The sequence below is a fragment of the Caretta caretta genome, chromosome 7 (genome assembly GCF_965140235.1).
Source record: "Caretta caretta isolate rCarCar2 chromosome 7, rCarCar1.hap1, whole genome shotgun sequence".
In the NCBI taxonomy this organism is placed as follows: Eukaryota; Metazoa; Chordata; order Testudines; family Cheloniidae; genus Caretta; species Caretta caretta.
Genome location: NC_134212.1, coordinates 57,839,354 through 57,982,657, shown reverse-complemented (window position 1 = coordinate 57,982,657; position 143,304 = coordinate 57,839,354). Strand labels below are relative to the sequence as shown.

Genomic DNA, 143,304 nt, shown 5'->3' with positions numbered 1-143,304 from the left:
CAGAGGTATGTTGGAAATATTCCTTGAGTCGGAGATGTCGAAATAGGATTCTAGGTCACCACAGAACTGTATCATGTTTGTGGGGGTGGAGGGGCAGAAGGAGAGGCCCCGAGATAGACAGCTGCTTCTATTTCCTATTTCCCCTTGTTTTTTCCTACCCCCCACCCCCTCGACGTTCTTGTTAAACCCTGGATTTGTGCTGGAAATGGCCCAACTTGATTATCATACACATTGTAAGGAAAGTGGTCGCTTTAGGTAAGCTATTACCAGCAGGAGAGTGGGGTGGGGGGAAGGTATTTTTTCATGCTTTGTGTGTATATAAGAAGATCTTCTACACTTTCTACAGTATGCATCCGATGAAGTGAGCTGTAGCTCACATAAAGCTTATGCTTAGATAAATTGGTTAGCCTCTAAGGTATCAGTCTGCAACTAGACTCCTAATAGAATCAAAATTAGCTCTGATATTCCACAGTGGGGAGAGGAGAAAGTGCAATTAGCATGTAAGGCTCCCACCAAGGAGCCCATACCACCAAGCATTAATACCTGCCCCCAATCTCTCTCAATGCATAGAGTTTTGGAACCCATGGCCCTTGCCTAGCGAGTGCTATTTAGATGATGGTGAGTCCCTCCATCAAAACAAAAGGCCAAGTACAGTTCCAAGCACAGTTCCCATAATCAGGGTAATAACAATTTATTCTTCCTGCCCCAATAACAGAGACACTGGGGATCCCACAGCAGTCAAAGTGACCATTTGGGCAGCTATGGCCTCATTCTAGGTGGGGTGGGTGAGCCTATGCAAATGAGATCGGCCCCTGAAGTTCTTTTCCACAACTTGCCACACCTCACCACCAGATGTCAGGGTGGAGCTCATCCTGACTCTGCTTATGCTTACAAAGCTCTGACGTGGCCGTTTGCAGGTGAAACAAATAAGTAGGAAGGAGGCAAAGGCCTAGCGTTCCTGCTACTGCGTCACAAGTCACTGGAGTTTCATAAGAAGCGTCATTGCCAAGACCTGAAAAGGCTGGCATTAATGGCTAACAGTTCAGCACAATGAGCAGAGATTGCATGTAGGAATCCAGTTGTCCCAGTCACACCCCACACAGTGCTGAAAGGTTAGCCCTAGGAGAAAGTTTGAGTTAAAGAAGGGATTACCTCAATAAAGGGAATGTCTTCCAATGCCCTTGATCCTTTCGCCCAATAGTTTTTCCCTTGCTGCTTTATAATACACTATATTCCAAATGGTGCATTGATTCCTAATACTCAATGTACTTGCATCGTGTTACCGGTGAGCAGATGATGCCAAGCTAAGGCCATGCCAGTCCGCGAACAGAGGTTGTTCAGCTGCAATAGCTAGCAGCACTCAGAGGTACAGCCGTTACAACGGGTGGTAGTGTTGTGTTCCCAGCTAGCTGGGTTCTCCTGAAACCGGAGCATTGTTCCCACGGCTGACACTTGCTAGTTTGTTTTCCTGCTGGTGAATGACAATGAGGAACCCTGTGATAAATCAAGGGGGGGTGTAGCTCCCTTTTATGGACACCAGCCAGTTAGCTGTAAAATCCCTTTTGGTAGCTGTTCTCTGAGTGCTTTAGCTGTAAAGGGTTAAAAGTCCCCCAGGTAAAGAAAAGGAAGTGGGCACCTGACCGAAAGAGCCAATGGGAAGGTAGAACTTTTTAAAATTGGGAAAGAAACTTTCCCTTTGTCTGTTATTCTCTCTGGGCTGCAGGGACACGGAGCAGCAATGCTATAAGCAGGAATGCTGTGTAAGGTTTGAACCAGGTCTGAAAAGTTATCTTCCATACCTAGAAGGAATCACTGGGACAGGGAATGTTTAGCTAGATGCAATCAGGTTTATTTCTTTATTTTGGCTTCTGGGTCTCATCTGTGCTAACCCCAGATGCTTTTGTCTGCTTGTAACCTTTAAGCTGAACCCCCAAGAAAGCTATTTTGGGTGCTTAATTTTTGGAATTGCTCTTTTAATATCTAGCAAAAGCCTAAGTTCCAAATGTATTTTCTTCCTTTTTTTTTTAATAAAATTTACCTTTTTTAAGAACAGGATTGGATTTTTGGTGTCCTAAGAGGGTTGTGCATATGTTGTTTAATTAACTGGTGGCAACAGCTAATTTCCTTTGTTTTCTTTCTCAGCTCTTCCACGGAGGGGGGTGAAAGGGCTTGAGGGTACCCCACAGGGAGGAATTCCCAAGTGCACCTTCGTGGGCTCAAGGAGGTTTTTTGCATTTGGGTGGTAGCAGTGTTTACCAAGCCAGGGTCAGAGAAAAGCTGTACCCTTGGGAGTGTAATACAAGCCCGGAGTGGCCAGTATTAATTTTTAAAATACTTGCAGGCCCCAACCTTCTGCACTTGAAGTGCCAGAGTGGGGATTCAGCCTTGACAAACCCATTCAGTGTACAAAGAATCCTGGGCCAGAAGGAAGCCTGGCATCTGGCATGTGCAAACAGAGTAAAATGCTGGGTCTGGGTACCTGCCGGCTCTTGCAGTCAATCAGGTGGTAGCTGTGTGTGAGAGAAGCATGGCCGCACTGGAAACTGAGATGGATGGATCCTTCATTAACATCTATGAACCTGGACAAAGGGCACAGAGGTGGTTCAGGAAATACAGGCTGGTTCTTACTGTTTTCCTGAACTGATTCACCCATCACTATTAGAAAAACTGCCAAAATCAGTGCACTCTCCTCAAAGGAAGGAGAGGGACCCCATCGTTACTTAGCTCTAATTAAGAAGACACTCAGGGACTTCTGATGCTTCATCTAAGTTTATTTTACTCAGGTGATCAAAGCTCAGTTATGTCAATGCAGGGAATAACAGAAACAATATAGAATCAGGTACAGTGCATTCTCAGGTTTCAGAGTAGCAGCCGTGTTAGTCTGTATTCGCAAAAAGAAAAGGAGGACTTGTGGCACCTTAGAGACTAACAAATTTATTTGAGCATAAGCTTTCGTGAGCTACAGCTTACTTCATCGGATGCATTCAGTGGAAAATACAATGGGGAGATTTTCCACTGTATTTTCCACTGAATGTATCCAATGAAGTGAGCTGTAGCTCACGAAAGCTTATACTCAAATAAATTTGTTAGTCTCTAAGGTGCCACAAGTACTCCTTTTCTTAGTGCATTCTCACACACTGAACTGCTACTCAACAAGGAGAAGAAAAACCAGCTGTTAGTAGCGATGCTTCAGAGACCATCATGAATCTCTGAAGAAAGACTGATTCCATTGTTTATCATTGGTAGAAGGGGAAGGAGAGGCACTATGCAGAGAAATTCTAAGTGGATTTGTAATTAACCCACCCAACTATGGACCTTGCAGGCTTTCGAGGGGTCAGCCTTCTCCACCACACTGTAGCTGCAAGTGTCCTTGTTGAAAATGCTTTCACATTTTTCTCTGTCATAACCATGAGGTGAATGATAGCTGTCATTGGGAGAGAAAAAAGCAAATATCAGGCTGTGAGAATGGGAAGCAAACAATCTCCAGGAATGACAGCATCCACACTTCCAGCAGGAAGAGACTGTGTTGGAACGCGTTAGAGCTGGCTGAGCTGTTTTCTAGCTAATAGTTTGATTAGTTGAGCCCCTTTTGCTGCTCATGAACAAAGTCTGACTTTTGCAGGTTGTTTCATTCTTTGTCGTTCAACAAACAGTCTGCAAACTAATTTCACCTGATGGCTTATTCTCAAAACATGCACGTTTTGTTTGTTTGTTTTTCAGTTTTCATTATCCCATTGTCTGATTGGTCACTTTAGTCACATGGCATTCTTTCTGTTCTCTGACTGGATGAATGTAATGGTAGAAGATGGGAAAACAACAGTCAAGGCACTGCGCCCTTGTTTCTCTCTTGGAGAAAAGGAGAGAGTTAGGAGAACTTAGAACAGCAGCCTTAGGGAGTTTAAGACATTACTTCCAGAGGCAGATTACACATTTGTGGGGCCCTGGGCCAGAGCAAGTGGGGGTCCCTCCCCACCCCTTCCGCCTGCAGTTCCCCCTGGCCCTCACCCCACGCTCCTGCCAGGGAGCAGAGTCAGGGTGCAGGGTCTTCCCCTGCTCCGCAGCAGGGCAAGTCCCCACACCCTGACCCCACTCCCTGGCAGAAGCACTGGGTGGGCGGGCATAGCAGGTCAGGGCACAGGGGTGCCCATTTTTCCAGGGTCCCCCAATTGGCCCAGTGGCTAATCCGCCACTGATTACATCTTCTCCTTTCTAGCCAGTTGAGTCAGGCCTGGCCTGAGACATCACTGCTAGAAAAATGGAAATCGAACTCCAGAAATCTGAGCTGCTCTCCTAAACCTGGAGGCCACATTTTTTAACATGAGCTAAATTTGCAAAGGAAATTTTCCCATTCCTGGTAATATCTCAGGTAGAAGCTTCATATGCTGCTTTCTCTCTCGTGGGGGGAACAGCTTGGAGTATGTAAACAACAAGGTGCAGGACTTCTTAGGGTATTTATCCTCATCATGCTTCTGTGAGGTAGAGCAGTGCCATTATCCCCATTTTACAGATAGGAGACTGAGGCAGAGAGCAATGAAGTGACTTGCCTGAGATTACACATGAAATCTGTGGTAGAGCAGTGAATTTAATGTAGTTCTCCATGTCCCAGCTAAAACCCTAACCACTGGACTATCCTTCCTCTCTGATCATCAGAAATCTTGTGGCATTTTTCATAAAGCTAGGGGTGTTAGTCTCAGTGACCAGACCAAATTTCAGTGAACTTCATTCCCCATACAATTACAGCTGGATTAAGTATTCCTGTCCAGTTCTGTGTGGTGACAGACACTTGTGGCCATATTCTACCACAAGATATAGGCACACTTTCTAAAACACTTGAAGATCCTCTAACTAACGTGGAAAGGGACTGTATTAATGTTTGTTGTATAGCACCAAGTTCAGTATCAGCACTAAACAAGGGATTTGTGAGTGTCACAAGCAGCTCTAAAGAAAGACGTACAGCCAGGCAACTTGCTATGTTTCCATCAAGGCTGCCTCTAATACTAGTGGGTAGAATGTAAGCTAAGGAGAATGCAGCCATTGACCCAATGGGTGGAAAAGATCTCTTGGTGGAGCTGTGACTTTAGGAGTGGGTTTATTCAAAGTGTGGCTGGCGAGAGCATCATGTGGTTTTCACGCTGGAAAGATGCTACAGGTTCTGTTGAACTTACATGGAGCAACAACGCATTCCATTCAGGCTGCAGTGACATCTGTTGCAATTTGCAGTCCAAGAGGTACCAAATACATGCAGCTTTCCATCTTGAATACAACCTACAATAGAAAAAAACCCAAACCCTTCCCTTAAACATTGACAGATGACTAACAACTTAAATATCTCTCTGCATCTTGTAAATGAGTAAAGGGCATGTGTTGGTAGGGTTCAGCTGAAATGTAGTTCCCTCCACTCTTGTGTTCACCTGTGTTACATTTCAGCCTCGTTTACTACTTTGAGAGCACGAGCTGATTTTCTCTTCATTTTCTGCACTCGTGGGACAAACCTTTTGTGACACTGAGCAGTAAATAACTGGGGCCGTATCCTGCCAGAATAACGCATTTAAAACTGCCATCAACTCCAGTGGGAGTCTGCTTAAAAAAAAATGATGATCTCCAAACCCACTAGAAAACCTACACATATGGAATCGCTGTACTGGGGCTTCTCTGTCTGTCGCTTACATAGAGAAAATCTTGGGTCCCTTATTTAGAGTTTGGATTCATGTTATTCTTTGATTCTTTGGAATAGAACAGAAAGGGAAGGAGATCCAGCTAGAATGGACACTGTTGCTACACAGCATCAGAACACACAAGCTACTTGCTTGAATCAAATCCATTGGATGTCTGCCGTCTGTGATGCTTTCTGTGCACGCCTCTTGCCCGCTGCCTCCCACTCTAAATATGTAATTTTGGGGTTCTCCTACATTCCCCTCTTGCTGCCTCTTTCATACCTTTCCTGGCTATTCTCAATGGCGATCAGCTAACATACACCAATAGAACAACATAAAGTGAGTGTTTGTGGTTCTTACCTTTGGTAGATTTCAATAGGTCATTTTGTTCAAAAAGACAGAACGCATCACATAGTGTCACCAAGATGCCAAAGGCAAGAAGGATACCCAGAAAGCACTTCTGAAAGCGGGAGACATGGCAAGAATGAGGTGGCTTTTCAATGGTTATGAGCTGTCAAGGTTCCTTCCCCACTCTGAACTCTAGGGTACAGATGTGGGGATCTGCATGAAAACCTGCTAAGTTTATTTTTACCAGCTTAGGTTAAAACTTCCCCAAGGTACAGACTATTTTCCTTTTTCCCTTGGACTTTATTGCTGCCACCACCAAGCGTCTAACAGATATATAACTGGGAAAGAGCCCTCTTGGAAACATGTTTCCCCCCAAAATCCTCCCCAAACCCTACACCCCCTTTCCTGAGGAAGGTTGGATAAAAATCCTCACCAATTTGCATAGGTGAACACAGACTCAAACCCTTGGACCTTAAGAAAAATGAAAAAGCAATCAGGTTCTTAAAAGAAGAATTTTAATAGAAGAAAAAGTAAAAGAATCACCTCTGTAAAATCAGGATGGTAAATACCTTACAGGGTAATTAGATTCAAAACATAGAGAATCCCTCTAGGCAAAACCTTAAGTTACAAAAAGACACAAAAACAGGAATATACATTCCATTCAGCACAGCTATTTTATCAGCCATTTAAACAAAACAGAATCTAACGCATATCTAGCTAGATTACTTACTAAGTTCTAAGAGTCCATTCCTGTTCTGTTCCCGGCAAAAGCATCACACAGACAGACAGAGCCTTTGTTTCTCCCACCCTCCAGCTTTGGAAGTATCTTGTCTCCTCATTGGTCATTTTGGTCAGGTGCCAGCAAGGTTATCCTAGCTTCTTAACCCTTTACAGGGGAAAGGGTTTTTTCTCCGGCCAGGAGGGATTTTAAATGTGTTTACCCTTCCCTTTATATTTATGACACGAGCTAAAAAACATTCATTTGTACAGAGTCAGACAGAAGAAATCTTGGTATGCGTAAAAACAAAAATCAAGAAGAAATAATTCAAAAGAACAACACAAATTTTTCTTAGTCTACGTGACTTATTTCTGAGTAGGAAAACCAAAACAAGAAAAGAAACAACCAGTATAGACCTGAGTGAGGAAGTGCATAGAGTGTTACTATTAGCAGACTGCAGCTATGACCTCTACTTTCCAGCACGTAGGCAGCAAGACTCATGATGTTTAAAGGTACAATATGAAGAAAACTGATTCATAACATCTCCTCTTCATTTACAAATCTACATACACCACGGAAATGACTACCTATTCTGCAAATCCTGCACTCATCAAAAGACTGTCAAATTTTGCCTTTGGTTACACCTGTAACTATCATGGGGTTGCATGGGTGTAAACCAGAGCAGAGTTTGGTTTCTGTTCTCTTCCCCTCTTTTGAGGGATGCCTAAATGGGGGAATGGCACTATATGTGAAAGAAAATGTAGAATCAAATGAAGTAAAAATCTTAAATGAATCCACATGTTCCATAGAATCTCTATGGATAGTAATTCCATGCTCTAATAAGAATGTAACAGTAGGGATCTATTATCGACCACCTGACCAGGACAGTGATAGTGACAATGAAATGCTAAGCCCTGGTCTACACTAGGAGTTGAGGTCGAATTTAGCAGTGTTAAATCGATTTAACCCTGCACCCATCCACACGATGAAGCTCTTTTTTTTTTTTACTTAAAGGGCTCTTAAAATCGATTTCCTTAGTCCACCCCTGACAAGGGGATTAGCACTGAAATCAGCCTTGCCCGGTTGAATTTGGGGTACCGTGGACGCAATTACACGGTATTGGCTTCCAGGAGCTATCCCAGAGTGCTCTATTGTGACCGTTCTGGACAGAACTCTCAACTAAGATGCACTGGCCAGGTAGACAGGAAAAGGCCCGCAAACTTTTGAATTTCAATTTCCTGTTTGCATGGTGACCATGATGGAGTCTCATCAGCAGAGGTGACCATGATGGAGTCTCAGAATCGCAAAAGAGCTCCAGCATGGACCGAACGGGAGATACGGGATCTGATTGCTGTATGGGGAGAGGAATCCGTGCTATCAGAACTCCGTTCCAGTTTTCGAAATGCCAAAACATTTGTCAAAATCTCCCAGGGCATGAAGGGCAGAGGCCATAACAGGGACCCCAAGCAATGCCGCGTGAAACTTAAGGAGCTGAGGCAAGCCTACCAGAAAACCAGAGAGGCGAATGGCCGCTCCGGGTCAGAGCCCCAAACATGCCGCTTCTATGATGAGCTGCATGCCATTTTAGGGGGTTCAGCCACCACTACCCTAGCCGTGTTGTTTGACTCCTTCAATGGAGATGGAGGCAACACGGAAGCAGGTTTTGGGGACGAGGAAGATAATGATGATGAAGTTGTAGATAGCTCACAGCAAGCAAGCGGAGAAACCGGTATTCCCGACAGCCAGGAACTGTTTCTCACCCTGGACCTGGAGCCAGTACCCCCCGAACCAACCCAAGGCTGCCTCCCGGACCCGCCAGGTGGAGAAGGGACCTCTGGTGAGTGTACCTTTTAAAATACTATACATGGTTTAAAAGCAAGCATGTTTAATGATTAATTTGCCCTGGCATTTGCGGCTCTCCTGGATGTACTCCCAAAGCCTTTGCAAAAGGTTTCTGGGGAGGGCAGCCTTATTCCGTCCACCAAATGATGGCTTCTGCCAATCATTTAGGGGGAGGGATAGCTCAGTGGTTTGAGCATTGGCCTGCTAAACCCAGGGTTGTGAGTTCAATCCTTGAGGGGGCCATTTAGGGATCTGGGGCAAAAATTGGTCCTGCTTTGAGCAGGGGGTTGGACTAGATGACCTCCTGAGGTCCCTTCCAACCCAAATATTCTATGATTCTAGCATGATTCTAAGTGCAGATGCAGCGTTTCTCAAATGCAACACTGTGGCCACATGAAGCCACCAATGGATTTTTTTTCGGGGGGGGGGGAGGAGTAGCTCAGTGGTTTGAGCATTGGCCTGCTAAACCCAGGGTTGTGAGTTCAATCCTTGAGGGGGCCATTTAGGGATCTGGGGCAAAAATTGGGGATTGGTCCTGCTTTCAGCAGGGGGTTGGACTAGATGACCTCCTGAGATCCCTTCCAACCCTGATATTCTATGATTCTATGACCATGGCAGGACACTTTACCACACCAGGCCAGTAGCACGTACTTGGGAATCATTGTAGAACAAAGCATTGCAGTGTATGTTTGCTGGCATTCAAATAACATCCGTTCTTTATCTCTCTGTGTTATCCTCAGGAGAGTGATATCATTCATGGTCACCTGGTTGAAATAGGATGCTTTTCTTAAGGGGACATTCAGAGGTGCCCGTTCCTGCTGGGCTGTGTGCCTGTAGCTGAACAGAAATGTTCCCCGCTGTTAGCCACGGGGAGGGGGGAGGGATGAGGGGCTAGCCACGCCGAGTGGGAAGGCAAAATGCGACCTTGGAACAAAAGCACACATGCTATGTATGTAATGTTAACAGCAAGATTTACCGTGAAAGAGTGTACCCATTGTTCTATAAAATGTGTAAATACCACTGTCCCTTTTTTTCTCCACCAGCTGCATGTGTTTCAGGGGTCACAGGATCTTCTCCTTCCCAGAGGCTAGTGAAGATTAGAAGGTACAAAAAACACACTCGCGATGAAATGTTCTCTGAGCTCATGCTGTCCTCCCACACTGACAGAGCACAGACGAATGCTCTGAGGCAGACAATGTCAGAGTGCAGGAAAGCACAAAATGACCGGGAGGAGAGGTGGCGGGCTGAAGAGAGTAAGTGGCGGGCTGAAGAGAGGGCTGAAGCTGAAAGGTGGCGGCAGCATGATGAGAGGAGGCAGGATTCAATGCTGAGGTGGCTGGAGGATCAAACTAATGCACACCAGGGTATGGTTGAGCTGCAGGAAAGGCAGCAGGAGCACAGACCGCTGCTACAGCCCCTGTGTAACCAACCGCCCTCCTCCCGAAGTTCCATAGCCTCCTCACCCAGACACTCAAGAATGCGGTGGGGGGGCCTCCGGCCAACCAGCCATTCCACCCCAGAGGATTGCCCAAGCAACAAAAGACTGGCATTCAATAAGTTTTAAAGTTTTAAACTTTTAAAGTGCTGTGTGTCCTTGTCCTTCCCTCCTCCACCACCCTTCCCAGTGTTTCTCTCCTCCACCACCCCTCCTGGGCTACCTTGGCAGTCATCCCCTTATTTGTGTGATGAATGAATAAAGAATGCATGAATGTGAAGCAACAATGACTTTATTGCCTCTGCAAGTGGTGATCGAAGGGAGGAGGAGAGGGTGCTTAGCTTACAGGGAAGTAGAGTGAACCAAGGGGTGGGAGGTTTCATCAAGGAGAAACAAACAGAACTTTCACACCGTAGCCTGTCGAGTCATGAAACTGGTCTTCAAAGCTTCCCTGATGCGCACTGCGCCTTCCTGTGCTCTTCTAACCGCCCTGGTGTCTGGCTGCGCGTAACCAGCAGCCAGGCGATTTGCCTCAACCTCCCACCCCGCCATAAACGTCTCCCCCTTCCTCTCACAGATATTGTGGAGCGCACAGCAAGCAGTAATAACCGTGGGAATATTGGTTTCGCTGAGATCTAACCGAGTCAGTAAACTGCGCCAGCGCGCCTTTAAACGTCCAAATGCACATTCTACCACCATTCTGCACTTGCTCAGCCTGTAGTTGAACAGCTCCTGACTACTGTTCAGGCTGCCTGTGTACGGCTTCATGAGCCATGGCATTAAGGGGTAGGTTGGGTCCCCAAGGATAACTATAGGCATTTCAACATCCCCAACAGTTATTTTCTGGTCTGGGAATAAAGTCCCTTCCTGCAGCTTTTGAAACAGACCAGAGTTCCTGAAGATGCGAGCATCATGTACCTTTCCCGGCCATCCCATGTTGATGTTGGTGAAACGTCCCTTGTGATCCACCAGTGCTTGCAGCACTATTGAAAAGTACCCCTTGCAGTTTATGTACTCGGCGGCTTGGTGCTCCGGTGCCAAGATAGGGATATGGATTCTGTCTATGGCCCCACCACAGTTAGGGAATCCCATTGCAGCAAAACCATCCACTATGACTTCCACATTTCTGTCATCTGCTACCACTGAGAACAGTCTAGATCCATCTTCTTTGGAAACCCCTTTCAGGTAGTTGAAAAAATCTATCAAATCCCCCCTCATTCTTCTCTTCCACAGACTAAACAAGCCCAGTTCCCTCAGCCTCTCCTCATAAGTCATGTGTTCCAGTCTCCTAATCATTTTTGTTGCCCTCCACTGGATGTTTTCCAATTTTTCCACATCCTTCTTGTAGTGTGGGGCCCAAAACTGGACACAGTTCTCCAGATGAGGCCTCACCAATGTCAAATAGAGGGGAACGATCACGTCCCTAGATCTGCTGGCAATGCCCCTACTTATACAGCCCAAAATGCCATTGGCCTTCTTGGCAACAAGGGCATACTGTTGACTCATATCCAGCTTCTCGTCCACTGTAACCCTAGGTCCTTTTCTGCAGAACTGCTGCCTAGCTATTCGGTCCCTAGTCTGTAGCGGTGCATGGGATTCTTCCGTCCTAAGTGCAGGACTCTGACTTGTCCTTGTTGAACCTCATCAGATTTCTTTTGGCCTAATCCTCTAATTTGTCTAGGGCCCTCTGTATCCTATCCCTACCCTCCAGCATATCTACCTCTCCTCCCCATTTAGTGTCACCTGCAAACTTGCTGAGGGTGCAATCCACACCATCCTCAAGATCATCTGTGAAGATATTGAACAAAACCGGCCCCAGGACCGAACCTTGGGGCACTCCGCTAGATACCGGCTGCCAACTAGACATGGAGCCATTGATCACTACCTGTTGAGCCCGACAATCTAGCCAGCTTTCTACCCACCTTATAGTCCATTAATCCAGCCCATACTTCTTTAACTTGCTCGCAAGAATACTGTGGGAGACTGTGTCAAAAGCTTTGCTAAAGTCAAGGAATAACACATCCACTGCTTTCCCGTCATCCACAGAACCAGTTATCTCATCATAGAAGGCAATTAGATTAGGCAGGCATGACTTGCCCTTGGTGATTCCATGCTGACTGTTCCTGATCACTTTCCTCTCCTCTGAGTGCTTTAGAATTGATTCCTTGAGGACCTGCTCCATGATTTTTCCAGGGACTGAGGTGAGGCTGACTGGCCTGTAGTTCCCAGGATCCTCCTTCTTCCCTTTTTTAAAGAATAGGCATTACATTAGCCTTTTCCCATCGTCTGGGACCTCCCCTGATTGCCATGAGTTTTCCAAGACAATGGCCAATGGCTCTGCAATCACATACGCCAACTCCTTTAGCACTCTCGGATGCAGCGCATCTGGCCATATGGAGTTGTGTTCGTCCAGCTTCTCTAAATAGTCCCGAACCACTTCTTTCTCCACAGAGGGCTGGTCACGTCCTCCCCATGCTGTGCTGCCCAGTGCAGCAGTCTGGGAGCTGACCTTGTTAGTGAAGACAGAGGCAAAAAAAGCATTGAGTACATTAGCTTTTTCCACATCCTCTGTCACTAGGTTGTCTCCCTCATTCAGTAAGGGGCCTACACTTTCCTTGACTTTCTTCTTGTTGCTAACATACCTGAAGAAACCCTTCTTGTTACTCTTAACATCTCTTGCTAGCTGCAGCTCCAGGTGTGATTTGGCCTTCCTGATTGCCCTCCTGCATGCCGGAGCAATATTTTTGTACTCTTCCCTGGTTATTTGTCCAATTTTCCACTTCTTGTAAGCTTCTTTTTTGTGTTCAGCAAAAGATCAGCAAGGATTTCACTGTTAAGCCAAGCTGGTCACCTGCCATATTTACTATTCCTTCTACACATCGGGATGGTTTGTCCCTGTAACCTCAATAAGGATTCTTTAAAATACAGCCAGCTCTCCTGGACTCCTTTCCTCTGCATGTTATTCTCCCAGGGGATCCTGCCCATCAGTTCCCTGAGGGAGTCAAAGTCTGTTTTTCTGAAGTCCAGGGTCCGTATTCTGCTGCTCTCCTTTCTTGTGTCAGTATCCTGAATTCAACCATCTCATGGTCACTGCCTCCCAGGTTCCCATCCACTTTTGCTTCCTCTACTAATTCTTCCCGGTTTGTGAGCAGCAGGTCAAGAAGAGCTCTGCCCCTAGTTGGTTCCTTCAGCACTTGCACCAGGGCTATTTAGTTTAGAGGAGGGAAAATGGGATGTGATAGTTATGTAAAATGAGAAATGGTGTAGGGAACTGAAATAAAGTGCTCCTCTTTGCCCTTTCATAATGCAAGAGCTAGGGATCACACGATTAATTAGAAAAGCAACAAATGTAAAACTGATTAAAGAGAATATATTTACACAATGAATAATTACAGGTTTCAGAGTAGCAGCCGTGTTAGTCTGTGTCCACAAAAAGAAAAGGAGGACTTGTGGCACCTTAGAGACTAACAAATTTATTTGACCATAAGCTTTCATGAGCTACAGCTCACTTCATCGGATGCATGCAGTGGAAAATACAGTGGGGAGATTTTATATACACAGAGAACATGAAACAATGGGTGTTACCATACACACTGTAACAAGAGTGATCAGGTAAGGTGAGCTATTACCAGCAGGAGAGAGAAAAAAAAAGACAAAAAACCCCTACCTTTTGTAGTGATAATCAAGGTGGGCCATTTCCAGCAGTTGACAAGAACGTGTGAGGAACAGTAGGCGGGGGGAAATAAACAGGGGGAAATAGTTTTACTTTGTGTAATGACACATCCACTCCCAGTCTAAGTTAATGGTGTCCAGTTTGCAAATTAATCCAATTCAGCAGTCTCTCGTTGGAGTCTGTTTTCAAAGTTTTTTTGTTTAAGGATAGTCACTTTGAGATCAGAAATTGAGTGACCAGAGAGATTGAAGTGTTCTCTGACTGGTTTTTGAATGTTATAATTCTTGACATCTGATTTGTGTCCCTTTATTCTTTTACGTAAAGACTGTCCAGTTTGCCCAATGTACATGGCAGAGGGGCATTGCTGGCACATGATGGCATATATCACATTGGTAGATGTGCAGGTGAACGAGCCTCTGATAGTGTGGCTGATGTTATTAGGCCCTGTGACGGTGTCCCCTGAATAGATATGTGGACACAGTTGGCAACGGGCTTTGTTGCAAGGATAGGTTCCTGGGTTAGTGGTTCTGTTGTGTGGTGTGTGGTTGCTGGTGAGTATTTGCTTCAGGTTGGGGGGCTGTCTGTAAGCAAGGACTGGCTGGTCTCCCAAGATCTGTGAGAGTGATTGGTCATCATTCAGCATAAGCTGTAGATCCTTGATGATGCACTGGAGAGGTTTTAGTTGGGTATTTCCCCATGTTTATTCCCCCCCCACACACACACTGTTCCTCACACATTCTTGTCAACTGCTGGAAATGGCCCACCTTGATTATCACTACAAAAGGTGGGGGTTTTTTTCTTGTTTTTTTTTTTTATCTCCTGCTGGTAATAGCTCGCCTTACCTGATCACTCTCTTTACAGTGTGTATGGTAACACCCATTGTTTCATGTTCTCGGTGTATATAAAATCTCCCCACTGTATTTTGCACAGCATGCATCCGATGAAGAGAGCTGTAGCTCACGAAAGCTTATGGTCAAATAAATTTGTTAGTCTCTAAGGTGCCACTTGAATAATTACAGTAGACTTCACTGCCACAAGACCTTGAGGCAAAACATTTAGTCAGATTCTATAAAGGATTAGACCAGGGGTCGGCAACCTATGGCACACGTGCCGAAGGCGGCACACAAGCTGATTTTCAGTGGCACTCACACTGCCCTGGTCCTGGCCACCAGTCCCGGGGGCTCCGCTGCTGGCCTGGGGTACCAGCTGCCGGCCCCACTCAGCCTGCTGCCAGCCCTGGGTCCCGGCCACTGGTCCCGGGGGCTCCGCTGCCAGCCTGGGGTACCGGCCGCCGGCCCCCTGCCAGCCGGGGTTCTGCCACATGGAACAGCGCATTGCGTTTGACGTTGAGATTAGAATGTACATCCAAGAACTGGAATCAGAATTTTCTAACAGATTTCAAGATTTCCTGCGATTTGGCCCAATGCTTTCTTTTCTAATTAAACCTGAAAAGTTCAATGAAAGTGACTTGGATTTGTCTGTATTTCAGTAGATGGGTGTTGAAGATTTCAAAATGCAGCTCATTCAGTTAAAAAGCTCAGAATTGTGGGCAGTTAAAAAGCTCAGAATTGGAGATCTGCGGAGTGCACTTGAAGCTACAGGGAGAGATCATGGGGCCTCTATTCTGACCTGCTGGATGTCCCTGCCAGTGAAATTTAACTGTTTGAAGAAAATTGCATTTGCAATGCTTTCAGCATTTGAATCCACATACCTGTGTGAACAGGTATTTTCACACATGAAATCTGTCCTCTGTCCCTCCTCCTCAGTTAACAACTGATCACTCAGAAGCCTGTGTGCAGTTTAAAGTATGCAAATATGTGCCAGACATTGGAAACTCCTTATATCCTTATATAGGATATAAACCATCACGATGTAGGGCATAAGTCAGCCACTAATTAATGAGGTTGAGAAGATGTTTCCCCTATGTGCAGGTTATTCCATAATTATCCATATCTGGGTTTCTTGCACCTTCCTCTGAAGCAGCTAGTACTGGTCACTGTCGGAGACAGGATGTTGGAGTAGATGATCCATTGATCTGATCCAGTCTGGCTATTCCTATGTGCCAGAGTAAAATATGCTCCATTTTGCAATGGACTAAACTCCCAGGAGGCAACTTGAAATCAGCCCTTTTATGTCAATTAGAACAGTGCAATTCTGAATGGCTTTAGAGTCAGAGGTGCTTTTACAATTACCATTTCTCCCACCACCGAAAGAAGAGTTTCAGCCCTGTGAGTAACATATGCAAGCACCACCTAGCAAATGTTCATTGGTATTCTCATAGAATTACCCTTAACCTTTCAGTCCCTTTAGGGACCACTCCAGGTATTCTTTAAAATTTATGTAAATCAGATACATGCCTAGTTGGGCAGCTGTCACTAGCCCAAAGAGGAACTAAAATAAAGTAAATAGGAATTGTAACAAAAAGTTCCTCCTCTACCTTGGTGGGTCCTGCGCTTATTGGCAGATTTTGCTCACCTCAAAGATTCACGGCAGCTCTCAGTTTGGCCACTTTCATGGCTCAAATCTGCCATTCACTCAGATAACCTCATCACTGGCCAGCATGGGGAAAAAAGAGTAAGAACAATCCCCGCAGTTTCTGTTGATCCACCATGTGGGTCGGGGACCAGCTCAGAGACCTTCACCTCTGGTAGAAGCTCCTGTGTTGGGTCAGGAGTTGGGAGGTTTGGGGGGAAACTGGGCCCACCCTCTACCCCGGGTTTCAGCCCAGGGCCCTGTGGACTGCAGCTGTCTAGAGTGCCTTCTGGAACAGCTGTGCAACAGCTACAATTCCCTGGGCTACTTCCCCTTAGCATCCTCCCAACACCTTCTTTGTCCTCACTACAGGACCTTCCTCTTGATGTCTGTTAATGCTTGTACTCCTCAGTTCTCCAGCAGCTTATCCTCTCACTCCCAGCTCCTTACACAAACACCTCACTAACTAGACTGAGAGCCTTTTAAACCAGGTGTCCTGATTAGCCTTAATTAATTCTAGCAGCTTCCCAATTGGCTACAGGTGTCCTAATTAGCCTGCCTGCCTTAATTAGTTCTAGAAAGTTCCTGAGTGTTCTGGAATAGTCCATGTTATCTTACCCAGGGAAAAGGGACCTGCTAAACCTGGAACTAATGTATCTACCTTCAACCACTCTCTTGTAGCCATCTGGCCTGGCCTGTCACAGAAAACAGACTGCATCCTTTTAAGGTGAGAGATACACACTTGGACTTACCATTGTGAAAGCTTTCCCTCCTGGAAATCACACAGCCTGTGGGCACTTGCGTTTTTGGCAGATTTATAAACCAGAAAAGAACAAGTCTTTTGCAATGCTTAATGCTGAGAACTTTGAATGTATGTAAATAACTCAGATATTTGCTCAGAAATCACATCAGGGGGTATGACTGAAGTCTAGGTCAGCTGGCAGGGGAAACGTTGACTCTGGTAGATAAGTGAGCCGATCCAAAGTCCATTGAAATCAATGGAAAGATTCCCAGTGACTTCAGCAGTTTTTGGATCAGCCTCTAGGGCAGAGGTGAGCAAATATTTTGCCTGAGGGCCACATCTGGGTGGGGAAATTGCATGCAGGACCATGAATGTAGGGCTGGGGCAGGGGGTTGGGGTGCAGGAGGGAGTGTGGGGTGTGGGAGGGGGTGTGGTGTGCAGGAAGGGGCTCAGGGCAAGGGGGTTGGGTGCAGGAGGGGTTTGGGGTATATGAGGGGGCTCAGGGCAAGGGGTTGAGGTGCAGGAGAGGTGCGGCAGGAGACTCAGGACAGGGGGTTGCGGTGCAGGAGGGGTGCAGGGTGCAGCAGGATGTTCAGGGCAGGGGTTTGGGGTATGGGGCACAGGAGGAGTGCAGGCTCCTGCCCTAGGGCCCTGATCCAGTAAAGCTAGGGTGACCAGATAGCAACTGTGAAAAAATGGGACAGGGGGTGGGGAATAATAGGCGCCTATATAAGAAAAAGTCCCCCAAAAAGCTACTGTCCCTTTAAAAATGGGACATATGGTCACCATAAGTAAAGCCCTGAAGTACAAATTTAGCTTTAAGTATATGAGTAGTTCCGTTGTCTCCATGGAAACTACACCATGTGCTTAAAGTGAAGCACATACTTGAGTGCTTTGCTGGATTAAGGCGTAAATAAATTTAAAACATGAACTGGCAGCCATCTTGGCCCAGTATCTTCCCATGATAAGCATATATCACATGCTTTTTGGCAGGGCCGGCCCACAACATTTTGGTACGTGAGGCCGAGAGCTCAAATGATGCCCCCATACCCCCTCCCTTGGGCAAAAACTTTGAAAGGTCTCAATTCTGCCTTCTTCCTGTTCTACTCCTCTCATGATACTGCTCTGCTAACTACCCCAATAAAGGAGAGCTAACAACTTAAAATGCCTTGTTCAAAAATTTTAAGTAACACTTAACTTTCAAACACCTGAACAGCAAATGTAACTTTTCTTGTCTGCATAGGAAACACTGGCATTTTTATCTGTTTGAATAATCAAAGTGTTGTTTTCCGTGCCTTCTTGGTCGCAAGATTTGAACTGCTTCCTGAAGGTCCACAGTCTGGGCCAGCTCATGCTCTATTGAGATGATTGCAAGGCCGACCAGCCTCTCCTGTGTCATTGTGGAGCATAAATGTGTTTTTATTAACTTCAGCTTGGAGAAGCTGCGTTCTCCACTGGCAACTGTTACAAAGGAAGTGTTAGAAGTATGCGCAAAGCAACAAAAGCATTTGGAAAGAGGGCGGTCATCTGACTGTGTTGCACAATCTAGCACCTGGTTAAAGAATTCAACTTTGAATTGTTTTTCGGGGTCTCTTATGGGATAATCATGTGCCTTGTAATCAAAACGTCTTCTTCTTCGGTGACTCTTCAATGGGTGGGAAAATAGCTTCAGTGTGAAGTTCCTCTGCCAACTTCTGTGCACTCTTCAGAACCTTTTGAAATCCCTCATCTGACCGGTAAGACTGTAGGTATGACTTTGCTTCGTCCAGTTGTTCCATTGCTCCAGATATATCGAGGTCAACGCCTTGGAGTCTCTTGCTTACAACATTTATTTTAAACAGTATGTCATGCCACAACACTAAGCCACACAGAAATTTGAAGTTATGTATGTTTCTGGTGATTCCATTTCCCTCTGCCACTGTTCTCCCACGAACCGTTTCTGTCATAGCATTATCCTCCATAATGGCAACTATGGCATCAACTATCTTCCCAATTTGGTGTTTGATAGGCTTTATTGCCTCCACTCGACTTTCCCATCGTGTGGCACTCAGTGGTTTTAGTGTCAGAGAGGATGTTCCCAGATGTTGCTTCAAAATTTGCCATCAATGAGTTGATGCAGAGAAAAATACACAGATGCTTTGAATTACATTAAAAAATTCAGCAGCCTCGCTAGAAGCTGATGCTGCATCACTGACCACTGTGACAGGGAAAGGCCAGATGGCTATAGAAAAGTAGTGGGAGACAGATATATTAGCCCCAGGCTAAACAAATCCCTGTTACCAGGATAAGTAAATGGCAGCTGCTCCAGGTCAATTAAGACACCTGGGGTCAATTAAGATCTTTCCAGGAGGCAAGGAAGATAGCTAGGTTGATTGGGACACCTGAAGCCAATTAGGGGCTGGATGAAACTAGTTAAAAGCCTCCCAGTTAATCAGCTGGGTGTGTGTGTCAGGAGCTGTAGGAGGAAGCTGTGCTGTTGGAGGAACTAAGCAGTACAAACCATATCAGGTGCAAGGAAGGAGGCCCTGAGGCAATGGTGAAGTAGATATTAAGGAAGTGGGGGCTGCTGTGGGGCAGTGGCCCAGGGAATTGTACACATCCTATTTCCAAAAAGTCAGCTACCATAGCTGCTGCTATTAGGGTCCCTGGGCTGGTGCCTGGAGTAGAGGGCGGGCCTGGGCTCCCCCTACTCCCCTCCCCAGTCAATCAGTAAGACTGGGAGACAACAGAAACTGTGCGAGGGAAGGTTGCTTCTCCTCACCTCCCTTGATGGCTTATGATGAAAATGGCTCAGTAGGCTGTGACCCTTGTCTCTAGAGAGAGAAGGGCTACGTGGAGGGTCACAGTGACTAGCAAAATCCACCAGGAAATGTGGGACCCACTGAGACAAGGACAGAGCTTTGTCACACCACCAAATTCAATGAATGAGAACTGCATGGGACAAAAAAAGCTCGAGGGTTTAACTCTTGGATCCATGTCTGCACTCCTCTGTTCTTTCCTCTCATGTTGGCACCATTATCGTAGCCCTGACCTCTCATGTCAGCTTTTGCAATTCCCGTATCTTCCAGCTTTTTAAGAATCACATTTGTCATACCAGCTCCTGCAGTATCATCAATGTCAATAAATTCTAGAAAATGCTCTCTGACAGGCACAATTGCAGGGACATTTTCACTAGGTTCTGTTGTTGTTACAAAACACACCATTAAAGTCATTTGTTCCGTATGGCTGATGTCAGGTGTGCAGTCCAGAATAACAGAGTAATATCTTGCTGACTTCAAATCTGCCACAATCTTCTGTTTGACTTTTGTTGCCAGTAACTGTATGATCTCATTTTGAATGTTTTTTTCAAGGTAGTGGTGTGTGTACATTTCTTGGGTGGTGACTCTTCTTAGATGCTACTTGAGTACAGGATCAAACTCAGCCATCAGCTCCACAATTTTAAGGAAGTTTCCATTGTTTGGCACATACAGCTGGTCTGAAGTGCCACACATTCTCACAATGGCAATGAGCCTTTTCAGAACATTTTGCCGATAAAGAGACTCTGATGCAATCTTCTCTTGATGCTGATCATCTATGGTGGCCTTTAACCTTAGTCTCATCTCAAGCTCTTTCCACCTATGGAATGCTCTCTGGTGATTTGCTGCCTTCTCATGGCATGCCAGATTTCTAGCCAGATTTTTCCAGTCCTTTGTTCCTGTAGAACCCAGTGTGGCTGGAACATTAGACTGGAAGAGTTTGCAACAAAAACAGTATGCAGCATTCTGGGTTTTTGAGTACAAAAGCCATGGCCTCTCCACTTTGTCACCATTGGGGATTTCACGCCAGTAATGTGTTTGATGGAAACTTCTATTTTCATTGGTTTTGGGTGTTGCGGGCACAGAGTGCCCAAGGCAAGCAACAGCAGGGTTCGTTGCCCGGTGTGCGTCACCCAATAATTACAACGGGGTGGAGAAGCAGAAAAGTTTATTTGAAGCTTTAAGTGGTACAGGGAGACATTAATTTTAAATTTTGCACACTAAGCAGGAAGTTATACAGACTTCTATACATTTTTTTTAGCATAGTTATTTAATAGCAAGCTGCCCTAAGTATTTATATAGCCAGCCAATCCGGTATACCAGCTACTGCCCTTTTTTTTTTGTATTATTTGTTAAACTATATATAGAGTTGTTTTGTTTAGCATTGTTTTGCCATATCTGCCCTGTCTGGCCTTGTTTAGTTTTAGACAGTTTGCGCTTGCAGCATGTTGTTGCAAAATCCTCAGCATGACTGTTGCGAGTGCCTTCGGGTGGGGGGGCCAAGGTCACTTGGGCCTAGTGCGAGGGGGTTTCATCGACACTTGTGGTCTTCCATCCCCTCGAGTTACCTAGTGGCCGTGCCCAGTGTTCCCAACAACTTCCTCCTTTGAGAACACTCAACAGCCTTGGCTCTGAGTTTTCTCAATTGGGCTATTTATTTTTTTATAATAGGACTTTGCATAAGCACTTTATGATAGCCTTGAAGAGAATGACTTATTAAATTTTGCAAAAGAGTTTTAACATATGATACTGCATAGCATAATACTATTAATACAAGCAATATAGGAAAGAGAAATTTTAATAACAGGCTAAATAAATTACCAAGAAAAGACAACAAACCCCAGCCTGAAAACAAGGTTTGCAACTAATCACTTTCGGGGGCAGTATAGGCAACCTGTGCTTCGGCTTGGGCATGGGCCTTAGTCTGTACCATTTTTTTGTAGATTTTATAACTACTATTATTTATATATACATAACATTGGGGCCCGACGAGGGCACAACCCCCCCCCCCCTTGGGATGCCAAGAACTAGTCCAAAGCCAGCCTGTTTTGGAGGGAAAACGTCCTGAGCTGCTGTACCTTTTTATTTAATGTTTTTATTGCTGACCTTAAATTACTAATTGAGTTTTTTAATTTTAAGGTAATTTTTTTAAGTACCATTTGCAGCCTTAAAGTATAGCGGCCTATGCATGCCATGGCTGGCCCGGTAAACAGTGGCGCTATTCCCAGTATAGAGCACCCTACAAGCTTTTCGGTTGTGAGGGGATTCTTTATATTGTTTTTTAATGCCGCAGTTAGTCGCCGCAGGGTCTCTTCTCGTGACTCAACAGAGGTATTTCGGGCATTTCTAATTTTTCCTTTGGGCAGTGTGGTAGTTATTGACAGATGAGGAACTTCATGTGCTATATAACAGCTACCTGTCCAGTTGGCTGGCAGCACCTTGTAAGCCTTTTGGCCACATACGAAATAGTGACCCTGTAGGGCCCAGTAAGGACTGTTTCTTAAGGGGATTTCTGGGATATTTAAGGCTGCTTTTTTAAACAGTTTATATGCCCCTAAGGGGGCTTTCCATCCTCCTGATTGGTTACAAGTGGGGGTGTTTCTAGTTGTGCCGTTCAAATTACACTCGCCATAGGGACCACTGCAAACGCACCATTGGCCTGCTGTATCGGAAATATTAACTGAACGGCAATTTATATTTTTAAACCCTTTTTTTGTGGTAAGATTATTCGTAAGAGTTTTTTCAAAAGGGGAGGAACCATTACACCCATACTGCTGACCTCCCCTTTTGGTTTTTATTTAATACCCATTAGTTCACTGTGTAATAACACAGGAGCTCTTTTTTACAGGATGCCCAAAGTGAGCAGATTGGTTTTGGGTAAAACAAAAGACTCCCTCAGTGAGTACTGCAATTGAATACTCCTGATCCTGGTAGGTGGCTTGCTGTAAAGAGGTCTTGTTTCAGAATGGCGAGTCCGTTTTTTTTTGCTTTTTGGTGGCGGCTAATTCTGCTAGGGTCAAAGGCAGCATGACAAGGGCATTCCTGTTTTGGGTGACAGTGGAGTCGGAGCACACACCCAGCAATCAGTCTGGTTTATTAAAGTAGCAACATGGTGCGCAAGTAAAACAAAGAAGTTATGCTCCCGATATGCACAGTTCGGAAATAACAATACAGAGAATAACAACATTACCCAACTAGTTATTACCGGAGTTTTTTTAGCCCAGGGTCTCCAGTACCTGGGTGGGCCCATTTTGGCATTAAGGTGCCTGCTATTTGTGTCTTTTAAACAGTAGCTTTAGCCCGAGATCATCACTAGATGAGGAGTCAGCAGGTTGGACAGTCCACTGTTCTGCTGACGAGAGGGCGGGTACTGCCTTCAGACGAGAGTGATGGATCCAGTTTTTGTGTCCCTCGACCTTTGCCGCCGTATGGGAGATCAGCAGGACGGTATAGGGTCCTCTCCACTTTTTTTGGAGAGGCTCGTCTTTCCAGGTACGAACAAGCATGGAGTCGCCGGGCTGTAAGGAGTGGACAGGAGAGTCCAAGGGGAGAGGCTGGGAATCCTTAGTATACCTGTGAAGAGACAAGACAACAGCAGACAGGGAACACATATACTGAGACAAAAAACCATTACCCAACTCCCATTCCCCTGACAGAACCAGTGTGCCATTCATAGGCCATGCTCTTCCAAACATAATTTCAAAGGGACTAAGCCCTAATTTACCCTTTGGGAGAACGCGGACACGGAGCAGGACGAGGGGCAAAGCATCAGGCCACCGCAGTGAGGCCTCTTGGCACACTTTTGAGAGATGTCGCTTAAGGGTCATAGAATCATAGAATATCAGGGTTGGAAGGTACCTCAGGAGGTCATCTAGTCCAACACCCTGCTCAAACCAGGACCAATCCCCAATTAAATCATCCCAGCCAGGGCTTTGTCAAGCCTGACCTTAAAAACTTCTAAGGAAGGAGATTCTACCACCTCTCTAAGTAACGCATTCCAGTGTTTCACCACCCTCCTAGTGAAAAAGTTTTTCCTAATATCCAACCTAAACCTCCCCCACTGCAACTTGAGACCATTACTCCTTGTCCTGTCCTTTTCTACCACTGAGAATAGTCTAGAACCATCCTCTCTGGAACCACTTCTCAGGTAGTTGAAAGCAGCTATCAAATCCTCCCTCATTCTTCTCTTCTGCAGACTAAACAAGCCCAGTTCCCTCAGCCTCTCCTCATAAGTCATGTGTTCCAGACCCCTAATCATTTTTGTTGCCCTTCGCTGGACGCTCTCCAATTTATCCAAATCCTTCTTGTAGTGTGGGGCCCAAAACTGGACACAGTACTCCAGATGAGGCCTCACTAATGTCGAATAGAGGGGAACGATCACGTCCCTCGATCTGCTCGCTATACCCCTACTTATACATCCCAAAATGCCATTGGCCTTCTTGGCAACAAGGGCACACTGCTGACTCATATCCAGCTTCTCGTCCACTGTCACCCCTAGGTCCTTTTCCGCAGAACTGCTGCTGAGCCATTCGGTCCCTAGCCTGTAGCTGTGCATTGAGTTCTTCCTTCCTAAGTGCAGGACCCTGCACTTATCCTTATTGAACCTCATCAGATTTCTTTTGGCCCAATCCTCCAATTTGTCTAGGTCCCTCTGTATCCTATCCCTGCCCTCCAGCGTATCTACCACTCCTTCTAGTTTAGTATCATCCGCAAATTTGCTGAGGGTGCAATTCACACCATCCTCCAGATCATTTATGAAGATATTGAACAAAACCGGCCCCAGGACCGACCCTTGGGGCACTCCACTTGACACCGGCTGCCAACTAGACATGGAGCCATTGATCACTACCCGTTGAGCCCGACAATCTAGCCAACTTTCTACCCACCTTATAGTGCATTCATCCAGCCCATACTTCTTTAACTTGCTGACAAGAATACTGTGGGAGACCGTGTCAAAAGCTTGGTAAAGTCAAGAAACAATACATCCACTGCTTTCCCTTCATCCACAGAACCAGTAATCTCATCATAGAAGGCGATTAGATTAGTCAGGCATGACCTTCCCTTGGTGAATCCATGCTGACTGTTCCTGATCACTTTCCTCTCATGTAAGTGCTTCAGGATTGATTCTTTGAGGACCTGCTCCATGATTTTTCCGGGGACTGAGGTGAGGCTGACTGGCCTGTAGTTCCTAGGATCCTCCTTCTTCCCTTTTTTAAAGATGGGCACTACATTAGCCTTTTTCCAGTCGTCCGGGTCCTCCCCCGATCGCCATGAGTTTTCAAAGATAATGGCCAATGGCTCTGCAATTACATCCGCCAACTCCTTTAGCACTCTCGGATGCAACGCATCCGGCCCCATGGAGTTGTGCACGTCCAGCTTTTCTAAATAGTCCCTAACCACCTCTTTCTCCACAGAGGGCTGGCCATCTACTCCCCATGTTGTGATGCCCAGCGCAGCAGTCTGGGAGCTGACCTTGTTAGTGAAGACAGAGGCAAAAAAAGCATTGAGTACATTAGCTTTTTCCACATCCTCTGTCACTAGGTTGCCTCCCTCATTCAGTAAGGGGCCCACACTTTCCTTGGCTTCCTTCTTGTTGCCAATATACCTGAAGAAACCCTTCTTGTTACTCTTGACATCTCTTGCTAGCTGCAGCTCCAGGTGCGATTTGGCCCTCCTGATTTCATTCCTACATGCCCGAGCAATATTTTTATACTCTTTCCTGGTCATATGTCCAACCTTCCACTTCTTGTAAGCTTCTTTTTTATGTTTTAGATCCGCTAGGATTTCACCGTTAAGCCAAGCTGGTCGCCTGCCATATTTACTATTCTTTCGACTCATCGGGATGGTTTGTCCCTGTAACCTCAACAGGGATTCCTTGAAATACAGCCAGCTGTCCTGGACTCCTTTCCCTGTCATGTTAGTCCCCCAGGGGATCCTACCGATCCGTTCCCTGAGGGAGTCGAAGTCTGCTTTCCTGAAGTTCAGGGTCCGTATCCTGCTGCTTACCTTTCTTCCCTGTGTCAGGATCCTGAACTCAACCAACTCATGGTCACTGCCTCCCACATTCCCATCCACTTTTGCTTCCCCCACTAATTCTTCCTGGTTTGTGAGCAGCAGGTCTGATTTGTACGCTCTACTACACCACTGGCTTGCGGTCTTCAGGGCGTATGGAGTTTCCAGAGGATCTGTAAGGCATTTGAGATGCTTTGGATGATTTTTGACGTGAAGTATGTCCTGTTGTCAGATTCCATCCACAGTGGGAGTCCAAAGCGAGGAATGATCTCCTTAACAAACTTGAGGGCCACTGTTCTGGCAGTGCAATTACGGCATGGGAAGGCTTCTGGCCATCCGCTGAACCAATCCACTAAGATGAGGAGATATTTGAACCCTTGGGTCCGGGGAAACTCAATAAAATCTATTTGCCACACCCGTCCGGGGCCCGGAGTGGGTTCTAGGGCAGCTGGTGGCACGGGATGTCCCGGTTGGGGATTATTCTTTTGGCAGACTAAGCAGTCCGCTTGTACCTGGGCAGCCAGGGGTCAGAGTCCGGAAGTGATAAAGTATTTTCCCATTAGTTGGATAAGTGCTTTCCTGCCAGCATGAGTGGTTTGATGTAGTTTCTGCAGCACCGGCCGGATCAGGCCCTTCGGTAGGAGGACCTTCCCTTCCAGGGAATGGAGCCATCCCTCCTTTTCCCGGAGACCGAGTTTGTCGGTTAGCTGTCTCTCCTCCCCAGAGTACTGAGGGGTCGGAAGCTCCCCCACTGATGGGATAAGGGCATGCATATGGGCGTTCTCAGTCTGAAGGGATGTCAGGGTGGCAGCATGCTTAGCCTCTTTATTTCCCCGGGCGTTACCCCTGGCTACATCTTGATCTTCCCTTTGATGGGCTTTACAGTATACCACCGCCACTTCCAAGGGGAGTTGTACGGCTTCTAGGAGCCGGAGGATCTGGGGCCCGTACTTGACTGGGGAGCCTTGGGCTGTCAGCATTCCCCTTTGCTTCCATAGGCCAGCATGAGCATGCAGCACTCCAAAAGCATATTTTGAATTGGTAAAAATGTTGACCCACTTTTCTTCTGACGGTTCGAGTGCACGGTTCAGGGCTACTAGTTCGGCCAGCTGGGCAGAGGTCCCCGCGGGCAAACCTTCGGCTTCCACAGTGTCATGGAGGGTCACAACAGCATAACCCGCCCTCCTTTGCCCATCTTTTACAGTACTGCTACCATCAGTGTACCACTCATAATCTGCATTTGGGAGGGATACATCCTTTAAGTCCGGACGGCTGGAGTACTGGGCATCTACGATCTTTACACAATCATGTTCCTGTTCCTCAGTCTCTGGTAAGAGGGTGGCGGGGTTAAGGGAGGGGCAAGACTGTAAGGTGACTTCAGAGTTCTCTAGAAGTTTGGCCTGATATCTAGCCGTCCGACCTTGGGTGAGCCAAAGGCCTTCCTTTGCATTCAATGAGGCTCAGGCCATATGAGGGGTATATATTTGTACTTTTTTTTTAAGGTTAGTTTCTCAGCTTCTGCAAGCATCAGGGCTGTGGCTGCAACTGCCCGTAGGCATGCTGGCCATCCCTTTGCCATTTGGTCCAGCTGCTTAGACAAATAGGCCACGGGACGTCTCCATGCTCCTAACAGCTGTGTGAGCACTCCTCGGGCCACCCCCTTTCGTTCATGTACATACAACTGAAACGGCTTAGAGAGATCTGGCAGGCCCAGAGCCGGGGCTTTTATTAACTTCCTTTTTAAGATTTTAAATGCCCTGTCGGCCTCTGGGGTCCAATAGAAGGGGTCATGATCTGCTCCTTTTACACAGTCGTACAGGGGTTTAGCTCTGGGATTCATATCCTGAAAAAGCCTGCCATACCCAGAAATGCCCTGAGCCATTTATGATTACTTGGGGTAGGAACTTGGCATATAGCTTCCTTCCTTTTGTTTGAAAGCTGGCGCTCCCCTTGCCGTATGTGGAACCTGAGGTACCGTACCTCTGGGAGGGCGATTTGAGCCTTACTCCATGCTACCCGATATCCCCGGAGTCCAACAAAATTCAGGAGGCTCACGCTGGTTTTAAGGCAGGGGGTTAGGCCAACAGTGGCAATTAACAAATCATTTACATACTTTTCCTTGCTCTTACATTGACTTTCTGTGTGACCTTGGGCAAATCCCTCACTTACAATTACAAATCCCTCACTTACAATTACATACCTTTCAGGGGTGTTGTGTGGTTGAATTAAAGATTGAGCTGTGGTAGAAGTGCAATGTATTATTTCCCGAACATGCAGTGTTAGTTTCTGTGACAAAGTATTAATCTGATATTCACCTTTACAGATTCTTTTAAAATGTATAACTCTTATTTTACTCTAGATTCAACAGATTCCAGGACAGGTTTTGTTCCATAAGGCTATGGTTTTACACTGAAGTGGGTACTTTTGATCTAGAGCAGACAGAGCCAACACAGTTTGAAAGTTCAGGAGGCAATGGTGATTCAACAAAGTTGGCATCAGCTGGGTAAGAGTCTTGGTGGTGATGATCATTTTAAAATCTTCCACTAGAAAGCAGGGCAAGCGGAAGATGTACTCTAGATTTTAGATTCCTTGAGGTCCTTAATAGCCTGGAATGTGTATTAAACATACATAAAAGGAAATAGACTGGTCTGTCAGTTGCCACTGTAAGCTATTTTTCCTGCAATCATCTGGGCATATAAGGAACAGTGATGTGTTTAATGAGTCCTGATACATGGGGACATTTTTAATTGATATTGTCTAATCAAAATCTGCCTGTCTATGACACCTAGGTCAAACTAAAAAAAAAACAATTTACCTAATTTTGAATTCCTCTCTGATAAGTATGATATTAGACCAACAGGTGATAGTTCGTGTTATTGCTTCTTTTTGCATGATGCAACAGACAGATGTAAAAGAAAACACAGGCTGAAATCAAACAGAAAGAGTCCTTTGTGTTGACTTTCTGAAAGTTCTGTCCACAAATAGGGCAATGGCAGGTAGTGGAAATGTTTCAAAGGCTCTGCTTTTCCCTTCAGAGGGCATGAAGTTGGCCTACTGTGTTAGCAAATTTTTACACTTTGTGCCTTCAGAGTGAACCAGATTGCACAGGGGCAGCAAGTTATATACCCTCATGATGCCTGGGCTCCAGCAATATTCAGGGCCTGGGGACCCGGCTCCACCAATGTTTGGGGCGGGTCTCTCCCTGGGCCCCGGAGCCGGCAGCTCAGGCTGACTCTGCTCTGCCGGCTCCCCACATCAACTGCTGCCATAGGGTCCTAGTTCCCCCCATTCACTAATGGCAGGGCAGGCTGCCCTTACCCTGCCCTTCCACCCCAGCCCTGAGCCTCTCCCACACCCCAAACCCCTCATCACCAGCCCCAGCCAGAGCCCTCATCCCTCTGCACCCTAATCCTCTGCCCCAGCCCTGAGCCCCCTCCCATACCCCAAACCTCTCATCCTCAGCCCTCACCCCTGCACCCCAACCTATCCCCAAACTCCCTCCCAGAGCCTGCACCCCTCACCCCTTCCAGCATTCCCACACCCTGCCCCAGCCTGGAGTCTGCACCCAGCACCCAAATTCCATCCCAGAGCCTGCACCGCTCATCCCTTCCTGCATTCCCACGCCCTGCCCCAGCCCGGAGTCTGCACCCAGCACCCAAATTCCATCTACAAACCTGCCACCCCTGAGCGTCAGGTATTTTAAAAAGCATATCCAGGGGAGCGCAGGGCTGATTTCTTCTCCACTGGAAAACAACCAGCAAGGCCCCCAAATCTGAAGCTACTTGGCAAAGGGATGACACTATTGTTCAGGAACAAAGTACATAAATATAGGCCCCAATCCTATACTGAAGTCAGTGAGGCTCTTTGCAGGTGCAGCGGTTTACTGACATCGAGCTTATTGGCTCAAGGGCATACTGAATGAGATTGAAGATTAACTGAATTTACCAGAGACAGCCTGCTCCATTACTTAATGTTGGAGAGCATGGAGAGCACTGAAAGCCCATGAAAATTATCTTAAATCAAACACAGCCTGACTAATCTAATTGCCTTCTATGATGAGATACCTGGCTCTGTGGATGAGGGGAAAGCAGTGGACGTGTTGTTCCTTGACTTTAGCAAAGCTTTTGACACAGTCTCTCACAGTATTCTTGTCAGTAAGTTAGAGAAGTATGGGCTGGATGAATGGACGATAAGGTGGATAGAAAGCTGGCTAGATTGTCGGGCTCAACGGGTAGTGATCAATGGCTCCATGTCTAGTTGGCAGCCGGTATCAAGTGGAGTGCCCCAAGGGTCGTTCCTCAGGCTGGTTTTGTTCAATATCTTCGTTAATGATCTGGAGGATGGTGTGGATTGCACCCTCAGCAAGTTTGCAGGTGACACTAAACTGGGAGGAGAGGTAGATACGCTGGAGGGTAGGGATAGGATACAGAGGGACCTAGACAAACTAGAGGAATGGGCCAAAAGAAATCTGATGAGGTTCAACAGGGACAAGTGCAGAGCCTGCACTTAGGACAGAAGAATCCCATGCACTGCTACAGACTAGGGACCGAATGGCTAGGCAGCAGTTCTGCAGAAAAGGACCTAGGGGTTACAGTGGACGAGAAGCTGGATATGAGTCAACAGTGTGCCCTTGCTGCCAAGAAGGCCAATGGCATTTTGGGTTGTATAAGTAGGGGCATTGCCAGCAGATCGAGGGACGTGATCGTTCCCCTCTATGCGACATTGGTGAGGCCTCATCTGGAGAACTGTGTCCAGTTTTGGGCCCCACACTACAAGAAGGATGTGGAAAAATTGGAAAACATCAAGCGGAGGGCAACAAAAATTGTTATGGACATGGATTATGGAACACATGACTTATGAGGAGAGGCTGAGGGAACTGGGCTTGTTTAGTCTGCAGAAGAGAAGAATGAGGGGGGATTTGATAGCTGCTTTCAACTACCTGAAAGGGGGTTCCAAAGAGGATGGATCTAGACTGTTCTCAGTGGTAGCGGATGACAGAGTGAGGAATAATGGTCTCAAGTTGCAGTGGGGGAGATTTAGGTTGGATATTAGGAAAAACTTTTTCACTAGGAGGGTGCTGAAACACTGGAATGTGTTACCTAGGGAGGTGGTGGAATCTCCTCCCTTAGAAGTTTTTAAGGTCAGGCTTGACAAAGCCCTGGCTGGGATGATTTAGTTGGGGATTGGTCCTGGTTGGAGTAGATGACCTCCTGAGGTCCCTTCCAACCCTGATATTCTATGATTCTATCATTCTGTGATGTGTCTAGCTTTACATTCTTGTTTGCACAAAGCATTATTGTGAAATCAATGGGAGTTTTCCCCGATTAAAGGACTGTGTAAAAGCTGAGCAAGGACTTGAGGATTTGGGCCATTTAATGTATTAGTAATAATATTTATATGGCACTGAACGTCTTCATATCTAGGCACCATGTTCCATTGATGCACAGTGTTGTGCAGCATACCCACCACCATAACTAGCTCATGGACCTTCTCCTGCTGCACTGGAATCTTGTCTCTTGTATGGCATATGTCATAAATATAAAGGGAAGGGTAAACCCCTTTGAAATCCCTCCTGGCCAGGGGAAAGCTCCTCTCACCTGTAAAGGGTTAAGAAGCTAAAGGTAACCTTGCTGGCACCTGACCAAAATGACCAATGAGGAGACAAGATACTTTCAAAAGCTGGGAGGAGGGAGAGAAACAAAGGGTCTGTGTCTGTCTGTATGCTGCTTCTTGCCAGGGACAGAACAGGAATGGAGTCTTAGAACTTTTAGTAAGTAATCTAGCTAGGTATGTGTTAGATTATGATTTCTTTAAATGGCTGAGAAAAGAATTGTGCTGAATAGAATAACTATTTCTGTCTGTGTATCTTTTTTGCAACTTAAGGTTTTGCCTAGAGGGGTTCTCTATGTTTTTGAATCTAATTACCCTGTAAGATATCTACCATCCTGATTTTACAGGGGGGATTTCTTTATTTCTATTTACTTCTATTTTTTATTAAAAGTCTTCTTGTAAAAAACTGAATGCTTTTTCATTGTTCTCAGATCCAAGGGTTTGGGTCTGTGGTCACCTATGCAAATTGGTGAGGCTTTTTATCCAACATTTCCCAGGAAAGGGGGGGTGCAAGTGTTGGGAGGATTGTTCATTGTTCTTAAGATCCAAGGGTCTGGGTCTGTAGTCACCTAGGCAAATTGGTGAGGCTTTTTACCAAACCTTGTCCAGGAAGTGGGGTGCAAGGTTTTGGGAAGTATTTTGGGGGGAAAGACGCGTCCAAACAGCTCTTCCCCAGTAACCAGTATTAGTTTGGTGGTGGTAGCGGCCAGTCCAAGGATAACGGGTGTAATATTTTGTACCTTGGGGAAGTTTTGACCTAAGCTGGTAAAGATAAGCTTAGGAGGTTTTTCATGCAGGTCCCCACATCTGTACCCTAGAGTTCAGAGTGGGGGAGGAACCTTGACAGCATAGGATTTCAAACATGCATTTCAAGGGCCCTGAGTGTTTCCTTGATCATTCTCCCTAGTTATTCAAATGCTTGCTGTCCAGGAACTGCAGGATTGGGTTAATCAAATAGAGGTACAGCACACAGGCTAAGCAGCAAGGCATGTTAAGGAAAAGAGTCAACATCTCTGGAAAAAGATATAGGGTTGCCAGGTGTCCAATTTTTGACTGGAACACCCAGTTAAAAAGGGACCCTGTCGGCTCCGGTCAGCACTGCTGACCGGGCCATTAAAAATCCGGTCAGTGGCGTAGCAGGGCTAAGACAGGCTCCCTGCCAGTGGGAGCTGCGGGGGTGGCGCATACTGATGTGGCAGTGTGCAGAGCTGCCTGGCCGCGCCTCCACATAAGAACCAGAGTGGGGACATGACACTGCTTCTGGGAACCACCTGAGGAAAGCACCGCCCGGAGCCTGCCCCCCTCCCAAACCCCTGCCCCAGCCCTGATCTCCCTCTCACCTCTGAACCCCTCAGTCCCAGCCTGGAGCCCCCTGGCCCCATCCTAGAGCCTGCACCCCAAACTGGAGCCCTCACCCCCTCTTGCATCCCAACCCACTGCCTCAATCTGAATCCTTCTCTCGCACCCTGAACTCCTCATTTTTGGCCACACCCTGGAGCCTCACCCCCAGCCGGAGCCCTCACCCCTTCCGCACCCCAACCCCCTGAGCCAGGGTGGGGAGAGTGAGTGACAGAGGGAGGGGGGATGGAGTAAAGGGGGGGCGCTTTGGAGATGGGGTGGGGCCTAAGGGAAGGGGCGGGGTGGTGGAGGAGGGGCGGGACAGAGGGCATTCAGTTTTCTGTGTGTAGAAACTAGGCAACCCTAAACAGACGTGCACCTGTGCAAGGGAGAGTGTGGACACTGCCACTTAGCCAAGTGTGTTTTTTCTCTCCGAGTGCTTGGTCCTGGGGAGGGTTTGTTCTGGGTTGGGAGGGCCATGCTGTGGTAATTGGGCCTACAAATTTACCTTTGTTGTAAGCTCAACTGTAAAAAGTGATTGAAAGTTCATAAGTTGTCACACTGACCGGTTATATAAAATCATTTAAGAAAAGCTGTATGAAGGAGTCAGAAAGACTGAATTAAATTTAAACAGAAAGGGTTTTACTGGTATAATTCAAGGACTGTGTTAAGATCATGCCTAGCAAACAAGAATAGCGTGAGACCAGAAGTCAATGAACCAAAATTGGCGTATCAGAAATTAGGCCTAACCGATGGACAAAGTAATGAGGGGATGGCCTAATCTACCTGTCACTCCCTTTGGGGTCCTACAAGAAAGGCTCTGGGGGGCAGGCTGGCTACCATGAGCCTGGCTGACTGAAAGACAAAAGGGGAGGAACTGAGCATCACTTTATGGTTGCCACCCCCACTGTCTCGTGGGACCCTGGACTGTCTTCATCCTAATCGTGAGAGATGTCCTGACCAGACTGGGCCAGAGAGAGGGACCCAGGTGACACCATCACCTCCACTAAATCCTGGCTAAATCCTAAACACCAGCAGGGATGTGAGACATTATCTATACACGCATGCTTCCTCCAGTGTGTCCTTTTTCCTTCTGTCTAGTAAGAGTCTGGCTTAGCTGGCCAAGACTGTACACATTGCAACAGTGCTGTGAGCCTGTGACCAGAAAGAGGCAACTAAAAGCTATGCCCTAAACAGCCTGCTGCTGGTACAAGTTTGCCAGGTATTGGAGCGGTGATAAGACGGTGTGCTGTGTCCCACGTTTCTCCAGCAGTGAGAGTCAACACCAGAGTCAGAAGCTGCATTTCTGTCTTTGCTGTTCTTTCCTCTCCCCTTTTGTGTGGGTTCATCTTAAAGGAAGCAGGATCAGACATTAACAACAGCAGCTCCAGTCCATCTCAACTAACTTCTTCTCAATTCCCATGAAGGACAGTTTTTACCACCTAAAAGACTATCAAATAAGGAAATTTTCTGTATAAAATTTTTCTCCAGCTAAATGGAAAGGGAACAAGGGATGTCGTTAAAACGAAAGCCTTTATGTAGTACTTTATATTCCAAATGCTTTAACTGTTTATCCTTCTTTTCTGTATCTGTAAGAAAAGGTTAAAAAAATTTTTCAAAGTGCATTTGCCATGTATACCAAACCCTGAAACTTGTTTATTTAATGGTGGACAGTTTTGGGTAATGTAAAGACCTTTGATGCTTTGGGCCACTTTATTCCATCTAAATTAATACAACAGCCAGCACACCTAAGCCAGATTTTCAAAGGAGTTCAGTATGCTGAGCTACTTTACAGATCTGCAAAAAGGAGTACTTGTGGCACCTTAGAGACTAACCAATTTATTTGAGCATAAGCTTTCGTGAGCTACAGCTCACTTCATCGGATGCATACTGTGGAAAGTGTAGCAGATCTTTTTATATACACACAAAGCATGAAAAAATACCTCCCCCCACCCCACTCTCCTGCTGGTAATAGCTTATCTAAAGTGACCACTCTCCTTACAATGTGTATGATAATCAAGTTGGGCCATTTCCAGCACAAATCCAGGGTTTAACAAGAACGTCGGTGGGGTGGGTAGGAAAAAACAAGGGGAAATAGGTTACCTTGCATAATGACTTAGCCACTCCCAGTCTCTATTCAAGCCTAAGTTAATTGTATCCAATTTGCAAATGAATTCCAATTCAACAGTTTCTCGCTGGAGTCTGGATTTGAAGTTTTTTTTTTAACCTGTCATTTTACAGATCTGGCCATTAATTTTGGTGCCTAAATGGGAGCTGAGTGTTTAGGAACCTCTGGCCCTAATTCTAGTTTAGGTACTGAGCACTTCTACTAGTTGTTTTCTAAATACTTGCAATTCTGTGGCAGGCAAAACAGCCAAGAATCTCCAGGCTGAGTCCGCTCAGTCTCTCAGAGCTCAAAGCTGTAAGGAAGCCCAGTAGATTACTAAGTGGCGGGACATGGGTATGCTGTTGGCTAATGTAGAAGTGTTGCCAGGCTTGGAGTCCTGGAATGAAATGGGATCACCTTGTTCAATGTGTGTTAAAGATCCCAACCCACTAGCTGGATCATACAGGACATGAGTCTAGTGCAGCTGTCAGCTAATGACCGATGCGAAGGCCATGAGGATCAATGGGAGTCTTTCTTTCCTGTGACTTCAGGGGGTTTGGGGATAGGCCATGCATACTGTATGCTGCAGAGGACCATCCTGGCCTGGGGGTAAGGTGGGGACGACGGACTGCAGGACACCAAACAGACCTGACCTCTAGGATTTTGTGTATTTCCCTGCTAAACCGGGCTCTGGCTCCCCCTGCCATTAACAAAACCTCTAGCTGCTGAATCCGCCTGAACACCCACCTGGTGCCTGGCCTCCCTGCTGTCCTTGTGTCCCTCTAGCGGGATGAGAGAGCCCTGGAGGGGCTGTAGGGTGACCAGGTGTCCAGTTTTCAACCGGAAAACCTGGTCGAAAAGGGATCCTAGCGGCTTCGGTCAGCACCGCTGACAGGGCCGTTAAAAGTCCGGTCTGCAGTGCTGCGGCACTAAGGCAGGCTAGTCCCTACCCGTACTGGCTGGCACTGCACTGCGCCCCAGAAAAGGCCAGCAGGTCGGCTCCTGCGGGGGGGGAGGACAGGGCTCTGCACCCTGCCCCTGCCCTGAGCACTGGCTCTGCACGCCTGTTGGCTGGGAACCAGCCAATGGGAGCTGGGGGGCGGGGCCTGCAGGCAACAGTGGCACATGGAGCCTCCTGGCCCCCCTGCCTAGGACCCAGACCTGATGGCTGGTTCTGGGGCACAAGCAGTGCGGTGCTAGGACAGGCAGACAACTTGCCTTAGCCCCCTTGCTGCGCCGCTGACCGGGAGCCACCTGATGTAAGCCCACGCCCCAACGCTGAGCCCCTGCCCCAGGCCTGAGCCCCCCCAAACCCAGAGCACCCTCCTGCACCAAACCCCTCATCTCCAGCCCCATCCCAGAGCCTGCACCCGCAGCTGAAGCCCTCATCCCCTCCCGCACCCCAAATGCCTGCCCCTGCCTGGAGCCCCCTCCCACACCCTGAACCTGACATTTCTAGACCCACCCCGGTTAGAGCCCTCACCCCTCCTGCACCCCAACCCCCTGCCCCAGCCCAGTGAAAGGGAGGGAGGGAAAATGCAGTAAGGGGGGGGTGGAGCCTCAGGGAAGGGGCGGGGCTAGGGTGCTCGGTTTTGTGTGACTAGAAAGTTGGCAACCCTAAGGGGCTGGGATGTGCCAGGTGAAAGAGCCCAGGTGAGTGATCCCAGGTGGGAGGTGAATGCAGGGGGTGGATCAAGCCCGGTAGTCTGCAAGGTGTCAGTAATCCCCGATGTGAGGGGGGGGGAGATGATCCCTTGACGGGGGAGGGGGAGAATCAGTCCTAGCTGGAGGGTCTGGGGTGGATAAGCCCCTGTGGGAGGGGAGGACAGGGTGGGTGCAGTGAGCCCGGCGGGGGCAGGGTAAGTGAGCCCGGCGGGGGCGGGGCCAGTGACGAGGGAGGCGGATCAGTGAGCCCGGCGGGGGGAGGGGCGGGATTAGTGACCCCGGGGGCGGGGCTGAGTTGAAGCGCTTCCGTCCAGTATCCGGACGCAGCGGGGTCCCGTGGCGGGCGGGTCACGTGATCGGGCTCAGCTGACGGCCAGCCGGGCGGGCTGACAGGGGCAGGGCGCAGGCGCTGCCCGGGCTCCACCATGGAGCGCGCGGACCCGGTCTGGGAGCGGGCCTGGGCCCTGGACGAGATCCGCAAGGGCAGCCAGAGCTGGTCGCTGGCCGCGGACGCCGGGGTGAGCGTTGGGCGGCGGCGGCTCGGGGCCATGGGCGCGGCTCCCGGGGGGCTGGCGGCGGGGGTTAAGGGAGGTGACTGGTGAGGGTAGGCGGGTGGCTGATGAAGGGCGCTATAGGGGAGGTGGGGGCGAAGGGGGTGGCTGGCGAGCGAGAGGTGAAGGGAGATATGGGAGAAGGTGGGGGGCTGGCAGGGGGTGGCTGGTGAGGGAGAGGTGAAGAGAGCTATGGGAGAAGGTGGGGGGGTGGCTGGTGAGGGAGAGGTGAAGGGAGCTATGGGAGAAGGTGGGGGGGTGGCTGGTGAGGGAGAGGTGAAGGGAGCTATGGGAGAAAGTGGGGGGGTGGCTGGTGAGGGAGAGGTGAAGGGAGCTATGGGAGAAAGTGGGGGGGTGGCTGGTGAGGGAGAGGTGAAGGGAGCTATGGGAGAAAGTGGGGGGGTGGCTGGTGAGGGAGAGGTGAAGAGAGCTATGGGAGAAGGTGGGGGGGTGGCTGGTGAGGGAGAGGTGAAGGGAGCTATGGGAGAAAGTGGGGGGGTGGCTGGTGAGGGAGAGGTGAAGGGAGCTATGGGAGAAAGTGGGGGGGTGGCTGGTGAGGGAGAGGTGAAGGGAGCTATGGGAGAAAGTGGGGGGGTGGCTGGTGAGGGAGAGGTGAAGGGAGCTATGGGAGAAAGTGGGGGGGTGGCTGGTGAGGGAGAGGTGAAGGGAGCTATGGGAGAAAGTGGGGGGGTGGCTGGTGAGGGAGAGGTGAAGAGAGCTATGGGAGAAAGTGGGGGGCTGGCAGGGGTGGCTGGTGAGGGAGAGGTGAAGGGAGCTATGGGAGAAAGTGGGGGGCTGGCAGGGGTGGCTGGTGAGGGAGAGGTGAAGGGAGCTATGGGAGAAAGTGGGGGGCTGGCAGGGGGTGGCTGGTGAGGGAGAGGTGAAGAGAGCTATGGGGACTGGTGGGGGTCTGGCAGGGGTGGTGAAGGGAGCTATGGGAGGCTGGGAGTGAAGGGATGGCTGGTGAGGGAGAGGTGAAGGGAGCTATGGGAGAGATGGAGGAGATGGTGGGATGGCTGGTGAAGGGGCTGGCAGGGGGAGGTGAAGGGAGCTGGGGGGGTAGTGAGAGGTTGTGGGGGAGGTGATTCCCCAGGTGGACTTGCTCTCAGCCTCTGGACCCTCCTTAGCCTCTCCAGGCACCCACTTCCCTCTCCCCATGCTGCAGCTGCACCAGGGGGCCGTTCCCCAGGTGTTTCTCATTGCTCACCGATGGGGGCCAAGCCTGCTTCTTACTGGCCCCCTGTGAAGGGGGCCAGGGTCCTCAGGCAGCCTGTATCCCCCTTTAGCGGGTGCAGTCAAGAGGGTCTTGGCAGTTGGGAGCAGTGGGGTGCTTGTGGTGGGGGCAGGGCCCAAGGGCTGAGCCAGCTGTGTTCCCCAAAGCTAGCTGCAAAAGTAGGGGTAGGCTCATGGATCGGGGGGAAGGGGAGGTCATATGCAAGCTGGCAGTGGGCTCTTTGGGCAGCTGCCTCTAATGAGGGGTGTGTTTCTCCTATGCTGTGTGGATTCTTGAATATATGGACCCCCCTCTGCAGTCTGGAAACCCAAACATGGCACTCGGGTGCTAGTTCCCAAGAGCTGGTGAATCCCTCCCCTTTCCAGAAGTACAAACAGAAAATGAAACTGATCTTGCTCTCCACACTGAGGGCCACTTTCCCTGTGGATGGGGGAGGGGCAACCCACAGATGTCCTGAGAGCTCTAGAATTTCCCATCTCCCCTCTTTCCTAGTCCCCTCTGTGACTTTCTCTCCCTCCTATCTGTTTAGTGCATGTACCAGTAGTGACAGGTTCAGCGTTAATTACCTTCAGAAATTTCTCAGGTTGGCAGCACACCTAGGATGGTGCTGTGGAAAGCTGCCATCCTGGGGTTTGCCCTCACTTTCCCATGTCACATCGAGTCCTCATGGAATCATAGTGTGACTAGGGCCTGGTGGGGATGCCATGGTGAAAGGAGAGGGATGTGATGCCACTTTAAATCCAACCCCTCAGCAAATCAGTGGTGGTTTCTGCTATTTTAATACTCTTATTTTATGAGCTGACCCTGTGTGAACTGCAAAAAATAAACCACAAAAATAATGGGGTGGGGCGGGGGGAAGTCACAAGAACAATTAGAGTATTAGTGACTTGAGTCAGGAGTTCTCCAGTCTAAAATATCTTTTTTGTCACTTTCCTGTTTTTAATTCACTTGAATGAATTGCTGTGGCCTTTTTATTGTGACTAAAGTTATCTGAAATTCAACACCACTCTCTTATGTGTTTTGTAAATAGCTTCTTCATTTTCTGCAAGAGTTTTCCCAGCAGACCATCTCCAGGACGCATGAAATTAAAAAACAAGTAGACGGACTGATTCATGAAACCAAAGCCACAGACTGTCGCCTACATAATGTCTTCAGTGACTTTCTTATGTTGTCCAACACGCAGTTCATTGAAAATGTGAGTGCACCAGGATCTAACAGGCTTAGAAGCAAGTGATATAGTTTGGAGTATGTTAAAATAGAGAGCATTTCTACTAGCTCTCTATTGTTTGATCATTTTTGTTTGGCAACCCTGTAACTATTGGTGGGGTGATGTATTGTTTCTGATGATTTTGTCTGTTCAGAAGTCACTTCTCTAAATTATGCCAGAAATATTAGGCAAGTTTGTGGTTCTGGTTTCTTTACACTGTATTTACTGTTACGGAATGACACTATTGGTGATCGCAGATGTGAACATCAGTGTTTCAGTACAGTAAGAAGTTGGATGTGAAAAATGTTGGCGTTACACACTTAACTACTAAGTGAGTAATGCTATAACAATGAATCGCTTTAATTTCTTTAGGCATTCTGAAGTGCTCTGCACGCTGGCAGATATTTTGCCTTGATCAACATTGTACTCAGATTGTGCTTGGCTTACATAAAGCAGAAATACTTTTTTACTGTAAGGGCCTTTGTACAGGGACAAAGCAGTGGAGAATCAGGCCCTGGGCATCTTTAGATACTGTGATACCTAGCTGTGTTGTGCTGCATCATAATGCTGCTGTGTAAGACATTTAAAAGATGATATTGTGGGTGCTCAGTGTATTTGAAAATGTGGTCCAAATTGTCTCAAGTTGGTTGCCCAAAAGTTGAAGTACTCTGAATCGGGGGCTGCTTCTAAGACCTTTGGCCTAAACTTTTCTGTGCTTCAGTTACTAATCTGCGAACCAGTTTAGCGTCTTACCAGATGTTCGTAGCTAGGTTTGGCAAGCTGGTCAATTGACCGTCCCTTATTTGATCATGGTCATGTATTCCAGCAAGTGTCCTGATGTAGGCAGCAGCCTACCTTTTTGATTGATCATCAGTGCACATGGTGGTTTACAAAGCACATTAAATAAGTTAAGACAGTCTTTGCCTGAAGAATTTACAGTCTAAAATGACTACACAAATGTGCAAAAATTAATTCAGAAGAGAGTGGGGGAGGGAGAGGAGGGTTCAGTCATTAAAATTCCTTTCCCAACACAGAGAGAAAAGATTTAACTTAATTTTTCTTTTCTTTTTTGTAATGTTCAGTCTTGAATCAGTTCACATTTAAATGCTAAGCTGACATTGTTTTAAAAAAAAGGTAATAATGATCATTCCTGTTTTTAGAACTTCACCTTATTGTGTGTTACATTTTTCTGAGTTAAAGTAAATCAGTTAAGTAACTTGTTTTTTTGTAATTAGGCATAAGTCTCTAAGGCTAAGCCTATTGGAGACCATAAAGTCTTACTCTTTTGTTACTGTTCTAATAAATTAGTGCTTTAAAATATTTGACCGTTTGTGATGTTTGATCTGTCAATTTACCAGTTATTTTTGGAACAGTCAAATGCCCAACCCTATTCATAAAATGGTTTTGCGATTCACCTATGAAAGGTGCTACAGGAGTACAAAATATTTTCAACTAAACTGTAGAAAAAATGCCCAGTCTTCTAATCATGCTAAATTAATACGTGTGTTTTTTAAATAAATGCATTAGACAGTTCTAAAATAGCATCATGCTGAATCTCTCAGATGTAAATGATCATATTGTTTGTCTATTTCCTGGAAAAGTAGTGGGAATAGAGTCTCAATATGTTAATGAATTTTTCTATACCTTGTGGACAGTATCTGATTTTTTTCATCATCTGCAGCAGAACGTTATATTAATTTGAATCAATTCTCTTGGATCCATAGAGAGTATATGATGAAGAAGTGGAAGAACCTATTCCCAAAGCTGAAGTAGGAGACAAAGCAGAACAGGTTAGATGACTTATATTATTACGAGTGATGACACTGTGTTTGGAGCTGTGGAAAACATAGAAGAAGACACGTTTTTTTTTTTTTGTTTTTTTTTTTACTCTCAGGCACTTGCAACTTACAGGCTGAATCTTGTTTACGTTACTCTTGCCAGTCCACCTGTTGGATGACTTGAGTCTCACAACCCTAAAAACTCAGGAGCACTATTGAGGACTACTGGTGTATCGTGACTTCAAGCCCAGTGTCTTGTGTCCAGTAGCCAAGCTTAAATTCTAGTTTTCTAAGTGCGACACATGATTGTAGCAAAAGAGGCAGGGGGCTAAACATTCTTCACAAATCCTGGAGTTGTGACTAGACACAGGATTGTGTCTGGAATCCTGTAATGGTGCAAAGCCAGGAAGTCTTTTCTTCATTTGGTAATTAAATGCACTTGGAAGCTAAAAGATCTCTTGTATTTTGGGGTTGGTAAAATGGAATTTAATCTGCGATAGAATTGAATACATCTTTTCATCAGTTTTAAGCTTACCAAAGTAGTTTTTGTCATTTTAACTACAGTGAAACAGCTCTGTTGAGAGACTGCAATTTTCAGTCTCATTGCTATGACATAGTTGAACCCACCATCAGAGGTGGAAACCATACCTCTATGCCACCAAGGGATCTTAAAGGTAGCTGTATTGAGAGTGGGCTCAATGCTGATTTGGAGCTAACCTCCTGCAGTTATGTTTGACAGTGAAAATGACTTTGACTAAAACTAAACAGAAATACGGTGTTTCTGTTATTTAAAGGAGAAAACCCGGGAGCAAAAAGAAGCAGATTTGATTCCTAAAATCCAGGAAGCGGTGAACTATGGGTTGCAAGTGCTGGACAGTGCATTTGAGCAGCTGGACATCAAAGCAGGCAATTCAGACTCTGAAGAGGAAGAAACTAATGAAAGGGTAGAACTAATACTGGAGCCAAAGGTAAAGAAACCTGATTTTGGGGAGCACTGGGCTTGAATCTTATCTCATGTACACCAGTGCAGGCTGGGAGCAATACCAGCCACGTCAGTTATGCTGGTGTAAAACTGATACAAGTTGCATCAGAATTGGGCCCATTGTTTGGGGCTGAAGTGGCGGGCAGCAGCGCCCCTTGCTGAGCTATCTCTGGGGTTGTGTAACTAGCTCTTATGTCTTAGAGCCAACCAGATAGTAGTTGTATGTACTTGCAAAGAGTACATAGAAAAAGGCCCTGTGCCCTTCTCTGTGGGTTTTCTGGTGCATGTTGAAATACAAGGGGGTAGTTCATATTGATGGGTTTGGGAGGGGGCACATTCAGTTTTGTGTGAGGAGGCGGTCTTAATGAATGTGAACGCTCTCTCTCTCTTTTTTTTTTATTGAGTCCCTTTATGGGGTTCAAAGACAGTTTAATTGATATAGACACGATCTCCATTGGACCAGCGAATAACAGCCCTAACCATCAATTCTAGACCCAGGACTCCAACCTAATACTTGTATTCTTCCAGTCTTCACAAGCATTATTCAGCACCTGATTTGGAACTGAAAACTGTTTTGGGACTAATGGTCTGCATAGTGTTGGGGTCTTTAGAGGAAAAAGAAAAGTGCGGTATTGTTTTGAAATAAGAACTGTAAAGTGTCTTCTCCATGGCATAGAGATATAAACAAAACCCAACCCTCTTTGTCTCTTTACAGGATCTCTATATTGATAGGCCTTTACCTTATTTAATTGGCTCCCAGCTGTTCATGGAACGTGATGATGTTGGGCTGGGGGATTTCTCTAGCGAAGGTTTGTGCGGGCATTGGCCTTATTTATGTTGGTAACTAGTTCCTGGCTTATTGCTTTGGCTCATGTTGAAGTGAATGGCATGGATTATGTTGTGTGTTGGTGATTTTGGTGACTGATGTACTAAGGGGGGCGTGCATGCACCATATCAGGTACCTGCTAAGAGCTTAATGTTACAGCGAACTGGCCAAGCTTAATGTGACTTAGTGCTCAGTGCTTACAAGATCTGAGGTTTGTGGGCATGGAATGGAGGGATTATCATAACCTGTGCTTTTCAAACCAATCTCTCCTTTACACAGTGTTTAATTCTCCATTTACGATGCTGTAGGGTAGATGTCTGTGTTCTGAAGGCTGGAAAGCTGCATGTGTCACTGTGCTGTCTGAACTGAGCTCTCTTTTCTGTTTGTCATTTTTGAATAGAAGGGTCAGTAGACAGTGATCGTGGGAGTGTAATTGACAGTGAAGAAAACGATGAAGAGGTAAGAGGAGAAGATAACTGTCTGTTTAAGCTCGTTGGGGCAGGGGCTATCTTTGTTCTGTTTGTACAACACCTAGCATAGTGGGGTTCTGGTCCATGACTGGAGCTCCTAGGTGCTATGATGATACAAATAATTTTTTGCATAAACACTTGGGCTTCTTGATTATGTGATTATATGATGGCCTCATTATTTAGAATGACATTTTCCACTCCAGCATCACTAAAGGGTCAAATCTTTTTTTTTTAAATTGTATATTTTACCTGTGATGCAAGTATTTCACATTGCTGTTCTTGTGTGATGATTTTTCCTGAAACAAAATCTTTTCAATAGAGCAATAAAGAGACAATAGTTCTAATTGTGCTGCCTATATTGAGCCATGCATATTTGGCTGAAGTATTTTCAGTCTAATTTTCTGTCATTTCAACAATAAGTGATTAGATCTTCCCATGGCTTCCCACGAGCTGCAGGTATATGCAATGACCCAGTATGGTGACAAGATGAGCAACAGAAACCCCATTCACTGCTTACTCTGTAAACCTGCTTGTCTCTGATTATGGTGAACCATAACTTGTGGTTTTATACATTTGCTGTATCACATCTTTTGCATCTGACAAGCTATGTCTGTAATGTGTACATTACATGCACCAGCTGTGTGCTAATTAGTGGAAGCATACTCTCTGCTCCTGAAGAAGTTTTGCTTTCTGCATTTTGTAAGACTTGAGCTTTCCTTCTGAGCCAGACTAAAACTCCTATTAAAATATGTTGAACATTTTTCTGAAACAAAGGCTTAAAAACTCTTGTGCATCAGTCATAGTCTGTAGTGCCTAGTTATTAGACTGCTGGGTTCAGTGACAGAAAGCAAGCCGAAGAGGTGCAATAGGCTGTTTTGGTGGTCAGAACTGCTGCAGGCATGGAATTTTAAAGCGTTCTACCTTAGGCACATAGCATGACTGTGTGAATTGTCTGTTTATCAAATTGCTTTTGCATTCTAGGAATCAGATGATGAATTTGGAAACCCAAGTGAGGACGATCAAAAGCCAGTAAGGGCAAGTACTGTGGAATGGAACAAAAGGCTGTCTGATGTTTAAATCAAGATTGGGTGCTTTTCTGAAAGACCTGCTCTAGGACTTACTTTGGGGAAGTTCTTTGGCCTGCGTTAGAGGCCAGACTAGATAATCACAGTAGTCCCTTCTGGCCTGGGAATTGATGTATCTATGTGCTGTACACAATGGAGATGCAAGGGAGAGGAGATAGATAGGATTTTGTAGGGACAGCTGGTCAAAGTCTAGGTTAAAACACGAATCGTGTCATCTTTCAGATATCTTGTTTGTGTGCTCAGCATGTTTGGACCCAATGGCCCTTGGTTTGGGGGTGGGGTGGCGTGTGGGTGAATGCTTTAAAAATGAAGTAAAGCCCACTTGCAGTTCAAGTCTAAACCTTCAGAAATGCACAATGTCACAGATAAAACAGAAAAGGCAAAGTAGATAGGGGATGAAGCAGAAGGGAAGCTGGAAGGTAGAAACAGAGGTGGGAGGGGTATATGTGTAATGGTGAGGATACTGTCCTTATGATCAGATTTTTTTTGTCATCTCTCTTCCCTTTAGTTAATTGGAGGACCTGTCTGTTCGTGCTGGGCGCAGGGAGAATATGCAGCATTACTTGAGGCTTAGAACACTTCCTTCCCTGTCATCCCTACCCCCCAAAAATCATACCCCGAAAACTAGTTGAATGTTCTTGTAAGCAAATTCAGTTCAGTCCGCTGGCCCTTCCTTTTCTGGCTGTAACAGATAACAATGACTTGTGTTGTTGCTTTTCAGAGAAGGACATTTGTGAGTGATGAGGAGGATGGGTGTGACCTCTTTGGTGACTCTGAAAAAGAGGAAGAGGAGGAAGAGGACTTAGAAGAAAACACAAGGCCGGTAAGGAATGAGGCATAATTCCCTCTTGCGGGTGTGAAGGAATTGAAATACTATCAGTAATGTGAGTAAATGAGCAAGCACAGTGATGGCTAGGAGGTCTCTGGCACGGGGTGTAGCAGAGACTGTTGAGGCTCCTTACTAGCAGTATTGCCTGTTCATGATACCTCTTGGGATGCCAGAGGCCCAGGTTGGCTCCAGAGCGGCCTCTGTAGCTGTGCAAAGTAGCTTATTGTGCTCCTACATGCAAATGTTGTCTGTCTCACTCCGGGGACTGCCCAAAAGCAAGGTGGCGGCTTTAAGAATTTTGAAGAAAAGTAGGAAATGGCTTGTGTTCTTGCCTCATGACCCATTAAATTACCTGATATTTTAAACTTGCATAATACTTTCTGTCCTGCAGGATTCCAAAGTGCTTCGCAAACCATTGGCATACAGCCCTATTGAAGCAGTGCTGCCTCTGGTGTGGATCATGGCATCCAATAGGGGAAGGGAAGTGATTAGCTCAGAATACTGGGACAAAACCCTTCCTCTTACACACAGTGCTAGGACGTGAGCTCCCTTCCCTAAGGATCTGATCTGAACCCCCTTCCTATCCCGTGGGGTTGAAACTCTATGGATTAGCCTCAGATGAAGGAAGGGCTGATTGATTCTGCTGGCATCTGTACCTGTGTGTTTACAGGTATCAAACCTGTTGCTTGCGCTGCTAAACTGTCCCCTTGGGTAATGTTCTTATCTCTGCCAGTAAGGGGTGAGCCAAACACTCATTGAGACATAAAATAGGACTTCACTGAAAGGAATACAGTGTTCTCTTCCTTCTCCTTATTGTACCCTCAGAAAAAGAAAAGACCAACGTCATTTGCAGATGAGCTGGCAGCACGGATCAAAGGGGATGTGCCTAGCAAACAAGATGAAGAGCAGTCCTGTAAGCTACTCTTTTTAGTACATGTCTGTGGGGAAGTGCTAGGGTCTTGAGGTTGTTTGAGGAGTTCTTTGTAATAGTACAATAGTATTTTCATGTGTGAGTGCATTTTTCATGAAAGCAAATAGCATGCGTCTGTCCTCTTGCAATCAAGGACAAGTAAATGATACAGACAATGACATTCTAATAACACAGCATTTGACAATGGGGTTCTAAAGGGGTTCTGGCCAGGAGTAGGTATGAATGTCATGTTGGAATTTGTATGGAGAACCAGTAGAGTCCTCCAGTCAGGAATAGGTTAATCCAGCGGTCCCCATCTTTCTTGTGGGAATAGCATATTGCGATTCCCAGAAGACTCTGGCAAGCGCCGGACACCCTGCCGCCGAAATACCGCTGCTGAAAACCGGCAGCGGGAAGAAGCATCGCCACCAAGAAAACGGCAACGCTTCTCGGCAGCATTTCGGCGGCGGGGTGTCCTGTGGGTGCGCAAAAATGCCCTGGCGGGTGCCATGCCACAGGCCCTGCACTGTGGACCCCTGGGCTAATCACTTCTCCACTTCCCTGCAGATTAGGTCAGGAAGGGGATTCTTGCCTTGTCTGCTCCCCACATGGTGTAAAATTGTGCATTGGTGTATGCGCATTGTTTGGCTGTTTCATCTGACTTAGGGGGAGACACTGGCCACTAGCCTCTTCCCCTTCTGGCTGTTCTAAGAGTGAGAGAAACAAAATATTCTAGTGCTTTAGTATGTTCAGGCTTTTAAATAAGACCTAACCTGTCAATATCACTTGTACTCAGAGAAATCTTCCTTACTGCTGGTGTTAGTTAGTCCCACCATAGACTAAGATTGTGAGATTTTTGCATCTTTACTCTCGACCATTTAGACCACCGGTTGTTGTTTTTCTACTTTGCTCAGCTTGAATAGTCAAACTAGATTGGTCCTTTTCATGCTTAATTTGAAAAATGTTCTTGTTTATGAAAATGAATAGAGGCATCTTCCAGATATACCACCATCAAATACTTTTAAATTAAAATCTTTAATCTGTAAAGTGCCTGACATGTTGGGGCCCTGATATATAAAGTTTAAGTGCTACTGTAATAAAAAATGACAAATTTCTATTCACCTCAAGCTCTGAAAATGTTCACTCAATTGAACAATTGGCATAAAACTAATTTGCAGGGTTGCTTCAGGAAGCTGTGCAATGTAGAAAAATATACAAATGGGCTCTTGTTCTGACTCATGTTTTAAGATGCATTTATAGCAAACTGGCCTCCAGTAATAAATCACAAGAGTAAAGATGAACTCTTTTTAATGACCTCTTCATCTTTTCTTCTCCAAGCTCTGTCAGCAGAAATCAAAACGAAGAAGACTGTGAAAGAAAAGAAGGAAGTCAGAGTTCCATCAGACGGTAGGGCTTCCTCCTCTGCTCTGTACCTTCTGCTTCTAAATTTGTGGGGGGGGGAGGGTCAGATCTTCCGGATAAAGTGATATATTCCAGAAACCCCACTTCTGCACTGTATCAATTAGCATCCTTCAGTTTATACGACTGGCAGTAAAGTAGCCTGTGTTCATGTCTGCACCAAGCAAGAGTAGAAATGGATATAGAAGAAGTTCCTTGCTCACACATGATCTTACTTGGCTTGGTCCAATTGCTACAGATCTCATGCTTAGTTGCTACAGTGATACGTGTGATGTCAGAACTTCTATAGAATAGACAAAGCTGATTTTTTCTTGTGCATGTATGTCTGTAAAATCAAAACAGATTGTTACCATGGAGCATGTAGGTTATTTGGCCCCTTCTCTGTGATGCTTCCTGAGAATGCAGAGGAGTAGGCCCAATTAACAGCTCTCCTGCAGTATGCTTGTGCTTTGTTTCTAGATGACGAGGATGACATCTTCAAACCTCCCGAGCTGACTGATGAAGACTTCTCGCCATTTGGTTCGAAGGGTGGCCTTTTCAGTGGTGGGATGGGACTCTTTGACAATGAGGAGGAGGTTAGTTACTGGTGGGGTAGAGGGGCACATGGATTCTTTCACAGATGTCCCCCTGAAAAAGGGATTGATGCTGTTGGAAGGTGAGGAGAGAGGAACTCTCAAACTTACCACAACATCTTTCCTGCTTGAGCCACAAACATAATGCTCGAGTGAGGTTCTGCATTTTGTTCCTCTGTGCATGATGCCCTTTCTCCAATAGTTGATCTTTAAATATTCATGGTAAATAGGCCCGATGAGATGTTAGATGGGGTGGGATCTGAGTTACTACAGAAAATTCTTTCCTGGGTATCTGGCTGGTGAATCTTGCCCATATGCTCAGGGTTTAGCTGATTGCCATATTTGGGGTCAGGAAGGAATTTTCCTCCAGGGCAAATTGGAAGAGGCCCTGGAGGTTTTTCACCTTCTTCTGTAGCCTGGGGCACGGGTCATTTGCTGGAGGATTCTCTGCACCGTGAAGTCTTTAAACCACAATTTGAGAACTTCAATAGCTCAGACATAGGTGAGAGGTTTTTCGCAGGAGTGGGTGGGTGAGATTCTGTGGCCTGCATTGTACAGTAGGTTGGACTAGATGATCATAATGGTCCCTTCTGACCTTAGTATCTATGAATCTATAGTATTAAAAGCAATGAGGGGATGGCTTGGCGTTCTGAAAATCACATTGGAAATAGATTCCTTGGATTCACAGGTTCAGCTCACAGCTGGGTTGACTCAGCCCTTCTTTTTGAGGTAGATAAATCAAGGAAAGTGCAGTTAACTGAAAAGACCTGTGCGGAGTAAAGACTTTTAAAGACAGCTCCACATGGATGCTGAAAATCATTTGCCTCTCTTCAGAAAAGAGCAGATTTGACCCTGGGGTCTTTGGGCAGAATATCCCTCCCACTCCCTCTGCACCATTAGCATTTATGGATTTTGTCAATAACTGCTCTGCCACCACTACCCCAGAGGTGGCCATATTGCAACAGTGCAGTATATACATAACTTGTGGAGTGCTGTGTGATCCTTTGGAATGGAAGGCCAGCTGTATAGACCTAAAACTAATGTTTAATAGCCTCCCTGACCCATCTTAGACTCTTGGTTCACCCCTTGGTCCTGTTAACCTGCGATTGTACAACTTCTGGGTACCTGCACTGCCCAGAAAACTTAATGCGTACATTTGTTTGTGTATGTAAAAATGATTTACAGAGAGATGCAACTAAACTGTCTCTTTTCTCTCTTCTCTCCCGCCCCCACATTTATACATATTTCAGTTCTATGCAGAAAAATGTTGGTATTGTGAAAAGAAACGCTTGTATTTCTAATAAGATTTAAGAGTCAGCAGGTAAACAAGAAAAATAACTACTTGTGTGTTACGAGCTAGTCAGCTGACTGACTTAGAGCAGCAACTGTTGGCTTTTGTGGCTACACCCGCACAGCTCCTTAAACAGGCTGTTGAGCTACTAGTCATGACCAATGAGACATAGGATAGAAGCATGACATTAACAGTGCACCCACTGATTCATATGTTCCCTGACGTCAAAGCTTTGCTATCTAGCGACTTGTAGAGCAGACTTACCCTGGAGTGGGTGTCAGAGATCACAAAGATTGTGACATTTATTGGATACTTTCCAACAGAACGGGGAGCCTCTTTATTACAGATATCTGTCCACCCACTCCAACTCTTCCTTCATCTGTTTTAAAGTACTCAAAATATATTTCCACTCTAAGCAGCAGTAATTGATTTTTCTTTTAATTATAGGATTGTAAGTTTGGTTTTTGACATCAATGCATATTTGGGTAAAATAACTAGGCTCTCATTTATTATTGTAAAAGTTACTGTCATCATCTTAATTTTTATTAAATGTTTCCTTTTTCAGTATAGACACATCCTCCATAAAGCTTAGTAGAAGAATGAGTCTGCGGCAGGACTCCTCAAGAAGCCTGTTTTCAAACAGCTGTACCCAAATCCCTTTTATACACTAGGGCTGGGATATTTTGGGGGGTGCCAGAGACAGTTGGATGCTTAACACCCTCTGAGTTTCAGTGATGCCCAGCTCTTAGGATCCTTGAGTGGTACCTAGGGTGACATTTTCAAAGTGCTCGTTTGAGTGATCAGCATAGGGCAAATTGGAACCTGTGTTTACCATTTGAGGAGCACAATTTCAAGTTCTCTTCAGCTTCTGGTAATCTATCTGGAGCTATGTGGATTTGGCATGTCTCTAGCCAAGGGAGCAATGTGTCTATGCAGATGCGGAGATTCCATAGTAGTCAGCTGTTCTTTTGAGTTGTAACATGTACTTTTGGGGAACAGGGGGACTTTAAATGCCAATCTAAATCTGTCACACTGCATACTATGACCAGTGATGTTAACCTTTTCTTTTGTCCTGGTCTGAAACTCGAGAGATTCATGCTATGCCCCTATCCCTCTTATGCCCTGTCTACATGAAAAAGTTGCATTGGGATAACCTAAAGGATTAATTTAAATCAATATACAGTAGAACCGCAGAGTTACAAAGATGAGAGTTACGAACTGACTGGTCAACCACACATCTCATTTGGAACCAGAAGGATGTAATCAGGCAGCAGCAGAGACCCCCCCCCCCCACCCCGAAAGGCAAATACAGTACTGTTAAACATAAATTACTAATAAAAAGGGAAATAAAAAAAAAAGACTTGACAAGGTGAACTGTTTCTGTGCTTGTTTCATTTAAATTAAGATGGTTACATGCAGCATTTTTCTTCTGCAGGGTAAAGTTTCAAAGCTGTATGAAGTCAAAGTTGGGTTGTAAAGTTTTGAAAGAACCGCAACATTTTGTTCAAAATTACAAACACTTCAGATTTACAAACAACCTCCATTCCCAAGGTGTTTGTAATTCTGAGGTTCTACTGTTGTTAAAACCATTGCAAGGCCATGTGGATGCTTGGTGTAGGAGTGGCTCTTTGGTTTAGCATAAATTGGTTGGGACCAGGTTTAATTTAAGCTGAATAAAGCTACTCTTTTATACCAAAATAGGTGTCCATAAAAGTTTACACTAGCTTAACTAAATTGATGCAAGTTTGGGTGGCCAAGCCCTTAAACATGAAGTGAAGCAAAGGGGAAGAACGTTTTCTAACCCAGAACAAAAATGGAAATGTGTAGAAATGCACAGATTTCAACTTCTTCTCCACTGGCTGTTGCCCCAAGTCTGTATCTTTGCAGTCAGTTGATCAAGTTCTCACACTCTTCTGTTGTGCGTCTTTGTCTTCAATCAGAGCGATCTTTTTGCTGAAGCACCAAGAGGGGAAGATTTGAAAGAAAAAGAGCTGCGAGCCCCAATAAATGATGGTAAGAACTGATTTGTGCAAGTAGCACACGTCTCCAGTTGCACTATAGGTGTCTGGATTCTCTGTGGTTGGTAATCGTCTCTTAAAGGGTGATCTGAACCAAACTAGATAAATAGCAAACTAATAAGCTAGAAAAGAAGTTAGTAGTTAACTCTACTAGACTCTCAACAGAATGCACGGTTTTCTGTTCTCAGTGGGGAAATATTCACATTTTTTTTTTATTTTTTTTAAAAAAGCTAGATGTTTCTCCACTAACTTTTTTTTATAGTTTATGGCCCCCATCAGGTTGCTGGGTGGGAGGTGTTCCCACTAGGGGCTTGATGCAGAGTCGAGTATGGAGTAATTTGCAGCAGGGTGTGTATATGGCCAAATGTTTTTTGAAAATGTTTATGCCTAAATTTAGGCTTCTAAATTCATATATGAGCAGCCTGACTCTGAAAAGTGCTATGTTCTCAGCTGTTCCTGTTGAAGTCATCTAACTCCAAGGGCTAAATTTGCAAATGGACCTTAGGCTCCTAAGTGACAGGCATTGTTTTTGGAGCACAGAGTGGATTTTTAAATGATGTATAACTTGTGGGTGATTTACAAGAGCTTGTCTCCACACAAGAATTCTTTTTATTCCTGACTTTTTAGTTTCATGGGCATGTTTTGCAACACGGAAGGGACAACTGGACTCACTTTTTGTCTGTTGAGGAAAAACAACCACAGAAATTCAGAAAATGTGTCTAAAGCACATGGATTTGAAGCCATTTGGGCTCCTGAACAAAAACGAGAAAGCTCAGTACAATAGTCACGTTTCTTATACTGCAGTATTTGGGTGTTAGATGCAAACGTTTTGTACAATTAAGTTATTGTCTTGTATTTCCCATAATTTCAGAGCCATCAACAAAGGCTTTACGGAAAGTTCCTGCGGGCGCGGTCTCTCTCTTCCCAGGTATGGTTCAATTGATGGTGACCTGCTTCATGCAGGGAATACATCTCTTGCTTTAAAACACACTACAAAAGCTATGTTATGCAGCACTTTACCAACCAGAAAGCTCTATAAAGCCAGAATTGCTTATCTTCATTGAAAGTCCAGTTTTTAGTCTGGTTGGTGCAGCGCCAGCAGGCTCCCTACCTGGCTCTGCGTGGCTCCCTGGAAGTGGTGACATTCCCTGCTTCTCCTGGGTGGAAGTGCAGCTAGGTGGCTCTGTGTGTTGGCTCTGCAGCTCTCATTGGCTGGGAACCATGGCAAATGGGAGTCGCATGGGCAGTGCAAGCGGGTGGGGGCAGCGTGCAGAGTTGCCTAGTCACAGTCCTGCCTAGGAGCAGCAGGGACATGTTGACGCTTGCGGGGAGCCGCCTGACGTGAGCGCTGCCCGGATCTGGCACCCCGCACCTTCTCCCGTACCCCAACTCCCTTCCTCGAACACCTCCTGCACCTAAACTCCTTCCCAGAGTCCACACTCCCTCTCTCCTGTGCTCCAGCCCTGAGCCCCCCGCACACCCAAACTCCCTCACTCTTAATTAACTGGAATTTTTCACTTACCGACACCCCACATTTCCCCAATATGCCGGATAACAATGCTTTTACTGTACAATAGTTTTAAAGAAAAACACTGCCAAAATGCAGCACTGCTGTATTGGATATTCAGCATCAAACCATAGGAACTGTAAACATGCTAGGTCTGAATTTCACTGTGTTGTGTGCACTTGTAAAGGTTCTGTGGGGGGCATTCAAGAAAGTGTGAATACCAGTGAAGTTGCTAGTATCATTTCTAAACTAGCATAATCTTGGATACCCTTTTTTTTTTTTAAGAATCTATTTGTATCAGTGATTCATATACTGAGTGCATAAGGGCTTGGATATTGCATGTCCTATTCCTCTTTCAAGCGGTAGTATGGGCTGCATTTTAAAAGTTGGCTAGATCTTTACAGTATTGTGCCGTTTCTTCATGCTAGCCTGTTAAGTTTCTTTTGAAGGAGGTGTTTAAACTTGTTGTTTTCCCCCATGATCAAAAAGAGAAGAAATAGTTACAGAACTCCCTGTCCCCCTTAGTTTCTCTCAGGGAGCTGATCTGTGTGGGGAAGAGCTTCTGGAAGTATCTTTAGTTTTGAACTAGACAGCATGATGCACATTTTAAGTGTAGTAACAAAAGCAAACTGAGGTAACATGTTTGCACCAAAGTCTTACTTTTATATATTGGATATTCTTCCTATTTCATGCCCTACTGGCTGGTTCTAAGACTGGCTAGATGAGCTCAGAATTCCCTCATACCTTTTCACTAATGCACCAGGGATGGCTTTGGCACAGGGTTAGGTCAGATGCCATCTTGTTCCTCTCGGGCGAGTGCACACTTTTTCAGTATTGGACCTGGCTAGACTGTCTGTTGCAAGCAACTGAGGTGATGAATTTAGTCATCTCTTCCTTTTCAGGAATTGTGCAAGTAGATTGTGACTTCTATGAATTTAATCACTGTTCAAAAATCGCTGGCTAAATAGCTCTTAAACTTTGTAGTCAGTGTTGACTCAATTATTCAATATTCTGACTTGCAGGTGGGAATGATGTGTTTAGTTCCGCCTCTGTTCTCATGGAGAAAGAAAACAAGAAGCCTGTGGAGCAGAGCGCAGACAAAGCCACCAAACAGCCTGGGAAAGTTAGTCTGTTTGACGACGATGATGACTTTTTCGTGGAACCGACTAACAAACATTTAAAATCAGGTGAAGTGTGTTCAGAACACTATCAAAGGTCATAGAAACTAGGGCCAGTGGGAACCTGCAGGTCATGAAATCCCCCCTGCTCTTGGTGGTGTTTCTGCCTCTGCTATTCCACTGTTTCATCTATATCTGATCCCTCTGAACATTACCATCAGTGACTTCTGTGATCCTTCTTGGCAGCTGTTGGCCATTCGCTCTTCTTACGGGTTTTTCTTCTTTTTTCTGGGAAGCTTTTTAGTGTGAGGTGATATCTAGTTTTGGTTCAGAAGAGCTGTGTGTGTCTAGATGGGCGTGCCTGTGCAGTGTGTGGGGGAAGGACGGAGAACTGTAGCACCCATTGAAGTTTTGGCTGATGACTGTTGTACCCAACTGACACTTCACCTTGTGAGCTAGCCCAATCCACCGACCCCAATCAAAAAATGGACTTTTGTTGCTCATTGCTGTCATTCTGCTCCCTACAGAAGAGACTATACTCCTTCTAGAATGTCACAACCTCTCTAGTGATCAGTGATAGCTGGTCTCTTCCAACAGAAAACCTTACCCAAAATGAACGTTGTCAAGGTTCCTCCCCCACTCTGAACTCTAGGGTACAGATGTGGGGACCTGCATGAAAAAACCCCCTAAGCTTATCTTTACCAGCTTAGGTCAAAACTTCCCCAAGGTACAAAATATTACACCCGTTATCCTTGGAATGGCCGCTACCACCACCAAACTAATACTGGTTACTGGGGAAGAGCTGTTTGGACGCGTCTTTCCCCCCAAAATACTTCCCCAAAACCTTGCACCCCACTTCCTGGACAAGGTTTGGTAAAAAGCCTCACCAATTTGCCTAGGTGACTACAGACCCAGACCCTTGGATCTTAAGAACAATGAACAATCCTCCCAACACTTGCACCCCCCCCCTCCTGGGAAATGTTGGATAAAAAGCCTCACCAATTTGCATAGGTGACCACAGACCCAAACCCTTGGATCTGAGAACAATGAAAAAGCATTCAGTGTTTTACAAGAAGATTTTTAATAAAAATAGCAGTAAATAGAAATAAAGAAATCCCCCCTGTAAAATCAGGATGGTAGATATCTTACAGGGTAATTAGATTCAAAAACATAGAGAACCCCTCTAGGCAAAACCTTAAGTTACAAAAAAGATACACAGACAGAAATAGTTATTCTATTCAGCACAATTCTTTTCTCAGCCATTTAAAGAAATCATAATCTAACACATACCTAGCTAGATTACTTACTAAAAGTTCTAAGACTCCATTCCTGTTCTGTCTCTGGCAAGAGCAGCACACAGACAGACCCTTTGTCCCTCTCCCCCCTCCCAGCTTTTGAAAGTATCTTGTCTCCTCATTGGTCATTTTGGTCAGGTGCCAGCGAGGTTACCTTTAGCTTCTTAACCCTTTACAGGTGAGAGGAGCTTTCCCCTGGCCAGGAGGGATTTCAAAGGGGTTTACCCTTCCCTTTATATTTATGAAAATGGACTTTTGTTGCTCATTGCTGTCATTCTGCTCCCTACAGAAGAGACTATACTCCTTCTAGAATGTCACAACCTCTCTAGTGATCAGTGATAGCTGGTCTCTTCCAACAGAAAACCTTACCCAAAATGAACGTGTATTTTCTTTTCTTTTTTTTTAAACAAAGTCAAAGCCACTGCTGATTTCTTTGACAATGATGAAGGCGACTTATTCAAGAAAAAGCCTGAAGTTGTTCCTGCAGCTGTCAGTAAGGTAGCTGAAGGCCATAAAGAATCCATGGGAGGGAAAAAGGTAACGTTAGAAGTGGATTTTTCCATTGTGCGCAAAGAACTGATCTTAGAGGAATAGTTAAGCCATTCTGGCTCTAACTCTGCTGCAGTCTATCCCACAGAATAACAGGAATGTGTTTTGTCTCTATGAACGTGATGCTTAGTTTTCAGATTCCTCACCAGCCAGCTCTGGGGGTTGCCTGTATGTCTTCCTCAGCTCTTTGACTTTCTGGGCTCCCGCCCAGTGGTTTCCTGTGCTGCTGGGTTGGTCTCTGGGAGTCTCACCAAGGCTACAGTTGGTCTCCTCTGTCATGTGACCGTGGTGCCTCTCTTGTTCCTCTTCTTGCTCTGTAGCAGCTGGCAGAAGCTGGCTGTGAAGTAGAACTGGGAGGAATTCCCTGGCTGACTAGTTTATTTGCTGAAAAATGCAGTTTCAGGTTGACCGAAGCAATTCATGAATTCGCGTCAAGCTTGGCTAATAGTTTGGCTGACTAAAAATGGGGAAAATAAATTTTCAAAAGTCAATGGTTCATTTTGACACTCTTGTTTCTAAACAACATTTTGTTTAGAAACTTAGCTAGATTGAGTTAAATTTTTTTAAAAAGGGTAAACACCCAAACACAAAATCAAGGAAAAAAAATCAAAAACAAATTTCACTTCTGGCGAAATGTTTCATACTCGGTACTTATTAACTTAAGGGTATAGTACTCTCACCATTGGCTAGTTCATCTCTGTTGTCTCTACATGGGCTTATCCAGGAAAATATAGCCAAGCAATGCCATGGAATCCTTATAGTGCTTCCTGTTGAAGTCAGTAGGAGTTGTATGCAAAAAAAAAAATCTATGGCCAGCTCTTGAAATTGTCCTCATGCAGCTGAGGCTCTGCAGAAAGATCTGTCTTCAAAACCATGTGGGTTTTGGATTCTCTAGTGTCTGGATCAGAATTTCTTAGGTTTTAGCCATCCCTTTTCAACAGCTGGGGCACTTAACTGGCCAGCTACCAAAGAGGAATATGAAGTGTGCTGTTTGCATTGATTTAAATGGGTGCTGATGTGTTCTTGTTTTGAAGAGTCAACCATCTTCCACTGAGGACTCCAAACCTTCATCTGATATACTTCCCAAAAACCAAAGAGGCCTATTCTCTGATGAAGAAGATTCTGAAGTAAGTGCTAAATACTCTTAGATCTAAATGGAATTATAGGAGGCCTGGACCGCAACATGACTGCATTTCTACTGCCACGTTACCTAAAACCCATTCCTGTTGAGAGATGTCTCAAATAGTTGCTTAGTTCCAAGGAATGGGATCTCTGGTATGTGGTTCCCCCAAAAAACACTCTCTCCAGCTTGAGCAGTGTGTGTCTCCCAGCATTTTCCACCAATTTTAAAAATTCTTTTTTGCGTGCACACAGAGGCATGAGATGGAAGGTTAAATGAAGTAACAAGACAGGAAAGAGCATCTGACCCTTGTATTTGCTTCAGTATGTACAGGGGTCAGGCAAGCTCTTCAGTCTTTCTTCTTGCCTCCCAGCTTGGACCTGACCTGGAGCCTTCAGAGCAGGCATGCCAATTTTTTCTGTTGAAAAAATGCAGAAATTGGGCTTGTTTTTGGCTCAATCAGCTTGTGAGTTGTTTGCTGGCTAGTTTTTGACTTGTAGCTCGTTGCTGCTTTTTTTTTGATTGACTCCTGGCAAGCAGGGGGAAGGGGGGGAGAGAGTCAGGGGTGCACAGCAGGCCCATCATAGTCCCAGACTGCGCTCCGGGGGGATCTAGTCACATTGAGTGTTGGGGTTCTTAGGGATTGGCTTGTTTTGAAATGGGATTAGCTTGATTTTTTTGGCTTATTTTGAAAGTGCTTATTTACCACCTAAAAGTTGGCAACTGTGCTTCAGAGAGCTCCCAGGAGAAGTTGCATGCACTCAGTTTCTCTGAATCGGGCAGAAGGTATATTCAGTAGGGCCACCAAATCAGTGACCTTTTTTGTGAAAGTGTGGGCCTCTAGTTTAGGAGTGGTGAGAATCAGCCATCTTACTCCTCTTCAGCAGCACACCAGTCTCTTTTTGAATAAATGCAAAGTGCATATTATTTTCCTATTTCTTAAACCCTGTTTCTCTCATCTCAAACTGTCTTGCTAAGTGACTGTGTTTGGTTCTATCAGGACTTGTTTTCATCAAGTCTGACAGGGAAGTCAAAGAGCACATCTCTACCGCCTAGCAAGTCAGCCACAAAAGCCCCACTCTCCCTCTTTGACGATGAGGATGAAGAGGTAAGTGCCTCCCCAGCACTGGCTGCACTTTCTCTGTAGCCCACTCACTGGGCTCTGTGAGTAAGGTAAATCCGTTAAAAGGGTCACTGTTCACATGCCAGGGTTTAGTGCCATGCTGGCAAGTTTTACATATCTCCTCCTGTAACAGATTGAGCATAATGGCTGCTTGAGAAGGGGTATGGACAACCGTGATCTTTGATTTACTACTGTGTGCTCTTCTAGTCCCCTTCATCCCTGGAGCTCAAGCAGAGTCTGTATCCTCCTCACTTTGGAGGTGGGGAAGCTGAGGCTGAGGTGATTTGCTCAGGGTTACGTGATCAGTGGTGGAGCTGGTGCCCTGTTTTCCAGGATATGCTGCCTCTCTAGTGGGTAATAACCTATGGACAGGTTCACGGTATTCTTAATTTAGTGTGTCTTGTGATACTACCCCAAAGCCCCCATCCTAGGCACTGTACAAACACACAAGGAAGCATCACCCTCTGCTTTTCAAGAGCTTACAATCCATCTTTGGACACCCAGCCCCCAGAGCAAACTAGCCTGCCCCACAATCATCCCCTGACTGTGATGAGGTGTCAGCAGATTGTGGCAGGCCTGTGGCTTATGCAAATTCCAGAGCCCTCGTCTGAGAACACCCTGCCTCCAGCTCCCATTTTTTCCCATCTGGGACTGTTAGCAGAAGCTGCCCATTGCTTAGCAAGCCGTCCTACTGGGCATTCCTGATTTTGGGTTTTTTGCAGTTTCTAACCAGGAATCCAAGTTCAACTGGAAAAACTTTAAGGGATTCTGTTTTTAACCCACTTCATAAGAGTCTTGCACATGGACAAGCGCCAAGTTCACCAGGTGTCTTTTTACATGTACGGTAGGCCACATGACTGTTGCAGATCAGGATCCTGGTCTCTTTCCCAGATGTAGCTGTGCTTTGACTTTGCTTGCCTGTCCTGTTGGAAAGAGTCCCTCCTCCATCCCTATTCTGCAGAGATGGCAGCTGTGTGTAGTGGTCTGCTAGGCTACAGCAGAGCTGCTGAGCAGTGGGTGCAGTAATGAGGTGGTGAACATATGGTGGTATCTCTGTACCCCTGTAGACAGAGAAATTTCTTGTGAGGCCAGGCTCAGAGAGGTGATGGGGGATCAGCTGGTAATGATCAGGATTCTCTCTTTCTCCAAGAATAAACATGAGTACATCTTTTGACTGTCAGAAAAACTTCCCTCCTTGTGAGGCTCTTTGAAATGAATGTACAGTGCATCTCCTAAAGCTCTGCCATAGACAGCCGGTTACAGCGTCTTAATCGGGAAGATGTGCACATGCCTAAACTGAGTATCCATGTGAGCTTATTGATTGTAATGCTTGCCATCTTACACCATCTTCTTGCTGTCCTCTTCACTGACCCAGCAAACTTCGTATAGCCATAATTCACCACCACCCAGATCTGCCACTTTTAGCATGACAAGGCTAAGATGAGATGGTGTCTTAAGTGCCTGAGGGCTAATCTACAGTACCATGCTACATCAGTGCAGATGCATTGCTGTAGCGCATTGCTGAAGAGGTGCTATGCCGATGGGAGAGTGCTCTCCCGTCGGCATAATTACTCCACCTCAATGAGAGGCGGAAGCTATGTCGGTGGCAGAGCATCTCCTGCTGACACAGCATGGTTTAGACACCGCTTTAAATCGATGTAACTCGCGTCGCTCAGGTGGGTGGCTTTTCCACATCCTTCAGTGACATAACTTACATCATCTGAAGATGTAGTGTAGACAAGCCCTGAGTCCTGTTGACGCTTGTGGTGACTTACAGCTACAAAGCTAGCTACTGTAGATGTGAGACAAGGGCTGTGTCCAACATGAGGATAGAAAATAAATGACAATGCAAAATAAGCAACAATGGAAAGCGTATGTGCAAGCTGCAGTCAGTAGAGAATCTCTTCCAAAGTGGGGGCGTGGTCTTTAAAATATCCCTTTCAGATCCTAGGGTTAAAAGCCTGGTAGATGACGTTCTTAATCACGTTATAAATTGGAATTCCCCAGCTGAAACAGAAGTTGCAGAATAAAAGCCAAAGCCTGCAATGGGAAATTGACTTTAGGGGGACTGGGTGGGAGTCCTGGCTAGCAGATCCCATTGCAGGACCGGGTTCTTATCCTAGTTTGTCAAGTTGAAAGCGTTAATACTTACAGGCTTTTGATCTGTAACTTCTCTACTGAACATCTATCTGTGGATGCCGTGGCTGAGAACCATTTGCTCCATGGTACCTGAAGCTGTTCTCCTTTTGAATAGGTTTTGGTGGAAGTATTTATATTTCCTTAACCAGTTGAATGTAGCTCAGCCAAGAAACAGATGTTGCTCGGAACCTGAGTGCCGATGCCCACCAAGTACCAGGCAGAGTTACCTTTCTTGGCTTTAATATTTTTTAGGATCTGTTTGGTACTGCACCTGCTAAGAAGCAACAGTCAAAACCGCTCCAGGAGAAAGCAAAACAATCGGAGTCCCTCAAAAAAGCCTCTGGTTCGTTGTTCAGCAGTGATGAGGAGGTACTGTAGAGCGAGATGCTTTTTAAAGGGGGATAGTGGGCTTACAGCTCTCCACAAGGTGAAATGTTCAATAGAGCATTCACTCCATTGCACTTGAGTGTGGACTGTGTCTACAGACAATGCTTCCTTCCAGCTGTTGCGGTATATCTGTGCGGCTGGTGGAGTTCTTTAGCTGCATGCACAATGGGACTAGCTGGCAGAAGTACCATGGGCTGGGGAAAGTTGCTGGAGGTAGGCTATAAGTGTCTAACAGAAAATTGCACAGCGGCCTCCTGCCAAGAAGGGTGACTTAGAGCTGACCTACAAAAGAGGAAAAAAGAGCATGAGCTCCTTTACTACTAATGTGTATAAAGAGGGCCTGAAAGTTTAGGGGTAATCAGGGTTTATTTAGAAATATGGGGGAAATGGAAAACAAGATTTTACCCATCTCTGTTGGGAGTGCTAGTTGGATAACTCAGGTACGGGGGTTGGGGGCTCTCCCAACCCTTAATTAAAGAGTTGGAGGGTGTTGAATCCTTAATCAGGATTTGTAGCCAGGTACTTGAGTTAATGAAGTGTCAGCATGACCCACTTAAAAGGAACTTTACTGTGTGAATAAAACTCGCATTCCTGCTTGCTTAATCATAAGAACGGTCATACTGGGTCAGACCAAAGGTACTAGCCCAGTATCCTGTCTTCCAACAGTGGCCAATACCAGGTGTCCCAGAGGGAATGAACAGAGCAGGTAATCATCAAGTGATCCGTCCCCTGTCGCTCGTTCCCAGCTTCTGACAAAGAGGCTAGGGAGACCATCCCTGCCCATCCTGGCTAATAGCCATTGATGGACCTATCCTCCATGAACTCATCTAGTTCTTTTTTTGAACCTTGTTATATTTCACTGCTGCTTTAGTGTCTGTCATAAAACTACTGGCTTTCCAGGTAACCTACAGTGTGCTTTTTTTAAGGTAGATGAGATATGAATATCAAATGTAAAAATAAAGCAAGGCTGAATTTTTAAAAAAAAGCCTTTGTCATTTTTTTAATACATCATAAGTAGGAAAGGGATGCTGTGGTCTTCCATCTGCAGACCACCTGTAACACAGGGATAAAGAGACACACTGTAAGCATGAAAACGGAAAATATTTCTGGGATTTGCAGTATTCCATATTAATGCAAATTCTGACTTCTCACTTAGATAAAATGTCAATATGTAAATAGCTTTGTTGCAGAAAGAGACAGGTTATGCCATTGCTCTGTTAACCTAGCCTTTCAGAAAACTGTCTTCAGCCAACCAGTTTTAACAGCAGAGGCGTACATTTAGCCTTGCTCTTCCCATCTCAGCACATTGACCTCCAATTGAGGCATGAACATAAGTCTAGTTGGGCCATTTAAGAGTTAACACTCTATTTAGTGTGGTCAATTATTTTGTTAACCCAAGAGAAAAAACTGCCTTAATATTACAGTTAGAAGTCAGGAAATGAGGCAGCATTGTTACTAATATTATTTCGGGACACTGCATAGTGTGTATTTCCACACACCTCTAACTGTCTAATCATCAAAGTGTTATGGGCCAAATTCTCAAAGAGCAAGCTTCTTCCTTCTGTGGCTGCATAACATGCACTCACAAAACCAGCTTCAGGGACAGATCTCAGATGCTAGTACTCATTTACACCTGCAACTCATTTAGCACCTGCTAAATGGGAGCCAGACCTATGTCCTGAAAGCTTATGCAGTGGGGGTTAATAACATCATCATTTTCTGGCCTGGTGTTGCATTGATGTTTGTATTTAATGCATAGATGTAAGAACAGCCCATGTCTTCAAAGGAACAAGCACTGATTGTAGTATGCTGACTAAGGTAGAAGAGGTGAGGAAATGGCTGAAATGACCTGCAGGAAATAGGCTTGTAAGAAAATAATGCCTATTTTTTTTTTTAGGACCACTGGAATGTCAGCAAGCCGGCTAAACCAATTTCCGAAGACATCCGAAAGGGGGAACCTGCAAAACCTGTCAGTGCAGTCAATCCAGCTAACGTTGTGAAAAAGACCAGCCTCTTTGAGGAGGATGAAGAGGAGGAGGATTTATTTGCAATCACTAAAGACAGGTGAAAAAACTTGACAGCGGAGCAGCAGGTTTCTCTCCAATTTCTTGGAGCAGGCTTACCTGTTTCAATAGCTTGTCACGGGTATTATGGGATTCCCATCCTGAAATAGCACAATGCCTTCATTTTCCCAGGAGGCTGAGATGCTGTCAAGTAATCTTAAAATCATTGTCTTCTGCTGTGCATTTCTGATATTCCGCTGTTACACTGATGAACCGGTAGGCTGCACTGGCCGAATGTTCATTTCCACGTGGAGATTAAGGTGTTGGTTTAGACCCTGGTTTACCATGACCCTGTGGTGCCGCCATAGCTGGGATCACCGTAGGCAACTAAGCTGGAGGAGCCTCTTTAAAGGGAGAGGGCTGCTGACAGGGCAGTCACATTACTCTTGACTCTGGAGCTCCCCATCCTCTCCTGGGACCAAAATAGCTCAGATCGGTTTGCCTGCAGGGCACATGGCAAAGGTCACCTGTTCTCAGGTTGTCATGGAGTGTTGGATCTGGTAGGACAGGTGGGGAATTCATTTTTATTTGGCTCTCTGGGTTTGGTTAGATGGATGGAGATCAATCTTTTTGCTGCTAATTTTTGCAAGGGTTTATTAATTTTGTGTAAATATCTTCACAAACAGAAGTGCAGCCTTGGATGTGCTGTTGCTTCATGGGCGCAGGGTGGTAATTTTGGGGAATATCCAGCTTGCTACCACTTTACTTACGAAAATGTTTGGATTTTGAAAACTTCAGATTTTAGGCTAAAAGTCTAATCATCTGAAAGGATCTAAGAAAAGTACATTGTTTGAGATGCACGATGAGTAAATAATTCTCCTCCTGTTTAAAACGTTGCAGTCATCCAATCAGGAAGCGGAATTGATATCAAGTGAGTTAGGTGACTGACTTGCACACCAGAAATAGCAGTCAGTGACAGCTTGTGAACACCTTGATAGTCTATAAACCAGAGGTGGGCAAACTACAGCCCGGGGGCCACATCTGGCCCATGGGACCGTCCTGACTGGCCCCTGAGCTCCTGGTCCGGGAGGCTCACCCCCCAGCCCCTCCCCTACTGTTCCCCCTCTCACGCAGCCATGCCGCCACCCAGGCAGTGTGCTGGGCTGCTGCTCATGCAGGGCAGCGCGTCTGGCTCCAGTTGGGCGGCGTGGCAGCCAGACATGCCGCTCTGAGCGGCATGGTAAGGGGGCCGGGGGGTTGGATAAGGGGCAGGAGGTCCCAGGGGGAAGTCAGGGTACGGGGCCGGGGGGAGGGGGGTTGAACAAGGGGTGGGGTCCTGGGGGGGGGCGCGGTGGATGGGTCGGGGGTTTTGAGGGGGCGGGAAGTGGGAGGGGGTGGATAGGGGGCAGGGGCCAGGCTATTTGGGGAGGCACAGCCTTCCCTACCCAGCCCTCCATACAGTTTCACACCCCGATGTGGCCCTCAGGCCAAAAAGTTTGCCCACCCCTGCTATAAACTGTGCTGCTGATGCTTAAGAGTGACATATGGATTTGCAGAATCCAGGATGGATTTATGGACAGGACTAAGGTCATACTGAGTTATTAGACTAGCTGTAATGCCCCAGTGGCGAGAACCCCATGTTCTTGTGAGACAATTCATAGATTCCAAGGCCAGAAGGGACTGATGAAATCATCTAGTCTGACTTGCTGTGTAGCACTGGTCATAGAACTTCCCCAAAATAATTCCTAGAGCAGATAGTTTAGAAAAACATGCAGCCTTGATTTAAAAATTGTCAGTGATGGAGAATCCACCACAACCTTGGTAAATTGTTTCAATGGTTAATCACTCTCTCAGTTAAAAATTTACACCTTCTTTCCAGTGTGAATTTGTCTAGCTTCAACTTCCAGCCGTTGGATTGTGTTAGACCTTTCTCTGCTAGATTGAAGAGCCCATTATTAAATATTTGATCCCCATATAGGTACTTATAGACTGTAACAAGTCACCCCTTAACCTTCTTTTTGTTAAGCTAGATAGACTCAAAGAGCTCAAACACTGTATGACATTGTCTAATCCTTTCATCATTCTTGTGGCTCTTCTCTGAACCCTCTCCAATATTTTGAAGTGCTCTATTCTTTCTGTAAATACAAAAGCAAAGTCCCAGTGATCATGCTGAATTAAGGTTTTTGGTCAGTGTTTTTCAGCAGTGTATACAGAATTTTATTCCTGGAGTTCACCCTCTACTAAGTAGCATGTTGGGCCTCTTTCCCCACACAGTCCTGCCACAAGGATCCCGACTCAAGTGAGGGGAGCGTGTCGTCTTGGAGGCCACAATCCTATCTGAGTTCCACTCCAGTAGTGATGCTGCTTTGCTTGTTCTTTTAATCGCGTTTATTACAGTAGTGCCTAAGGGCCAACCAAAACTGGGGCCCTGTTGTGCTTGGTGCTGTACACTGAATCGTAGACAGCCTCTGCCCCTAAATGCTTACAGGCTAAATAGGCAAGATGGATGCAGGGAGTGGGAAAGGGTGTATGTGTCACCTTCACATAAAGAGGTGAGACTCTAGTGCTACTGAGGTTAGGAATGGAAGCAACCTATGGACTGAGGATGGAGGCAAGGTTTCCTGCCAGACTGGAGTAGCAGTCCTGGGCCTCCGTAGCTTAGAGAAAACCTGGCCCTGATCATACTTTGTTCAGACTTTGTGTTCTTCTATACCATGTCCCTAAAGAGGACAGTCTAAACGATACCATTTGACCAGTTAAACATGTCTCCTGTGCATGGATTTCTCTCTCCAGTCAGAGGAAGCACCAGAAGGCTTCTCTTCTGTTTGAAGAAGATGCTGTTAATGGAGGACCGCTCTTCAGCTCCCAGCCAACACGTCTTCCTTCAGCAGCTAAAGCCACAGCGGTACCTCCTTTTCCTGCTTAACCCCAAAGCAGATGGTTTACCAAATGGCACTGTTTGTAGCAAGGCAGGCTTCTCCATAACACACTAACCAGGGCCTTTAGGTTAGATAAGTTCCAACAAATTTATAATAGGTTTAAGGTGATTGGAATTTTGGGCTTAAAACTATTTGGCTTCATTAGGTTAAAACTATACTCTGAAATGGAGTCTGAATTCTGCCTTTGCTGGGGCTGGGCCTGGGCCTGCTCAGACTGTGCTGTGTGAGTATTACTGAAGGGTTTTGAGAACGGTCTTGGAGATGAAATCCTGGTCCTATTGAAATAAATGGCAAAGTTTCCATTGACTTCAGTAGGTGCAGGATTTTCCCCTGTGTCAGACCCACCAAACTCTGATTCTCCCCTTGTGGCTATAGTTCTCCCCAGCTCCCCTCCGTAGGGGTTTCTGATATCACCCAGGTTCCTATCATCCCGGCCTGGTGTGCTGATTTTAGTAATAAACACTCTGCCACCATATCTGTAGTGCCAACCCCAAAACACTGCTCTGAATAGCTACCATAGAATCTAGTCTGGCCTGCCACATAACAGCTCCTAAACCTCTCCTTTTCCCAAGCCCACTTGCCATGTGTGGACCACAGGCTTCTCCCATCTGTTGAGCCACTGGGAACAGGGGAAGCCCTGTTTACCTATCTGCTGTCCCCACTCTCTCATGGATACATATAAAAGGCCTGTATCTATGTGTGCGCTTATATGCCAGATCTCCGTGTGTGTGAGTAGTAACATCCTTTCATTTCCCAGGAAAAAACAAAATCGCCTCCAGCACCACCTTCGTTATTTGATGAAGAGAAGGAAAAAGAGGATCTGCTTGACACATCAAAGACTAAACTGGTAGAAGAGAAGTCAGGACATTCAGAGGAGCATAGAGCAGTTCCTGTGACTGGAGGAAGAGCGGCTGCAGGGCAGCAGAAAAAGGAAAAGGTAAGAGATACTCTTTTAGTTAGAGATTTGACAAATGTTCCCTTAATCTCTTTAACAGTGCATTTCGTAGAATTCTTTGAACAGCCTCTAGATGTTCTATGCTTAGCAGTAGTGACCCTGTTTCAAAATCAAGGGTGCAACCCCATTGGTTGGCCACCAAAATCATGCTTGGACCAAAATGACAAACTGAATAATTCCTGTTTGTAAAAACATTTCCAGTTGAGTCATACAGAGAAATGCCTCTCAGTATGCAAAACATCAGTCACACAGGTGCAGTATTCCTTTCCAACTGTGAACTGGACGAGCTGCCTTAGCCTGTGTGCGCACGCACGCTCTCTCTCTCTGCAACAAACTCAGGAACTGTTGTGATGCTACTGAAACATCCTATTTACATGCAACACACTAGTGTGCCCATGGGACTATAGACCTGCTAAAACCATGAGAGTTTCTGCTTTTGGCAGCAATATTTGCTAACTGAAATTGTCTTAAGTGTAATGTTGAAAAGGGTCAGCCAAATGTAGGCTAACTCCCAGGTACTAAATTGCTCAATGAATGTTGTGAGAATTACTGGGCAATGACTTTCTAGGTACTTAGTTTGTTAGCAGCATTATGTGCTTGTAGAAAACTACTCTGAGCACATCTAGCAGTCATGTAGTGCTTTCCGCTTCAGAGGAGCCCAAACCGTTTCACAAACTATTGACAAGCAGCCATCTCTGGAGTGGAGCAGAAGCAGCCAGGCTAAAAAACCCCAAACAAACCCTGATGCACAACATGCTGAACAACAGGACTAGGGTGCAGGGTACTAATGCAGACCTGTGCACTTCTGCAGGAGGGCCATCAGATCTGTGATACCCTCAAGTCAGGGGTCTGCAACCTATGGCACATGTGCCAAGCACGGCACGCGAGCCAATTTTTAATGGTACGCTGCTGTCTGCCGGACCCGGGCAGACAGCAGCGTGCCACTAAAAATCCTGCCTAGCCCAGCCTGCTCTTTTCCACCTCCCGCCCACCGCGCTCTCCTTGCAGGGCAGGCAAGCTTCCCCCTCCCCCCGCCTCTACCCCCAGCATGCTGGGTTCCTGCCCCTCCTCCCCTCCCTCCCTGCAGCTGACGGCCCTTGCTACGGAGGGGGAGAGGTACAAGCGGAGCCGCAGTGCCTCTCTCTGCGCCGGGGACCTTGGGGAAGGGGAGTGGAATCAGGGCATATCCCCTCCAGCCCCCTGCTGTGAGCCACTCAGGGCAGGGGGCTGGGAGCACTCCCACGACCCCAGCCCACACCCCCAGCCCTCTGCTCTGACCCCTGCACCCCCAGCACAACCCCAGCCCCCCCACACCCTATGCCCTGACTCTTGCACCCCCCACATCCCCACTCCCACCCTGAGCACCAAACGGGAGCTCCTGCACCCCCCACCCCTGCCATTCCTACCTGCACCCCTCGCACCAAATGGGAGCTGCTTAGGTAAGCGCTCCACACCCAAACCTCCTGCCCCAACCCTGAGCCCCCTCCCTCATTCTAGCTCCTGGCAGACCCTGCACCCCAAGCCCTGTTCTCAGCACATTCCCACCCTCATCTCAGTGGAGAGAGAGAAAGAGAATGGCTAGAACCAGGGAGAAGGTAGGTACCCACTCTATGTGGGCAGGCCGGGATCCCAGACCGGCAGCGGGCTGAGCTGCTCAGCCCACTGCCAGTCTGGCGTTCTGGCTGCTGGCCTCTTGCCAGCCAGGGATCCCGGGCACAGGCCCTGCTCAGCCCACTGCTGGCTTATGTGGGCAGGCTGGCAATGGGCTGAGCAGGCTGGTGGCATAGGATCAGCATTTTAATTTAATTTTAAATGAAGCTGCTTAAACATTTTGAAAACCTTGTTTACATACGACAATAGTTTAGTTATATAATATATAGACTTATAGAGAGAGACCTTCTAAAAAACGTTAATGTATTATTGGCATGCGAAACCTTAAATTAAAGTGAATAAATGAAGACTCGGCACACTGCTTCTAAAAGGTTGCCGACCCCTGCCTCCAGTAATGCATATGGCACTCCTGTTTATCTGCCTGGGAAGGATGGGTGCTTTTAGCTGTTTGCCATGTTACTGGATCCCAGAGTTCTGGACACATCAAACATCCAAACCAAGATAATCGAGCAAAACAGCACCTGATTCCAGTCCCTGTTTTTTGTTTTTACAGTTGGAGCCTTTCGCGGCATCGTCTTTGGAGCCGATCAGTAATTTGGATCTGTTCTCGGCCTCTCCACCACCGTTGGAGAAGGAAGCCAGAACCAGGACTAAGAATGTGCTGAGCTTGTTTGAAGAGGAGGAAGAGGAGAAAATGGAAGATCAAGATGTCAGTAAGATGGAGCGGAAAGAAATAAGAAAGGTGAGCAAAGAGCAAACTGGCTCTCTGGCTTGCCTGCAGATCTAGTCTTCCTCTGACCCCCTCTCCTTGCAATGTTCCTGCCCCTTTGTCTCACCTGCTGTCTAGAACAGCTGTTCTGTGTTTCTGCTTCATCGGCTCTTCCCGATCCTGTCTGAAATCAGCTTTACATGGTTGCCTGTTCCTCTGGATCTCTCTTCTCTGATCAAGCTCTCTGTAACTAGCTCTAACTCTTCAGTGTGTTTCTAGGGGATGCTGTGTTTGTGTGTGTGTCTGATACTACCTGCCTGGGGTTGGCCTGGCACATAAGTCCAGAGCTCAGATCCTGAGCTAGCTCTGATATTGCTGTGGTGGGAGGCGCTGGGAATGCAGAGGTGCTTCTGATACCTCCTTTCACCATTCCCTCCCCTCCTCACATTGGAGCAGGTGGATCTAACAGGAGCCATTTCCCATTATGAAAGGGGAGCTTAGCTCTGAGCCGTCCATATATAAATGGTATTTGAACCCTTAGGGCCCTTTATGCCTCCCCAGGACAAACTAGTGTAACTCTCACCTCTGTGCCAGTGAGCCCGACCTGGTATTTCCACCACTACCCTCTGGCAGGTGTTGCACCAAGGGACAGGAGAGCACAGTGTTCCTTTCTGCCGACGCACTATAGGAGCTCTGCTGAGGCGAGGCTGGCCTGCTGACACCCTGAATCAGCCCACCTCACCACTCCCCCTTTCCAGCAAGCGCTGCAGCATTCCTCACATTCCATCGCCAGGCGCTGTGGGGCTGAACCCAGTGCACTGTGTACGCTAATGTTTTTTAATACAGAACTACAATTAGGAGAACTTGTGAACAACTTCATTCATTTGAATGCAGCGGGCCCCTAAATGCTAATAAGTCTGAGTTCTGACAGATGGGATGGGCAGCAATTTCTAGAGCTGATGGCTCCTGATTGAAAGAACTCTGCCTCTAGCATCCACCTGTTTGAAACCAGGTGGCTGTTGGCCTGAGCATCTCTGCTGATTGCTGCTATAGGGCATTCCAAGTACACAGGATATATTGCGAGGTACTTGATGCGCTCTCCAGCAGACCGGGGCACATAATTTTTTTTCGGTTCACTGGCAGTTTTGAAAAGTTGGGTGGAAATTTTGTTTTTGTTTCAACCCCCAAAATGTTGTTTAGGCTTTCAGGCAGCTTGAGAAAAGCAAGCAAAGGATTCAAGAAACAAGGTGTGGTGGCTGGTCTTGGTTATGAGCTATAGCCCAGTGGTTAGGGTAGTGAGCTAGCCTGTGGGAGGTCCAGATTCAGTTCTCCTCTGTCTGATGGGGAGAAGGGATTTGAGTTTGGGTCTCTCCCTTGGCAGGAGAATGCTGTAAACTATGGGATATTCTGATGTGGGATCCCGCATCTCTCCTGTAGAAAAGCTTTTATAAATAAATAAACTCAACTGTAAATAAGCCCCGTCGTTTTCAGTTTAAACTGATTTTTACCGAAAAATCCTGGGTTTTACAAAAAATTTTCCCCAACGTTAACCCTACTTTTGTATCATTCAAATAGGTAAAAAATAACTTGTTTTATTAGGAAAATACAATACATTGGATGAGAGAGATGTATTACGATAATACGTTAGTCTGTGTGTGTGTGTATGCAAAGCTATATTAGTCTAGAAGATACAAGAAATGAACAGGTGCACACACAAGCTCTGAAGTGCGTGCTCATCTGAATGTACTAATGAATCTCACGTACACATTTCAAACTGTTAGCAGATAATGGTTTAAAGATCTGACACACTAAAATGGGAAGAAAATGAAAATCTGTTTACATTTCAGAACACAAAGTATTCAAAAGCTTAAAAAAAAAAACAGGAGAAAAGGAGGAAGTTCAGCATCTGTGCTGCAAATGGTGTGGGCCAATTATTAAATGTAACTATTTATAGGCTAATAGTTCTAAGTCTACAACAGTAAATTGTTTGCCCAAATGAAAAGTTTTATTTGGGGATTAGAGATATATTGTTTTCTTAAACTCGGAGGTGGCATTGTGTTTTGAGTTCTGTTTTAGTTCTGCAGCAAACCACACTGAATTCCATTCATCAAAGCCTTAATCTACTTTTTCCCCATATCCTTCCATCCACTAAAATAAACCCAATATTTACCCAGAAAAATTAATTTTTCACTAATTTTTCACCTGCTTTTGTTGTTGTAGTAAACACCAATAAATTGCTGGAGAAAAATAAATTTAAAATAAAACCAGAAAACAAAGGACCCTAACTATAAATGAATTACTGAATAGTCACTGGAGCGGGGACTTAACCTTGAGTCTCCCATATCATAGGTGAGTGCCCTAACCACTGGGCTATAGAGGAATTCACATTGGGTTTCTGTGCCTCGATGACTGTGGAATTGTAGGGCTGGAAGGAACCTTGCAGAGTCATCAAGTTCAACCCCCCGCGCTGAGCCAGAACCAAGTAAACCTAGACCATCCCTGACAGGTGTTTGTCCAGCCTGTTCTTAACAACTTCCAGTGATGGGGATTCCACAACCTCCTTGGAAGCCTCTTCCAGAGCTTAACTTCCCCTAGAGTTGGACAGTTTTTCTGACTATGAATTGCTCCATGGTTTGCGCTCATAGCATTGATGAAGTAATTTGCAGTGGGTGTGTTCATGTTGGTGTCTGAATCTGCCTTCTGGAGCCTAGCCCCCACCTCTGTTTTACATCAATAAGTGAATGCTGAAATTGACATCTGTTAGACTTCCCATTGCTGAGGGCTTGTCTTAACAGGTGAGTTGCAGTGTTAAACTGGTATTTAAATCAGTTTAATTAAACTAGCACAAACCTCTGTGTGAACGCTTAGATATAAGCCAGGGTTAAATCTTTTTATTTCCTTGTGTGCTGCAGGGGGTTTAGTGTTTAGTTGAGTTGATTTGATTAGTTAAAACTGTACAACTGTGCTGTGTGTATAAAGGCCAGCCTGGCTTGTATTGCAAACCCACTTCATTAGTGTACAAGTGTGATACTGTGCACAAACTGTTAGTGGGTTTTGTAACTGTGTGTGTGGGGGGGTTTTTCTCCCCTTCCCACAGCCCGCTGAGAAAAGCTCTCATTCCAAAAGCACTGGAGTGTTTCAGGACGAGGAACTTCTCTTCAGTCACAAGCTACAGAAAGACAATGATCCTGATGTTGATCTCTTTGCCAGGTCCAAGAAATCAGGGGTGAGTTCAAAGCCGTGTTCTGAACCTGCTGTTTAAAAATGGATTCTTTTAAATGTACTAATTGTAACATTGCTCTGATGTCCCTTACTCGGGTGTTCTGGATAAGGTCCCTGACCGCCAGAAATGACAGAGTAAATGTGGGTGCAGTAATCTGCAGCTAGAAATGTGGCTTTGACCTATGTGGCATTCTGTCTTTATTTCAGTCTGCAAAACTCCGTATGAAGCTGTCATCTGCAGGAGGGCTCTTTGGAGATGATGATGAGGATGATCTCTTCAGTATTGCTAAAGCAAAGCCTCCGGTACTTGCCTTTTTATTGTAAATGACTTCTTTAAAAGATGTAGAAAAAAGGTGTGTGTGAGGGGTGGGGTAACTGATTTCCAAGTGAAATCAGTTGCGTTTAGAGTAGAAACTTGTTAAAGTGACTCTCTTCAGTTAGTGGAACCTTGCTCAACAGACCTGTTCCCTGTGTGTATTCAGGTTCACATCATTTGATTTTAATGACAAATGTATCTCTTTATTGCTTGATATTTTTTTTTTTTTAACTTCTGCTGAGTCACCAAAGCTACAGGAGAATGAGTTGGACTCTTTCTCCTTGTGCATCACCAATTAAACTGGCTGTTTCAACTGGTCAGACTTGTGCAAAATCACTGGGGGCAGTAGGGTTGCCCTTGTGTCGCTGAGATCCTGACGTGTTCTGTAGAACCTTTACAAAGGTGATGCTGTGGGAGATGGCAAGAACTCCAGCCTTGCTCTCTGATTCCCGGGCAGGTTTGCACAGATGACCGTTCACAAGGGGGTTTAATAAGCTGAGCCCACTTGATATGGAAAGTAGAGTTAATAAACATGGACGCCCACAATGCTGCCATTTAGTCGCCTTTTATCCTAGAACTGCACTTGCCATAAAACAGCCTATGCACTATTTTGAATTACCGTGCTATGGTTAGAATTTATTTTTTCCTAGAGCCACTGACTTTGGTTGGGGAAACTAATCAAAATCTGGAACTGACTAGACTTCTTTGATAGTCTAGAAATTCAGCAGAAGGAGGATGAGCAGGGGGTTGGACTAGATGACCTCCTGACATCCCTTCCAACCCTGATAGTCTATGATTCTAATCCCTCCCTTCCCATCTTCCTCACAGTTAATTATTGTGTATTTTAAAATACTAACCCTCTTTTTCTACAGGGGTGTGTGTGTGTACACAGAGAATCTGTAGTTATATGAAACATGCACAAGGAGATGTTACGGTTGAGCTAACAATCTTTACATTAAGATGACCTTGTGGGGGAGGAAGGGGATGAGTTATATGAGCTCTTCCAGCCCTACAGTTCCATGATCAACCTTCACACTCTCTGACTTCTGTATATTTGACTGGCAAATTAGTTGAGTTCCATTCCCCTTGCTCTGAAGAATTCACACTGTATAGAGCTCATAATTACCTGATGTTTGGTTTATCGACAACTCCATTAACAACTGTCAATCATAAACCTTTCCCAAGCTTCCTCTGCAAGCATGACTCTGCCTCGGCTTTTCCCTGTAGGACTTCTCTGTCCCAGACCTTAGTTCTTTTAGTCCAGAGATCCAATTCTTGTTACCTGCTTGGACCTAAGAGATTCATTTGCTAGGATAATTTGCTAGTAGTTATCTTTGTGCATGACTCAGAAGAACCCTCCTCCCCCGCAATAATGTCCTTGGAAAGCTTTTGCAGCTTGGCTTAATGTAAGGCCTTAGGTTGGTTTCAATGACAAACTCCAGGCACGTCATTTAGGGACCAATCAGGGATGGCATGGTCTACAGCATAAGCAGCAGCAGACAAGCAGGGTTCAGGATGGCCTCTGTTAAACTCTGAGCAGTTCAGAATGCATTTGCTAACTTTAAGTATTCTTAGGCTTTAAAATATACTGAACCCGTTTTTCTTTCTTTAATCTTATTTTACGTCTCAGTCCATGAAACGAGCTAAGCTGTAAAATCAGTAAGAACATTCCCAACTTTCAAGTGATATAAAGTTGGCAAACTTATTTGGAAAAGGGTGCGCTGAACTAATAATCACACCTAGGGTCGTGTTTACCAAAATTATGAGCATTTGGCAATTAATCAACTCTTTTTGAAACCAAGCAAAGAGCCAGTCCTCAGAGAGGGTGTGCGTATTTAGAGCCCCAAACCTCAGCCCTTCTTCCTGCTGCCTTATATGTGAGGGATTTATGTTATGTTAGGAGTTAGCTTTTCGTCAAGCTAGAAAAACTTGACTGGAATTTAGAAGGTGTGGGAAGGGATAGACAGCATGCGGAAAACTATAGTTTTTTACCTGACCATAAAAGAAAATGATGATATAAAATATTTTTGCAGACTCATTTTAAAAAAAAAATTCTAATTTCAGAAAGTAGCAGAAAAGAAAACAGTAGTGAAAAAGGACAGCTCTGGCCCTTCTACGGAGAGCAGTAAGGGTCTGCAGAATATGCTGAGTGCCAAACAAGATGAGGGACCTAAACCAGAAACCACTGAGGTAAGCATCTAAGATCAATGGTTCAAACAAAGCAAGCAGAAGAGGGTTTGTTGGTTTTGTTGTTAGTGTAAACTGATAAGGGAGACTGACTGTTTGCCTCCTCCGTGGCATAGCAGCATGATCTGCTGTAACTCATAAAGATTACATTTAATACTGTACTTGGGAAAACTAGAGCAGCAGTTCCCTTTCCTAAAAGGTTGAGGCATTCTCTGTCATTGGGTTTAAAATGCTGTTGAATCAGAACAGTAGTGTATTACACCTGCTTAGCCCTGGGCTACATGAATACGCCAGGTGCAGGGCAATGGAGAATTGGGCCCATTGACTTAATGATTTAGTGAAAAATGAAGATTTATTGACCCTTCCTCTCCTGCTTGCATTTTCTTTAAATAAATAAATCTCAGTTTCTCTCATGGACGTGAGCTTTAAAGTGTGGTTAGGGTAAGAAGAGACTCTTGCCCAATGACACCTGCATCCTTCCCCTGTGTTCAGCACCCTGTCTTGAATTTTATTGTCCGCTAATAAGACTCCTACTCTTGTTGGTCCTGCAGAGCCAACGCAGCTCAGAGAGGCAGCTGGATTGTGTTCTGGCTTGTGCTGCAACAGAATTATCAATTAGATTCCAGCCGTAGCATCTTATAACTAGAGGGAGGAGCCCCAGGTGAGTTTGCAGGGCTGGCAGTTAGCGCATCTCTTTACTTGTAATTGGAGCACCCCTGATGTGGAGACGCTGAGGCCTGGTCTATGCTACAGAGTTAGGCCAATGCAAGGCATCTTATGTCAACCTAATTATGTCAGTGTCTAGACTACAATACTGCTTCCGCCAAAGTAAGTCCCCTGCTATACATCATAACTCCCCCTCCCATGAGAGGCGTACTGCTTTTTGTTGGTGTAGTGCAGGCAATGCAGTGTCCATGTAGACACTGAGTTACTTACATCGTCTGTTGGCTGTCAGCCCCAAGTGGGGCTGACAGTTGGAGCCCTATCCCAGCTGCCCCGGTGCTAACTGCCTGAGCTGTCAGCGGGGCGCTGGGCTCACAGCTGGCCCCCCCTCGACTGCAGCGCTGACAGCCGAATCTGTAAACATCAGGGCGGCTGGGCTTCAGCTGTCAGTGCCCCACTTCAATCACTGGAAGCGCTACTGGTAAGAACGCGCACTCTTGACAGCAGGCGTAAGCGTGGATGTGAATCACTGCTTTAATTACTGCAGTGACTGTATGTCAACGTACGTCGATTTTAATTTTGTAGTGTAGACAAGCCCTGAGAAGCACACATTTTTCCGGCCTCTGTAAACTGGCCCAGCCTGAGGAGACCTAACTGCTGGATCCCAGATGCTTCTAAGCCCCACTGGGTCTGGGCAGTGACTGGTCGCTGTTTTCTAGCGCTGGGTCTCTCGGGAACACTCCAGGGGCATTTCTGACTCCCTTCTTGGGCAGCAGCACTGCACAGTCTGGCTCCCTTTAGACCCCAAAACCAGTGCTTTGGCCCTCCTGAGCCACCAGTTACTTAAACATGTCCCCTTCTCCCTTCCCAAGAGTCCCCCTAACTGTGGCAGCTCTAGTTGCCCAGTTACCCCTTCAGGGGCCACGTTGTGGTAAAGCAAGGCTCATGGGCTTAACAAAGGGATTTCTTCACTCTTACAAAAGCCAACAAGTGTTAGGGATCTATAGAAAGCAACACACTCCTGAGGGGAATTGCCTTCAGTCTGATGTCACCGCTCTTGTGAGTCTTGGGTTTGGGCCAAGTCCTTGGGCCAGGCAGCTCTTCTTGGTGGTCTTGCTTCTGCTCCTGTCTGGCCTCCCTTACATAGAGAAAGCACCCCTTTTTTTTAAATCTGTCCCCTGTTTCTCAATGTGCTGCAAGCTGGGTGTAGGTCCAGGCCCTAGTCCCTCTGTCAGGCTTCTTCAAATAAAGTTGTTAAGTCTTTGGCCCTGCTGGAGAAAACCCATTGTTCTAGTGAGCAAGAGCCATTCTGTGTTGATGGCCCTTAATTGCTCTCTCACAGCTGCTCCAACACAGTCTGTCCACCGAGCATCAAGGCCCGTGGTCCCCCATTTGCAATGGAGGTTACAGTCACAAACGGCGTATACAATTGGAATTCACAATTTGACATGGACAGATCTATCCCCAAGCTGTATGTAGTATTATTGTAGCCATGCTGATCCAAAGATATCACCAAGCTGTCAACTCACTTTTGAGTTGAAGTAAATGGAACAAGAAAACAGCCTGAACTGCAGTGTTGTGTCCCTTTTAGCTCTGTTGTTTTTCAGCTTGAATATTAGTGATCTAGACTAGAGTTTCCTTGTGCCTCCTGGTGGCCCAGCTTGCTGGCGATGACAAAGTTGGGTACACTGATACATTGTGACTTCACTTGTTTAAAGAGCCGCCTGCCTGCAAGGGGGATGGCGTAGGAAATGGATGGATTTGAGCATGAGCTAGCATAAAGTGGGAGCTAAAAATTATAAAGCAGCCTTTGCATTGTTGGGCAAAACTGGAGTGTTGTGAGGATGAAGAAGGACTTGAGGCTCTGACAGCAGCAATGTGACGATGGAAATGCAATGAGGAAAGCCAATGGGGTCTTTTTCAGGCACCTCGAATTGTGCTAGGTTCCTTGTAATCAAACACATGGCCCCTGCGCTCGAGAGCAATCAACTTGACAGTACACGAGTGGGTTATCAACAGATGTGGGGAGGAGGAAAAGGGTGGTGCCAAAAAGTTGGTGCAGTTATATGTAGGGCATGTACATACCCTGATGGCCTGGCTCTTTTTAATTGGGTACCTATCCTTCGCTGCTTCTAGGCTGCTTGGCAGCAGTGAGTTTTGGGGAGGGAATTGAATGAGGAGAGGGAAACCTAGACTGTCATACTTGAGGAGTGTGTTCCATACATACTGGGCAGTGGGGAAAGAGATGTCCACTTGCCTCAAAGAGAAGATGAGGGCAGTAATGTAGCTGGCAGCATTGGTGTGACAAGATGCTGTGTGGGAGGAGGTGAAGGGAGATCAGGTCAGGTATGTAGGCAGGAGCTATATGCTGTTGGGCTTCGGGGACCAGGACAAGACGAGGCAATAGCTTCTTGCCTAGGGGGCCATAGGGAGATGAAGTTAAGGGTTAATTGTGTGGGTTTTGGGAATGAAAAGCACTATGGTGAGAACCAAGTGTTCGTTGCAAGGTCACCTCTCCAGTTCTTGCTGTGTAGTCGGGGGGACCAGAACTAGCTTCTTTCCTCTAGACATATTAAAATGCAGGCTCCAATTGGAGTGAAGATTTCAATCTCCTTTATCCAGATGATTTTTAATCCAGTGTAATTTTGTGCAGAAATCCACAGGTCCTGCTCCCATTAAAACCAAAGAGCCCTCATCTCGGATTGGAAAACTACAAGTAATTATTTTACTGGCATTTTGACTTTTTCTCTCTCTCTCTCTCAAAAAAAATAACTTCCCCGCCTCACTAATGGTGCTTTATTTTTCAAAAACTCCTTTTTACTGCCTCATCTTCCAGGCCTCTCTCCAGACGCAGTTGATTTTCAGTTGTTGCTTTCTATATACTGCATGTTTAATGCTTTTATCTTGTGCTCACTGTGGAGGCTGATTCTGGGCAGCGGTATCTGTAATTCTTCATCTGATTTGGGGGGGGACTGTTCCCTAACTTACTGTATCTTTCTTCAGCACTGCATTTCTCAAGCATGTACAGAAACTTGTTGAACAATCAGCCATGGATTGCTCATAATTCGGTATTACAGTAGCCTCCCATCAGAGCCCCATTTGCTAAACGCTGTATAAACCTAGTGAGACAGGTAAAGGATAAATGAAGGGAGGGGGAAGGAAGGCACAGAAAGGTGAAGTGACTTGGACAAGGTCAGTGGCAGAGCTAGAATAGAACTCAGAAATCCTGTGTCTTAGCCCAGTGCCCTACCCACTAGACCATGCTGTCTATTTGGTGCTTGGCTGTGTCTATGGAAACACTAATGCAATTTTGTTCATGGTTTTTTAGGCTAATTTAGCTATTAACCCAGCAGCTTTACTACCCAGTGAAGTTCCTAAGATCTCCAGTGTGAAGCCTGCTTTGCCAAATTTGGAGACTCCCTTGCATGAGCCGGATGGTGTACAAAGTGCTGAAACCTTTTCTGCTGTAGGAAACCGTGAGGAGGCTGGTGTGAGCTTTGATCATCCCATGCAAGTGGATACCTTGCACAGTGCTAATAAGGTAATCTCTGTGCCTAGGTACTAAGGTGCTTTCAGAGAGAATGAGTCAAATTGATATCAAAGTTCAGTAGAGAACTGTGTGTTTGAGTAGTGGTTATGTGAGCTTAAAAATTAGTGGGTTTTATGGCCCGTGCCTTAAGTACTTTGCTGCATGTAGGGGTGGTTTGCTCAGTCGGGCTCTACAGAAGTAGGGGATTTTCCTCCTCTAGTGACACAACACTGTTTAGCCCACGGAAGGATAGCAGCTGTACTACAGCATAACTCTCTGCCAGATCTAGCTGGGAGACAACTCCATTCTACTACTGAGAGCAGCATCCCTCCGTGAAACACTGTAAGGGCTACAGAAGAAGCCGGTGATGCTACTTTCAGTGCTGTCCCTGTTCTGTGGATAAAGAACATTGTTTTCCAGGGCATTCACTCTTGCTTCCTGCCTGAGCAATAAATCGACTCTGCGGTGGGAGGAGGAAGTTGCTGCTCTGAAGTGACTGCTCTTTCTCTCTTGAGTAGTTGGTTTTCCATTCATGCCGTTGTTTTATTGACTGTAAATACCATATTGTACTTAAGGGTTTAATGGGTCTTTAAATGGAATTGAACCGAGCAACTAGAATTTCAATGTGGGGGTTTATGGATCCACAAATCTCTTGTTGTCAACAGAAATGACTTGAACAAGATAACTGAGGGTCTTAATACTGATTTTTTTCTATCATAACTAGACTGATCATTACTAGACAAGAAGCAGAAGAAAGCCACAAGGACTTAAAAGGATGCAGTAGATGTTGCTATAATAATAATGGATGATATGACTCCTTATTACTGATGGGGTTGCAGCGCTTACACATTAGCACTAATCCATTGCCTTGCAGGAATCCTTATTTCCAGTGCCACGTGCACTGACCTGTGAAAACCCTTCTCTAATGCTATAAGCAGCGTGATCTGTAAAGGGGGGAGGTTGTAGCACCTGAGTCTAGCCACAGAGGATGGGCTGCCCAACCTCAGACTTCTCTTTAGGATGGGGAACCTCCACTCTCATTTCTTCCCACACCGATCTGAGATAGATGTATGAGAGAGAGCACACTGAAATATTTTTCATTGATCCCTTTGTGCTATTTTACCTAGTATTGTTGCTTCTTGGAGCTTTTATAGGTTAATCTTAAACTCCCTAAGATACAAAACAGTCCTAAAGTAATACACCCCCTGTTCTTTGCCCCCAAAGGCTGAATCAAAGCAACTGTCCCAGCATTCTCCCTCCCCTTTCAAACTACCCACTTGTACAGGGATCAGTCTTAAAGCGCGTCTCCCATCCATGTAGGATTGCTACTCTCCAAACACGCCCTTGTTAATACACAGACCCACATCCCATGGTAGGCAGACGTATAACTACTATGTTCCTCTCACAAATACAGACACCCCCTCTCCCCTTCCCACTCCCCCCACCCCCGGCCCCAAGACACAGCAAACCTGTCCGGCTCGGCTTTCCGCTCCAGGGTAGCGCTCAGTAACATGGAGAATGTCGGTGCCTGCCCTTACCTTCCCCCTGGCTCTGCGAAATCTCCCTTCCTATATACGGTACTACAGGGCTAGAATAAAGCCTTCAGGTTTTTGCAGCAGTGTGAACTGCAGGAGGCTGTGCTTCAAATAAATGAAATTCAAAAGATCAGCTAAAATGGAAAAATCTGTGTTCTGGTGTTAGATCATATGACTAAAAATCTGAAATAAGCAGGAGGGACTGGACAACAAAATGGCAGATGAAATTCAATGCTGATAAATGCAAAGTAATGCACAATGGAAAACATAATCCCAACTATACATATAAAATGATAGGGTCTAAATTAGCTGTTACCACTCAAGAAAGAGATCTTGGAGTCATTGTGGATAGTTCTCTGAAAACATTTGTTCTATGTGTGGCAGCAGTCAAAAAAACTAACAATGTTGGGAATCGTTAGGAAAAGGATAGATAAAAAGACAGAAAATATCACATTGCCTCTATATATAAATCTTGAATATTGTGTGCAGATGTGGTCGTCCCATCTCAAAAAAGATATTTTGTAATTGGAAAAGGTTCAGAAAAGGGCAACAAAAATGATTAGGAGTCTGGAACAGCTTCTGTGTAAGGAGAAATTAATAAGACTGGGACTTTTCAGCTTGGAAAAGAGACAACTAAGGGGAGATATGATAAAGGTCTATAAAATCATGACAGATGTGGAGAAAGTAAGTAAGGAAGTGTTGTTTACTTCTTATAACACAAGCACTAGGGGTCACCAAATGAAATTAATAGGCAGCAGGCTTAAAACAAACGAAGTATTTCTTCACACAACGCACAGTCAACCTGTGGAACTCCTTGCCAGAGTATGTTGTGAAGGCCAAGACTATAGCAGAGTTCAAAAAGAACTAGATAAATTCATGGAGGATAGGTCCATCAATGGCTATTAACCAGGATGGGCAGGGATTGTGTCCCTAGCCTCTGTTTACCAGAAGCTAGGAATGGATGACAGGGAATGGATCACTTGATAATTCCTGTTCTGTTCATTCTCTCTGGGGCACCTAGCATTAGCCACTGTTGGAAGACAGGACACTGGTCTAGATGGGCATTTTGTCTGACCCAGTATGGCCATTATGTTCTTTTAAAAAAAAAAGAGAAAAAATTTAAAAAAATTAAATACAGTATTCTGTCAAAATCCTACTGCAAGACTGCTGCAGGATTGTGATCCAAGACAATAAAGAACCATCATACCAACACTTCACTCATGTTAATTTTGCTTGTGTAATGTGACTAATGCTAATTAAGCAATAACTGCCAAGCAAAGCTCTCTGCACTGAACTAAGTAACCTGGTGCAAAGAGTTGATAGTTTGAACAGTAGCCAATGGACTCAAGTTGGTCATTGACCTCGATACAGTGTGTTTCCTGGCGATGGTTAATACTGTTATGGGATGGTCTTGTGTTATGGCACAAGGTTGAGGGCCAGAAGCCCTGAGTTTTATTCTGTATTCTGCCACTGACTCGCTCTGTGACCTGAGCACTCTGCTTTGTCTGCCTGCCTCGGTTTTCTTGTGCTGCCGATCTACCTCACAGTGGGGGCTGAGGCAATATGAAAGTTTGCAGAGTGTGGTAGCTCTAATATTAAATTTACCTTAGTGTTCATTAAATGTTCATGTAACAAATTACAAAACCTTCTCAGAGCTGGGATTAGATTTTGGGGGGTCATCGGGTCCCCATCATGTGCTAGAATAAAACGTGGGAAGATAGAACGTGAGGAGAGCAGGGTCTCTGTCAAGTGCATGCCTCCCTTCAAGCCCTTAACACAACCTGATCTCCCTCTTCTCACAGAGCAGGATCAAGGTGATGAACAAACGAAGGCTTCCCTCCAGGACAGCCCGGAGGCTAGCTGCTCAAGAGTCCAGTGAGAACGAGGAGCTGAACAGCACAGAGGAGCCGCAGCTGCTGCTCCCCAAGCAGAGCTCTGCATTAGTGGATGCAAAGGAGCTGTGCACTGCTGAACCAGATGCTAAGAGAAGCACGGAAAACATTACGGCAGCTAAGCTGCCATCGCCAACAGATGGCGGTAGCCTGTCACCTGGAATGGCTGGAAGCCCTTCTAGTAAAGGCACAGGCCAAGAGGATGACTTGTTTGGGTCCGACTATCTTTTTGTAAAAAATTCAGTGTCGAAGCCAGCAGCCAAAGCTAAAACCTCAGAGATCTTGGCCAGCAAGCCCCTTAAAGGTGGTGAGAAGAAGCCTGCTCTGACAGTGCTGGACAATCAGGGCAGCAATGATTTATTCCAGCCCATAACGCAGAAAGTGTCCAAGAAAAGCAGCCCCATCTCTTTCCTGGAGAATGAAGATCTCTTCACTAGTCAGAAAACTGCGAGGAAGAAGGAGTTGAAACCCACCACCCAGCAAGACCTTGACCCGAAAGTTCAAGATATCTTTGAGGTAATGGCTGATTTATTCTTTTTTCCTAAATAGAAAGGGAGGAAATGTATCACTAGGGCCTTGGGCAAAATCATTCTGCCTTCAGCACAGAGGGGAATGGGGCCTGTGTGGGTCAAGTAAGGCTAAGCATGAGGCCTGGTCTGTAGAAAATGCTGTCCTCTAAATCTCACTCTTTCTTACCAGAGCATGGGGTAAAAGGGATGGCGTGTGGGCAGACAGCAGGTGCGTTTGAGGAGACCTGGCTCTCTCCCTGCTAAGGGAATGCTTAGCTCCCGCTCTGACCTGACTGCTGCTACTGAGCTACACAACAGCACTGATGGTAATGCAGGAATGAGGCCCCCATCCTGGGCCTGTCTGTTCCCCTTAACCTTGCTCTCTCATATCCTGCACTTGGCCTGTGCAGTATCAGCAATGACTAGATCTCTGCCCATGCCAAATTGGAGACCTGAGCCTAACCTGATAGAGTTACGATGCCCAGGGTAGTTACAGGACTTCCAACTCTCTACTGCTGGGTGTAGCTGAACCCGAACACTCAGTTATGTCCTGTACTGATGCTGTACAATTTATGCTTTGCTCCAAGGATGATATATTCGCAACAGAAGCCATTAAACCTCTGAACAGAACAAAAGAGAGTGTGTTGGATTCTAACCTGTTTGATGATAACACTGACATTTTTGCGGCTCTCACCATAAAACCAAAAGAAAAGAAGACCAAGAAAAAGGTGGAATCCATATTTGATGATGATATGGGTAAGGGCCTTCTTGGTATTACTTGATTGTCTTCGTCTTGATTCAGCCGTGTGTTAAATCCCCCAGTGACAAAGAATGGGTTTTAGAACTGTAGAGGGGGTGGGGAATGAAAAGGGACTTGAAAAGACTTTTAGTACCATCCGCCTCTAACCTCTGGGCACGAAATTCCAAGTGATTATAGAGTTTAAACAGTTAGGAGAATGTATTTTGGGGTTAAATATTCATCTGCTCTAAAGAGAGATGGGAATGGAGACTGAATGTTGGAATGGAGCAGATGGCTGCATCTTACACTGTGACAACTCCTCTTCCCCCCTCCCCCCCCATTCCCTCTCTGTGTTGGATTTACATAGCAGAGATATCTGTCTTTATCAGTGTCTGTCTGCTCGGCAGTCTAAAATATTTTACACTAGAGGCCAGTTTGTGTTGGCCTTTCTCTCACAGAAGAGTACCTCACTTGACAAATAGTTCCCATTGATTTTAATGGGGAATTGTTCTTCTGTGTATGGTACTATTCAATGAGTGAGGACAGCATAAACTGCTTTGAAAGTCCCACTCCAATTACTTGCAGCCAATCACCCCTGACGCCCATTTCTTCCCATTGATGTCAATGGTAAAACTCCCATTGCCTCCAAAGAGAGTGGAGATAGCTCAGTGCTGAGTGCTTCTCAAAATCCAGCCTTAATTTGTAGCTACTGAGCATGGTTTCACAAGAGCTTTTCATAAAATGTATTCATAGAAATTTGGACAGAATGAATCTGAAAGCACCTGATAAAGAAAACTACTTTCATTCCAAACTATGGGACGTCTTGACAATTTCAAAACTGTTTCCAAACAGAAAATTGTCAGAATCGAGCGTTCTCCAGTCAACAGTCTCAGTTTGGATGAATTTACAATTTCTGACCCAAAGCCATTTTGTCTAAAAATTCGCACCCAGCTCTAGTTATCCTGCAGTCTCCAGCACTATAGCTCACTGTTTGCAGTGGCATTTCTGGCACTGAGGCACCTGGAGCACAAGTCAGAAATGTCCATTAAATGAATGTACCTTCACCCTGATCTTACATCTTTTTCGTTCTCAGTTGGTTTAAGGGCACAGCACCTCCAAATGAAGGATCATGCAGGGGCAGTTGCTCAGTGCTCCAGACTAGGTAGTGCTGCCTTCAATGCACCAGCAGGACTTCAGGGAAGACACTTGAATTTCTTTGATCAGCCTGGCAGCCCCAGAACAGGACTGGCATAGCATCTTCCATTGCTGTTTAGCTAAGGGCTGGTAGCAATGCCCACCGTGGCATTTTACCAGAGGCTGTCACTGCCTGTTGAGCCTTTCCTGCTGGGAATGCTGTCTTTTGAACTGCACCCAATCACTCCTAGTTTCTGATGTATTTGTAAACTAATTATGTTCCCCTGCCCCACAACCACTTTCACTCATTGCTTAGCCTAGAGGCACCTATTTAGTTCCTTTAATCTCTCCCCATAAACCCTGTGATGTTTTAGGGATTACCCAGACCAGTAAGGGCTTCTGTCACCACCAGCCTTCAGAGTAACAGCCGTGTTAGTCTGTATTCGCAAAAAGAAAAGGAGTACTTGTGGCACCTTAGAGACTAACCAATTTATTTGAGCATGAGCTTTCGTGAGCTACAGCTCACTTCATCGGATGCATACCGTGGAAACTGCAGCAGACTTTATATACACACAGAGATCATGAAACAATACCTCCTCCCACCCCACTGTCCTGCTGGTAATAGCTTATCTAAAGTGATCATCAAGTTGGGCCATTTCCAGCACAAACCAGGTTTTCTCACCCCCCCACCCCCATACACACACACACTCACTCTCCTGCTCACATTTACCAGCAGGAGAGTGAGTTTGTGTGTGTATGGGGGTGGGGGGGTGAGAAAACCTGGATTTGTGCTGGAAATGGCCCAACTTGGTGATCACTTTAGATAAGCTATTACCAGCAGGACAGTGGGGTGGGAGGAGGTATTGTTTCATGATCTCTGTGTGTATATAAAGTCTGCTGCAGTTTCCACGGTATGCATCCGATGAAATGAGCTGTAGCTCAGGAAAGCTCATGCTCAAATAAATTGGTTAGTCTCTAAGGTGCCACAAGTACTCCTTTTCTTTTTACCACCAGCCTTATAACTTTGGCTGCTTTCATGCTAGGCTGCTATGGCTCAGAGCCCTGACACCAGTCACCAGCCTACAGGCATAATCGTCTCACCCTGTCTCCCAACAGCGTATACTCCTTGGCAGGGTGACCACAATAACCTGTCTGGTCCCAAGGCTTCCCAGATCTGCCCCCCAAGTTCTTAACTACCAACCACTCAGACTTTTCCTTTCTCATTTGTCACCCCTCCAAAGGAGTGAAACTTGCCCCCAGTTATCAGTCCACTTGAGGCCACACAGTTTGCACAACAGAGAACTGCTTGGGGCTCAAAATAAACAAAAAAGCTCATTTAATAGAAAAAATAAAGATTCAAAGGTGGACTAGTCAGATAAAGCAACGCAGACAAGTTGCACAGACAATGAACATAACGATGCCACCTCACGCTTTACCTTCTGCATTACATGGAGAGTCTTCACTTCAAACCCCTTCCCTTCTGACAGGGTTTGCAGCGGGGGGTTTCTTTCTACCTGGCAGGGGAAACACCCTCCTTCCTTAGTTTTCCAAGACTGAGGTTGTCTTTTCCATTCCAATGGCTTTCCATTACTTTCATGGTCTGCCCTTGTCTGTCCCTGGGTTGTACAATGCTGGGAGTTAGTTTTGTGTAAGCCACTGGCCTGGGAGGTACCCCTCCCTGCCTGACTGCTTCCTGACAGCTGCAAGGTTGGGGGAGTTAGACCTTTGTTACAATGACCATGCTCTACACACGTGTACCCACTTACATTCAGAACCATAACCTGTATACGCTCTTCCCAATGACCACCAAGCTCAGCATTTTACATGTTTTACTTGACCTATATTTACACACAATAGCATTATATACAACCAGTTGATTCAATTCCTTATTCTTTGGAGTGCAGACCCCCATCTTCCCCTGTGGGTGTCAGGACCTGACTGTGTTAAAGCCATCCTTCTGATCCTTATAGTGCCTCTCTTCCAACACTGATTGGTATTCCAGCTGCCGAGAGACCTCTGGACATTGTCTCCGCCTGTGCTTAGGATGCTGCCTCCTGGGGAACTGAGCATTCCTCTGCAAGTAGTGCTGCTTTCCCTGCTACAGAGAGCAGGCTCCCTCTTCCTCCTCCCCTTCTTTTAGTCCCTGTGTTGTAAGCTAGGGATGTAACTTCACTCCTTACAGCACCCACTATACTTCCCATGGAAGCCGGGAGGACCCTAAATGGCTGTGAAGCTAATCTCTTGGATGGCTTATTTTGGAGGGCTGCCAACTGGGATTTACTCCATACTGCTGCCTTTCTAGACTGCTCTCCTTTGCTGAAATTCTATCCTGGATTAAAGCTGCATATTCCTATGATTACAGCAGTGGCTATGTGCAGCGGAGGGGGAGGGCAGCGAGAATAGACTTCTCGCACAGGCAGAGTGGCACGTAGTGGCAGTCCACCCCTGATCTCTGGCCCATGTGTCCCTAACCTTCAGCATTCAGAGCCCAGATGAGGGGCTTGGTCATGTGGTTCCACAGATGCTCTGTGTGCACCTGGGTTAATATGGACTCACTGAGTTGGTGCCAGACTTGTAAACAGATGCTAGCTTACCACACCAATGCATAGGAGAGTGGAGAGGATGCAGCAAACGTCCATCAAACAATAAAAACCTCCCAAGCCCTAGCTGTATGTAACCTTTTATTAACCTGTAATTGATCTTTCAGGCCCACCATCGTTCAGTGGTCTCTTTTTCCAGCTGCTTCTCAGCATTTCTTCTCCTCTTCCTTCCCTCCCTCCAAACGCATTTGGGCCAAGCCCATCCCATATGTTCAGTACAGCCCCACAATCAGCAACCACCTGTGGTGAACCCTACTGAGCTTTGAAGTTATCTATGCTGCCGCTGCCCAGATGGGACACCCCACCCTGTGGTGGGTGGCGGGGAGAGAGCTGGGTCTGGCCTATTGTCTAGGGTCACTCCAACAGCAACAGAAGAAACTAATAAACTCCATACTAAAGTATTAATGGCCCCATGAGTTTCACTGCCTCGCATATGAATGAGCACAACAGCATCTGTGAAAGAGACTGGGCTTGTTAAACCTCCATCTCCTCTAACCCTGAGAATGTTTCTCAACGCTTTCCCATTGTGCCTGTGATCCATATGTGCCACTAAATGCATTTCTAAATCCATCCTTGTTCTGATCCCAGGTGAACCACGTTCTCCACTTCACTGTACTGCTTTAAGGTACCTGATTTGCAGAGCCAGAGGTGCCAGTGACAGTAGTAAAAGTTCCTCCCCAAGTGTGAGTCTTTTCCAGCTCCCTTGGGTAACAATGCTGGCAACTTTTGCCGTTTGTTTTAGCAAAAAATCTCTTAATTCTTTGAACCTGGGTATTCCCAGACTGCCAGCCGCAGGAATGCCTTAGTGGGCCAGGGGAATGTGAATGTTTGTACAACACTTAGGAGATGAAAAGTGTTAATCAGTAGAACCCATATGTGTGAATGCATGAATAATACATTCTCCAAAGGGCAAATCAGTAGGCAGGAAGTATGACTTAATGGTTCTAAAGCACAGGACTGGATGAGTCTCTTAAGTTGTCTCCCAGTTCTGCCACTGGCTTCCTGTATGGTGCTGGGTGAGCTGCAGAGAAGTTAAGTGACTTAATCATCTGTGAAATGGATGCAATGCCTAACTCAGCATTGTGATGCTTCACTTAGTGCTTGTTCAGTGCTTTGAGATCTCTGGCAGGCATAAATGCCAAGTATCAGGATTTCTTTTGTTCCTTCTCATTGACTATACCTGGTAAAAACAGACAGCTAAAAGCTCCCCCATATGCCCTCACAAATACATTTTCATGTCACAAGCAGCAGGAAAGCATTTATCAGCAAAGTATCCTTGGCAGTAACTGCTACGTGCTGGGGATTTTTCTGTGTAACGTCTTAGTCTGGCAGCAGCTTCTCTCCTTTTCAATCACTGTTTTTCTCTTTCTCTAGATGATATCTTCTCCTCTAGCAGCCAAGCCAAGGCATCCACCCTCAAAGGCCGATCCTCACAGACAGCCTCTGAATCAAAATCTGAAAGCAAGGCATCTAGTACATTTGATGACCCACTGAATGCCTTTGGAGGCCAATAAACAATGGTGGGCGTTGCAGAGAGAGGGCCCTCTCTGCGAGGTTATCCAGTCCAGTTCTAGTACTCTTATGTCAGCTCTCTTTGAGTAGAGAATCGGATAACCATGGACATTCATATGACTGGCTCCCCACTTTACATGGTTAGTATCTCTTCCCTGCACTGGGTCTAATCACGCCTAACACTGTAAAAAGATTCTCCAATCATAACTTTCTGCAGTCCTGTTTCAGTGCTGCCCAGATGACATAGCTTGTGCAATACCTGTGATAATGTAATCTATTATACAAAGTATAAGTTCTTTTATTGAACAGATCTATAGAAAAAATCACTGATATTGTGAAATAGTAAATGGTGTCTGCTGAACCAGGTCCAGCTGTGCTTGTTTTGCTTTCTGCTCTGCTGTTTGCTAGCAGACTCTGCCTCCAGATCCAAAAATGGGGAAAACCAACGCCACATCTCTCATTAGGTCAGCAGTCTGTCTGCTGGGAGCATCCTGTAAGTTCATGTCAGTTCCTCCCATCAGGGAGCAGCTTTACCTCTTGTCTCTTACAGATTGGAGCATGTTGTCAGTGCTTAATAGATAAATCCTCCTGGAGGAGAGGGTGCCAAGTAAGAACTAGAGGAATGGAGAACAGATTTTTGCCCATGACGTTATGCAAGCTGCTGAAAAATATTGGATTGAGGCAAAGTTTCCATTGGTACTAGTGGGAGGAGGAACAAGATCCTTTGGTGCTGTGGCACTGTGCAGTTGAGGGACTGTTTTGTAGTCATCTTCCCTCCCTTCCCCCCCCCCCCCCCCCCGTTAAAGCTCATTTACAGTTAACGAAGAATGAAAGTAATTGGAGAGCCCAGAAATTATTCAGGAACCTGAGAGATGTTGAGCACTTGCTGTTCTCACTGAAGTTAGGATTCTGAGCACCTCTCGTGGGTCAGGCCCTAAATGTGTTACCCGATAACTGTGTTTTATTGTATGTCACTGGGCACACCTAGTCAATGGTATAAACTGTGTCCCATCTACAGCGCATAATGTTTGGAATCACTGAGAATCTCTAGGACCTCTGGTAGGGTGACCCGGTGTCTGGTTTTCAACCAGAAGACCAGATCAAAAAGGGACACTGGCGGCTCCAGTCAGCACCTCCAGTCGGTGATGCTACGGCGCTAAGGCAGCTTAGTCCCTACCTGTCCTGGCACCACACTGCACCCTGGAAGGTCCAGCTCCTAGGCGGGTGCAGGGGGGGGAGCACAGGTCTTCGCGTGCTGCCCCCGTCCCGAACACTGTCTCTGCAATCTGATTGGCTGGTTCCTGGCCAATGAGAGCTGGGGGGTGCTGCCTGTGGCAGGTGAGAGCAGTGTGGGGAGCGTCCATGCCCCTCCCCCCCCCCGCCTACTACCGACAGACCTGCTGGCCACTTCCGGGGTGTGTGCAGCGCAGTGTCAGGACAGGCAGGCAGCCTACCTTAGCCCCTTGCTGCTCCACTGACTAGGAGCTGCTAAAGGTGAGACCCCCCCAAACCTGGAGCCCCCTTCTGCACCCCAAACATCTCATCCCTGGCCTCACCCCCTCCTGCACCCCAAGCCCCTGCCCCAGCCCAGTGAAAGTGAGTGAGGGTGGGGGAGAGCGAGCCACTGAGGGAGGGGGAATGTAGTGAGCGGATGGGGGCCTTAGGGAAGGGGCGGGGCTAGGATGTTCAGATTTGTGCCATTAGAAAGTTGGGCTCTGGGCTTGGAAGCAGGGGCTCGAATTTTGGCAGGGGAGCTGCCCTGGTGTCAGATGTGCTTTTTACCCTCCCTGGGGCAAGTCTCCCTGAATTTGGCCCAGTTATAAGCCTCTAACAAGTATCTACTGAGCATGTGCAAACTAGATTCTATCTGCATTCAGCATGCTCTGTCCCCTTTTCATCTCCTATATGTGACTGGACCGGCTATGCGCCATTGCCACGGTGACTGAGCATGCTCCATCTCCAGGCTGCAGGGAATGAGCTGGACTTTCCCTACAATTGTTCCTCCTGGCTGGTGGGGTTGCCAGGGTGCTGGGCACCAAAACTGAGAACAGGAAGAGTGTCTCCTTGAGTCATCTGCTGGTGCCTGGGCAATGTGGAGAAGAGAGAGGTGTTAATTCCATTATCTATCTCCCAACTTTCAGGTGCTTGACTTTGCCACTTTAGTGTTCTTTTAATGTGGTGCTTTTTGATGCAATAGCTATACAACCGTTGAAAACCTTCCAGTAGAGGTAATGTCATTGGAAAGCAGAACCTGGCGCAATCCCGGGGATGGGGGTGGCTTATTTCAAAAGTAGGGAGGAAAGAGGAAAACAAGGGATGTTTCTGCTTTCTGAGCATTCCTCCCCTAAATGTCTCTGCATCTGCTGTGCTTTAAGAACAAGGGCCCAGGTGTGTAACCATATAATCCTGAGTGACTCAATGCCTATCTGTTAGGCAGCCCCATGGCAATGAGTCAGTAACTGAGTCTCCATCACAATCCTAGAGTCTGCACTCCACAAGGGTGTAAAAATCCACTTCTGTCAGCAAGATGGCTGGATGTTTTTAAAAAAAAAAAATCCAGTGTGAACTTCAGTTAGATCTGAAGCTGGAAAGGTAGGTCACCAGTTAACTCTCTCGTTATCCTGTGAGAATTGATACTAAACTCGTGTGAATTTTGCATTTCTCACCAAACTTGACATTCTAAAGCGTCTTCTGAATTTTTGTCAATTTGTAAGTGATCTGGTCTAGAGCACAGCCTCTTTCAGCATGTGGACTGGAAGAACACTCTAAATCTGAAATAGCTGCCACCTCAAAACTTTGCATGATCACAACTTGCTTATGTCAGAGTTTAGCTGACTTCCTTGAGCAGGGATACGATAACTTCTCTGCCTTATCCTTTCCAGTATCACTAAAGATCAGGGTAGCAGGGGGAGGGAAAGGGGTTTTTGTCCAGCTGTGCCCATGATCTCAGTCTGGAGTTTTTATGCTTAAATGATCAGCAATGAAATAGTTGGCAGTATTCATGGTAAACTTGGATGCTTAATGACAATCTAACATCCATTAAAATTTCAGAACTCCTGAATGCAGACACCGGTTGTTGTGCCCTATATACAGCTCCATAGTTATTCAGGGCACTCTAAATAATAATGCCTGGGTCATTTTGCATCTGAGCTCTTGTGGTAGTATGCAGCTACAGGCTCAGCCTATCTTGGTTCATTGAGAAGTGGTGGAATGGCATTCTGCTGCATGCCGTTCATGCTTCATTGCCGTGCAGCCCTTCGTGCTGAGCTGGCACAGCATCACGGTGCTGTCGTGTTTCTACCAACACCCAGGCAAATAGAACCTAGGGAGCGCTACAGCTAACTAGAAAGTAGGATGGTACGACAGGAGTTGGCATAAAAACAGTCCCATGAATAAAATAGTAAATCAGTGCTCTAGCCTTGCTAGGCTAGTCTGGGGACCTTCTGTTAGCCGACGGCCAAGGATGTTTGGTGAGGTGCCAGCTATGCCCGTTTATACCATCCGTGACTTTAACTGCTAGGACGCACTGTCCCTTCGCGGCGGGCAGCCCGGGCTAGGCTGACGGATGCCCCAAGGTCCTAACCACCCGTGACTTTAACTGCTAGAGCTCAGAGCTCCTTCGCAGCGGGCAGCCAGGATTGACTGACAGGTGCCCCAAGAGTTTGCCCCGTGGAGGCGGCACAACTCAACGCTAGGCTCTTAGTACTCTCACCTAATGGCCAGGCTTTAGAGCCAAAAACGGCTGAGGTTCTTTAATTGTGTTGGCTGCTTTACAGTAAACCAGAGAAAACAAGTCAGGCTTATGCACAAATGGTTACCAAAATTTATTAAGCTAGATTCTAATCATGTGGTTACAAAATTGCTAGTGCCTACTTATTTAAATGTAGAGATGTTACACACACAAACAAGTTACAAAACTGAAGCCACAATCCCAAAGAAAGAAAACAAAGTATAGAGCTCTATTTCAAAATATGTGTACACTAAAGATAGGAGATCAGGTGTGGGTGCTTCTTACCCTCCTTGTATCTCTCGATTCCAGCGGTGCCAAGCCAGGATCGGTCACTCAATTCCGCGGAAAGACGAATAAGGGACAAGGCTTAGGGACCCTCTTAGCTGCAGAAGCCTTGGGAGGCTGTCACTTATCTGACCAGCAGATAGATAGGGAAAAGCACTCAAAAATCATGGTGCTGTAGGTCCCCTACTTATACCTCTGTACTCCTTTATTCTCTTTCTCCTTTCTTATGCCAAATTGAGGCTGGTCTGTCGGGGTGACGCCAGCTTTCTCAAGAGTAGTTTACACTTGCAAGGGAGAGAAACAATAAGTTTCGACTACTGGACATTTCTTTTATCAGGGTAAATATTTTCCCACCTAGGATGTTGGTGTGTGTGCATCACGCTATTTAGTAGGGGCTAAGAGCCATGTCTGTCACAGGGCCTCTGCCTGCTGTGACCTTAATCGTTGTATCTGTTCCCAGAGGCACATTGTAGCAGTACACCTGTGCTTTCACAGCTTCAAAGGCTGTGCTGGAATATATGTTAAGTGCCCTGTTCCGGCTTCCTCCTGTGTTTCCAGCAATGCTGGTCTGAGGGGGGCGGGGAGGGGAGGGCTGGCTGTCTGGCTACACCTTCATAATCTGTAATGCTGAGCAAGGGTGAAATGATCCCTTTATCTCTGAGGCACCAGGGATGTGCATCCAGATGTAACTAAAGTTTTCCGTGGTCACTGGCATGACTTGAAATAGGCGAATTTTTTTGCTTTCGAAGGATCATTCACATTCTTGCTCTGCCCTGGATTTCTTATTTGACTTATGATCCAAAAACTGGAACTCAATGGAAAAACTCCCATTGATGTAAGTGAGCTGTGGGTGAGGCCCTTACTCTCTCTGTCTCAGTTCCCACTCTGTAATACTCCCATAACTCACGGAGGTGTTGACCGCGAATCCATTAATGTTAATGGACACTCCTGCACTACAGGAGTGGGTGCCATAGAACTACCTAGACAGATAGTGAAATGACTGGTCATTTTCACTTACAAGTTCTCCTGCCTCAGCACAATACTGGTGTATCTGGGTTTCCAAGCCTGCAGAAAACCAGTTAAAAAGCTGTAATCACCTTAGGTTTGTAAAATAATTCCCCTGCTTTCTGAACCAATGCTTTTGGACCTAAACTAGTTGATAGTGCCCCTAGAAAGGAAGCAAATAGATCTGTACGTCCAGTAGTGCAGCGCAATATAGTGTATTCCGCTTTGACAACAGAACCTAAGTACTGGTGCAGAGGTGGGCAAACTATGGTCCGTGGGCCAGATTTGGCCCACGGGATCATCCTGCCCGGCCCTTGAGCTCCCGGCTGGAGAGGCTAGCCCCTGGCCCCTCCTCTACTGTCTCCTGAAGTTATGACACCACTTGCACCCGCACACCTCCTAGGCTTTCCAATAAGCCAGTCCTGCCGCTCTGAGCGGCATGGTAAGTAGGTGGGGAGCAGGGGAGGGGGGGTTAGATAAGGGGCAGGAGGTTCTGGCGGGCCAGTCGGGACAGGGAGCGGGGTGGCTGGATAGGGCAGAGGTTCCGGGGGGTGGGGGGGTGGGGAGTTGGATAGGTGTGAGAGTCCCAGAGGGCCTGTCAGGGGGCAGGGGTGTGGATAGGGGTTGGGGCAGGGAGCAGGGTGGGATGGGGGTAGGGTCCCGGGGGGGGGGGGGAGGTGAGGTTAGGGGCAGGGGGTCCCGGGAGGGGGCAGTCAGGGGACAAGGAGCAGGGAGGGGTGAATGGGTCAGGGGTTCTGATGGGGGCAGTCAGGGTGGGAAGTGGGAGGGGATGGGGGCCAGGCTGTTTGGGGAAGCACAGCCTTTCCTACCCGGCCCTCCAGACAGTTTTGCAACCCCAGTGTGGCCCTCGACCCAAAAAGTTTGCCCACCCCTGCACTAGTGTGTCCTAGAAGAGCAAGGTAGGGGTGTGTGTGTGTGTCTATATTATGTGGAAGGTTTCATTTGTGAGCTGGGTGAGTGTCAAATCCTGCCTACAGCCCATTAGTGAAGACCTGCTTTTGTTCTCTTATTGTGAAAGGTGCTTTCTGATCTGCATCAATTTCAGAATCAAAATACTTCTTCTGCCTTAGCTGTCAGCGTAGGAAGAAACACTCTGAGCAGTCGCTCAGTAAACACTCCTGCAAGAGTGATTCTTGTGACGGATGCTCAGCTTTCCTGTACCTTCTAACTTGGACAGTGGCTGTCACTAATTTCGGGATAGCTGCTTTCTATCCCGCCCAGCCCTTGAATTGGCGTGACTGATAGTAACATTCAGAATGCGGCTAGAGGTCAGGAGTCAGCAACAGCAGGATCTGGCGGAGGGGGAAGCTCCAGTGCAAACCTTGAAGAGTTGTGCTTGTTACCTTGACAACCGCTCCGTTAACATTAACAGGAATAATAGTGACAGTTTGAAATGTGTAGAGAGGAGAACGTGGGCGTCCTCATTGAGCAGGTTTTAAAACTGAGCTAGCGCTGTCTCCCTGGTCTGTGTCATAATCCAGTGTGAATGGCTCGGTGGCACATGTCATCACCGGGTTTATGGGAATGCCCATATCTGACCTGCAGAAAGAGAGATGTGACAATGTTGGAGTTCCACCTTCATTCCCTTCCCTTGCATTATAAAGGCTTTAAAGGGGTTTCAAGAAATCAAATGGTTTTTTTTTCCTCCTCCTCTCAGTTATTCATATCGGAATCTTTTGGTATTGCTGAGAAAGTGTTTATGTATCGCAGTAGCGCAAGTCATGGGCCAGGGCCCCACTGTGCTAGGTGTTGTACAAACATCCCTGCCCCAAAGAGCTTATTCTTACAATGCAAGTGAAGGACTGGTAGCCCTAGAGATGAAAGGTCTCACTTGCTCCATGGGGCAGGGGCAGTTTCCACCTCACTTCTTTGCCAGTCTGCCTTGCCCCTGGATGTGTGATGCTGTTTTAACTTTAATTACTATGATTGTGGAGTGGCTTAAATAGCATTTACAGACTTTTGTCCCAGCTCTGGTTTGCCCTTGGGCTCAGCCTAGGTTGACCCCACAACATTAACCTTGCATTTGTAATACCATTAACTGGTGGTCAGTTAATGCCTGCTAAAACAGGTCCACAAACTATCCTGGAAGGATAGTGTCCAGGGTCCATGGCATATTTAAAGCCTCAGTTTACAGCCTTCCAAATAGGGTATAAGAGGATATTTGTCATTCTATGCTGGTGAGAAATCGTGTGTAATTCAGGCATGTATATTAACTGGTCATGAAGCCAGAGAGCTACAGTGATTCTGACTTGTGCATAATTTAAAAGCTAAACTAATCACCTTTTAAAAAAGTGAAGCAGTTAGTTTATTAACAGGTGCTAACTACACCTGCCTTGTTCTTTTGGTGAACTGTGCTGCCAAGAAACCAATCTTTGTTTCTGGGCTCTCCTGGGTGAAGTGAGCTGTTTACTATCTTATTGAAAATGGACTTGGTTCAGCAGTGCCAGGCTTAGGGCACTATACCAGGAGCCTCAGAGTTATAGCTGACCTTGCATGAATTTATTTTAAGGCTGTTAGTTTCCAGTTCCAAAATGTCTGGTTTTGACAGACATTATAAGCTAGATCCACCTTCTCTGAATAGCTTGCTAAGAGTTTGTGATTTGTGGGTGAATATTTTGTAAAACATAAGCACAATGTGTAGTGTGGTATATTTATATGGTCATATATGTTAACATATGCTATGTAAAACATCAAGAGACAGCACCTATGTCACACTTTGGGGACCCAATTCTCCTCTTGCTTATACTAGTATTTATTCCCCTGGGGGTGTGAGCAGCTGTGACTCCTGTTAGAGAACCATGTTGCTTGGGGATTTTTCGTTCTTCCTACATGGGTAAAAGCCCCATGAGTGGGTATTTGTCTGCTTCTCCAAACAAACAGTGGGGGACTAAATAAGGGTATCTCCCTCTGTTCTGAGAGATGGAGATAAGACAAACCCCTGATGTGATGTAGGGGCCACCCACATCCACAAGAGCCCAGACTGGGGTTCCTTCTCTAAATGCATCTCCTATTTGCCTCTCAATTTCCTATATACCAAATATATAATGGAGCCCCCTTACCTATTTCTTCCAAAAAGAAAAGGAGTACTTGTGGCACCTTAGAGACTAACCAATTTATTTGAGCATAAGCTTTCGTGAGCTACAGCTCACTTCATCGGATGCATACTGTGGAAAGTGTAGAAGATCTTTTTATATACACACAAAGCATGAAAAAATACCTCCTCCCACCCCACTCTCCTGCTGGTCATAGCTTATCTAAAGTGACCACTCTCCTTACAATGTGTATGATAATCAAGGTGGGCCATTTCCAGCACAAATCCAGGGTTTAACAAGACCGTCGGGGGGGGGGGGGGTAGGAAAAAACAAGGGGAAATAGGTTACCTTGCAATTATGCAAGGTAACCTATTTCCCCTTGTTTTTTCCTACCCCCCCCCCCCCAGACATTCTTGTTAAACCCTGGATTTGTGCTGGAAATGGCCCACCTTGATTATCACACACATTGTAAGGAGAGTGGTCACTTTAGATAAGCTATTACCAGCAGGAGAGTGGGTTTGAGTGTTTTGTTGCATAGTTGGACCCTAATTTTTCAGAAGTGACTTGTGATGTTCATCCTGAAGCACATTTCAAAAGTCTCTCTAGCTTTTTAGGTGGCCAGTACTTTCTAAAACTCAAGCTCCTGTCAAGTTTCTCCAGTTGGGTTACCAAGCTCAGTAGTCAGATGAAAATCTTGGCCTTTAGACACCAAAGATCTGAGAAGTGGGATTATCCTTCCCCCACTCCCTCCAAAAAAAATACCCTCCCCTTTTTATATTTGGTGTTGTGTATTTCCCCCTGCTTTATCCCTCAGCTACCAAACTACGTCTGGTTTTACTTGCTTTAACTCAGTTGGTTTCAGACTACAGATTGTCCCAGGCTAAGTAGAATTCAATTAACCACTGATAGAAAGCTGTTGCTACTGCCTGTTCAAGCATGTGTGAAGTGAATTTGAGGGGGTCCTAGTCCAGTTCCTATATGCAAGTCTTATGCAGCACAAAACCCACTCTTCACACAGAGCATTAATTATTCCTCTTATTGTTAGTCCTCCAAGAGAGGCCAAGGAGCGAAGGTGGTCAGTAGGGGAGAACTTTCCTTTCAGCCTGTATGGAGTATGTCTAGCTCACAGCTGATCTGCATTAGTAAAGCCACATTTGGGAAAGCTTGGGCAGTGGTTTTGTGCTCTACCTGTTCTGTGGTTAATGATGATAGCTCAGTGTGATGCTATACTGAAAGATAGGAGAAAGTAGATTCCATAATGATAGGGGGATGAGAGGCCCTTGGTTGACCAGTGCTGTTTCTAAGATCTACATGCTCTCTATTTATGAAATGCAACCCAAAGCTGGTGTAATATAGGGTGCCCAGATAGCAAATGTGAAAAATTGGGATGGGGGTGGGGGATAAGAGCTTATATAAGAAAAAAACCTACCCATCAGGACTGTCTCTATAAAAGCAGGACATCTCATCACCCTAGCATAATAGCAGCACCGTGCCTTTTCTTTGTAGCTTATGTACCTATGTTTTTCTTAACCTTAGGTTCTGGTGTTGGGTGGCCTATGAAAGATAATACTTAGTCCTGCCAAGAGTGGAGGGGGGCCTGGACTAGATGACCTCTTAAGGTCCCTTCTACCCCTATGATTAGAGAGTTTGTGCTTCAACTGAAATAAAACAGAAAAGGAGTACTTGTGGCACCTTAGAGACTAACCAATTTATTTGAGCATGAGCTTTCGTGAGCTACAGCTCACTTCATCGGATGCATATTGTGGAAACTGCAGCAGACATTATATATACACACAGAGATCATGAAACAATACCTCCTCCCACTCCACTGTCCTGCTGGTAATAGCTTATCTAAAGTGATCATCAAGGTGGGCCATTTCCAGCACAAATGTGATGATCACATTTGATAAGCTATTACCAGCAGGAGAGTGAGTTTGTGTGTGGGGGTGGGGTGAGAAAACCTGGATTTGTGCTGGAAATGGCCTACTTTGATTATCATGCACATTGTAGGGAGAGTGGTCACTTTGGATAAGCTATTACCAGCAGGAGAGTGAGTTTGTGTGTGTGGTTTTTGGAGGGGGGTGAGGGAGTGAGAGAACCTGGATTTGTGTAGGAAATGGCCCATCTTGATTATCATACACATTGTGAAGAGAGTTGTCACTTTGGATGGGCTATTACCAGCAGGAGAGTGAGTTTGTGTGTGTGTGTGGGGGGGGCGGAGGGTGAGAAAACCTGGATTTGTGCTGGAAATGGCCCAACTTGATGATCACTTTAGATAAGCTATTACCAGCAGGACAGTGGGGTGGGAGGAGGTATTGTTTCATGGTCTCTGTGTGTATATAATGTCTTCTGCAGTTTTCACGATATGCATCCAATGAAGTGAGCTGTAGCTCAGGAAAGCTCATGCTCAAATAAATTGGTTAGTCTCTAAGGTGCCACAAGTACTCCTTTTCTTTTTGCGAATACAGACTAACACGGCTGTTACTCTGAAACCTGAAATAAAACAACCCCCAACACCCAACATTTCAGTCCTTCATGGCAGTGAAGAAGAGCTTGAACCTCAGCAGAGCCAAACTTTTTTTTTGTAAATCACATGCTGAGTTTTGTTTGAAGAGGTGGTAAGGGTGAGAGTGCTTGTCTGTGAAGGTTCAGCGCCTTAGAGCAGCATGGTTATATCTGGTACCTATTCCCCTATGAAGCAGGGGCTGATGACATAGGAGCAAAGAGCTCTGCCCGAACTGCTGGCTATGGGCATTGCTTAATTATGGCGGGCAGAAGCGGTGTGTGGGGGTGGGGAGAGGTGGAAGTGGTCGATTTCCTATATAACCGCCCGCTCTACCGAGCCTGGCACCATTGAAACTACGTTTCCCATCAGCCCCTGAGGCAACCAAGTTAGAACGGCGTCACGTGACTACTGCTAGCGAGGGAGAGGCTGCATCCGGGTTCTCCTCCTCCTTTCCCCTCCCCTCCCCTCGTAACGACCACAACAAGCAGAAAGCAGGAAGCGCTAAGGCCTGGGGGACACCCGCCCCTGCTGGTTACAGAAGCACCGCCCCTGTGGCGACGTTATTGGGCAGCGGTTGTAAGAACGGCCGCCTCATTGGTCAGTGGGAGGGAGGGGATGTCACAAAGGATAGGTAGGCGCGGTGGTGGCTTAGGGAGCTAGCGACAGCGGCGGCGCAGGCGGAGGGGGTGGCTCCCCCTCCCTGTCTGTCCCCTTCTCCCGGCGGCAGCTCCTCCATGAGGGCGCCCAGGGCCGGCGGCGGGTTCCCGTGAGGAGCGGTGGGCGGGGCCTGGCGCTCATCTCCCGCTACCCCGCGCGCGGGCCTGGCGGCTGCGGCAGGTGAGACCCCGAGCCCCCCTCCCCCACCGGGGCCCGCCCCGCCCGCCTGCCCCGCCCCCGGGGCCGCTCTCCTGGCGGGGCGGGGAGTTGCGCAGGGCTTGGGGCCGCCCGGCAGGGATCGCAGTCTCCTTTGTTTGCAGGCGCCTCTCTCGGCCCGGCCCGGCCCGCGGGGCCCCGCAGCCCCCATGGAGCCGGGCGGCGCGGGGCCCAGGAGGCGATCTGCCCGGGCGCCCTTCAAGGCAGGGCTCTCGCCCTGCTGTCAGGAGCCAGCCCGGGGCTCTGCGTGCGCGGAGCGAGCACCGCCCTCCTCGGCTGGGGCCGGGGTCAACACTGGCACCAGGGGGATGGGCGCTTCCTAGGCACGTGCTAGGCACACCTCGTGGAGGGGCTGTTGTGACCCCGTCCCTCTCCCGCAGCTAGAGCTTTATCTCCGGTGGTGTTGCTAACCTAGCACTGTTACGCTTCTCTCTCACCGCCCGGCTGCCTGCCTTGTGGGTTTTAACCGCCAGTTTATTCAATGGTTCCTTGTGTTTAAAAGTCAGCAGCGAGCGATTTGTTTGCCAAAGAGCGCGTCCTGCCATTGCTGAAACTGCCCTTGTGTTCTCCTTAGGTGCAACATTTGAAACATGAACAGCAATACGCGTTACCAGTTTTCAAAGCTGGAACACAGTTGTCTGCGACGTTTCCAAACTAATCTTTCCACAAGGAATTTGTAAATCCTTTGTAATGGCCAACAAGAAAGAACCTCCTTTTTTCAATGATGATAACGTGGGACCGTTTCACTACAAACTTCCTTTTTATGAAACTATGGAGCTCTTTATTGAGACGCTTACAGGAACGTGCTTTGAGCTGCGAGTGGCTCCCTTTGAAACCGTGATTTCCGTGAAAGCTAAAATTCAAAGATTGGAAGGTACTTGTCTCTCTCCTTTATAAAGTCAGCACATTGTATATCATTTTAAAGGAAAAGTCAATTTGCAAATGACCCTTAATTATAATTGTGCTGAAGATCAAGATAGGGAATTAATTGGGTGATGCTGTACATAAATGGTTTAGTAACCTCTGGTTTAAAGAGACTTCTGACATTTCTTGTAATTTACTCCTCTTTGTTTTTGTACATCCTGCTAAGGTATTATAAGGGCACAGTTTATCACTAGTAAAACTGTAACAATTTCTCCTTTTTTGGAACTATTATTCACTGTGTCAGAGGATTATTTTAGACACAACTTTTTGGTTCACATACTAAAGTTTTAAAGCATTGGAGTTTTAATGTGAAGAAGCTGCTGATTTGTCTTGCCTGTAGTTCACTAACTGTTTCTAGGTATAGTCAGGAGTTGGACTCTGCTTTTTCTTAAAGTGACAAATTTGCTGCATGTGTTGAAGTTAAAACACCTTTTATGCTGATCTTATTCTCCAGGATGTAAAGACTTTATTCAGTGGATGGGGACTTATTGTTAATTATTAAATCTAACGCATCTTGTGAAGTACGGCCTCACTCCCAGGAGGCCTAACTCTAAGGATTAAATCTACCTCCATGAAAATTTGCACTGGTGCAACTAAATTAGTGGCTTTGCACCAGTGTAACTACTAACGTAGACTGTGCAACACCGGTATACAGAGGGATTTGCACCGGTACCAGAGTCAACTGTGCTGTTGTAAGCCCCATTTTGTGCCAGTTTAGCATGTCTACATTAGGAGTTTTTACCAGTGTAACTACACCGATGTAGCTATACAGATGTGAATTTCCTTCATGTAGATAAGGCCTTAAGTAGACTTCATAAATTCTTAAACCTCTTGTGGAGGATGTGGGGATATGGGTTGTATGACGAGTGGAGGAAGAGGTTTGGGTATGTGTGGTTTTTTGTTTTTGTTTTTTGTTGTTCTCATCTTTGCCAAGTGTGGTGGTGGAGAGTAAATATGTGTGGCAGAATGCTAGCCAAATCAAGTGAGTTAAGGGATTTGGGGGAAGGGAGTCCAGTTACTCCCATTCCATTCGCTGTTTCACTGTTGTCTATACAGACCATCTCTGGTTCCATGTCTTTATTGGCTACAGTGAATTGACCATAAATAAGATCTCCCACCTCCACATTTGGTCTTTCTTTTGGTTGCACCTTCAAATGCCAAGTAGGACAAAGAAGCTTGCTCACTTCCACCAACATCCACTTTGAATATGTTATCTGCATTGATAGTCACTATGCTTATCACATGATCTCCCTTGACTGAGACGTACTGCTTCTGCTGGGAGTCCAGTTGCTTAATGCACAGGAGCAGGAGAGCTGCTCCAAGAAGAGGAGGAAAAGGGGAGGCAGTATGTAAGGAAAAGTTCTGGAGCTGTAAGTGGAAGAAGGAAATAGCATATTAAGGTGAGCAGAGCTGGTGGTGCATAGGGAGAAAGAAGAGTAAGGAAAATGGAAATCTGTAGAAGTCCTTGAAGGTGGTGAGGAAAAGGAGCTTGAATTTCCTGCAGAAAAAATCTGGAGGCTAGGGAATAGGCATATTGCGCTAGGCATGTCTAACTTGTGGGAGGATCACAATGAGAATTTGACTGTCGCTAAAGGTTGTGTTATCGTTAAAAATAGTACCACTTACTTGAACTTTATGATTTACAAGTTGCGCTTCTCAGAGTGGGAAAGTGGTAAACTACTTGACGTTCCTGAATAATGGATCTGATTGTATAGGCTTTAAATTACGGATAAATACACTCCACAAAAATGTGGAAGACACAAAAGTCCACCAGTGCTCATCTCTGAAAATCACTTGTATGGAGTGGGGCTAAAAGACCCCAAGTTCCTCCCCAATGTGCTGTGTAGGGGCAGATAGGCAATTTTTCCTGACTTGCGGTTGATCAGCTTGTACATGAAAATAGAATGCCATGGTGAAACATCCCATCTTACACTGTAAGTGTAAGTTTTGCATGTAAGTTACAGGCAAGTAATTACCCCATGCTATTGTGTAGGTCAGGATCTCTGAGAAGGAAATACAGAATCTGTGGGATTTCTGTGAGGGAAATACAGAATCATGTTAACAATTTCCGTGCAAGGTCTGCACTCAACAATGGTCAACTATAACAAATGCTGCTGGCAGAATTAAAAACTAGCAAAGAAAACTGTTCTTTTGTCCATTGTTGTATTATCAGGAGACACCAGTGCATTGTCTACACTGTAACCAGGCCTGAAAACAGGCAGATGGGGACCAAGTAAATATGAATATTTCAAATGCTGCCAAAGCCACTTTCCTGCTCCCTATTTCATAATCTGACCTTCTTGGGCAGGTTTAGGGACGTGGAAATAGTTGATGTCTGCTTTAAGAAAGCTGGATATCTCACCAAGAACAGCCCCAACACCTCTCTGCTGATTTTACCAGGTATGAAGAGCACAGGTAAACTTTGATAACAGGTAAGAGCCCCAAAGTTCCTCTAGCACATCTAAACCCTCTGTGCGTGTGAAACTGCTTGAAGCTCAACCAGAGCTGATGTGGTGGTCATGCCTTTTAGCCACAGATCTGTTCCCACACATGCAGTCTGGCCCATGCACATAACAGCAAACTTATATGCAAAGATTCAAACTTGTCCTAGCAAAACCCACTTGATTATCTTCAAGGCAGTGGTAACCTGGATTCTTGCTTCACCCAGAACTGTTCCATTTAATGAGACTTTGCAGATGCTGTAGTGAAAAAGAGAGCCTCATTTGTCTGTGATAGCAATGGCATAAGAATTTAAATGCTCTCATAGTCAGTCTTCCTCAGAATAGGACTGCCATCAGCAGCAACCTGCACCACATCAGTTTCACTTCCTGCAGAAATTGTATATTAAGATAGCATGCTAGGGTTTTTAAGAAACAGCATATTGATTGATTATCATGGACGTGACAATAAATCACTCTGTAGATGTAGATCAAGACTTAACACAAGCAAAGTGATCATAAAGTGGTAAGATTTTGGACTGCAATACAATGAAATCGTAAATATGAATTCTTTTACTGAAAACATACTGCGGAGACTGGAATGATTGGTTATCTCTTCTGTTGCTGTTGGACTGAAAGTGATCCCTACCCAACTCCCTCTAATGTCCCCGCAAGTGAACCTTTTACATTTGTAAAGTCACCCCTCAGCCCATAGTTGTCTTTCCTTAAGTCAAAATACACAACAATTTTTCCTGTTTTTACCTGCCAGTATTTGAGATCACGATTCTCTTTTTTGGATCTACCTTTTATAAATGTTCTTTTTAGAAATATGTTTCCTCCAGTTCTCTTCATATTCTGTATCACAAGTGCATTACATATAAACAGCATCAGTCTTGTTCCTTACCACTTAAAATCGTGATCAACGGGTGGTTACTTTTACAGCAACCTATTGTGATGTCACAGAATTGATTTCAGTTGAAAAGCAAGCAGTGGGAGTGGATTGAACTCTGCAGCTTACTCTGGTTTCTTGCAGAGGCAAGCTCCACCACTGCAAATTGTGGTACTGCCTGTGCTGGGGTTTATATCTGCTGTAGAAAGTAGTTCTGGCTGCTGGAATCTTGTTTACGCCTCTTGCTGTAAGAGGGTTTAAAACTGGCTTGCATTTTTAGAAAAAATTCCCCAGTGTAGGATCTCCTAGGCAAAGCAAAGAATGCTTTGCCAACTCAACATCTTCGGTCAGGGACAGTAAATGTTAAAAAGTCAATTAATATTCTACAAGGACTTCTTCCAGCAGATAGTCCTACCTGGAGGAGGGTTTTGCAAATATGTGTTGAAAGTTCCAGTTGTATAGATTGACCTTCAGAGGAATATTTGGGGTAATAAAATACAAGGTGGAATAATAATAAAAAAGGGAACAGACTATTTAGTTACAGCACTAAATACAAATCTGTTTCCTGATCGACATATTGTGGGGTGGAGGAGATGTTTCTGGCATGTTAAAGCAGGTACACTAAGGAAACCTGGAAGATGTAGTGAGACAGAATGGGATTGAACTTCAGGGGCTGTCTCTGACAGGCTGGCCCCAAGAGGGGAGAAAAGGATAGTGTGCTGTATAGAAATGTAAATTATGCCCTCTGCTTTTGAGGGCAGAGAGGCGGGGAGAGGACCTGGATTGCTTCCCTGGCTCTTGCAGAGCAGGTTGTCATTTGGAGCGGCAGTAGATGTTTGGAGAGAGGCAAAACCTGAATTTGCTTTCATCCCCTCCCCTGAGTTCCAATTGACCAGCTGAGCTGATGCAACCTTGAGACATAGCTGAGCCCTACTTGTTCAGTACTGATTAGAACTGCCCAGTAGCAGGGCCACATGCTTCATAGGAAGAGGTGGCTCTGTGTGATCCTCATGATCATTGTCAGTTTTATATTCTGAGTCTGTATGCAGATTTGTCTCCTCATAGAAGATAAACTACAATCCTGCAATCCTACACCTAATTCAGCTTTCCTTGTATATGAACCTTCAGAAATGGATACTATTTTATTTGCATTTTAAATGTAGGATTTATAGGAAACAGCATAAAAATGAGTGTCTGTGCGTCCGTTATTGCAAAGAGTAAAATTATTTTCTTTTCAGCATCCCCCACCAAAAAAAGTACTGTCATCTTAAGAAGAATGAAAAATATTTCTGACTCTGTAGGAGTCAAGTTAGATCATTTGTTGGAAAAGAACATTTTGTAACAAATGATCTATCAGTTTATCAAAGTAATTGGAAATCACCCCCTGAAGGCAGACAAAACCATGACAAATTCAGACAATAAAGACTGTGTAATCAGAAATGTTAAGTTGAAAACTGTTTTACTGCAGAAGGACTCACTGGTTTTTGCCAGCTTGTTTTTGTGTTTACTTTTGCTCATGCTGCAGACTTTAAATGTGACCAATTATTAAATAGCCAGCTGAAGAAAAGGGATTTGTTGCTCTATCATGTGAACGTGTCTCCTTCATAGGTGACTTTGACAGATTTCAAATGGGCACTGCGCTAATGTCATTTCATGCCTTTTTTTCTGGCTGACGTACAAATTTGTTGGCAGCTTCTAATGTTGAAGGGATAGAAGCAACTCCTCCCATAACCTGATGGGGACATTACTTGTAGTTCATAGTTTATTTTTTAAAAAATTGTGACAGTCGCTCCAAAATGTGAGCTCTGCTTCAGAACTGTGCACTAGGCCCTGTAGCAACAGCAAACATACCGACTGGCTCTTTTGTGACCTGTTCATGCCCTGTTGTGTTCTCAACTCTTGCTAGGTGTGTTGACTGCAGTGTTATGATATTAAGAGCTTGATTCTATTCTCATATGTGCATCAGACATAATTGTTGACTAAATTCCAGTTTGAGGGTCAAAGTCTTTCCTCAGATACACTTGTGCAGTCTCAGTGTGCACGGGTTGTAAATCTATGGGCCAAATTCTGCCCTCGCAGTCTATCTTGGTGATGCAGAAATCAGAAGTCAGCTTGACTTTCAGTTTGCTTGGGTGAGTTTACAGGGATGGCAGCTAGAAAAACCCATATTGTCAATATCCAGAGTCATTGAGATGATATGTCATTTTATCACTTTTTTTAGTGAATAATTGCTCACGAAAGTGTGACATCTCTGCTCAACCCAGTTTTACTGGTATTTGTGTCTTACCATGATCTGTCATTACTGTTCCAAACCATTCTGCTGTATCATAATATTTTGCAGCTTATATTTTTCAAAATATTAGGCAGATCTTACAAGACATTTGATTAATGTTGATAACCATTCTTCCTGCTCTTAAACAATGTAGTATTAAAATTATGCACACCTGGGCAAGATCACTTTAAAAACTAAATTATGGAAGTTGTATCTTGCTGCAGTTTATCACAGACATTGTGCAGTGTTCCATAACAAGAGCTCTGTGGAGGTGGTGAGTTTGGGGTCCTATAGTGTCATAACTGGATATCATGAATAGTTGATGCCAGGTGTATCCTCCTCGGTCACTTACTGTCTCTTCCAATTGACTTAGTGTACTCTAGGTTATCAAGCAAACATTACTAAGAACTCCTATTGTATTACACTATTCTATACCCTCACTTTTAAGTATTATAATATACAAGTAAATGGAGTATTGAGCATACAGACATTAGAATTACCAGGTGTAATTTTGGTGTATTTCGTATCTGTTATTTTACTGAAACTGCGAAGAAATGGCTCTTATGAATTATAAAATATTTGAGGCTTTTATCACCAAAAAAGGAAAATTTCTCTTCACTGTTACATGCAGGTGTTGTATTTTTCTGTTATCCTTTATACAAAGGTCAATAGAAACTACTTATGATCTGCTTCAAATATTTGAAGTGTTAGGATTAAGCAAATTAAGAACAAATGTTATGTAAACTACAACATAATATAAAGTTTTTTGTTTGGTGATATTATTGTAGGCCAAAAATGTATAGTAAGGAAAAGATCCATTTCTTACAAATTGCCTGTAGCTGGCAAACTTGCTACTTTTTGTCAGCTTAAGATCATTGTGCTTCTATCTGTTTAAATTGCAAAATACTCTCTCTACATATATATAAAAAAGCTAATCATTAGAAAGTTCATGTGGAGCTCTAATTACTAGTCACTTAGTAACTTCTCATCCATCAAGATCTACAAAGATTGAGAATGCTTATGCACCCTAACCCTCTGTTGTTCCTCTTTGTGGCCATAGTGAGTCTTACACACATTGTGCCAAAATTTGCCTTCATTTACGAACATGCACACTTATCGTGTACTCATGGCTGAAACTGAGGGCTGAATTTGACTATGAAGCAGGATGATTTAAAATCATCATTTAAAAAAATAATTTTTACTCATTTCCATGCTGCTAGTTCTTTATTTCCTGTTCTGTAGTCTTAAATTGCTAAAGTGAATGTTTTGTAGCTTCCTAATTGCAAGTAGAATTTCAGATTTTACTATTTTTTCCTATTAAAAAGTTTCACACTCAAAGTGTTGCTGTATGCAGACAGAGACTAAGTCCGTGGCTTCATTAACAGCCTGACCATCATAAACTTAGACACCAAATTGATAAGCAAATAGACCATGCTGTATTGCTAATCAGTATCACCTTCCTATACAGTATATTGAACTTCCTCAGGTGAAGAAAGCTGAAATGTTTCAGCAGCCGATAGTCTTCCTTCAGGATTTGCAGTTTGAAGTTCATGGCCCTTGTGTTCCTACGTCTCTTAGATGTTTTTGAAAATTGCACCCATAGGCCCCTGTTTTTGCAAACTTTGGCCTGTGTGCAAAAAAAAAAAGAAACAATAATTGTTTATGTATTGAAAGTCTAAGTAACATTACATTGTTAGCACAAAACAAAATGGAATAAGAGATTTTATGTCGTAAAGAGAAGAATATTTTATTAAATACAGTTTTAGCCCCTGATGCGCCAAATACTCATGTTCATGCTTAACTTATAGTGGTCCCACTGACCATGGGACTAAAATTAGTAAGTACCTGCGTAAGTGTTTTCAGGATAAGGGTCTCAACTTTTAGTGTTTTGTGGTTTGCTTATAGCAGTTCTGTAAAATTTAAAAAAGACTCTCCCAATAGTAGCATTTTAAAACAGTGTTTATAATTTATAATGAATTTAAATTATAATCTAAAGTTGCAGTATCGCATATTTTCAAACAGAGCCTCAGCCCGATTCTAAATCGGATTTAAATCACTCGATCCTGCCAAGGAGTAATTGCACCTCTCTTTACTCTATCAGTTGTATACAAGAACAGCATCCTCTTCCATATTTCTTCTGTCAGAGCACAACTCAATTTTCAGTGTCTTAGTGGATGAAGGGAAGTGTACATACTACAATGTAATTTTAGTGTTCGGCTATGAAGAGCCATTTGGATAAACATAATTCATTCATAAGGCCAAGTAACTCTTTCTCAGTGTGTTAATTGTCCTCTGAAGGAATCTTACTAGTGCCAGCAGGAGCGCAAACCATACAATGGGTATGATTTTTCCGTTTCCACCTTACTAGGCCACTAAGAAAGGAATATGTATAGGAGCAACAGAGATGCAAAAGCTAAGGATTCTCCACTGCTGTGTTTTGGGAGGTATTTGCGTGCATTAGGGAGTGCTAGCTTTTTGCGTCCAGTGCAATGACCCTTGTACCTCAACACGAAGGTTAGTGTTTACACCTCTCCTGCAGGCAGGCAGTCTGTGACTTCCATATAGTTTCATTCTACTTACATTATTTGTAGAAAGTTTTTAATGAAGTCTTAAAATGTACTGTACTTTGTGTGAGTCATTTGGACAGAATTGCTTCCACCTGACACTTTGTTAATTTTCAAAGGCCCAGCAGACAGACCAACACCCTAACTGTGATTTGTGCCTTTGACCTCTCAGTCTTAAATAACTTGCCGATTAAAAATATTTTTCCTTTCAAACCTGAGTCTGGTTGTGAGTCTACCCAAGAAATCAAGATTAGAAATTGTCACCCTCCTTTTAGGAGGGTATAAAGGGTCATTACTGAGCTCTGCACAGTTTGCTTTAAATGAGTGCCAACGAGTAAGTGAGTTGTCCATATGCATGGAGGGAAAACAAAGTTAGCCATGAAGTGAAACACATGACTTCCTGTAATTTCCAGTGCAAAACACAGACCTCATCTACACTGCTGCTCTTCAGCATTTCAACCCTGTTTCCTTCAAATAATATGCTGTCATGTCAAATTTATCCTAAAATGTTGGTGTGGTTTAATAACGAGCTTTACCAGACATAAGACTAGTAAAGTGTTTCTGTAGTTTAAAAAACAGACCTTTGAGTGTTTGCAGTGCAAATTTTGCACAGCCGTGGATACTGCACCAGAATCTGAAAGTTAAGATTTTTACAGACACAGAAGTAAAAATACTGCACCTGGTGGAGCCTGGTCTAATTGTATGGGTGTGCTTCCCTGAGTTGCAATACACCTCAACTTGCTGTATAGACAAACCCTAACTATGGGTGGTAGCTCTTTAGACTAAAGTTGTAGCCCTTGCAATGTATTTAAATGCGTGGATAATGTCTGGCAAGTGGTGTGGCTGGAAAAGTCAACCATTTTTTAGTCTCTCTGAAGAAGATTCTACAGTAATGTTATACTAATTGACTGATTTTTAATGTTGTCTTTTTGAAGGTATTCCTGTCTCTCAGCAGCACTTAATTTGGAATAATGTGGAGTTGGAGGATGACTATTGCTTGAATGATTACAAGTGAGTGTAAGATAAAACTAAAACAAACTGTTCCAAATATAACTATTACTATTGGGAACTGAGAGTACTACAAAACTTCACCTTTTTTGTTGACTATTCGCAGCATTTCAGAAGGTTGCACTTTGAAGCTGGTACTGGCTATGCGAGGTGGGCCTATTAACACTAGAAGAGGTAGGTGCAAGTTTTGTGTTGGTTTCATGTGAAGCATCAAGACAGTCTAATAAAGACTCTTACACAAGTACTCGTAACTCTAGACCATTGTACTTTAGCCAAGCTTTTTGGCTGAATGGACTTTGATTGTAAAGGAATTGGAAGATCTTTGAGGAATATGTAAGGGTCTGTTCACCCATCTTTCGTTTGTCATATTTTTGTGGTTTTAAGAGCCATTAGCCCAAAACCATTAGCCTAAAGGAAACTCTTGATGTGAAGTTGGATTAGATGTTGAAAAGTGAATATTGTTATAAAACTGTTGACATGGCTGCCTTACATATCTTGAACTGCATGTCTTACACAGTATAAATTTAATGATACAATAAAGTACTAATCTATAAATTTAATTAGAAATATTGGAATAGATATGTACCCGTGATGGTGGGATTTCCAAAGGAGACTTATGGAGTTGGATGCCCATTGAAATCCCCAAATTCCTAACTAACATTGAAAAATCTCAGCTAGCATGGCTAAGTTACCGTTCTGTTGGAATGTCTAAATTCTGCATATCCTAATTGTGTAATGTGAAAATATATTATGCGTTGGTAAAGGGACACATCTTAAAAATCATGCTTGCCTAAAAATGTATTTTCTGGTGTTTATAACACTAAGATTATTATTAGTAAAGTTATTAGAATATAATTACGTATATACTCGTTCATAAGTTGAATTTTTTTAGTAAAAAAGGGAAGCACCAGAGAAGGGGGTCGGCTTATGAACGGGTATAGAGTGGGAGAGGTGGGACACACAGCCCCTCCCCCCAACAGAGGGAGCGAGGAGAGGCAGCTCAGCCAGCAGAGCCAGAAGGGAAGAGGCAGGGCCAGTCTCTCTCTGCTTCTGACCATGCTGCTCTCCCCCCAGCCTTCGAAGCAGCTGCATCTCCAGCTGCAGCTATGCCACTCGGCCCCGGCCCCCAGAGCAGGCTGTGGCCGTGCCACCCGGTCCAGCCTGCTGGACCAGGCTGCGGCTGCACTGCCCAGCCTGTCGGGGCAGCTCCAGCCAGGCCAGAGACATCCTCCCCGGCCCTCCCCAGATAAGGTGGGAAGGGAAGGGATGGGATGGGGAGAGTGTGGGAGTCCTGGGCTAGGGGTGGGGTCATGTGGGGGGTGGTCATGGGGGTTACTCCCCTGGCCCGCAGCTTCTCTTCTCCCCCCCCCCCCCCCCCAAAAAAAAAAATTTCCCCACCAGCTGCTGTCCCGGCCTGTCAGGGTAAGCAGCTGGTGTGCCGGGACACTTTGTTAACTTAGGTTTACCTCTGTGCCTGCGGACGCTCGAGGTAAACAAACCATTTCGACCTGCCAGCGGCTTATCCTGATGGCCTTGGAGCCAAAGTTTGGTGACCCTTGAATTATAGGGTCGGCTTATGAATGGGTCATAAAAATTTTCCATTTTTATTTATCCATCGGGGGGGGGGGGAGACTTATAAACGAACCAGCTTATTATCAAGTATTTACGGACTTTAACTTTTTTCATTTAGCACACTTGTGTATAGTCTGTCAAACTTGGGGACATGGGTGCTACATGTTACTAACTCTTTTTATAAAACTGGCTATATTTCAAGTCGGTAACCCTTTTTTTTTTTTTTTTTTTAAAAAGGGGGCGGGGGGACAGGATGGGACGAGAAGATAGTATCATGAATCCAGAGCTATTTGGTGCGTAGAGATTATGGGAGCCTTTGCTTCAATACATGTCATGCTTTGAGATCACATTAGCTTCCCTCTGAAGAGGTTTGTTTTTTCTTTCCTTCCAAATTAGTCAGAGCCCTGAGATTTGATTGTTTCTATTATCTTCATTGCTTACTTCAGTGGCAGTTCTTCCTCAACCTGACATAAGTTAACCCTTTGTTTTATTATCCACTTTTCAGGGTGAGATACATTGCGCAGAACTTTAGAGGAGTCATCCTAATAAAGTCTATCCTTGGCTAATAATATGAAGTTCTGAAGTGCATCCCTAGTCATGAAGGAAGAGTAGAGCAGTAATTTTGGCAACACATGGCATTGCCAGCTTCTGCATTTCACATGACCCAACACATCATCTATTTGCTCGTAAACTGTTCTCAATTTTTAATAGTCTAGTGAAAAGGGAAGCAAAAAAGGAGGATATTAAATTTAATTGGTGAGAATGGGTTTTGAAGAGGGCAGCAAAGTGGAGCTACCGATTTCAAATAGTTTCATGAATGGACTGCACTTTGAATGCTGATGAAAATACGTGCACAGGACTGCCTCTATACTGATTCTGAACTAGAAATGTGATTGATTCAGGGGTCGGCACCACCATGTTGTGTGATGGACACTTGACAAAATTACCGTACTTAGTGACGGACTTTGTGGGGGCTTATGTCATTCAGTCGTTCAATTTTTTGAAAATTTACCAGAAATCTCAACATTTTTGTCACGGACATGTTGCTGACCCGTGGACTGATTTGTTTTTGCTTTTTAATTTTCAAACTTTTTGAACCTTGCAATTTTTAGGTGACTCTTATCCAATGAAATGACAGCTGGGGTTCAAGGTGGGAAAACAGTTCATGCTTGCAAAGCGCATATACTAGGACACCCAGATCTTTTTGCACACTCCCCCTTCAGCAATATTCTGAAATAGCTTTGAGGTTGAAGAGCAACGTAGTTTGAGCATGAGAATTAATGCACCAAACATCTTCTTATGACTTCAGAATCTCTATGCCCCTTGAAAGCAGCTCTAAAACTGCAGCAGTGGTTACCTAAGCATGTCATCCTGATGCCTGTTTTGCTTATTACTACATACAGATGGGGCAGCAGCCTCGCCTGGGATAGGTAAAGCATTGTTCTGTGATAAAACCCACAGAGGCATGAAAGCTGAAAGTGAGGAAATCCCTTTGCTATTTTCACTTGTAAAGCACACTGTAGAAGAGAACTTCTACACTTACTGTAGGGGATTCACATCTAATCAGGCTTATATGAGTTCAACTTTCAAAGGCAATTAAAAATAATCTGCCTGACACTTAGAGCTTTCATATAATGAAACTTTAATTGCAATGTCACTGTAAGTACAATCTACCATACATAACTGTAAAAATGCCTTGTTTTACAAAACTCTGCTCAAGTCTTGTCACTGAGTGCTTGTAGGTTGAGTTATTTTCATGGAATTACATTAGTTTTTATTTCCAAAGGTGCTCCTTGCTCTAATCATACTCTGGCAAAACTGAAGGTAGAATGGTTCCCGTCCTTCTAAATAAACTGTAAAGCAGTTTGTTGTAAACATCAGTCACTTCACAGGCTTCTGCTAGAATTCCCCCCAAACTAATCTCTTTGCCAGAAAAAATATTCGGCTCAATATACTTAAAACACAGTGAGCTCTGCTGGGATTATTTTCTCTAATTCAGACTCGAGTAATCAAATCTAACCTCACTCTTTTTTCCTCATTTTAGAATGGGAAAATTAATCAAGGTTTAAAACATGAAAGTGGGTCTAACTTCATTGATCTTTGTATCTCTGCTCACTTTTAAATGAGATTTAAATATTTTAGGAAAAAAACAGGAGTACTTGTGGCACGTTAGAGACTAACAAATTTATTTGAGCATAAGTTTTCGTGAGCTACAGCTCACTTCATCGGATGCTCACAAAAGCTTATGCTCAAATAAATTTGTTAGTCTCTAAGGTGCCACAAGTACTCCTGTTCTTTTTGCGAATACAGACTAACACGGCTGCTACTCTGAAATATTTTAGGGGGAACTTTATATTTAAGGTTTTCCTATCAGTTTCTCTAGGTGGTGGTGCTAGTTTAATTTATTTTACTTATAAATCTAGTTAGTAGAATTCTCCACCCTTAACCAGCTAACTTTGTTTCTCCTCTGTCTTTCTATCCCATCCTTGGACATCTGATGGCCCCTCTGTGTGTGGTCTGCCTTTTCCTTTTGTGTCCTGCTCCCCATCTATGCATGTACTGCAGTGCTGGGGAAGAGGTGTGCTTTCTGTCCTAAGACACCAGTGTGTACGGAACTTCTCTCTTCTGCTGTTGTAGGCTGATAGGGAGAGGAAAGGTCTGATGCCAAATCTTCAATAACTAAGCAGGATCCCATGGTCTGCTCATTTATCTCATTCCATATCTCTTTCCCATATGTGAAACTCTGCTTGGAGCTGGTGATGTGGGGGTCTGCTTCAATAAAAGGAGTCAACAAAGGAAGAGGGCTAGTAATGGAAAGGGCGGAGAACCAGACAGATGAATAGGGGATAATAACAAATACCTTTATTTTTAGGCTGTGCTTTTTACCATTCCAGTCAACTGTTTCTGGCACCTGTAAAAATAACCCTACCTCTAAGCTGTCTCCAAATACACACAATGATGTAGTCAAAGCATTCATGCCATAGCTTTCCTAAACGTTGTAGCAGGTGCTACTGGACTTCTTGTGACTATAATTCCCTTTAAAAAGAGCAGTGAGTGAGGCATTGAGTGACTGCAAAGTGTCTGTGATGTGGATTTTAATGTCTCTGACAGGAGGAATGGAGGTGCTTGTGAAGCTGGGTGATAAAACCCTGTCTCAGATAGCTAGAGGCTCATAGCTGTCATTTAGACTGGTCAAGTCAGGGAGGCTCCATTGGCTCCTCTGGGCTAACCGCCACCAGTCACTGAAGTCCCCTGAGATATAAACATAGGAGGGAGAGGTGTGGGAACTTGAGCCAGGTACTAGAGTGCTTCAGACTCTTGAATGCACTCCCACGAATGACGTGGAACCACTGGGACTACATCTATACAGGTGTTTTATGTTTGAGTGCTGTCTGAAAAAACTAATTTTAGGTTCAACACTTCAAGTTGTACAGATTACTGTTTTCTTCCTGAAGACTGTTCCATCAGTGACATTTTCAGACCATCACTGTAGATTTCTTTAAACACAGTATGCAGGCTGAGGTATTCTAGCTCAGCCTCTTTGAGGGATTAGACTTCAAAGTTGAAATAGACTGTTTTTCATTCTGTTTTCTCCTTATAGTTCCTGTGGAAGACCCTATTAGGGAAATGGCTGAATACATGGACCCCAGTCGAGATGAGGTCTGGGAGAAGGGGCCATCCAACAAACAAGTTACCTTCTTGGTGTACCGGGAAGGAGATCAGTTGAATTTCTTCCGTGTTGTAGACAGGGGGGATGGCACTTTAACACCATTATCTGAATCTTTAAGGTAAAAAGTGGGTTTTGATTTCGATGCCTGGTTTCAGAGGGGGGAAAGCTGTACAACTTTTCAGCTGTTATTCCTTAACTTGTGTCCAAAGAATATTTAGACTGTCACAAGCATTACTATTACTGACCAGATTTGCAGATGACACAAAAGCTGGGAGATGGGGGCGTTGCAAACGCTTTGGAGGATAGAGCTAAAATTCAAAGGGATCTTGATAAATCGGAGAACTGAGCTGTAGACAACAAATTAAAATTAAACAAAGACAAGGTGCTATGCTTTGGGAATTAAAACCAAATGCACAGACACTGAATGGAGGATAACTGGCTTGGCAGCAGCACTGCTGAGAAGGATCTGGGAGTTGTGGTGGATCACATGAGTCAGCAATGTGATGCTGTGACAAAAAAAGCAAATGCAGTTTTGGGATTCATTAACTGTGGCATAGCTTGCAAGTCACAGGAGGTGATAGTACCGCTCTACTCGGCGCTTGTTAGGCTTCAGCTGGAGTACTGTGTCCAGTTTTGGTCACCAGTGTATAGAAAGGATGTAGAGAAACTGGAAAGGATCCAGAGGCAAGCAACAAAGATGATCAAAGGGATGGAATGCAAGCCATGTGAGCAAAGATTGAAGGAACTGGGTATGTTTAGTTTGGAAAAGAGGAGATTAAGGGGGGGACATAATAGCAGTCTTCAGATATTTGAAAGGATGCCATAAAAAGATGGAGAAAAGTTGGTTTTTGTTGTCACAGAGGGCAGGACTAGAGGCAATGGGTCCTAACTACAGCACAGCAGATATAGGTTGAATCTCAGGAAAAGCTTCCTAACTAAGAACAGTAGGACAATGGAACAGACTGCCTAGGGGAGTCGTTGAAGCTCCTTCGCTGGAGGTTTTTGAAAGGATGTTGGATAGCTGTCTGTCTTGGATTGTTTAGACAGGATGAATCCTGCATGTTGGCTAGACTGATAACCCTTGTGGTCCCTTCTAACTCCATGGTTCTACGATTAGTATTTAAATATATAAAATAGTGTTTAAGTAGAAAGACTACAGCGGATGTAAGTAATGCTGACTAATATTCTCTCTGTTTCTCAATACAAAGTGAAACAAAGCTGACTTGGCCTCTGAGAGCAATCCAGAATTTCCATCTCTGATGAGAGCAAACTTGGAAACAGATACAAAAGAAATGTTGCTTCAGTACTTTTTGCCATCCATATAAAGTTGCATGTGTAGTTTTATAAACATTCACTCCCCTCACAGCCCAAACTTTTCTTCCTTATCTATTCTGCAGTGAAGTCATAGTCACGTGTAGAAGTCAGATTGGCAGCTGGAAGTGGTAGGATCCTATCCAAGTTTTGCCTTCGATAGCCAAGCAGCTGGATTTTTTGCTGAAATGATCAGTATTGAAATAGTACTGTTGACAGCTACAGTGATAAGTTTTGTTTAGATGAACGCTGTTGAGGCATCAGGTCCATCACAGGTGGCCAGCTGTGCTAGAACTTAGAGACCATCAGCACCAAAGCTACAAGTCTCTATCACCTTAACTGGAAAATTAACTTTACTAGCTGACATTCAGTAGTAGGCTGCTACCAGTGCGGAGGCCAGCACCTTGAGACATGATGACATGCACTACATCAGTGTAATACATAATGACAAAATCTTAACTTTTGTTCAAGCTTAATAGTATCACAGAATTTAGGAATCTGTTAATAAAACATTCTCAATTCTTTAAAATCTTCTGGTAGCTGAGTTAAAAGTTCAGCTGTCTGTTCTGCTTCCATTTGTGATTGCATGTCAGTTGGCAAAATCAAGGGTGGTTCTTCGAGAGCTTGCTCATGTCCATTCCGTTGTAGGTGTGTGTGCTCGCCATGTGCACTGGTGCCAGAAGTTTTTCCTTCACTGGTATCCGTAAGTGACTGACTCTGGCACCCTCTGGACTGGCGTGCATACGCTCCGGTATAAGGGATGCCACCGGCTCTCCCCTCCCTCAGTTCCTTCCTACCGCCAGTGATGGTGCTTTGGCAAGCTTTCCTAATTTGTTATGTATAGCTGTTTAAAGTTGTATAGTTAATAGTTCTCTTAGTGTTAAATTAGAAATAGTTAATTAGTCCCGTACGGGACTCAGCCTAGGGATGGGGCATGCCCCGGTCCCTGGGCTTCAAATCTTGTGACTGTTGCAAAAAACCCATGCCAGTCAATGATTCCCATAGAAGCTGCCTGAAATGTTTAGGGGAAACCCACGTGAGCGACAGTTGTTGCATTTGCAAGAGCTTTAGGCCACGGACCAAAAAGGAGCAGAACATGCGTCTCCAAGTGCTCCTTATGGAGTCGGCCCTCACACTGGCCTCGGAGCCGACGAGATCGGATTCTGCTCCAAGTGCTGTAGCTTCAGTGCGGCGTGCACCGCCGGCAGCGACTGGCACTGATCCCCATCCCCGGTACTGGCTAAAAAGCAAAGAAAGGCCAGGAGGGGGCTTTCTCCTACATCCTATGAAGGGAAGGAGAGAGTCAGAGGAGAGCAAAGACCCATGCTGGGTAACTCTTCCTCTCTGGATGGTGGCCAGGCTTTGACTCCTGCTGAGCTGTTGAGCCCGCTTCAGGACCCGCCAACCACCCCGAAGGCCTTTCAGACCGCGAAGGACATATTGTCTCTTCTAGTGCCACCTGCGCTGGCTGCCGAGATGCTCTGTTCAAAGAGTAAGCCTGCCTTAGGACCTTTCCAGTGGTCTCCATCAGTGTGGCACCACTCTTTGCTGCAGGGGGTGCCCCGTCAGCACTTTCCTGAACAGTGCCACCAGCTCCCGGATGCAGGTCGGCTTAGCTGCCAGAGTTCCTGGCGTTAGTCCATGGACTCTAGGCAGCGTTCCACAGGTTCTAGGCATCGATCACCAGCGGTCTCCCAGCTCATGGCACCATTCCGGAGGGTTGAGACTCCAGTCCTCGGAGCCCCATCACCGATCACCAGTATGGTTCACCGTGGGCACGTCGACGGTCTCCGACAAATTGGTTTTCTCACTCCCGATTTACAGCGTGGCACCGCTCTCTGAACGTGAGGCGTCAGTTGCCAGGGTATCATTGCCAATCCACCAAACGCTGCTGCCGGGGACGCAACACCGAGAGCTATCACCCCTGTACAGGTCCTCAGTGGAGGTCCGCTGCCAGAGCTGACGGGATTAGGGTAGGTAGGTGGCCTCTATACTGTCCTGGGCCCCCAGACAAGTCTCTTCCTCTTTGGGCCTCTGACAGCATGGAGGAGACCCTGTTCGTAAGCCAAGGCCTCACACTGGAGGCATTGGCATTCCCCGCTGAGCCACCAGTGGCAGCATGGCCCTAGGGCCAGTGGCCCGAACCCTGGCATCTATAGAACCCCTGGGGGTTTCCCCACCCGTCGCAGGGGCGTAGGTCATTCTTGGGGGCATCTGAAAGATGGTCAGCGACAGTCTCCTGCCTGCCCGCTGACTCTGACGCAGAGTCAGAGCAGGCTCTCTAGGGCTAGCCGGCCTCGGCCGAGGATCCCCTAGCAGAAGCGGCAGAGTTGGCAAACCTGCCTCCTCCTCATCTTTGCCTAATGAGATGATAGCGGGGCCTACCAGGAGCTTTTGAAGAGGGTTGCGTCAAACGTGGGGCTGGAAGCTGAGGAACTGGCAGAACCCTTGGCCTCCCTGTTGGATGTGCTAAGGGCAGCAGCTCCCTCCAAGGTGGCATTGCTGGTGAACGAGGGAGTGGTGAAAATTACTAAGGCACTGTGGCAGACACCCTCCTCCCTGTCCCCCATCTCCAAGTGGGTGGAAAGAAAATACTACATCCCCATTAAGTGGTATGAATATCTTTATACCCACCCTGCCCCAAGCTCACTGGTTGTGTTGGCAGCCCATGAGCGCGCTAGACAAGGCCAACTGGGATTGCCACCTAACAACAAGGAGGCAAAGAGGCTCGATCTCTTCGGTAGAAAAATTTATTCTACATCCAGCCTCCAGCTGAGAGTGGTCAACCATCAGGCCTTACTTGGCCATTATGATTTTAATATTGGGCAGTCCATGTGCAAGTTTATGGATTCACTGCCAGAGGAACCCAGGAAGGAATTCATGGCTATCCTCAATGAGGGCAAAGCTGTGGCCAGGGCAGCCCTCCAAGCAGCGTCAGTTGTGGCAGACTCTGCAGCCCAGAACATGGCTTTGGCCATTTCTATGAGGTGGGCGTCCTGGTTGCAGTCATCAGGTCTATCAGTGGAGGTTCAACAATCCATCCAGGACTTCCCATTCGATGGCCTGGCACTGTTTTCGGAACAAACAAAGTAAATTACATGGCCTGAAAAACTTCAGGGCTACCTTGCGCTCCCTGGGCCTTCACACGCCGGGCTGGTGAGGAAGCAGTTTAAGCCGCAACAGCCCCACAGGTTCGGGAGCCGACCTTGATCAGAGCACTTCCGCAAGAAGGGCAAAGGCTATAAGCGCAGGCAAGGCCGTCAGCCGGCATCCTCTGCTCACTCAAGCTCCACCCGTAACCAGCTGGGTAACAAGCAGGCATTTTGAGAGTACGCTTGAGGGCGATGTTCCAGCCTGTGTCCTGGATCCCGCTCCCCTGTTGTTTTCCAACTGTTTGTCCCCTTTCCTCCCTGCCTAGGTCTCTATAACATCGGACCAGTGGGTCCTCAGCACAGTAAAGGGGGATATACCCTCCAGTTTATTTTTATTCCACCTTTCCTCCCCGTCCCTCTTCAGGGAACCTTCTCATGAGCATCTGCTCACTCAGGAGGTGCAGGGCCTTCTGCAGGTGGGAGCCATGGAGGAAGTCCCTCTGCACTTGAGAGGGAAAGAGTTTTACTCTTTTTTTTTTTTTTTTATCCTAAAAGCCAAGGTGAGTCTACACTCTATCCTCGACCTGTAGAGCCTCTACCAGTATCTCAAGAAGTTGAAGTTCTGCATGGTCTCCTTGGCCTCCATCATTCCTTCCCTGGATCCGGGAGACTGGTACACTGCCCTCAATCTGAAAGACACTTACTTTCACATCGATATTTCATGGACACACACAGTTACTACGTTTCGTAGTTGGGACTGCCCACTACCAATTCGCAGTGCTCCTTTTTGGCCTAACTATGGTGCCATGGGTGTTTACGAAATGCATTTCGGTGGTGACAGCCTACTTCAGATGTTAGGGTATCCATATCTATCCATAAATCAACGACTGGCTCATCAAGGGCTGCTCCAGGGTCCAGGTCCAGTGCAGCGTCGATACATTGCAAGCCACTTGTCAAGCTCTGTTGATAAACGAACAAAAATTAATGTTGATCCCGGTCAAATGGATAGAGTTTATCGGCATGGTGCTCGACTCTACCTGAGCCAGAGCGTTCCTGCCAGAGACCAGGTTCAGGGCAATGTCAGATCTGATTGCCAGTGTTAGAGAGCTTATTCCTTCACTCTCCCACTTCCCTGGTCCTTCTCGCATGAACAGAGAGCAACAATGTCCGAAGGTGCAAACAATTCGATGTTTATTGGGGTGAACTTCCAACAAGCTTAAATCCAAGTTCCTTTTTCCTTATTTTCGAATTCCAACTTACTTCCTGTTTGCCCCTAATTTATATAGTAATATTCTTAGCTATACCTTAACCAATCCTTCTGAAATTTACCTAACCAATCCTAACATATTGTAACACGATTAGCTAACCAATTATATCCCCCCACCTTAGTTTACACCCAGCAAAATTAATTATACAGCAGACAGAAACAATCACAGAACTAGACAGAGACCATGCAAATAAACAAAAGTGCTAAAGGAGTTCGCGGATGTGACTGCAGAGCCATTGGCCATTTTCTTTGAAAACTCATGGCGATCGGGGGAAGTCCTGGACGACTGGAAAAAGGCTAATGTACTGCCCATCTTTAAAAAAGGGAAGAAGGAGGATACTGGAAACTACAGGCCAGTCAGCCTCACCTTAGTCCCTGGAAAAATCATGGAACAGGTCCTCAAGGAATCAATTCTGAAGCACTTGGAGGAGAGGAAAGTGATCAGGAACAGTCAGCATGGATTCACCAAGGGCAAGTCATGCCTGACTAATCTAATTGCCTTCTGTGACGAGATAACTGGCTCTGTGGATGAAGGGAAAGCAGTGGACGTGTTGTTCCTTGATTTTAGCAAAGCTTTTGACACTGTCTCCCACAGTATTCTTGCCAGCAAGTTAAAGTAGTATGGGCTGGATGAGTGGACTATAAGGTGGATAGAAAGCTGGCTAGATTGTCGGGCTCAACGGGTAGTGATCAATGGCTTCATGCCTAGTTGGCAGCCGGTATCAAGTGGAGTGCCCGAAGGGTCGGTCCTGGGGCTGGTTTTGTTCAATATCTTCATAAATGATCTAGAGGATGGTGTGGATTGCACCTTCAGCAAGTTTGCAGATGACACTAAACTGGGAGGAGAGGTAGATACGCTGGAGGGTAGAGATACAGAGGGACCTAGACAAATTGGAGGATTGGGCCCAAAGAAATCTGATGAGGTTCAACAAGGACAAGTGCAGAGTCCTGCACTTAGGACAGAAGAATCCCATGCACCGCTACAGACTAGGGACCAAATGGCTCGGCAGCAGTTCTGCAGAAAAGGACCTCGGGGTTACAGTGGACGAGAAGCTGGATATGTGTCAACAGTGTGCCCTTCTTGCCAAGAAGACCAATGGCATTTTGGGCTGTATAAGTAGGGGCATTGCCAGCAGATCGAGGGACGTGATCGTTCCCCTCTATTCGACATTGGTGAGGCCTCATCTGGAGTACTCTGTCCAGTTTTGGGCCCCACACTGCAAGAAGGATGTGGAAAAATTGGGAAGAGTCCAGCGGAGGGCAACAAAAATGACTTTCTGGCCGGGTGGTGCAGGGGTTGACGGGCAACACTGCCTCCATGTTCTATGTCAACAGACAGAGCTTGATTGTCAGCTCTGTGCCAGAAGGTCCTCCATCTGTGGGACTTCCGCATCCGGCATGCGATCCACTTGGAAGCCTTGTACCTCCCCGGCGTCAGGAACATACTGGTGGATTGCCTCAGCAGGTCCTTCTCTCATCACAAGTGGTCCCTTCACTTGGAGGTTTTCAGAGTGCTCTTCTAGAAGTGGGGAGCTCCCTGAGTGGACTTGTTCATCACCAGACAGAACAGAGCGTCATCAGTTTTGTTCTCTCCAAGGCCTCAGCAGAGGCTCACTTATCTGATGCCTTTCTCCTGTCATGGGTAGGAGACCTGATGTATGTCTCCCCGCCAGTTCCGCTCATCAGCAAAGTCCTCCTAAAGATCAAGAGGGACAAGGCATGGTCATTATGATCACCCCAGCATGGCCTCCCCAGCATTGGTTCGGCATGCTCAATCACTTGGCCATAGCAACCCCGTGGCCACTTCCCAGCTGCCCGGACCTCCTCTTACAGGATCATGGTCGACTCCTGCACCTGAACTGAACCTCTCCAACTCACCGCTTGGATGCTGTGTGGCTGAATCCAGAGGAACAAGCCTACTGTAGTCAAGTACTGCAGGCGGTCTTGGAGAGCAGAAAGCCCTCCTCTGGAGCAACTTGCCTGGCAAAGTGGAAGCGTTTCTCCTGCGGGGCGTTGGGGCGGAATATCTCCCCAATCCAGTTGTCTCTGCAGTCCATCCTGGATTACCTGCTTCACTTGAAGCCCCAAGGTCTCTCCTTCTCTTTAATCAAGGTGCACCTGACTGCCATATCGGCCTTGCATCCAGGGTAGATTGGTGTTCTTGCATGAGATGTTGATCAGGTTTCTGAAAGGCCTTAAAAGACACTTTCCACTGGTCCGGGACCCAGTTCCCCAGTGGGACCTCAACCTGGTCCTCTCTTGGCTCACAGGTCCACCCTTTGAGCCTATGGCTTCTTGTTCCCTTTCCCACTTGTTGTGGAAGGTTGAATTCCTTGTAGCTATTACCTTGGCGAGACGTGTCTCCAAAATTAAAGCCTTCACTTTGGAGCCCCCATACATGATATTCTACAAGGACCACGTCCAGCTGTGGCCCCATCCAGCCTTCCTGCCAAAAGTGGTGTCACGCTTCCATGTCAACCAGGATATCTTCCTCCTGGTGTTCCGTTCAAAGCCTCCCGTGACCAATGAGGAGAGGCGGCTGCACACTCTAGATGTCAGGCGTGCCCTGGCGTTGTACCTGGAGTGCACCAAGCCCTTCCGCAGATTGACCCAGCTCTTTATTGCAATAGCTGATAGGATGAAGGGTCTTCCGGTGTCCTCTCAGAGGATTTTGAATTGGATCACCGCCTGCATCCGTATTTGTTACAAGTTGGCGCAGGTTGTGCCTTCACTGGTAGTGAAGGCTCACTTGACATGGGCTCGGGCGTACCTATCCAGGACAACTGCAGGCCAATGTGGTCTTCAGTACTCACATTCATGGTGCATTACGCTATCACCCAGCAAGCCAGAGATGATGCTGGATTTGGCAGAGCTGTACTGCAATCGACACGTCCATGAACTCTGAACCCCCCTTCGATGATACTGCTTGGGAGTCAATGGAATGGACATGAGCAACACATCTCGAAGAACAACAGTTCTGAAAGGTAAACATCTTTTTCTAAATGAGTTTAAACTTTTTTGGGGGGAGGGGGCAATCTATCAGCCTCCATTGATTCAGCCAACAGTTAGAAGTGGAATCACTACATGCCCAGCCAGAGCTTTCACCCCCCACCGCACCCTCAACCCTCTATCCTAGCCCTGAGCCCCTCCAATACCACAAACCCCTCATCTCCAGTCCCAGCCAGAGCCCTCATCCTCCAGCACTCCAACCCTCTGCCTTATCCCTGAGCTTCTCCAACACCCCAAACCCCCCATACCCAGCCCCAGACAGAGCCCTCACCTCCTACACCCCTAATCTTGCCCTGAGCCCCTCCCACACCCCAAACCCCTCATCTCCAGACAGACCCTAACTGTCTGCCCCAACCCTGAGCCCCGTCATCCCCAGCCCCACGCCGTAGCCCTGAGCCCCCTCCCACACCCCAAACCTCTCCTCCCCAGAGCAATTGATGCTGCCTGGGGCTGGTTTGGATTATGTGGCCTGTCCTTCTGGACCATTTTATCCCACCCTTACATTAAAGGTAAAAGTTAGCACCTGCTATTATCTTTATGTTGAAGAGGAAGGTTGCTAAAGTCTTGGTGTAGCCCTCATTCACCACGCCTGGGGCCCGTCGGATTGGGGGCTTATTCAAACCCTACTTCAGGTAAGGATGAATTTTACAGCATGGAACTCATGAAGACTGATACTTAAAAGGACCCAGTCCGCTTGAAATCCATTAATTCAAACAAATTACTTAGAGGTAGTTTCAGGTACTTTCTCTCCCCAAATTCCCATCACAATTTGTGGTTTTCCAGACACTTTCCTCTTTTTAAAAAATGCCCCCCCCCCCACCCTCACCCCCACCCCCCTCCCAGTGGCTGGTGTGAGACCTGTTCAAACAGGAAAACCTACTACAGGAAAAGCAGTGAAAGAGACATGCTGTCAATTGCACAATGTAAAAAGCGGGGGAGGGTGGGGAGAGCTCTCAATTCTTTTGTTGTAGTTCTCGTAGGCCTTGCTTAGAACAGTTGTAGGTGAACAACAGGCAGACAGAAGTGACTTTTTTTAGTTATTTGCAAGGTTGAGAGGCTGGAAGGGTTCTTTAATGCATAATCTTTACTAGTAAAGGTATCAAATGTTTGTGGTTTCTCTCTACACACAGCTGTTCAGTTTCTAGTGCAGAAATACATGACTGTTACTCATATTCTAATTTAGGATTTGCCTTCTTATTCTTCCAAGAACTGTCCTTGATCTGTGCCTAGAGAGTCAACACAAATACTGGTTCTTCATTTAAGTGGAGCAGACTGACTCTGTAAACCATGGAAGATGACCGCTTTAATTTGTGATCATATGATTTAGACATATCTGGCTCGCGCAAATATAAAATTTGGCATGCTTTGTTATAATTATACCTGTTGGACCAGCGATAACTACTTCCTGGCTGTTATTCTTTCCATCTCTCTCTTGGAGAGAAAATACTTCCATTAAACTTGATAAGACACTTGTATGAATCAAAACCTATAAGCTTTTTAGTGTTCCCAGTGTATCACAGTTAAATGTTAGATGTATATTAATAGAATAATGCTTGCTAGAGGGAAAACAATCAGGTATAAGATTTAAAACAGATTGAGGTCCATATTCTACTTCCATTCTGTGTATTTGAGAAGATGGTGTGATGTTACATTATTTCCGGTGATCAGTCACATTGATTGGCAGGCAAGACATATTTTGTCTTGTTAGGTTGAGTGGTATTAGTGTTTCCTTTTTCCAAATGAGATTCTTTAGAACCCTAACTGATCCTATTTGTTTTTCATTTTAAAAAACAGACATATATTGTCAAATCCACATGGGTGACCCCTCCATTTCCATTTTTTGTGAAAGCACCCCTTGGGGTGGGTAGAAATTTGGACTTCCCTCCATGACAGTGTCTGGTTAATGGGAAAACTGATCAGCCTGTTGTCTGAGTCACACAATTTAACAGCTTTGGCCATGCCAGCAGGAGACGCTAATGGAACTGGATGTTGACTTTTAGGGGAAAATATATAGTGCGGTGCAAAACAACTGCATACAGTACAACAATTTCCCAGTAGCTTGCCTATATTCTAATCTCATTATCATTTCATGGTGTGAACATCCCATTTAAGGAATTCTTGTTTTCACCTAAGAAAATTACTTTTGAAATATTCTTTCATACAGTTCATATAATGCTTTGACAAACAGACAGCTGGACTACTGGCTTTGACTTTCTAGTTGTGTGTGTGTGTACTCTACATTGATAGTTTTTGTTTTCTTTCTCTTTTCAGTGGTGGTTCAGTTTATAACTTATATGCAGATGATGACGAAGAATCAGAGGCATCTCCTTCTGGCCAACAGATTATTGAGAACTCGATTACTATGAATAAAATGAAGCTGCTGAAGGCAAAGATGGAGAACATGAATCTCAGTAAAAAGGTGAGGCTGTGATCTTAATACCCCAACGATAAAATGGTTCATGCCTTCCCAGTGCAGGTCTTTCTAGAGTGCTGATTAAATACATTCTGGTTGTGCTCTTGGATAATGTAGACATAAAGGGCATGTCTTTTATGCAAATAATAGTTTAATCTGGACCCACTGCCTCCGCGTTCAAAGAATTCAGTGCTGTATCATGGATTGTATCACCTTTCAGTGCTTCACTGACATAAGGCTATTTAATACTTAAGTTTGCTGTTTTGTAGTAATGCTATAGTGTTTATAAGTACAGTCAATAAGCAAGTGGTGTCAGTCCCAGGATATGCGACACACAAGGTGGGTGAGGTAATATCTTTTATTGGACCAGCTTCCGTTGGTGGATTGGACAAGCTTTTGAGCTACACATGTGTAGCTTGAAAACTTGTCCTTCCACCAACAGAAAAGTTGATCCAATAAAAGATATTACCTCACCCACTTTTCTTAATCAGTAAGCGAGATAATTAGCTGCTGGAAAGTATTCATGCCTTTTTAATTAGCAAGAGTATGAACAAGAGACTGAGGCACTAGGCTGGGTTCAGTTCCCACCTCTGCAGTAGAACTTAGGTAAGTCACTTTAGTCTCTGTGCATCAGTCTCCTGTCTGTAAAACAGGAATGAGAGTACTTCCTTTATCTTCTGTGCAGGATCAATCTCTTGCTATGTGTACATACAGCCCCTAGTACAATGGGGACCTAGTCTAAGTTGGATTCTCTAGATGCTACTGTAACACAATTAATGTCTTTTTTCCTTTGAAATAGCCTAAGAAGACTGTCAAGGTGAAACCTCGTCCACCTATGACTCCTCGACCGTCTAGCAGTTCAGCAGCAGCTGCTCGTCACCGGTTTTTAAGAGTACTCCCCCACATTGGACAGTCCTGCCTACCTCCTCCTGGGAATTCGTATCCCTCGGAGTCTTCCCAGAATGCACTTTCAGCTTTGGCTACTTTGGCCACTGCTGGTAGAACAATGCCATCCATTACTAGTGACTTTCTTAAGGAAGATGACAATTGGGAGAGCACCTCCCGGTCTCAGTCAGTTAATAGCATTCGACTACCACCGAAAATATCTCGTGTCGAACTAGAAAATGCAAAACTTTCTACAAATAACTTCCTTCCCCCTGTCCCATCGCTACCTACAAATTCCAAAAAAGCTTTAGAAAATGTGACATCCACAAATGAGAACGATCCTGTCTTGAATCCACATCTAACAAACGTAGAACTGTGTGCAACAGAAGACAAGCTTCTACCTGAAACAGATGCTTTTGCTTTGTTAGCAGAAGCAAACACTGCTGAACAGTATAGTGAGTTATATGGAATAGGGAAGCTAAACCCTGAGCTTGGACTGTCTGAGGGGGGTGAGGAATCTAAGGCTGTAGAACAGCATAGCAAACCCATTACAAACATCTTGAGCGCTACAACAATGGAGGCTGGGCTTCTCAACACTCGTGAACTAAGTCCTCCGAAGAACACACTCTTGTCACCTCTTCGATATTCAGCCCAAATGGCACATCACAGTTCTCTGAAACCACAGACACAACCCAAATGCTTTGAGGTCAGTAACTTGAGACCTGCTGCCTCCCCAAATCTGCTCCGATCTTTGGAGGTCCGTAATTTGGCAGACTCCTCTTTTCCAAGGACTACAAGATTTCGTGGTGTGAAGGTAGACTCGCCTGGCAAAAGACCTGATATCATTTCTAAAATAGAGGCTAGGGACATCACAGAGGTGGCAAACAAGGCATCCAAAGAACCTGTGGGTTCTGTAAATAACTTAGAATTTCTAGCTTCGCTGGCCCGAAGCACAAGCAGGGAAAGTTTACAGAATTCCTGCGGGACAGGCAGGTTTCGGACTTCTGGTATTGCACTACCTACGAACCTCCAGCGTTTTCAGGAAGAAAGCTTTAGGAAAGCCTCTCCCCCAGATGAAGCTGCTGAATACTTCCTAGTAAGTACCAGTATTGCCTGAACAATTGGGGTTTTCCTGTACAGTAGTCTCTAGTAAAGACTGCCAAAAAATGCCTGTTTTTCAAGCTGGGGAACTATAAATCTCATCTCACGCCATCAATAGTTCAAACAGACGGTTTTTTAGATTTCTTTGGCACCTTGATTGTATGTTTAGCTAATGGGTTTCTAGAGGCAATTTCCCCACAGATGTACAGTAATGTTAAAGTACTTTTGGTTCAGAATGTAAACTCCTTTACTACTTGTAACTCTGTTGGCTAAATACTGTGTGTGTAGAAATGTCATTTAGCTCCTCCAGCTATTCATTAATTGTGAGCCATTTTAAAGGCTACCTTATAACTGCCACTGTACGTGCCTAACCACAGACCCTTAATATGCTGTACCACATTTCTAATATGCTATATAAAGTATGGAAAGACCATTAAAATCAGTCATTTTTAAACAAGGTTTGTTCCAGTTAACTTGAACTTCATATACAAAATACTTCTCATAGCTCTCTTCATACGTATATTGACTGATACAACATGAGCTTCAGACAAGCTGATATGAAATTGCTTAATCTTTTATTTGTCTACCATCTGTCAGTAATTCCACTTAAAATATGCTTGTTTTTAGTCTGCCCATGGGCTTGGAATGAATGGAAATGTTGCAGCTTCAGGGAAAAGAGTAGGTAAGTAATGTGAATTTGTTTAAAGAGCTGAAGTTGACTGTTTGATAACTGGGAAGAGACTTAAACACAGAGCAAGAATTATACCTTTGGGTAGGGCATAAAGCTTTGAAACACTTTCTCTGTACTGGATTTTTACAGAATGGATTAAACCTGAATGTTTTGAGTTGTGCTTTCATACATGGATCTCATTCTGACCTTGGGTAGAATTTGGGACCCAGGAGAGTATTGCTGGCTCTGTCACTGCCCTGTTGGATGACCTTGGGCAAGCCACTTCCCTCTCCGTGCCTCAGTTTCCCCATCAGTAAAATGGGGGTAATGATACTGCCCTTCTTTTTAAAGCACTTTCCATCAGCGCTATATAAGAGCGTGGACGTGGTGGTGTAGCTGTGTTTTAGCTGCATTATTTTTGTTCACTGAGAGCCCAAGAGTGTTCTTCATCATTCACAAAAATACACACGTTCTCTGCACTGAGGTTTATAATGTAAAGGGGATGATCCTGCAAACAATTATTTACCTATTAAAGTCAGTGGGACTACTCACATAGTGAAGAGTTTCAGAGTAGCAGCCGTGTTAGTCTGTATCTGTAAAATGAAAAGGAGTACTTGTGGCACCTTAGAGACTAACAAATTTATTAGAGCATAAGCTTTCGTGAGCTACAGCTCACTTCATCGGTTGCATCCACTGTAGCTCACGAAAGCTATGCTCTAAATTTGTTAGTCTCTAAGGTGCCACGAGTACTCCTTTTCTTTTCACATAGTGAAGTTACTCTTACATGTGCAGGACTGGGTCCTGAAAGACCTTGCAATAGGAAACATGGAGCAGGTGAGGGCAGGGTGGGAGTTGAGGGTTACAGGTAAGGTCCTGAGTTTGGTTTATTATTAGAGCACACTACTTGTGTTAGTGGGGAGTTGTGAATGTGCAATATCTACTAAAAATCAAGTCACATGTTTAATGCCTAGATGTGGATTTAGGTGCCCGACTTTGGGGATCCAAGCTCAAATCTTGATCTATATTCTAATTTAATAAAATAAGCTCTTACCTGTTGCTGCCATCTTGTTCCTGTACGCTTCCTAATGCCTAGCTGCCATGTTTTCCTTGCCAATACACCCTTTTCTTAGGGCAGGTCTACAGTTAAAATGCTGCAGCGGTGCCACTAAAGCACTTCAGTGAAGACGCTACTAGGCTGACAGGAGAGCTTCTCCCGTTGACATAATTCGTCCACCTTCCCAAGAGGTGGTAGCCATGTTGACGGGAGAAGTATAATGCTGACTACACCGGGGGTTAGGTTGGTATAACTACGTTGCTCGGGGGTATGGCTCTTTCACACCCCGAGCGACATGGTTAAACCAATGTAAGTTTGTAGTGTAGACCTGGTCTTAAAAAAATTGCCTGTTTGCTTTGTTTCATCCCACTTTTTTTTTGTTTTTACAAAACTCTTACCATTGTTCATTAAGATTTGTTTATTGCAGTATTTTGTATTTCAGTTGTAGCCTGCTTTCTACTTAACACTGCCAATAATTTATATAATGTGTTTGCCTAAAGATAGTTTTAACATTAATAGCTTAGTTGATGCACACTTCATTTAGAGTTATATACTCTTAAGAATTTCAAGTGAGCAGGACAGATTTTAATGCACTGTACTTGTAAATGCTTCAGACCTTTTACATAGGTATACTGTCTTGTACATGCATGTACAATTGTAGGTATTGTGGTAAGATCTTAGTATTCAGAATATCATTGTAACTTGCAAGTGTTTTATATTTGGATATCCAACAACATTAGATATCCTTTAAGGGGAGTATTTATCTCTGGACAAGTTCTCATGAATAACATACTTATTTTTGGTTCCATTTTGAATATTAGTATGTTTTGATAATCTGACTGTTAAACGGTCATTGGTGTGTGATTAAAACTCAGTTGTATGTAAGCAGATGTTTCTCTGAACAATTTTTGTAGTTCCATTGTTAGAGAACAAGAACAGTATGCACCTAGCCTAGTTCAGTGTATGGAAGTAGCTCTGCCATATGAAACAAGTCTAGCTATTTGTTAGGGACAGAGGTAGAAGGATACTGCTACTAGCTACTGTTGCTTTAAGCAATGATTGCTCCAGCACGTGGCCTGATAAGACCTCACCAGATCTTTTGTCTCTGTGAACCTTTTTCCTTAAAGAGTCAGTTATGCATCTCAGGGAGTGTGTTGCAGAGTAAACCCTGTAATGATGAATACCATTCTTTCTCACAGTCCTGGAGATAAGCTTCTTGCTTATATTTAATTCCTTATTCAAGGAAAGTATCAATGTGTTCATTTTGTCTTCAGATTAACTTTAATAGTTATTTTTGTGTTGGCTCAGTAAACTCAAGGGTTTTTTCATCTTTTTAAAACTCTTAAACCTTTCTCACTAGCAGGTGCCTGGGAAGGCCTCGACTGGCTTCAAGCCTTGCATAGCTTTCTAGTGCAGGCAAGACCTCTTAGGTAGTTAGGACTGTTGCTTTGGGGTTGGATAGAATATCTCTAGTTTTTCTAACTTTCAGAGCCTGCAGGCAATCCCTAAACCTGCAGGCAAATCCAAGGAACTCACTCCCAATAGCAGTGACTCCTTTTACTTAGGAGTTAAGAAATCAGTTGAGCATGATTGACTCTTTTTTCCTTCTTTGCTTCACACCCTTCACAGTTGTCCTATGGTCTTTTCCTCCACCTAGCATGACTTTGGAAAAAGTGATGAGCAATAAGATCTAAAATATATTTGTGATGAATCAACTAGATCTTGTTCCTCACAAGGGAATCCTATTACTTTCACGGTGACAACTGCAGAAGACCAATGGGCAGAGGCAGTGGACTCTGTCTTCTTTCCACTGCTGGTATCATTGTTGGTTAATCCAAAGCTACATTAATGTCAGTCTGTGTCCTTAGCACCAATCTCCAGTCTAAAGGGAGTACGTGTGCGCTATAGTGGTACTCACCAGGGTCAAGGAAGCTATTGCTTATGTAGTCCACTCCAAAAAGTGAGTTGGGAGTGAGTGTTTTGTAGGACTTGGTACTATTTTCTTTCCTTCTCCTCTGCGATCGTGTACAGCCGATAAGGGTAAGTGGGATATTAAGGTTTCTCCTCCTTCTGGACTTACTACATGGCTGTACATACATGCTTGCCATAGCGCTTGCATTGTCAAAACTTGTTTGTTCTTTTTTGTTGCTCCACTCTTGGTGCTGTTATCTGTGCGGAACAATGTATTTGACTGGAAGGGCCTTACAAATAAAATCTATCAGGTTTTCTTTAGTTGGAGGAGGGGTATATGGTAGACTTTGTACATGTAGGTCATATAACTTTGTAAGAACATTAGCTGACTCTGTTACTCTTGGAACATCCATCATATGAGATATGTATATTGTATTGTAATCTCCAGCTATTATTGGTTGCCAAGTAGCTTGACTTCTGGTATGTTTGTCTTTTTAACTCTGCAAACAATCTTGTTTGCAAACTGCTTGGGTATATTTAATAGGCTCTTACACAGTGTTCTCCTTCATCTGCTTTGAAGCATTTTGAGTGGTTCAAAGTGGCAGCATTTGAATAATCAGATGAAATGCAATTGAATGCACTTGGAAGATCAGATCTAAGCAGTCTTAACAGAGACTGGCAGGGTCAAATTTATTACCAGGCATTTATTTTTCAAGCATCTGTGGCAAAGCATGGTGAACCAGATTCTCAGGAGGTATAAACTAGCAACACGGTCTTAAATAGAGCTATGCCAATTTACACCAGCAGAGGGTCTAGCCTGGTGCACGATATGCCAGTGGTTTTCAGCCTGTGGTCCGTGGACCCCTGCGGGTTTGCAGACACACTCAGATTTCCAAAGGGGTCCGCACCTCCATTCGAAATTTTGTAGGGGTCTGCAAATGAAAAAAGGTTGAAAACCACTGTTATGCCAACAAACAGCATGTCTTGCAAACAGTTCCAGACATCTGAGAAGAAGAGAGGCTGGTGTTGCACTGGGCAGAGCCTTGGGAGATTTCCTAGGAAACGAATTGCTAATGGTCTCCTGCAGTGTGCTGAAAACTTCACTCTTCAGTGGCTGATGTTACAGTAAATTTGTCAGCCAGGTGAATCGCCTTGGAAAGAGCAAGACAGTATTGAAAACAGCAGTTCCCAAACTGTACTCTGCAAATCACTAGTGGTCTGTGGAGGGCTGGCTAGTCACATGGTGTTGGCTTCTCTTATTTCCAGCTCCCGTAACACATTAAAGACAGCTAACAATGAGCTAAAACCCAATATTATTTTTCCACGTAAGCAATTGCTGTACGAGCAGCAAAGATATTATTTGATTGCAGATGGAAGGGCATTTGTCCATGAGGCAGTCTCTTTTTTGGGGAGTTATTGGGGCAGTTCTCTGGCCTGTGCTATAGAGGAGGTCAGACTAGATGATCACAGTGGCCCTTCTGGCCTTGGGATCTATGAATTTGTGTGGTCCACAGTAGGAAAAATACTTTTAAACCCACCCTGTTGTATAAACCCTTAATCCTATATATACTGTTCTCAACACCATTCCCAAACTGGGCTAACTGAAACCCCCTGGTAAGTGTCTGGGGACAAAACCGGCTCCCCAAAATGGCTCCAGTAAATTGAGCACAGTTTTAGAGGATGAAACTGATGGTGTGAACTAGCTAGATCTAGAAATAAGTCTTCCATGCCAAGCAGCCATAGCTTCAGTGGGACAAACTCAGCCCTTGTGTAAGCAGGTACAACTCCCAGTCACGCACTGGGAGCTGTCAGTTTAGCTTAGGGCTGAATTTGGTCTGCTGCCAGTTACATCTGTACAGGACTGGCTATTGGAAACTAAGATGTGCCGTACATAAAGTACTTGTGTACTGATGGCTTGTGCTGTGAGCATCCAAATACTATGGTGATCAGTGCAGTAGAAATGCATTTATAATCCTCTGTATAGGTTGGTATTTTCCTCTCCTGATTGCTAACCATCACTTGCCACATAGCATCATACAGTAGGTGTGCATGGACAAGGTGACTGACTAAAGTGTTGAAATCTCTGGTGAAGGGGAAAATGAGTGTCTTGTTGTTTCATGTCTTCTTTTTCCTGTTAACTTGCAATATGCATGAAAAACTTTAAAATGTTAACTTAACATAGCCAGATACCTGTTATACTGTGATATTTAAAGGGCAAACATCTCTGAGTTTGCTTGCTGCTGCATATGCTCTATACTGGGTACATCCTAACAGTCCACTGATTCCACTGGAAAGTCACCAGTGGTCAAGGCATTCTGTTCCAATCACAAAATAAAAACACACACAGTGCAGCAGGGAGACAGGCTTGGAGCTGCACTGCTTGGTTCTGCCCTTCATTAAGGTAAACTTTAGACCAGTCGCATAACCTCTCTTGTATGTCAGGACCCACAGCCTACTTCCACTTTCCTAAGATGCTGTGAGGCTTAACTGATGCTTGTAAAATAGACTGGGAGCCCCCTTTGAAAGGTGCTATGTAAGGGCAAAATATGTTCTCTGGCTGTGGGAGTAGTTGAATATCATCTCCTGAAATACAAGTGTTTAACAGCAAATGTAACTATACAATATGTTCATTACGTGTTTTACCTTTGAAAGCAGGTGAAGCAACCCATCTCCCACCTGTGAATGGTTCAATGCAAACAAAAAAGAAAACTACAAAGCACTGCTTTCTCTGTGGCAAGAAAACTGGATTGGCAACCAGCTATGAATGCAGGTAGGCTGAGTATATAACAAATGGTTAAAATGTATGGCTGTGATCAGACAAAAAGGGTGGGGGGTGTAGGTGTGGGTGGGTGTGTTCTGGAAGGTACAGTAATTCTAAAGGTTGGTAAACCACAAGGCAACTAGTGTTCAGAACAAGTTGAGAGAATTGTTCATGACTTTAACTTTTCCTCAACTGTGAGAAATGAGGTTCAAATAGAGAATGTATTCTCTGTTCTCGGGGGTATCCATCCTGTGCCCTTGCAGTCAACAGGTCTGGGCTCACAGGAGACTTTGGGTCGCTAGGTGTAGCCAAGAGAGCATGATGGTGGGGAGAATACAAACTAGTGTGGGAAGAACTCGTCTAAGATTCCATCATCAGTGAGAGAAACTTAAGAACATACATTTGTAGCAACTTGGAGAATACGCTGCTTTGGTTGGTACTTCTGTGTAAATCTGCCATTGACTTCAAAGTTGTATGCAGTGGTGTTGTAACTGTGTCAGTCCCAGGATTTCCAGAGACAAGTTGGGGAGGTGATATCTTTTATTGGTGTTTATCCCGTTGGTGACAGGAACAAGCTTTTGAGCTTACACAGAACTCTTCTTCCGTTCGCTTGAAGAGCTCAAGAAGACCTCTGTGTAAGCTCGAAAGCTTCATTCTCTCACCATCAGAAGTTGGTCCAATAAAAGATATTACCTCCCCAACTTGTGTGTCTGATTGACTTCTAGGGTTACATTCGACCCTGGGGTAAGCCAAAACGACTAGCTAGCAACACCTCTTTATTACTTTGTATTCAGCAACGTACTGGTTTTAAATGTGGTCTATTTTGTGTAAAACGGCAGTCGCTGCTGAACACTCTTCGATTTATCCTGTTTTTAATTACCTTTCATAAAGTCAGACAATCTAAAGGTGGGGAAAGATAAACCACTAAAGTTTAAAATGGTTGATGGGAATCTTTGTTTGTTTTGTGTGATCTAAACATACTGAGGAAAAAAGAAAAATGTGTTAAACTATTCCCTCTCAAAGCAAATAAATTTTATCATTAACCCCACGTGCTAAATCAAAGCAAATCGATATGGTCAAGGTGATAATGGTGCATTTCACAAAAAAAGAAAGGGGGCAATTAGCAGAAGAAAATGTCAAAAAGTCAGTACTAGAACTAACGATGTTAGTTTCTGAGGCAACTTCCTCATAATGTAAAAATCAGGACGTGCCAAAAGAGCATTGGTGTAATCCAAATCATAAAAATAAGCTACCTTATCTATGAGCCATTATTTGACTGGGTTTCTCTGCGTTGTTTCCATTCCAAGTAAGAAAGATTGGAAGGCAAATGAGCCTGGGTGGCCTTAGCCATGTCAGTAAAGATATGGATGTTTGTCTTCAGATAAAATTTTACTACTTTTCATCCACGTATCTTGCATTCAGTTGTGCTCTCTCAAATCAGGTTTCATATTAAACAGTTAAAGCATCCAGAGAATTTAAGAAATTGACAGTAAATCCAAATAAACCTTCACTGTGTGTCGAGGGAGAAATACTGGCATATAGATCTTGAGTCATTTTCCCAAGGTGTGATCCCCCCCGTATTAGAGTTGTCCTGTATTAGGTCTTCTAAAAGAATTTTAACTTTGAGAACCACTGTTTTCGGTAGTTAAACTTTTTTTTTTTGCAGACTATTTGAAAATTGCTGAGGGTCTCAGCAGACCACTTAATGATCTTTCCAAATGTTGTTTGTACCAATAGCTAACTATTGTAAAGCGCTTTGGATAAAAGCGCTATATATTTTAAAAAAAAACCCTTAATAATAATTTTTTTTTGTTCTACAAATAGAAGCACACAACTCGTATTTTAATGTCAGTAGTCTTACCTTTCTAATGTGATGGATGTGCCCGCTCTTCCCCGCTGTGGCAGCCCCCGAGCTGGGGCTGGGAAGGAGGGGGGTCTCTCCCCCGCCACAGAGCTGAGGCTGGGAAGCCGGGCCATCTCTCCCTGGCAGCCACAGCCCGGGAGCTGGGGAAAGTCGCCTCATTCTCTGGTCGCCACAGCCCTGCGCGTCCCAAATTTCCCCCATGCTCTCTTCTCACCCCACTGCCCCCTCCCACCTACACACTATTCCCCACAAGGCCACCACCTCACCTTACATGTGCATCTTCTCCAGGGTCCAGGCACCTAATTAGGGGAGCCGCGCCTGCACAGCTCCGCTAATTAGGTGGGTGGCCTTCATTTTGTTGTGTGTGGCCGCCCAGGTGCGCACTTTAGAGGGAACTATCTGGATTACCTGAATCAAACTCGCGGACCACAGTTTGAGAACCTCTGCCCTAATACAATGATAGCATCTCAATTTTTGGCTTCCCCACCTCCATTCTGTCTTCCCTTTAAGAAGTTCTGTTAGCCAAAATATCAAAAATGGGTCCAGGAGAATCTGTTCTTTAGATTTTAGTTCCTGAGTAGCGTTGAGTTATCTTAAGAGAAACCTTAGGAAACACCTGAACCAGATTGGGCTAAAGTAAGGGTATGTCTACACCACAGAGACTATGCCAGCATAGCTGGAGTGCCATAGGTATGCCAGCATAATCCCATAGTGTAGCTGCAGCCTGCCCTGACAAAAGGGTTTTTTCCATCCGTGTAGGAACACCAGCTCCCTGCACAACAATAGTGAGGTCCATGGAAACATGTTTCTGTCAGCATAGCTGTGCCTACAGTGGGGATTGGGTCAGCAAAGCTAGATCCCTCAGGGGTGTGGATTTTTCACTTAACTTTTGTCAATGAGGCAGACAGTCTCCGTTGCAGCTGCTGGCACTGGGGACTGTCGGAAGGATGAGGCACTGCCTCCTGACTGATTCTCTAAAGCCTGTTGGTTTTGTAAAGATTTTAGAAGTTACACATTTCTGTATTGAGGGAATATCTTGAGATTCCTGTGGAATTAGATTAAGTGGTCTGCTTGAGCCTGAAAATGTAATAGGGTCTGCCACTCCTGAGACCCTAAAAAGATCCAGATGTTCCTCTGTTAGAACAGAATGACAACCAGGTAAGGAATGTAATTGTACAAGAGAACTTCCAGTTATAGACCTTGGGAATTGACCTAAAAATCAGTATAAAATTCTACAGGAACATTGGACAAAGAACCCAGAAAACTAAATAGAGTAGGCATATAGCCTAATCAGGTCTTAAAGCTGAACACATTACTATCAGACGCAAACTCAGAAACCTCCTGAAATAAGTACTTATGACTTGACATTCGTTTTGACAGTCTGTTACACTCCCACTGCCTTGGCAAAGGGCCACAAGCTGTGGCTGGGGAGAGCTTATGTCAGGGTGTGTCTTTCTTGCAATAGTTAGCTTGAGTTAGCACACTCAAATTACTGCACTTGAGCTAGACTAATTTGAGTGAGAGGGATCATGCCTCAACTATATATACCTGAGCTGCACAGAGTGATTTGACTGGCTGCTGCTGAGTTGTAATTCATGTTGTTGCTTCCTCACTGCATTGCTAGCTCAAGCATCAGCATCACTTGAGCTTCAACCCACCCACCCCTGATGGGCTAGTTACAGCATGCTGACTTTACTCAAACTAGAGATTTGTGTGTGTGGCCGGGAGTCAAGTGAAGGTAATGCTCACGTTCCAACCCAAGCTAACTGCCATGGAGACAGACCCTTAGTCCTTTTTCCCAAGCAGCAGACTGCAGTGTGCCCTTTTTCCTTTTGTCATGCTAGGAATTTTAGCTAGTGAAGCTGTCAAATTCTAAGGCAAAACCATTCCCTTCTCTTAACTTGTATCTGCTGCTGCTATCCGGGGAGAGGCAAAGTTCGTCTCGTGTAGCAGAATTGTAGTTGTGCCTCCATGTTCATCCCAGCCTGGGATGGAGTAATATTTGTGGCTGGATTTTAAGAGGTAAATAATGGTCGGTTGATTTCCCTGCCCCCGGCTCATGGAGTACCTGTCTAGTGATCTGGGTTCACTGAAAGAAAGGGGCACTGTGTCAAAGCAGAAACTAGCACTGTTGGGCTGAGCCTGTGTCCAGTCTTCAGAGAAGAACACAGTGAAGCCCTGTGTTAGCTGAAGGCATTTGATAAGATGATCGAATTCCTGCATTTCACCTGCGCACATTCTGGGATGGTTCTATAAAGCTGGAATGATTGGAGTTAAGTGCCAGAGCAATGCTGGGTACCTTTCTGCCCGCTCATACCCAAAGCAGTCTTTTCCTTGTCTCCCCATGGAAGAGAGCTGCAGTGGTGACCCAGTAACAGGGGTTGGGGGGAGCAGTAACTCCAAAAAGGAAGGAAGGGCAAGGCAAAGGGCATCTTCTGAGTGTCACAGAGAAACAGGCTCTTGGAAGGTGAGTCCTAACGTTTCATGTTCTTCATTCTTCAGATGTGGAAACAACTTCTGTGCAACTCATCGCTATGCAGAGACTCACACCTGCACCTACGATTACAAGAGTGCGGGGCGGAGGTACTTGCAGGAAACTAATCCCGTCGTTAGTGCACCAAAGCTTCCCAAAATCTAACCATGGTTGTGCTGCATGTGGCTGTGCTGCCGTGGCGGAATTGTATTACATTGAGAGAAGCAGCATTTGCTTCGACTGCATTTATTTTGCCCTGCTCCATATCTAAAGATTTGCCAAGTAACAAAAGCACATGAGGATGCATCTGGTTGAAGAATAATGTGAACACTACTGTAGCTGACACCTTTATTCTTTAGTGAATCAAAAGTTTAAAAAGTAGTTTTTAAAAACGTACACTATGATTTTAACTGTTCTTGCACGTCTTGTGTTAAGTGTTTTATATCTGAAAATGCTATTTCACTAGACAAGTCTTTAAAAGATGCACTTTACTAAGTTTCATATTTACTGTATAACCAGACTTGAGGGGGTGCTGTAATGAGGGTGTCATGTAATGTCTCTGTACTCTACCTTGTGTTTTGTCCATTGTGTGGTATCTTAAGTTATTTCACTAGGAAGTCTCCCCCTTACTTCGAACCACCTGTCCAGAGCTTCAAAGAGTGTGGTACTTTCTGCACTTCTGTTCCGTTCAGATTGGCATTCATATACTGTGTATCCATTCTGCAAATAACATATCATGGTAATCACACTATTTCTTAAAATACTACTCTTTATATGGCAGTTTTTTTTAAACAGAAAATTCCCTTTGTTGCCATTAAATACAAGGAACAACTTATTTTAACTTTTTTTGTAATCCTAGATTTTTTAAAACTTCACAACTTGGTTTGTTAAGATGTTGAGTGCTGTTACCAGAAGAAATTCTAATAAATATTAAATTTTATTCTGGTTTGCATGCGCTTATCATAAGCTCAGTACTAACTTTTAATATTTTACAGGGTGCTGGAAGTGAAGGGAGCGTTCTCAGAAGCTTACAGCATTGCCCTAACTCTGTTCTCATTGAAATCAGTGGTAAAACTCACCTTTAGTGGGAATAGCTAGGCCAAAATTGAGCATCTTGGAAGTCTCTCTGTCTTGCAAACAAGCCAGTCAAACCAAGCAAATCTAGGTGCTACCAGACTTCAGCAGATGTTTAACACGCCAGGCAATATTGTTGGCAGCCTTTACCACCTTGTACCAACATCGCACTGGGCGGTTGGGTACCTGTAGGGGAGACCTCCAAGGAACACAGAGGTGCTGCAGAAAGTAGTGTTAGAGCACCACCTACTGAAACCATTTCTCCTTCTACTCATTAAGTATTAAAACATCCCGGTCTGGTACTGGGGCACTATGCTATTAGAGGAGCCTTATTATGAATATGTTTTAAAACTGCACTCCCAGTCATGTCTGGCCATTACAATGTCATGGCACTTCTGAAGACGTAGGGTGTTCAACAGACATGCAGTCAAGTTCTGACTTGGATAACTTGTCCACTCTCTTGTCTTCTAAATTCCCTCACTGACTAATTGGGTATGGTATCCTTCACTTCCTAAACGGTTGTGTACTGTTACTGCTGAGAGTGGTATTTCAATGGTGACTAAAACTGAATCCACGCAAAACAGTGTGTTCCTGGTAGGAAGAGGGAAACAGTTGAAGAGCTCGCTTTCTCTGTAACATTCCCCTTTATTGAGGGCACTTGCAGCCTCCAGGTCCTTTAGGATACCTAAATAGCAATGGCTATTTAAAAAGAAAAAAGCGCTCAATCCCATTTATGGTTGTTCAGAAGGCCACAGTTGGGGTGACGGCACAGATCTGGCCATAGGACCCATGCATTTGACACCTCAAGGCTCAGTTATGGCCACACTCAGGTAAAAGCTCCAACTAGTATGAAAGACAGCTGCCCCCTTCATAGCAACACTAGTCACTGTGAACACATCACCTTGATGCTCTGCCCTTTCCATTAAATACAGACGCCAAGGTCTGCCCTAATATTAAAAACTCTTTAATATTTCAGTACACATCAACATGGCATGGAAGGCTTCTGCTAGGGATTGTGCTCTTGGTCTTTTGAACTTTAAATTTTCTACTGAAAGGCATTGTAATCAAAATAATAAAATCCAGGAAAAAGCTAAGTGATCACATCAGGAAATGCCCACATTAAGTTCGCATCTGCAACTGTCGCTCTTCCCCTTTGTGCCTGTGCATCATGCTAGTCTTAATTGCATGATCTCGCTGTTTAGCAAATATAGTACAACATTTTCCTGATTTACATACTTCTAGTAATTTTTTTCCATTCTTGTATCTTTATTGATGTAGGTTTCTTGTACAATAAGTTTTAAGTTCTCCTTATTGTGAGCACTCTTTTGTATACACCCTTTTCAACCAGCAGCATAGCCTTAAGTGCAATTAGCAGATAAAACAGTTAATTACAAAACTAATTTTCCATATTCCTCCTGTGTTAGAATGTATGATGGAGTGTTTACCGTGTAAACTTTCATATAAGTGACTTGCACTTTACTACACAGAGTAGTAGACGGTGCTCCACAATGCTGCACATCTGTTGTAGAGAAATGTTTAGCTTTTGTATTTGAGTCTATTTGATCATGTAATTAGATTGTACTATAAAGCATTTACACAATGGCAGTTTCAAGGTGACCTTGGTTTGTGCCCCTCCCCCTCTATTTTTTTATTTTTGCCTGCTTTAGTTTTTACCTAAGAACTATGAGGAATGCCAACGCTGCTCTCTTGCTGGAGATGGCCATGGTAAAAACTAGTCTATCCCTATCTCACTTTCCATCCCTTGGGATGGAATTGCTCTGTCTCCTGCCGCCACAGGCTTCCATAGTAGACAAGACTTGAATTGTTAATGTAAAACACACATACACAGAGAAACCTTTCCAACCTCCTTTATCCACGGTGAAGAATCAAAGGGTTTGTTTCCTTACCTGGCATTCTCAACCCTCAGAACGGAGAGTGCTGACTGCTGTGGACGTGACTTAGACCTGCTTGTGCCATGACGAGTGAGGCAGTTTAGATGCTTGCTGGGCCATCTTACACCGACATCGATTGAGATTCTGAATTGTGCTAAAGTTTGAAGGGAAAATTGTAGGGAAGCAGAGGAGACTCAGCTGATCAGAGGAGGAGGTTTTTCTGGCTGAGGGAGCTGATTGCATGCACTGGCACAGATGAGTGAGCCTGCACCAACTCGGATTACTGCAGTTCAGTTTCAGGGTGAGTTATGCGAATTGTTGCCTCCAATAATTGCATGAAGCCCTTGTGTATGGATGTAAGGTGCTCTTTCACTGGCTGGAATGTGGGCAGCAGGGACACAAGGAATGCAACTTCTCTAGTGTTGTCAAAGGGCTAATTTAAAGACAGTCACAGAAATCAAAAACGTGACAGAAGTCAGTGTAACCTGTTTCACAAAGAGGCGAACTTAGGCAGTGTCTTGCGAAATGAGTGCCCTGCGGGAGGGAACCACTGGGATCTATTGGTGATAGAATTTGTTTCTGGTGCAGAATTATAACTCTTCACTTTTTACAATGGAAAATTCTCTTAGCTGCAGCCCCTTGCTTCAGTTTCTAGAATATGTTTGACACCAGTTATGCGGTGTTGAGTAAACCTGAATCCCAGGAAAGAATGTTCATTTGGCAGGACTCAAAGGGTTGATTGCATGCATCTCTTTGAGTGATGTGTATCTCTAAAGCGTAAATTGTAGCACTGTTTGCTCAGTGCTGAACTGTAGAAGTGAAAGTCTGTGCACGTTTCTATACAGCCAGTCGGGGGTACTTA

At 45.3% G+C, this 143,304-nt stretch overlaps 2 protein-coding genes across 8 annotated transcripts; both read left to right on the top strand.

Moving 5' to 3' along the window:
- Window positions 1-36,380: 36,380 nt before the first annotated feature.
- LOC125639291 (WASH complex subunit 2C) lies at window positions 36,381-89,242 on the top strand. 4 transcript variants are annotated; one of them, XM_048855993.2, is made up of 30 exons: window positions 36,381-36,399; window positions 39,227-39,391; window positions 41,128-41,193; window positions 41,976-42,149; window positions 42,879-42,972; window positions 43,390-43,448; window positions 44,441-44,494; window positions 45,266-45,367; window positions 46,199-46,286; window positions 47,622-47,690; window positions 48,162-48,277; window positions 51,506-51,578; window positions 52,455-52,511; window positions 54,113-54,277; window positions 55,916-56,040; window positions 57,087-57,179; window positions 58,173-58,280; window positions 60,687-60,803; window positions 62,719-62,885; window positions 65,618-65,729; window positions 66,521-66,700; window positions 68,883-69,071; window positions 72,136-72,264; window positions 72,468-72,563; window positions 74,641-74,766; window positions 78,080-78,142; window positions 78,755-78,967; window positions 82,293-82,898; window positions 83,479-83,647; window positions 88,739-89,242. In XM_048855993.2, the coding sequence occupies exons 2-30, from the start codon at window positions 39,362-39,364 to the stop codon at window positions 88,876-88,878; spliced, it is 3,780 nt and encodes a 1,259-aa protein (XP_048711950.2). In that variant the 5' UTR covers window positions 36,381-36,399; window positions 39,227-39,361; the 3' UTR covers window positions 88,879-89,242. The 4 variants fall into 4 exon arrangements, with proteins under 4 accessions (XP_048711950.2, XP_048711948.2, XP_048711947.2 ...); XM_048855991.2 differs by lacking the exon at window positions 36,381-36,399 and adding an exon at window positions 36,735-36,929 and having other exon boundaries at window positions 44,441-44,488; XM_048855990.2 differs by lacking the exon at window positions 36,381-36,399 and adding an exon at window positions 36,735-36,929.
- A 10,848-nt stretch (window positions 89,243-100,090) lies between these two features.
- On the top strand, window positions 100,091-142,155 carry ZFAND4 (zinc finger AN1-type containing 4). Of its 4 annotated transcripts, none has more exons than XM_048855987.2 (10): window positions 100,091-100,292; window positions 100,903-101,202; window positions 110,351-110,426; window positions 110,530-110,597; window positions 115,597-115,783; window positions 126,616-126,763; window positions 127,557-128,738; window positions 129,371-129,425; window positions 135,034-135,148; window positions 139,506-142,155. In XM_048855987.2, exons 2-10 carry the CDS (start codon window positions 101,019-101,021, stop codon window positions 139,639-139,641), a joined length of 2,151 nt encoding a protein of 716 aa, XP_048711944.1. In that variant the 5' UTR covers window positions 100,091-100,292; window positions 100,903-101,018; the 3' UTR covers window positions 139,642-142,155. The 4 variants fall into 4 exon arrangements, with proteins under 4 accessions (XP_048711944.1, XP_048711943.1, XP_074986827.1 ...); XM_048855986.2 differs by having other exon boundaries at window positions 135,031-135,148; XM_075130726.1 differs by lacking the exon at window positions 139,506-142,155 and adding an exon at window positions 138,628-139,498 and having other exon boundaries at window positions 135,031-135,148.
- Window positions 142,156-143,304: the final 1,149 nt, after the last annotated feature.

Coding starts and splice junctions, on each gene's coding strand:
- LOC125639291 (XM_048855990.2), top strand. CDS start 36,837: ATGGAGCGCGCGGACCCGGTCTGGGAGCGGGCCTGGGCCCTGGACGAG. Junction 57,180..58,172: donor CTGATGAAGAAGATTCTGAA/GTAAGTGCTAAA, acceptor TGGTTCTATCAG/GACTTGTTTTCATCAAGTCT. Junction 58,281..60,686: donor TTGACGATGAGGATGAAGAG/GTAAGTGCCTCC, acceptor AATATTTTTTAG/GATCTGTTTGGTACTGCACC.
- ZFAND4 (XM_048855986.2), top strand. CDS start 101,019: ATGGCCAACAAGAAAGAACCTCCTTTTTTCAATGATGATAACGTGGGA. Junction 126,764..127,556: donor ACATGAATCTCAGTAAAAAG/GTGAGGCTGTGA, acceptor CCTTTGAAATAG/CCTAAGAAGACTGTCAAGGT. Junction 128,739..129,370: donor AAGCTGCTGAATACTTCCTA/GTAAGTACCAGT, acceptor GCTTGTTTTTAG/TCTGCCCATGGGCTTGGAAT.